This window comes from Bos mutus, chromosome 7 (genome assembly GCF_027580195.1).
Source record: "Bos mutus isolate GX-2022 chromosome 7, NWIPB_WYAK_1.1, whole genome shotgun sequence".
NCBI lineage: Eukaryota > Metazoa > Chordata > Mammalia > Artiodactyla > Bovidae > Bos > Bos mutus.
Genome location: NC_091623.1, coordinates 4,803,504 through 4,947,682, shown reverse-complemented (window position 1 = coordinate 4,947,682; position 144,179 = coordinate 4,803,504). Strand labels below are relative to the sequence as shown.

Below are 144,179 nucleotides of genomic sequence, written 5' to 3'. Positions count from 1 at the left end.
TACTTGTTTTATAGAATAATTTTAGTTTAATAGCTAAATTCTTCAATATAATGTTAGACTCAGAGTCAATTCAATTTATATACAACAAATATACACATATTTTTCAGAACCAAGTCTATTATCTACTTAATAGCTGCTAATAGTGAGCAATGCCTAGGCAGAAGGCTCTGTTCAAGCATGTAACATTATATATGTACAGTATTAAGTTACACAGTCATCACCCAGTAAAGTGGGTACTATTATTTTTTCAACTTCATACACTAGGCACAGTAAGTTTGAGAAACTTAACCAACTAGTCCCCTCATAATTGGTAGGAGTGAGATAGCATCCAGACTTGTTCCAGAGCCTATGTTCTTAACCATGACACTTCACTGTCTCTCTCAAAAGGGGAAACACTCATTAAAAAACAAACAAACAAACGTTTAAGAGACTTGCTTCTACCTAGCTGGTAGTTGCTAGGAACAAACACCTGTGATTGAATACAAAGAAATCTTATCTTCTCAAGATGACTCTGAAAGTCCAAAATATTTACCACTGTTGTTACTGTTCAACTGTTAAGTCACGTCTGACTCTTTGCGACCCCATGGACTGCAGCACACCAGGCTTCCCTGTCCTCCATGATCTCTCTGAGTTTGCTCAAGTTCATATTCATTTCCAGATATTTACCATTTCATTCTCTAAATCTTTAATCCTTTATGTCCAAAACATCATCATATCTCACCTGGAGAACCTCTTGCAAAATACTTCTGACATATTTGCTTTCAATCTTGCTCTCAGATAATCTATTATCCACACAACAGTAAGAAGGAGGTCTTTTAAAATGTAATTTATATTATGTCATCCCTAGTTGAAAGTTGTCAATGACTTCTCACTGCACCTTATATAAGATCTGAGTCTCTTTCCTTTTCCAACATCATCCCATGCCACATTAACCCGGATTCAATATTGTCCTGGAATACTGACCTCCTTTCTTTTCCTCAAAGATTTCAAGGCCCCTCCATCCTCCTACTTACTGCTATTCTTTCTGCCTGTTTGAATTATTACATTCAAACTAACCCCCTTCTCTAACTCACAATCATATTCAAATCCATAAATGGCTATCTTTTTCATCCTTCCAATCTAAACTTAGATATTTTCTTCTCAAAGAAGGCTTTCTTTTTTTCACTGTAACAGTGCTATGCACAGTTCTTCAAATCAGCAGGTGTTTTCACAAACTGGGAGTCCACAAGCATCTAACATACGAGGCACATAGAGTGGCTGCCTAACTCAGAATTTCTCCTGAGAAAGTGTCTTTTCCAAGACCCATTTCTCCAGTCTCCTGGCCGGCCTGTCATTTGTTGGTTTGCAACCTTGGGAAATGCTGGGTATAATCTTTGACTATACACAGAGGGCAAGGAGAGATGAAGAAAGAGGCAGATTACTCCAGACTGGTAGGTAGCTGTTTGAACAAGCATATGAGGCAACCATAGGCTAACTAAATCTCCACATCCTTCTGCCACAATCATCAACATTTGTGTAGAAATCTTAACAGAGTTCAGTTTTGTACACAGTTAAGATGGTCCAACAAGACCATACTTTCTCATGGCTATGTCCTTGAAATAGCTCCTGGTGATGGACTGGTGTACAGAAGGTACTTTTTTACAAGGACAGCGGAGGGGATGGGGGGATTTCCATTGCTTGAGTCCAGCTCATGAGTCAACTGGCAATCCCATCTGCTGGGTGACCTCCTCCAACACAATATAGCACTCTTGGGCATTTATTACAGAAAAATGATGTCTTCTGTCCACTCAAAAACTTGTACCAGAAGGAGAGGAAACTCAGCAGATGCAACAAATGGGATAATTTGCAGTCTAAGAATTGTAACAGAAGAATCTGAATGTAAAAGACGTATGTTAAAATGTTCAGAGAGAGCAAAAAAATGTTTAAATACAGTAATAACGGGAAGACTAGAAACCATAAGGCAAGAAAGGACAGTATGGAAAAAGAATAGGGGAACTTGAAAAAAGAACCTTCATTCCAGGCGGTTTTCTCAAATTTATTTCTCTGTTTTTCACCCCCAACAATTGTCTCTATTATTGTGATCCTAATTAATTTAGGTATTAAATAACAGAAACATTAAGGACTCATTGTTTAACGAATAAAGATTTGGGTCACTTCCTGGGCTCAAATAGTAAAGAATCTGCCTGCAATACAGGAGATCTGGGTTTGATCCTGGGTCAGAAAGATCCCCTGAAGGAGGAAATGGCAACCTACTCCAATATTCTTGGAGAACTCCATTGACAGAGTAGACTAGTGGGCTATAGTCCATGGGGTCAAAGAGAGTCAGACATGATTGAATGACACACGCTGAGGTCTAAGGAGCTGACCTAGGACAGAAGGAATGCCCTCTCAGAGTGGGGGAAGAGGGCAGTCACCAGTGAGTCACCCCCAGGGCCACGATCAGTTTCAGAAATAAGGAACGTACCCTCCACCACAATCCTGGAGGTATGTGCCCACCATCCTCCAAGAGTCATTCCAGTCTAATCCCAGTATGCTTCACAGGTTTGTCAGATTGATTTCATGAGGTCTGGATCTCAAGTGGTCACCTACCATCATCTCATTACATAGTGCTCCCCTTCCCAACACTGCCCCAGGTCTTCCTTCAATCAACACATTTTTTAAATATAAGCATTTTATTGGAATCTTTGCTCTATCTCTTCACCTTTTATTTTGGTTATTGTTAATTTACAAGTATAGTTAATTTACAATATTGTGTTAGTTTCAGGTATATAGCAAAGTGATCTGGTTATCTGGTTATACATGTGTACACATTCCTTTTTTCCAACTCTTTTCCATAACAGTTTATAATAAGATATTGAATATATTTCTCTGTGCTATACAGTAAATCCTCGTTGGTTATTAAAAAAAAAACTGTACAAGATTGTCATAGCAATTTATGGAATAGTAAAAAGATGGAAATAACCAAAATGCCTTCTGTGTTAGTTGTTCAGTTGTGTCTGACTCTTAGAAACCTAGAGTAGGGGAATATTTAAACAAACTGTCATATACCCATTACTTGGAATATTATTCAGTAAGAAAAAGGAACAAATTATTTCATTCATGGTGAAAAAAGAGTAGTCTTAAAAGGTCACATACTCTCACATACTCTATGATTTCATTTATATAATACTCTCCATATTCTAAAAATATACAGCCCAGAAAATAGATTAGTGGTTACTGTAGTTTAGGGATAGTGAACTGGGGAAGATCAGTGCGACCATAAAATGGTACTACCAGGGAGATTTTTGTGGTGCTCAATGAGTTCTGTATCTCTAATTTGGGTGGTGGTTGCACATGTGATAAAATGATACAGAAGTGTTTATGCACACTGTACTAGTGTCAAATCCTCAGGTTTAATATTGTTACATAATGTGTCCATTAACTGGGTGATAAGTACACAGCAAGAGAAGACTCTACACATGGACATCAGCAGATGGTCAACACTGAAATAAGATTAATTATATTCTTTGCAGGCAAGATGTAGAAGCTCTATACAGTCAGCAAAAACAAGACCAGGAGCTGACTGTGGCTCAGATCATAAGCTCCTTATTGCCAAATTCAGACTGAAATTGAAGAAAGTGGGGAAAACCACTAGACCATTTAGATATGACCTAAATCAAATCCCTTATGATTATACAGAGAAAAGTGAGAAATAGATTTAAGGGCCTAGATTTGATAGAGTGCCTGATGAACTATGGATGGAGGTTCACGACATTGTACAAGAGACAGGGATCAAGACCATCCCCAAGAAAAAGGAATGCAAAAAAGCAAAATGGCTGTCTGAGGAGGCCTTACAAATAGCTGTGAAAAGAAGAGAAGTGAAAAGCAAAAGAGAAAAGGAAAGATATAAGCATCTGAATGCAGAGTTCCAAGCCTTCCTCAGTGATCAATCCAAAGAAATAGAGGAAAACAATAGAATGGGAAAGACTAGAGATCTCTTCAAGAAAATCAGAGATACCAAGGGAACATTTCATGCAAAGATGGGCTTAATAAAGCACAGAAATGGTATGTACCTAACAAAAGCAGAAGATATTAAGAGGTGGCAAGAATACACAGAAGAACTGTACAAAAAAGATTTTCATGACCCAGATAATCACAATGGTGTGATCACTCACCTAGAGCCAGACATGAGAAGGAATGTGAAGTCAAGTGGGCCTTAGAAAGCATCACTTCAAATAAAGCTAGTGGAGGTGATGGAATTCCAGTGGAGCTATTTCAAATCCTAAAAGATGATGCTGTGAAAGTGTTGCACTCAATATGCCAGCATATTGGGAAAACTCAGCAGTGGCCACAGGACTGGAAAAGGTCAGTTTTCATTCCAATCCCAAAGAAAGGCAACGCCAAAGAATGCTCAAACTACTGCACAATTGCACTCATCTCACAGGCTAGTAAAGTAATGCTCAAAATTCTCCAAGCCAGGCTTCAGCAATACATGAACCGTGGGCTTCCAAATGTTCAAGCTGGTTTTAGAAAAGGCAAAGGAAATAATATCAAATTGCCAACATCCACTGGATCATGGAAAAAGCAAGAGAGTTCCAGAAAAACATCTATTTCTGCTTTATTGACTCTACCAAAGCCTTTGACTGTGTGGATAAACTGTGGAAATTTTTTAAAGAGATAGGAATACCAGACCACCTGACCTGCCTCTTGAGAAACCGTGTGAAGGTCAGGAAGCAACAGTTAGAACTGGACATGGAACAACAGACTGGTTCCAAATAGGCAAAGGAGTACATCAAGGCTGTATATTGTCACCCTGCTTATTTAACTTATATGCAGAGTACATCATGAGAAACGCTGGGCTGGATGAAGCACAAGCTGGAATCAAGATTGCTGGGAGAAATATCAATAAACTCAGATATGTAGATGACACCACCCTTATGGTAGAAAGTGAAGAAGAACTAAAGAGCTTCTTGATGAAAGTGAAAAGGGGGAGTGAAAAAGTTGACTTGAAGCTCAACATTCAGAAAACTGAGATCATGGCATCCGGTCCCATCACTTCACAGCAATTAGATGGAGAAACAGTGGCAGACTTTATTTTGGGGGGGCTCTCAAATCACTGCAGATGGTGACTGCAGCCATGAAATTAAAAGACACTTACTCCTTGGAAGGAAAGTTATGACCTACCTAGACAGCATATTAAAAAGCGGAGACATTACCTTGTCAATAAAGGTCCATCTAGATAAGGCTATAGTTTTTCCAGTAGTCATGTATGGATGTGTTAGTTGGACTATAAAGAAAGCTGAGCACTGAAGAATTGATGCTTTTGAACTGTGGTGTTGGAGAAGACTCTTGAGAGTCCCTTGGACTGCAAGGAGATCCATCCAGTCCATCCTAAAGGAGATCAGTCCTGGGTGTTCATTGGAAGGACTGATGTTGAAGCTGAAACTCCAATACTTTGGCCACCTGATGCAAAGAGCTGACTCATTTGTAAAGACCCTGATGCTGGGAAAGATTGAAGGCAGAAGGAAAAGGGGATGACAAAGGATGAGATGGCTGGATGGCATCACCAACTCAATGGACATGAGTTTGAGTGAACTCCGGGAGTTGGTGATGGACAGGGAGGGCTGGTGTGCTGCAGTTCATGGGGTCGCAAACAGTCAGACACCACTGAACAACAGAACTGAACTGAACTGAGGTACACAGCACCTCTCTTTGCTACCTTTCATCTTTCTGTGAATCTATATTTATTTCAAACTAAAAAGTTAAAAAATTAGGCTATATTTACTGCAGGAAAATGCTGAAACATTTGAAAGGTAAATTGACAATGTCTTGGGGTACAGGGTACGTATTCCTTAAAACTGAGACAGCCTATCATGTTTTCTACCTAAAACTTTCTCACAGAAGTAACCAAGGAATGCTTTTTCTGAGAGTGTGGTCACGGTAGTATATTTGTGTGTAAGAGTAGAGGTATTGAAATTTGACTGCAGTTATCCTTTCATGTGTATTTCTAGTTAATAAATTCAAAAGGCTTACATTTTCTCCCTGATATTTGATTTTCTAATACATGTGCATTAGTGCAGTCCAACGTCTAAGTGAAAGAAAGAAAGAAAGTGAAGTCACTCAGTTGTATCCAACTCTTTGTGACCCCATGGACTCTAGCCTACCAGGCTCCTCTGTCCATGGGATTCTCCAGGCAAAAATAATGGAGTGGGTTGCCAATTCCTTCTCCAGGGGATCTTCCTGACCCAGGGATTGAACCCTGGTCTCCCGCCTTGCAGGCAGACGCTTTAACCTCTGAGCCACCAGGGAAGCATGTATATCAATCTCTAAGTGACTAATATGTAATTAAAGATGTTCAGTAACAAAGCCTCATTAAATTCAAAGTTGACATCGCAAGACAGACTTTAAGTTACTGTGTTATGCTTACTAGACAGCATGAAATTTTGGCAAAAAAATGATAATAACAAATAAAAATAACATAATAACAATAATATAATAAAAATAACAAATGATAAAAACAGACTTATTATCAGACAAGAAAAAAAAATCTAATTAAAATCCTTTGTACCAGAAAGTAATTTAATTAATACTAACTTATCTACTGTGGTTCTTAGCTCTAAGTAAATTTCTAACAACATGGAGTAATTTTTTACTACACCATTTTTCCAGTTTAGCAGCTCTTCCCTCTGCACTTAAATGTATTTTACATTTTTGACCATATATCCCTGGGTACCTGAAACTTGGGCTTTTCAGTACTTGATATTCAATAATCACTCAATCTTTAAATTTATACCCATTTACTTGTTCAGAATGTCAAACAAAATTCAATGTTTCTACTGAGCATGAAGAGCAAAACAGTAAATATAAAAGCTTGGCCCCTGCCCTCATGGGGCTCACAGTTTAGTTGGGAAAGACAGAACTAAAAAGGCAAGGTCAATGCAGTATGATAAGGACTATGATGGGGAAATAAGAGCATCCCAGGAGCACAGGGAAGGTCACTTGTCAAAGGCTGGCAATTGGAGAAGAGAGGAAGTAATAACTATACTGAGACTGGATGATCAATAAAGCTTTCCAGCTGGAGACAATTGAAAATCATATTTCAGGCCGAGAGAAGTGCACACTCGATGGTCCAGAGCCAAAAACCTTACCATCAGTGGATACTTACTAAAGTGTTCTAAAGAAAGGGAAAGATCCGGTTGGTTTGAAGGTAAGAAAGAACAGTTTCTACAGAGTTTTGTCTGGAGAAGACAAGATCAGAATTATGAGACAGAGCCAGAGGGCTGTGTTAGTAATCTGGATATAAAGAAGAAAAAGCAGTGGGATTGAAAAGAAATGTATGATTCTGTGAGATGGTTAGAGAAAAATCTAAAAGATAATATGAATGTTTAGATATGATTGAAGAGGCTTAAAAGGTTTTATAATCACATTTTTGTTATGGCATCTGGCATGCCTATTGGTTTGAAGGTCAAACTAAGATTATTCATGGAGGACGGAGAAGTAATATCAATCATTTTTGGAAACAAGCAAGCAATTGTGTATGTGTGCATGTACACACATGTACATAGTGAACAAGCAAAATCCAGAGACAGAGATAGACAGTATTTTGTTATTAACCTGATAGAAAATGGTTGGAATATATGAGGGGCAAACAAGGGCTATAGGAAGGTCTATAGAAGAACAGCTTTGTTCTTATTGCTTTACTCTTTCTAAATGCTCTTGTCTCCTCAATAAGCCTGAGATTTTTGCTTGAGAATGTTCACTGACTATAGGAACTTGCAGTTTGGACACAGAGAAAGCTGGAATTACTAGGAAGTTAATGCCCCAGGAGTTACCCTCAATCAATGTGGGACAGGGTTCGTAGAAAAATAAACCAGCTTCTGACTTCTTTGTTGGATTAGGACACCTATATGTAAACCACATGCCTGGCATAGACCAAAGGCAAATATAAAAACATTTATACTATCTAAAGAGAAGGCAATGGCACCCCACTCCAGTACTCTTGCATGGAAAATCCCATGGGCAGAGAAGGCTGCCTGGTAGGCTGCAGTCCATGGGGTCGCTGGGAGTTGGACATGACTGAGCGACTTCACTTTCTCTTTTCACTTTCATGCATTGGAGAAGGAAATGGCAACCCACTCCAGTTTCTTGCCTGGAGAATTCCAGGGACGGGGGAGCCTGGTGGGCTGCTGTCTATGGGGTCGCACAGAGTCGCACATGACTGAAGCAACTTAGCAGCAGTAGCAGCATACTATCTAAGAGGAGGCATTAGCTCCTCTTTCCAGTTTAAAAATATAGCAGGCTCTAGGTCCATCCACATCTCTACAAATGTCCCAATTCCATTCTTTTTTATGGCTGAGCAATATTCCATTCTACATATGTACCACATCTTCTTTATACATTCATCTGTCAATAACCAGTTAGATTGCTTCCATGTCCTGGCTATTGTAAATAGTGCTTCAATGAACACTGGGGTACATGTGTCTTTTTGCATTATGATTTTCTCAGGTTTTATGCCCAGTAGTGTGATCCCTAAGTCATAGGACATAGATAGGTGGGATAGGAGGAAGGTCCAAGAGAGAGGGGATATATGTGTATGTATATCTGATTCACTTCATTGTATAGCAGAAACTAGCACAAACTTGTAAAGCAATTATACTTCAATTTTTTTAAAAAGTTAAAAAATATAGAATGTATGCCCATGATGGGATTAGTAGAAGTGTGTGAGCTCTGTGTTCTAGGAGTTAGTAACCTAACTGCATACGTTACATTGAACTCATTACTGAGCCTTGCACTTCACTTTTGTTCTAAAGGAATTTTAATTTCCATTACCTGTTTTGTTCAGTCTCTTTCCCCCTGAGATTCTATGATATAACTGGTCCTGCTCCAAAAGAGCAGTACTCTTTCAAGATGGCCAATTTTTTTTTTTCTTATCAATTTCAAGTCCATTTCTGTTGATTTTCATGTAGCGAGTGTTCTAATCTCTCAGAGTCTCGGGTATGTTATTATTTCCTCACTCAGGTTGGACTTTCTCTTGTCGGGAGAGCATTTATCTGTTTCCCACTATCATTGGGCCTCCATTCAGTGTAAGCTTGAGAGCAAGCTAGGCCAATCATGGGCATTTAATTTCTTACTTATGTGTAAATCAACAGTAGTAGTGTAATTTAATTTGGTGGCACAGTGGTAAAGAATCTATCTGACAATGCAGGAGACTCAGGAGACGTGGGTTCAATCCTTGGGTCAGGAAGATCTAGAGTAGGAAACAGCAACTCAGTCTTGGATTTTTGCCTGGAAAATTCCATGGACAGAGGAGCCTGGGTAGATATACAGCCCTTGGGATTGCAAAGAGTCAGATACAACTGAGTACACAACTGACTGACTAACACATAAGTTTATGATTTTGTTTTTGTTTGGAATTTCTGCTTATGGATCAGCTTGTATAAAGGTGAAGTCACTCAGTCATCTCTGACTCTGCAACCCCACGGACTGTAGCCTACCAGGCTCTTCCATCCACTGGATTTTCCAAGCAAAAATAGTGGAATGGGTTGCCATTTCCTTCTCCAGAGGATCTTGCAGACCCAGGGATTGAACCCAATCACCCACATTGTAGACAGACGCTTTACTGTCTGAGCCACCAGGGAATGGATCAGCTTGTATAGTTATTGAAAAATATATTTTAATTTAATTAATTGTCATTATCCTATGAATCTGAAAAACCCACATTTAGGAACTTTGAAGCTTAGCTTAAGGAATCTACAAGTCTACTCATTGCCAATCTGAGATATCAAAGAATGAGACAATCAGATCAGATCAGTCACTTAGTCGTGTCCGACGCTTTGCGACCCCATGAATCGCAGCACATCAGGCCTCCCTGTCCATCACAAACTCGTGGAGTTCACTCAGACTCACGTCCATCGAGTCAGTGATCCCATCCAGCCATCTCATCCTCTGTCGTCCCCTTCTCCTCCTGCCCCCAATCCCTCCAAGCATCAGAGTCTTTTCCAATGAGTCAACTCTTTGCATGAGGTGGCCAAAGTACTGGAGTTTCAGCTTTAGCATCATTCCTTCCAAAGAAATCCCAGGGCTGATCTCCTTCACAATGGACAGGTTGGATCTCCTTGCAGTCCAAGGGACTCTCAAGAGTCTTCTCCAACACCACAGTTCAAAAGCATCAATTCTTTGGCACTCAGCCTTCACAGTCCAACTCTCACATCCATACATGACCACAGGAAAAACCACAGCCTTGACTAGACGAACCTTTGTTGGCAAAGTAATGTCTCTGTTTTTGAATATGCTATGTAGGTTGGTTATAACTTTCCTTCAAAGGAGTAAGCGTCTTTTAATTTCATGGCTGCAGTCACCATCTGCAGTGATTTTGGAGCCCAGAAAAATAAAGTCTGACACTGTTTCCACTGTTTCCCCATCTATTTCCCATGAAGTGGTGGAACCAGATGCCACGATCTTCGTTTTCTGAATGTTGAGCTTTAAGCCAACTTTTTCACTCTCCTCTTTCACTTTCATCAAGAGGCTTTTGAGTTCCTCTTCACTTTCTGCCGTAAGGGTGGTGTCATCTGCATATCTGAGGTTATTGATATTTCTCCTGGCAATCTTGATTCCATCTTGTGTTTCTTCCAGTCCAGCATTTCTCATGATGTACTCTGCATATAAGTTAAATAAACAACGTGACAATATACAGCCTTGACGAACTCCTTTTCCTATTTGGAACCAGTCTGTTGTTCCATGTCCAGTTCTAACTGTTGCTTCCTGACCTGCATACAAATTTCTCAAGAGGCAGATCAGGTGTTCTGGTATTCCCATCTCTTTCAGAATTTTCCACAGTTTATTGTGATCCACACAGTCAAAGGCTTTGGCATAGTCAATAAAGCAGAAATAGATGTTTTTCTGGAACTCTCTTGCCTTTTCCATGATCCAGTGGATGTTGGCAATTTGATCTCTGGTTCCTCTGCCCTTTCTAAAACCAGCTTGAACATCAGGAAGTTCATGGTTCACATATTGCTGAAGCCTGGCTTGGAGAATTTTGAGCATTACTTTACTTGCGTGTGAGATGAGTGCAATTGTGCAGTAGTTTGAGCATTCTTTGGCGTTGCCTTTCTTTGGGATTGGAATGAAAACTGACCTTTTCCAGTCCTGTGGCCACTGCTGAGTCTTCCAAATTTGCTGGCATATTGAGTGCAACACTTTCACAGCATCATCTTTCAGGGTTTGGAATAGCTCAAATAATCACTGGGAAAAAACAGAATTGGGCATCTCTTAGCATCAAAAATGAAAACAAGAGTAACAAGTTATTTTTTTCCCCTATCTTCTCTTTATGTTCCCTGCAGTTCAGTTCCGTTCAGTTCAGTCACTCAGTCATGTCCGACTCTTTGCGACCCCATGAATTGCAGCAGGCCAGGCCTCCCTGTCCATCACGAGCTCCCAGAGTTCACTCAGACTCACGTCCATCGAGTCAGTGATGCCATCCAGCCATCTCATCCTCTGTCGTCCCCTTCTCGTCCTGCCCCCAATCCCTCCCAGTATCAGAGTCTTTTCCAATGAGTCAACTCTTCGCATGAGGTGGCCAAAGTACTGGAGTTTCAGCTTTAGCATCATTCCTTCCAAAGAAATCCCAGGGCTGATCTCCTTTAGAATGGACTGGTTGGATCTCCTTGCAGTTCAAGTGATTCTCAAGAGTCTTCTCCAACACCACAGTTCAAAAGCATCAATTCTTGGCGCTCAGTTTTCTTCACAGTCCAACTTTCACATCCATACATGACCACAGGAAAAACCATAGCCTTGACTAGACGGACCTTTGTTGGCAAAGTAATGTCTCTGCATATGTTCCCTTAGCTGATTATTATTGATTATTTCCTCACTCTAAGTGAAGAAAAATGACAGTGGGAGAGTTCTGGGGGAAAAAAAGTCTGTTAACGTTTCTGAATAATTATTATAGCTATTTGATGGAAGCCAGATTTCTCCGTTTACGATGTAACCTGTGCAGGGTACATAATTTTCCATTTTAGTTACATCACAATTAATTGGAAATAAATTAGATAAGTTATAGCAAATTCTTAGAACATTCCCTGTACATGGTAAGAGTTCAAAATATGGTAGTTATAATTGTATGATAAGAGAATCAGAAATAATTAAATTACATTTGAGTAAGTCATTCCCTACTTAACTGGCTTCTCAAGTTTCAGCCATTTCTTTTGCCTGTAATTCTGCCAGTACCATCTCTAAGTGCTCCAGAAAAACAGATTTGGCTCTCTGTTGAGCCAGTTTGTTTAAAGAGTCCCTCTTTGCACGTATCCACAGAACTGAAGCAGCATGTAGATTCTGAGATGCATATATTAAAAAAGAAAAAAAGGGAGACATTGTGATGTTACATGGAGAGGAAAAGGACAGGAAGTACAGTGTGTTCTGGTTTTTAAAGTTCAGAGTGTTTTGCATCACTGTGAAAATGACTAGTTTCCGAGGTTTGCTAAATTAAACCCTGCTGGGCCAAATACTGCTAGAGCTCCTCCTAATGGAGGCAACTGATGAAGGCGGGAATCTGGTTAGTACACTCTCCTAATGTCTATGTGACTAACCAGAGAAAACCTAACACTTATCCTATTTGCAGTTAATGGAATGGTTCAGAGCAAGACAAATATTTCTTTTGGAATACTAGAAAAAAACCATTCTAGTTCCAACAATGAGGAAAACTGTCCAATTATTTCTCTGGATATGGAAACACAATTGCTTTTAACTGAAAGAGAGCTGATTGAGTGTCATCTTAATATAACTATGGACATTTTTCTCACCTAAGTGATACCTTAGCAATTCATGTATAGAATATTCCTTTGCAAAGTAATAAAAAAATCTGTATTCAGAAAGCATACACATTCATTTAAACCATTAAAGACTGTCATGTTAACTTTGATGTGGGGCTTACAATACAATTTCAGAATTTCCTGTACTTTAGAGCTAACACATGTCACCACCTGTTGCTTCAGTAGGAGTGACAAACAGTCTCAAGTTAATAAACTATTTCTTTTCCAGGAAAATATTAGGGGTATTATTTACAGTTAATGCAATGATACATCTAGATTTCTATCTTTGTAAATAATTATTATTTATCCCCCTAATTAATTTAGATGCCTCTGTGGGTTTTTCCTTTGAAAAGGAAAAAGTCACCTTAAAATATTTTTGAAATAAATTGTCTTAAGGAAATGAATTGCTTTAAGAAAATAAAAAAGAAGGGTTTATTATAATCCTGTGAAATATTCTTAAATGGCTATCCTGTCAGATGAGTACAAAAAAGCATTAAGCAAATGAAAGATAACAAATATGTACATTATATATGAAGAATAAATAAGCATTTTATCCAAAATATTATATGAATTGCCTTTCTCTTTTTATTTACAAAGGAAAATAATGCTTGCCTCCGTGCATAAATCAAAAAGGATATTAATTTAGGAGCAAGGACTTGCAGAAAATATTGAGAGGTGTATAATGCTAATGCATGCATTTAGCTATTTGTCACCTTGGAAAAGACCTATCTGAATGGTTATAACTGATAATGAGGTTTTCTTCTTAAGAATAAAATACTTATCCATACAAAAGTATGGATTTCATTTCTAACAAAGAATTATATCAATAGTGTATAATATTTACTGATTCTAGATCTTAGAAAGGTCAAACTACTGATAACAAGTTTTTAAATGTCTACATGTTAATTTAAAAGAGAGATAATCCCCATGAAAAAGATGTCAATGGATGTATCTTAATATGCTCCTCTTTCCTTTTAAGGGAGGACAAATATTAATTTGAAACTAACTGATAGCAATCAGTAAATACTTTGACTGAATAAATCAATGCTAAATATTAGGTTAAATGATAATTTGAATTTTAGACTTATAAAATAACAACAATACAATGGTTCCTTCAGGGCAGGGACTATTTTTTTATTAGTCTGTATATTGTTGATGCCTAACATGTACCTAATATATAACATATGTTCAATAAAGATTTATTGAATGAGTAGATAGTGGGTCAAATAGATTCAAGTTAGACTGGGCTCCAGTTCACACTTTTAAGTTTTGGGAGACTAGGTTAGTAAGAAATGCTAATGTCATATTCTTCTCTCATTGTTAAAAAATAAGATCATTTAAAAATTGTACTTGTTGATTTATTTCTTGTTTGTTCATAACACTGACTGAGAATTCATCTTTTGTCCATCATATCTGATATTCATACTCACTGTCAGACACTTGCTAAGTCAATATTGATGATATTTTATAAAATTTAATTGGGTTTAAAATATACTTGGTCTGATAGTCTAAGAGATTTCAGATCAGATCAGTCGCTCAGTCGTGTCTGACTCTTTGCGACCCCATGAATCGCAGCATGCCAGGCCTCCCTGTCCATCACCAACTCCCGGAGTTCACTGAGCCTCAAGTCCATAGAGTCAGTGATGCCATCCAGCCATCTCATCCTCTGTCGGCCCCTTCTCCTCCTGCCCCCCATCCATCCCAGCATCAGAATCTTTTCCAATGAGTCAACTCTTCGCATGAGGTGGCCAAAGTACTGGAGTTTCAGCTTTAGCATCATTCCTTCCAAAGAAATCCCAGGGCTGATCTCCTTCAGAATGGACTGGTTGGATCTCCTTGCAGTCCAAGGGACTCTCAAGAGTCTTCTCCAACACCACAGTTCAAAAGCATCAATACTTCGGTGCTCAGCCTTCTTCACAGTCCAACTCTCACATCCATACATGACCACAGGAAAAACCATAGCCTCGACTAGACGAACCTTTGTTGGCAAAGTAATGTTTCTGCTTTTGAATATGCTATCTAGGTTGGTCATAACTTTCCTTCCAAGGAGTAAACGTCTTTTAATTTCATGGCTGCAGTCACCATCTGCAGTGATTTTGGAGCCCAGAAAAATAAAGTCTGACACTGTTTCCACTGTTTCCCCATCTATTTCCCATGAAGTGGTGGGACCAGATGCCATGATCTTTGTTTTCTGAATGTTGAGCTTTAAGCCAACTTTTTCACTCTCCTCTTTCACTTTCATCAAGAGGCTTTTGAGTTCCTCTTCACTTTCTGCCATAAGGGTGGTGTCACCTGCATATCTGAGGTTATTGATATTTCTCCTGGCAATCTTGATTCCAGCTTGTGTTTCTTCCAGTCCAGCATTTCTCATGATGTACTCTGCATAGAAGTTAAATAAACAGGGTGACAATATACAGCCTTGATGAACCCCTTTTCCTATTTGGAACCAGTTTGTTGTTCCATGTCCAGTTCTAACTGTTGCTTCCTGACCTGCATACAAATTTCTCAAGAGGCAGATCAGGTGTTCTGGTATTCCCATCTCTTTCAGAATTTTCCACAGTTTATTGTGATCCACACAGTCAAAGGCTTTGGCATAGTCAATAAAGAGATTTAAGTGATACTTAATAAGTACATTTCTTTATAGTGTGATCTAGTGACCTTGCTAAATACTTCCTCCAGATTCTCCCAAATTTAAAAGATAATCTCAAGTTCTGCTTGCTTTCTGAAGTAAACTTTACAAGGAACCTGCAGAGTCAAATTCACAGATCTTTAAAATTTAAGTAACAATATGGTATACTTTTCAAAAACATCTCACGTGCGGTTCAGTTCAGTACAGGTCAGTCTCTCAATCGTGTCCAACTCTTTGCAACCCCATGAATCACAGCACGCCAGGCTTCCCTGTCCATCACCAACTCCGGGAGTTCACTCAGACTCACGTCCATCGAGTCAGTGATGCCATCCAGCCATCTCATCCTGTGTCGTCCCCTTCTCCTCCTGCCCCCAATCCCTCCCAGCATCAGAGTCTCTTCCAATGAGTCAACTCTTCGCATGAGGTGGCAAAGTACTGGAGTTTCAGCTTTAGCATCATTCCCTCCAAAGAAATCCCAGGGCTGATCTCCTTCAGAATGGACTCGTTGGATCTCCTTGCAGTCCAAGGGACTCTCAAGGGTCTTCTCCAACACCACAGTTCAAAAGCATCAATTCTTCAGTGCTCAGTTTTCTTCACAGTCCAATTCTCATATCCATACACGACCACTGGAAAAACCATAGCCTTGACTAGACAGAACTTTGTTGGCAAAGTAATGTCTCTGCTTTTCAACATGCTATCTAGGTTGGTCATAACTTTTCTTCCAAGGAGTAAGCGTCTTTTAATTTCACATGCGGGAGACCCTCAAAAAACATTCTTGAGTAAATTACAAAATGTGTGAAACACAAGTTGATGAGGTTATAGGCTGACTTACAGAATAAATTACATCTGTCACAATGGTGATACAAAATTCAGCCAACTTTAATATTTCATTTTCACTATAATTCATCTTATTTTTTTCCATTAAATTTTAGCCTGCATTTCTGTTATATTTAATTCTTTAAGAAGTCTTAAAGAGAAAAGAAAAATTAAAAAAAAATCAGTGGTAGATATCTTATTGCTGAAATAAAAAATGATTCACTCATCTGACAGATTATACTGTTCTAACTGAGGATAATGGCTTTGTCTTATAAAGAAAGCCCCTTTTCTTAAAGGCTCAGCATCAAAGACAGTTCATTTCAGTTCAGTCTCTCAGTCAGGTCTGACTCTTTGGGATCCGATGGACTGCAGCGTTCCAGGCTTCCCTGTCCATAACCAATTGCTGGAGCTTGCTCAAACTCATGCCCATCAAGTCAGTAATGCCATCCAACCATTTTATCCTCTGTTATCTCCTTCCCCTTCTCTCTTCAATTTTTTCCAGCATTGGGTCTTTTCCAATGAGTCAGTTCTTCGCATCAGGTGGCCAGAGTATTTCAGTTTCAGCTTCGGCATCGACATTAGTCCTTCCAGTGAATATTCAGGACTGATTTCCTTTAGGATGGACTGGTTGGATTTCCTTGCAACCCAAGGGACTCTCAAGAGTCTTCTCCAGCACCATAGTTCAAAAGCATCAATTCTTTGGCACTCAGCTTTCTTTATAGTCCAACTCTCACATCCATACATGACTACTGGGAAAACCATAGCTTTGCCTAGACGGACCTTTGTTGGCAAAGTAATGTCTCTGCTTTTTAATATGCTGTCTAGGTTGGTCATAGCTTTTCTTCCAAGCTGCAAGTATCTTTTAATTTCAAGGCTGAAGTCACCACCTGCAGTGATTTGGGAGCCCAAGAAAATAAAGTCTGTCACTGTTTCCATTGTTTCCCCATATATTTGCCATGAAGTGATGGGACTGGATGCTATGATCTTGGTTTTTTGAATGTTGAGTTTTAAGCCACTTTTTCACTCTCCTCTTTCACTTTCATCAAGTGGCTCTTTAGTGCTTCTTTGCTTTCTGCCATAAGGGTGGTGTCACCTGCTTATATGATGTTGCTGATATTTCTCCTGGCAATCTTGATTCCAGCTTGTGCTTCATTCAGCCCGGCATTTCGCATGATGTACTCTGCATATAAGTTAAATAAGCAGAGTGACAATATATAGCCTTGACATACTCCTTTCCCAATTTGGAACCAGTCCATTGTTCCATGTCCGGTTCTAATTGTTGTTTCTTGACCTTCATACAGATTTCTCAGGAGGCAGGTAAGATGGTCTGGTATTCCCATCTCTTGAAGAATTTTCCACAGTTTGCTGTGATCCACATAATCAAAGGCTTTGGTGTAGTCAATAAAGCAGAAGTAGTTGTTTATCTGTAACTCTCTTGCTTTTTCTACGATCCAACAGATGTTGGCAATTTGATCTCTGGTTCCCTCTTCCTTTTCTAAATCCAGCTGGAATATCTGTAATTTCACAGTTCACGTACTGTTGACACCTAGCTTGGAGAATTTTGAACATTGTTTTGCTAGCGGGTGAGATGAAGGCAACTGTGCAGTAGTTTGACTATTTTTGGGCATTGCCTTTCTTTGGGATTGGAGTGAAAACTGACCTTTTCCAGTCCTGTGGCCACTGTTGAGGTGAATTTAATTCAGATGGCCATTATATCTACTACTGTGGGCAAAAATCCCTTAGAAGAAATGCAGTAGCTCTCGTAGTCAACAAGAATCTGAAATGCAGTACTTGGATGCAATCTCCAAAATGACAGAATGATCTCTGTTCATTTCCAAGGCAAACCATCCAGTATCACAGTAATCCAAGTCTATGCCCCAACCACTAATGTTGAAGATGCTGAGTGGTTTTATGAAGAGCTACAAGACCTTCTAGAACTAACACCCCTAAAAGATATCCTTTTCATCACAGGGGACTGGAATGCAAAAGTAAGAAGTCGAGAGATACTTGGAGTAACAGGCAAGTTTGGCCTTGGAGAACAAAATGAAGTGGGGCAAAGGCTAACAGAGTTTTGCTGAGAATGCACTGGTCCTAGCAAACACCCTTTTCCAACAACACAAGAGATGACTCTACCCAGGGACATCACCAGATGGTCAATACCAAAATCAGATTGATTATATTCTTTACAATAAAAGACAGGGAATCTCTTTAATATCCCCAACCTAAAACTGATATCTGTATGTCCTTTTTCTAACATTCAAATAATAAGACATATTTTAATGTATAATTAATTTAATATTAAAATGATTAATATTACAATTTATGCTCTAGAAAGCCACAAGATAATTTTGCTTATTTACTCTTGTCAGGTGTGGTTTTATAAAACAAATAGGCTTTTTCTTTGAACACACCTCTGTGAAACTGTTTGATCATTATGAATTATTTCAATCTGTTGTGATCAGGAAGCAGTATAAAAATTATAATACATGATCCTTATTGAGCATTATTAATTGTGTTCTCTCCTAAAGTATTATATTTTAGAAGAAGTAATTGCTTTATTCCTAGCAACACTATACAGCAAGAATTTTACTACTGAATTTTTGTAGAAGAATAAACTGATGCCTAGGAAGGCTAAGAAACTCTTCCGTTGTGACACAGCTAGTAAACAGCAGTTAGCAAGCAGTGGAGTTGAGATGTGAACACTGATAGTTTGGCTTCTGAATGTCTGAGCCCCTGTCCTGTAGTTGTACAACACAGAAGCTGAGCTGTGGTAGATAAAGCTCTCGTCCTAGTAGTCTTGGACAAGGTTTTTGACTGAGTTCCTCAATTTCAAAATAGAAATATTATTTATTCTTTATGGCTTAATACAGTGTTTGAGACCTTAGATTTTGGAGTGACACTGGATTTGAAGCCAAGTTCTGCTACTCACCAGCTGTATCACTTGAGCAAGTCACGGAGCCTATTCGTGCCATGATTTCCCCACTGAGCAACTGAAGTGAACTGAACTTCCCCATAAACACTAAGGAAATAATAAAATGCATACCTCATAGATGTTCTGAGAATTAAATTAGTTTCCCTCTCTCCTTCCTTCTGTCTCTCTCTCACTTGGAGAGTCTTATAACTGTAATCACTTTAAAAGTACTTGTTAAATATCATCAGTTCAGTTCAGTTCACTTCAGTCGCTCAGTCGTGTTCGACTCTTTATGACCCCATGAATCGCAGCACGCCAGGCTTCCCTGTCCATCACCAACTCCCAGAGTTCACTCAAACTCACGTCCATCGAGTCAGTGATGCCATCCAGCCATCTCATCCTCTGTCGTCTCCTTCTCCTCCTGCCCCTAATCCCTGCCAGCATCAGAGTCTTTGCCAATGAGTCAACTCTTCACGTGAGGTGGCCAAAGTACTGGAGTTTCAGCTTTAGCATCATTCCTTCCAAAGAAATCCCAGGGCTGATCTCCTTCAGAATGGACTGGTTGGATCTCCTTGCAGTCCAAGGGACTCTCAAGAGTATTCTCCAACACCTCAGTTCAAAAGCATCAATTCTTTGGCACTCAGCTTTTTTCACAGTCCAACTCTCACATCCATACATGACCACAGGAAAAACCATAGCCCGGACTAGACGGACCTTTGTTGGCAAAATACTGTCTCTGCTTTTGAATATGCTATCTAGGTTGGTCATAACTTTCCTTCCAAGGAGTAAGTGTCTTTTAATTTCATGGCTGCAATCACCATCTGCAGTGATTTTGGAGCCCCCCAAAATAAAGTCTGACACTGGTTTCCACTGTGTCCCCATCCTGTTCCCATGAGGTGATGGGACCAGATGCCATGACCTTAGTTTTCTGAATGTTAGGCCAACTTTTTCACTCTCCTCTTTCACTTTCATCAACAGGCTTTTTAGTTCCTCTTCACTTCTTACCATAAGGGTGGTGTCATCTGATTATCTGAGGTTATTGATATTTCTCCCGGCAATCTTGATTCCAGCTTGTGCTTCTTCCAGCCCAGCATTTCTCATAATATACTCTGCATATAAGTTAAATAAGCCGGCTGACAATATACAGCCTTGACGTACTCCTTTTCCTATTTGGAACCAGTCTGTTGTTCCATATCCAGTTCTAACTGTTGCCTCCTGACCTGTATATAGGTTTCTCAAGAGGCAGGTCAGGTGGTCTGGTATTCCCATCTCTTTCAGAATTTTCCACAATTTATTGTGATCCACAATAGGCTTTGGCATAGTCAATAAAGCAGAAATAGATGTTTTTCTGGAACTCTCTTCCTTTTTCGATGATCCAGCAGATGTTGGCAATTTGATCTTGGCTTCCTCTGCCTTTTCTAAAACCAGCTTGAACATCTGGAAGTTCATTGTTCATGTATTGCTCAAGCGTGGGTTGGAGAATTTTGAGCATTGCTTTACTAGCGTGTGAGATGAATGCAATTGTGCGGTAGTTTGAGCATTCTTTCCCATTGCCTTTCTTTGGGACTGGAATGAAAACAGACCTTTTCCAGTCCTGTGGCCACTGCTGAGTTTTCCAAATTTGCTGGCATATTGAGTGCAACACTTTCACGGCATCATCTTTCAGGATTTGAAATAGCTCAACTGGAATTCCATCACCTCCACTAGCTTTGTTTGTAGTGATGCTTTCTAAGGCCGCTTGACTTCACATTCCAGGATGTCTGGCTCTAGGTGAGTGATCACACCATCATGATTATCTGGGTCATGAAGGTCTTTTTTGTACAGTTCTTCTGTGTATTCTTGCCACCTGTTCATAATATCTTCTGCTTCTGTTAGGTCCATACCACTTCTGTCCTTTATTGAGCCCATCTTTGCATGAAATATTCCCTTGCTATCTCTAATTTTCTTGAAGAGATCTCTTGTCTTTCCCATCCTGTTGTTTTCAAAAGGAATAAATTAATTTGAATAAATAATGGCCGTAAAACCCAAAATAAAATGAAATAGGAAATAGGCATTGTTGTCTTCAATAGAGTATAGAGAATATTCAATAGAGAACATCTCTATTTTCATGTCTCATCAATCTTATCCTTGGATTCTGTTCTTTATTCTAAATTAATTGTAGTTACTATAAAATTCCAGTTTTTCCTCTCAATGCCTGGCCTCACTACTTGTTCCCAATATCTGGACAAACTTCCTTCTCTGTATCTTTCCCCTCCTTCTTTATTGCTCTCTATTATCATCATCATCATGTGCTGTGCTTAGTCACTCAGTTGTGTCTGACTCTTTGAGACCCCAAGAACTGTAGCCCATCAGGCTCCTCCATCCATGGCGATTCTCCAGGCAAGAATACTGGAGTGGGTTGCCATGCTCTCCTCCAGGGGATCGTTTCAACCCAGGGATTCAAGCCAGGTTTCCTGTGTTGCAGGTGGATTCTTTACCATCTTAGCTACCAGGGAAGCCCAAGAATACTGGAGTGGGTAGCCCATCCCTTTCCCAACAGATCTTCCCAACCAAGAAATCAAACCAGGTCTCCTGCTATGCAGGTGGATTCTTTACCAGCTGAGCTACCAGGGAAGCCCTAGTCATTTTCATTATCATCATTATGAAGCCCTCAGTCTCTCGGAAGGGTTCTCTGGTGTGTTCAAGATTAGTATGGGAGCCCTCACTCAAGTATGTTCCTACAGCTCCCTACGTTGTTGCTGTCATAACACTCACCATCAGTCCATATGACAATTGATTTCCTATTTGCCTGTCTGTTATCTTCAATTAAGCACAACTTAAGAAATTCTCTATCTCTCTAGCACCTACCACACTTCCTGATATGAAGCATTTTGTTCTGTATGTATACTGAGTACCTGGAATCCTTCTTTTCAATTGATGGGCACTAAGGTCTAAGTCAGTGGTTCCCAAAAGATGGTGTATGGAAATATTTTCTCAGCCAGTGAAAACAAACAAATAAATATATCTAGTCACTTTTCATAAAGACAAATTTATTTACTTTTTTAAAGTTCTTATGTTTATGATTTTTATAAAAATATTCTTCATTAAATGAAAGTAATAATAAATGAATAGGTTTATTGTAGCCTTTTAGAAAATTAAAAGCATTAAACTTATTAATCCTAGAATCTGTATTTCTTAAAATTTAACTAAACCATGAAATCTAAAATTCTGGTGTCAACAGAATGAGGCATAAAAATATGGACCTAAGTGGATGATGTAGAAAAGTATGATGGTGAAGAGATTCAAAAAGGATATGTGGTAACTTTTTTTTTCATAACGTTGCTTAGAATTAGTGTAAAATGTATTGCAATAGTCATGAATTTAAACTATTTATTGTAATCTAAGTGAATATTCTATTTGTTGTACCTGTCCCAATACCTAAGTCTCATAGATGGAAGTCATAGAGCTTCTGCATTTCAGTAAGGCATTTGATAGAGTTCCAAGAACTATTATTGGACCAGGTATAGAAATATTTCATAGTTGATGATAAAAAAGCATGAATTCATAGCCTTTAAGTGATGGATATATGTCAGTGTCAGCTTGAAATGTTATGGCATTTTCTTTGGCTCAGGAACATTCAAAATTTTATTATTGACTTGGACTGAGGTCACTGATACCTTGCCTATTTAATCTTGGTGTGACAGGTATTATAAAGAAACAACAATGATGGAGAATCAGATACAAAAAAGTCCTTGAGAGATTGAAATAATTGACCATTTTAAGAAAAAAAATATGTTAAGTGATAATACAAATATACGCTTGTATGCCAAAAGGAAATTCACAAGTTTACTCATTAAAAGAAAGGTAGATGAGATGTAGGGATTTTAATTCAATATGAGCTAACAGTATGACGGACCTAAAAATAGTTGTAATTTCCTTTTGTATTAATAAATTAAAGGGTAGGATAGGCACAAGAGAAAAAACCAATTATTTGCTTTTGAGTAGTAGACAGATACCACATTGCAAGATGTTTTGATGAAGGCAATGCATATAAAGATGAGCTACCAAATGTTGAAAAGAATCAACCTGAAATTAAACAAGAGTTAGAAAAATTTTGTATTTCAAATATTCATTTAACTTTTTCATCCTGGGGAGTATGTGTATAGTGCATGTGTGTGTATGTGTTTATATGTTGTCCACACAGATTACAGAAAAGCATCCAAGAAGAAAAATGCTTTTCATTTATTTATAAAAATATTTCAGATTATATAATGTCAAATTAAATGTTTGTAGAGACAGTCTATTATAAATGAAATAATAATGAAGTCACTTTCCTACAGGTAAAGATCACAAATACTAGTATTTTACATCCTCCAAGCAACTGCTGAAAAATGCAATTACTTTTCCAACTTATTTAAATATTGAGAGCTGTGAAATATACATTGTAATAAACTTGCCTTTGATTTTTGCAGATAGGTAATGTCATAAGTGAGGTTGTGAGCAATATTAGAGGATAATAAATCAGATTTTAATACTTTTTATACATTTATTTCTCTGAAAGTACATTTTATTCATGTTAATTAAAGAGAATCAATAATAGAGTGCTGAGAAAATGGCTTTATAAAGCACATTTGGTCAGTGTTGAACAAACATTCTGTCAGGGTACTGAACAAGAAGGAATGGAGTCAAATATGTCACTCTAGATGCTGCTTTCCCCAAATATTGTTCTTCCATCTTGTTCCCACTTACTCTACTCGGCCTATGGGGTGAAATAAACATAGAGGTAAATGTGGAGTTACTGCAGGAGAGGAATACTCTATAACTTGAATAAATGGACTCTTTTTCTTATTCACTACTTTTCTTTTACTATGGATGTCACACTTCGTTGGTCCAGCCTACGGCTAATGTGTCATCATGATGAATGCCACCCAGTGCTATGAGACAATAGTCTAGTGAAATGAGGGCTTCATGATGAGCTGTAGTTCATTTCTGATTTTTGCATAGATTGGTTGAGTGACCTTGAGTAAATTGGGTCATGTCAGCATATTGGAGTTTTTGGCGGCATCCTTGCTTGCCTCATATATAATGAATGTATTGCATGTGGTAACCTTTCAATATGAATAATCAAAGTTATTAATAAGACAGTAACGATATTGTACTATCTTATAACTAATGTTGCTAGGTTACTAAATTTATCTCAATAGCTAGTTTCTTTATTGAGATTATAGGAATGCTTTTCTACTTGTGTGTTATATAATTTCTTTAAAATATTTGAACATATCATTTTTCTTTATGAAGGTATAATTGAAAGATAAATTATAAAGTATTTTAAGTATATAATATGATGCTTTGATATATGTATACACTGTGAAAAGATTCCTCCCTACTGAGTTAATTAACATATCCATCATCTCACATATTTATTAACAAAGTAGAAAGAGGATATCTTTGATAGGGAATGCCCCATTCTTCTTCAGAAGCTCTAACTAAAATAAATAAACTGTAAAGGGAAAAACTGGTAATTTCCAAAGAGGAAAACAGGATAACATGAGAGATATTAGAAACTTATAGAAAGCCTAAAAATTAGAGTTGGATTTAGTTGCAAGTCATGTCCAACTCAGGACTGCAGCCTGCCAGGCTCCTCTGTCCATGGAATTCGCCAAGCAAGAATACTCTAGTAGGTTGCTATTTCCTTTTCCAGGAGATCTTTCTGATTCAGGGATTGAATGTAGGTCTTTTAGTCTCCTGCATTGGCATTCGAGTCCTTTACCACTAGTGCTTCCTGGGAAGGCCCTTATTAGTTGCCAGGCAGTGATGCACAATCCTATATGATATGGCTTTCTTTGGGATTGGAATGAAACTGACCTTTTCCAGTCCTGTGGCCACTGCTGAGTTTTCCAAATTTGCTAGCATATTGACAGCAGCACTTTCACAGCATCATCTTTTAGGATTTGAAATAGCTCAACTGGAATTCCATCACCTCCACTAGCTTTGTTCATAGTGATGCTTCCTAAGGCCCACTTGACTTCACATTCCAGGATGTCTGGCTCTAGGTGAGTGATCACACCACTGTGATTATCTTGGTCGTGAAGGTCTTTTTGTACAGTTCTTCTGTGTATTCTTGCCACCTGTTCATAATATCTTCTGCTTCTGTTAGGTCCATATCATTTCTGTTCTATATTGAGCCCAACTTTGCATGAAATGTTCCCTTGGTATCTCTAATTTTCTTGAAGAGATCTCTAATCTTTCCCATTCTATTTTTTTTCTCTATTTCTTTACACTGATCACTGAGGAAGGCTTTCTTATCTCTTCTTGCTATTCTTTGGAACTCTGCGTTCAAATGGGTATATCTTTCCTTTTCTCCTTTGCTTTTTGCTTCTCTTTTTTTCACAGCTATTTGTAAGGCCTCCTCAGACAACCATGTTGCTTTTTTGCATTCCTTTTTCTTGGGGATGGTCTTGATCCCTGTCTCCTGTACAATGTCATGAACCTCTGACCATAGTTCATCAGGCATTCTGTCTATCAGATCTAGTCCCTTAAATCTATTTTTCACTTCCATAATTTGGCCCCAGGTAAATAACAGGGAGGGAACACAGCCCCACCCATCAAGAGAAAATTGGATTAAAGGTTTACTGAACATGGCCCTGCCTATCAGAACAAGTCCCAATTTCCCCCTCAGTCAGTCTCTCCCATTAGGAAGCTTCCATAAGCCTCCTACCCTTCTCCATTAGAGGGCAGACAGACTGAAAACCACAATGACAGGAACCTAACCAATCTGATCACAGGGACCACAGCCTTGTCTAACTCAACGTAACTATGAGCCATGCCGTGTAGAGCCACCCAAGATGGACAGGTCATGGTGGAGAGTTCTGACAAAATGTGGTCCACTGGAGAAGGGACTGGCAAACACTTCAGTATTCTTGCCTTGAGAACCCTATGAACAGTATGAAAAAGTGATTATTAATCCTATATATAACACAAACATATTAATAGGAATGTATGTAAGTAAGGAGAAGGATATGGCAACCTACTCCAGTACTCTTGCCTGGAAGATCCCACGGACAGAGGAGCCTAGTAGGCTACAGTCCATGGCGTTGCAAAGAGTTGGGCACAACCGAGTGACTTCAGTACATAAGTAAACATCAGTGGCACAATCTGTAAAAGGCTGGTAGTTTAATTATGCCAGCCTATCCTGTAAGTTTCTGAAAACAAATGTGTTAGATGATTACATATAAGCCTTTGCATATTGGATTATTTATTATTTCAGTCACGAGCATTCATTCTCCCTTCTTTTAGAAGAGGGTGTTTAGATGGGTCTGAGCCCACTTTTGTCTTCAAGGTACCATATGATTCAGTCCAGGGCAATCAAAGCATAATATTTTCCATCTATAGTTATTAGTCTCAATATAGACATGTGACACAATCACAGCTAATTCTTGTCTAAATGTATAATGATTTTTCAAGAAAGAGACATTCTTTTCCCTATAGTCTTAAACCTCTCAATGTAGATACTGTCCTATAGGCAACTATCTCACTTTCCTGGGGAGGAAGAGAACAAAGCCAACATGTCTGAGTATTTGGATCCAATATGTGAAAAGTAAATTCCTCTCTTTTTATAAGCTTAAGCTGATCATCCCCTCTGCTTTCTTAAATCTTTCCTGTTTCTTTGTCAATGTCTAGTTTAGATGTGAACAACTCTCTTTACTCAACTTCTTATATGAATTCCCAGAGCTCATATGGCCAAGATAACACACATTTTGGGCACATCCTTCTAGTCTACCTTAGACTGCTACAGCTGAATTTTTCCTGGGCCCATATCTTACCATTACCCTCAATGCTCCCCACCACAGACAAATGTACACACACACAGAACACTCACATACAAACACATACCTCGCTTAAAAACTCAAACTTAAAAAACTCAAACAGTATGGGGAATGTACCTGTACACATTCTCCACAGATATAATATATGTTACTTTTTCCTGACCAGGTGCTTAGAAAACACTAATTGATTTACACATATTTCTCAAAATTTCTTCAAAAGACACACAAAAAAGCCAAAATTATGAGCCTGATCCCACTGCGAGCTTTGACATATTGAGAAATCTACATGATTTTATAAAAGGGAATATGTTCTGATATTAAGACTAACTTGACTTGAAGAAATGAGAGTATGTCATTAAATATTATGCCAAATATGATATCCATACATAGAGAGAGACCCCTTGGGCAAAGGCATAAGTACATCACCAAAGATAATTAGGAAATACTCTTTGAAATGTGTCTGGGGCAGGAGAGAAAATTTAGATCCTGAGAACTATTTTGGAATTATGCTACAATTGCAAATATCAAAGGATCTATATTACTTTTAAAACTAAATTTAATATGTTGAAACATTGAGTTTTAGACAGCCTTTGGAATCAATAAACATGCAGAATGAAGAGGCTGAGAATGCTACATAAGCATTTGTGTCACCCAACATATGCATTGTCATGCCATGAAAATCAACTTAAGGATAAAAAATATATAGCAATATTAAATATATTTAGGCTTAAATGTACTATATCTACTAGCTATCTGAAATGATCTTAGCTGGGAAAAAAGTATCCTGCTTTCTGTTTCTTTTTTCTCATTTCTTTGACCTTTTACCCAGTAAGAGGTAAGCATTGATCTGTAGCCCTGATTATAGCTGTACCTTTATATTAGACATATGTGTTTTTTTTTTTAGACATATGTTTATTAGATCTGTACATATCATTGATATCTTTTATAGCTACCCAATTTTAGAGGTTGCTTCTTTGAAGATAACCCAGAAAATTGAACATCATTTTTTAGATGATACTCTGCTACTTTTTCCTTCAAAAAATCCTAAAGAAAACCAATTGGAAATTAAATAGCAATTTCTGCTTCATCAAATTTCCTTTAAAAATACATGTGATTTTACAGAAATTATTGGTAAAATACATCTTAACATTATGTTTGCATGGGAAGTCCAAATACTGCAGAAAACAAGACTTTTCTTGTATTGGTTTAAAACTTTGTATTCTGTCACTTTTATTCCACTTGATTTTAAACATAATTTATTTTAGACTACATAATAATTATTCCTCAATGATTTGCATATTATTCATTTGGAAATCTTTAAAATGTTATTTGCCAATGTTCTTAGCCTAAATTTAATAATATGTCATCCTTTTTTGATTAAGGTTTTTCTTTAGTGTAAATCTGAGTAAACATAAGCATGAGAAGATTAATTAGATTTAGTTACCATGGAGAATGTGTAATAGCAAATAAATAAACAGGAATATATTTAGCAGTCCAAATATAGGAAGAGTATCCTGAGCACACATCTTGATAGTACATGATTTGTTCTTCATGCATATGAGTCATAGTACTAACATGCATAAATCTTTTATCATCACTTGTCCTATAGTGGTATAGAGAATGCTGTATCAGCATACTGGAGGTTGTATTTTGTTCCATTATAGCTATCATCTTTTAAAAGATATTTTTCTATACAAACCAATACAATATTGTAAAGTAATTAGCTTCCAATTAAAATAAATAAATTTAAATTAAAAAAAGATATTTTTCTGTACTGTCTTAAATGAAGTCAATTCATTATTAATACATTTTGAAAAAGGTACACAATATATTACAAATATTATTGTACCTTTTTACAAACAATTCAGTAATTGCATGGCCATTTTATGTGTCTTTTACAAAATATGACTTTAAGTTTTATATTTTATCCTAACACCTCAGCTGCTTTACTCTTAAATCTCTAATTGAAAGCCATTTCAAAGGGAGGGCACTGTATGGATTTAGTAATTAATCTTAATTTTATTAAAGACAAAACCAATAGTAATAACTCTACAATTATTACATTATGTACCATAAACGAAGTATAGTGCTAAGTAGTTTTATGAATAATCTCCGTGGTACATACAGCAACACAAAGGACATAAGATTATTCTCACAATTTAAAATTGAGGAAACTTTGAACTAAATAGTTTTAGTGACTTAAAAGATACTGCTACTAATAAACGGCAGAGTGAGACTTGAGCTCAGGTGTGACTGGAGACTTGAATGGTTATAAATGGAAGACATGTATCAGAAGTATGATGGAGCTTTTCTTTGTAACAAGTTGTGAGAATGAGAGCAGAGCAGGGCACATAGATGTTTAACATTTCTTTCTTAAGTTAGTAAATGGTTTTTAGATTTTTAAAGATGAAAGTATATAACTGTATTTTAAATAAGTCTCCTAGAATAAGACTAGAGGTGAAATATATTAGCTGTATAGTTATATTTAAAATACTTATAATTTTTAATGAATATTGGAGACCAAATTAATTGTACAGCTGATGATTTTAATCCAGTGTGATTGGGAAACAAACAGCATATGAAATCATGACCCCATCATTTTGTTCATGCTCTTCTGAGCAAGAACCTTTTCACTCTCGATTAGGGGACATGTTAACCCAATTATACCAACTTTAATGGATTTTTATCAAAATGTGTTTTTTGATATTATCCCAATTAAGTAAATAAAATTATTTTATTACTAGTATGAACAGGACAGTTTAATACATTTTACAATGAAGGTTTGCTTAATTTACTGAATTTTGTTTTAGTCTTAATTGTAGTTTCTGTGCTTTTGTTTCTTTTCATTTCATTGTATTTTATTTTCTAAAAATGAAATTGGTAATACATTAGTCTTACAGGGAAACAGTCCACAGAAAAACAATTTTGTTCAGATATACATTTTGTTAGTAAGATTTGATTCTTCTGGCAATTTTAGGCAATGAAAACTTTACCAAGCAGTTTTAGAAACTGTAAGTTTTACTCCCTGTTGATTGTGTCTGCAAAGTCATCTTTTACTGGGTCAGTGTTACTTTTAAATGGTATTGACATTGATTTTCTAATTTCTGTCAAATTTTACTTCCTGAAGTGCTAACTACTCTGTTTTGCTTTACGTTGATGTTCTTATGTAGTGATATGGCCTAGGATCAAAACAAAAGATTTATGATTTGTATTTTATGACTCAGATAATTTATAAAAACTATCTCATACATTTCAATACTGAACTACGATTCAAGGTGGATAAATATTATTATTGTACTAGTTTTTCTTTGTATTTCTGAGCACTTTAAGTCTGAGGGGCTTCCCCAATGGCACAGTGGGTAAAGAATCTGCCTGAAATGCAGGAGACATGGGAGACACAGGTTCAATCCCTGGGTTGGGAAGATCCCCTGGAGGAGGAAGTGGCAAACTGTACTGGAAACATCCATGCTATTTTCAAAACGAAAAGCAATTGAGTGATAAGATCAAAATGCCTTCTTAGTAGATAGAAAGGCAAAGTCAAGATTTGATGCTAATGGAAAAATGATACCAAAATATTCAAAGTGGTTTACCTCAATCTGTGTGGTGCCAGTATGGGTAGTTTTATTTTCTTCTTTTTGATAATCTGTCTTTCAATATTTTCTATAATAAGCATGTATTACTTTTGAAATAAGGAAAAGAAATGAGGCAAGAGAGCAAGCAAACAAGAAGAGACAAATGATACATGGAGTAGAAAGGATTTCTGGGTATTCTGTAAAGTTCTGTAAATGGCAGTCAATACATCACAATTGCAGAGGCAGATTCAAGTTTTGGAAAAAAAAAATAGCTATGTGTGCAGTCCCCAGAAAATGGACCATTGTGGAGGCTAGAAGCCCAGTTAAGGAGGCTATCGTGGCATTGTGGGCGATGAATGATGAATTCTTGAAAGGAATAGGACATGGAGATGGTGCAAAGTTAGCAGAGTAGCAAAGAGCTATAGCAGGAGAAAAACGTAACCCAGTATAAATAAGAATTACATTTAAGACTTATAAAAAAAAAAAAAAAGAAGTAATGTCCAAATGGAATGAGTTTCAGCCTGAGGCCCTAAACTGGCTCTCGATGTTAAGAAATAAACAAACAAAACACACATACACACAAGAAGAAATAAATGGTTATGTGTTAAGAATCTTATAGTGAAAATTATTCATGTCTCTGGAAATGTTCATTCAAGTATGGGTATATCTCTAGAGAAAACTTATTCAATCCAACCTAGAATGAATTGGCTGGAAGTGGAACCTGAGGGTGCCACTCCATGCCTGGATGCCAGCCTTTTGGGGAATGAGCAGAAGAAAAGGCTGGGGATGTCCCAAGGTACAGTATTTTTACTTTATGTTGCCTGCAATGTCGTTTGGTAGGTTCCCCTATAAAAAGGCAGACCTTTCTGGTGTCTCTCCCCAACTCTCACTCATTCCATTATCTGATTAGGGAACATATCAGAGGGAACCAACTGTGCCCAGCACCACCCCTTCTTCTCTATTCTTTGGGAGCCAGCCTGACCACAAGCAACCTCAGGTTTTCTGTGCCATAAATTTCACAGTGGAGGAGTCTACAGGGGAAGCCAAGAGCTTCAAAGTTCTGAATTGATAAAGTAGGTAAGTCAGTGTAATTCTTCAGAGAAAAGTAAGGAAGCCTATTTTTGTTTCAGATCTAAAAGCATAACCTACCAAAGACACCAAGTGGTGTCTGCTCATCATAAAGCTTATATTTTGATGTCCACCTACCTGAAATATGTCTATATCTCAGGTTATTCTAAACTCAGGTAGGAAAGAAGGTTGTCATTTATTAGGATTTTTCAAACCCTAAAACTGCTGTTGTTGGGATGCTGTCACACTTGTTTCTTGGTCCCCCAGGGTGGAGCTTACCAGATTGAATTCATCCAGAGAATAAATCTGCTGTCTGCCACTGGGTTGGAGACCTGGCTTGCAGATTTAAGTGAATCAGGGAGAGGGAGGATGTGAGTAATGAGATCTAGGGTGGAAAGTGAAAGTCGTTCAGTCATGTCTGACTTTTTGCAACCCCATGGACTTTGCGACTATATAGTCTATGGAGTTCTCATGGCCAGAATACTGGAATGGATAGCCTTTCTCTTCTCCAGGGGATCTTCCCAACCCAGGGATCAAACCCAGGTCTCCTGCATTGCAGGTGGAATCTTTACTAGCTGAGCCACAAGGGTGGAGGGGAGGTCTAAACCTTCTTAAATATTTAGTTTTCCAAGGCATTCAACTTTTCAGGTCCATTTCCAATGGAGAACTGTTTTTTTTGTTTGTTTGTTTGTTTTTTTTGAAGTATAGTTGATTTACAATATTATTTGTTTCAGATATACAATATAGTGATTTAATATTTTTATAGGTTATACTCCATTTAAAGTATTAAAAAATAAGGACTTCCCTGGTGGTCCAGGGGTTAAGAGTCTGTGCTCCTAATGCAGGGGGCCCAGACTGATCCCTGGTCAAGGAACTAGATACCATATGCTGCAATTAAAGATCCTGCATGTGACAACAAAGACCTGGAGCAGCCAAATAAATTTAAAAAAATAAAATTTTAAAGAACTTTATTATAAAATAAAGTCTATAATGCCCTGTGTTGACAATATAGTCATGCTGCTTATTTATTTTATAAATAGTAGCTTATGCTTCTTAATCCCATACCTCTATCTCTCCCCTCCCCACATCCCTCTCTCTACTATAAACCCCTAGTTTGTTCTCTATACTTGTGAGTCTTTGCTTTGTTATGCATATTCATTTTACTTTTTAGATTCCACATTCATGTGATAACAAAGTTTTTCTCTATGTGACTTGTTTAACTTAGCATTATACTAGCCCCATCCACATTGTTGCAAATGCAAGTGGAAGAATGGCTGAATAATAGTACAGTACGTGTGTGTGTTTGCCACATCTTCACCCATTCATCTATTGATGGGCACTTAGGTTGCTTCTGTATCTTGGCTATGATAAATAATGTTGCTAGGAACATTGGGGCATGTGTATCTTTTCAAATCAGTTTTCATTTTCTTTGCATATATATCCAGCAGTGGAATTGCTGGATTATATGGTAGTTCTATTTTTATTTTTTTTTGAGGAAGCTCCATATTATTTTCCATAGTGGCTGCACCAATTTACATTCCCACTGAGAGCGTAAAAGAAGTCCCTTTTCTCCACATCCTCAAGAACAACCAAGATGGCAGAAAAAGATGCTGAGCTCACCTCCTCTTACAAGCACACCCAAACCACAACGGTCTGCAGAACAACCACTGATGAAAAAGATGAGAACCTACCAGAAAAGACCATCTCCAATATAAAGAAGGAACAGCAATGAGACTATGTGGGCTTCCTCAGTGGCTCAGCAGTAAAGAATCAGCCTGCAATGCAGGAGTCGCAGGAGGCCTGGGTTCCATCCCAGGCTTGGGAAGATCCTCTGGAGGAGAGCATAGCAACACACTTGCCTGGAGAATCCCACGGACAGAGGAGCCTGGCGGGCTACAGACTATAGGGTAACACAGAGTCAGATAGGACTGAAGCGACTTAGAACATACGCACACAAGGAGACCATCGGAGGAGTGGACCTGTGATGTAATCAAATCCCATCCCCCACTCCAGGTGGGCAACACATGCATTGGAGAATGATTCTATAGTTGAGGTTCCCCTTAGGAGTGGGAGTTCAGAGCCCCATGTCAGGCTCCTCAGACCAGGGGTCCGACACCAGGAAGATAAGCCCCCAGAGCATTCGGATTTGAAGCCCAGCACAGCTTAACCGCCGGAGCCTCACAGGACAGAGCGAAAACAGAGACTTCAGTCTGAATGGCGCACACAAAACGCCAGGGCAAAAGCAGTCATGTGATAGGAGCCTGGCTGGGCCAGACCTACCTGCTGGTCTTAGCGAGCCTCCTGGAGAGGCGGGAGGCTGTCGCTCACCCTGGGAACATTCAATTTCAGGAAAGCAGCGGTAGCCATATTGACTCGTTAGCATCAACACTACACCTGGTCCCGCCCCGCAGCCTGTGGTGCACAGGCCTGTGGTGGGATGCCTCAAGTCACACAACTAAAGGGGCCGAACACAGCCCCTCCCATCAGCAAACACGCTCCTGGACATGTGAGGGCTGCACGTGAAGGCCAAGCCCCAGCTCATTCTACCAGGAGACAGGCGCCAGAAGCAAGAAAACTAGGACCGGCTACGCAGGTCAGACCCTACCCTGGGGCCTGTTGGGCCCTGGCCCTGCCCACTAGTAAGTCATCCTAAACCTCCGGACCCCCCTATCCCTTACTCAACTACATCAGCAACTATCTCCCCACCCCCACCCAACTCACCCAACTCTGATCCAAGGAACAATCTGAAAAGGGCTCTGGGCTCCCAGACTTGCAGCCAGACCCCAGGAAACAGCTCTGCTGCCAGTGGTCTGGCACTAACCCCAGGACCTGGCTTCACCTGCCAGTGGGTGGGCAGTAGCGCAGAGTCTTTGAGACCCTGACTCTGCCCACCAGTAAGCCAGCACTAGCCCTGGGGCCCCCTGAAAAAGTGAAGTGAAACCACTAGTCACTCAGTTATATCCCACTGTTTTGTGACCCGATGGACCATAGCCTACCAGGTTCCTCTGTCCATGGGCTTCTCCAGGCAAGAATACTAGAGTGGGTTGCCAGTTTCTTCTCCAAGGGATTTTCCCAACCCAGGGTTTGAATCTGGGTCTCCCGTATTGCAGGCTGAGTTTTTACCACCTGAGTTACCAAGGAAATCCCCAGGGTCCCATAGCGTTCCTCAACCAGCCATCTCTACATCCTGGCCAACATTTGTTATTTGTAGACTTTTCAAAGATAGTCAATCTGACAGGTGAGACGTGATATCTCATTGTGATTTTGCTTTGCTTTTCCCTTATAATTAGTGACGGAGAAGGCGACGGCACCCCACTCCAGTACTCTTGCCTGGAAAATCCCATGGATGGAGGAGCCTGGTGGGCTGCAGTCCATGGGGTTGCTAAGAGTCGGACACGACTGAGCGACTTCACTTTCACTTTTCACTTTCATGCATTGGAGAAGGAAATGGCAACCCACTCCAGTGTTCTTGCCTGGAGAATCCCAGGGACAGAGGGGCCTGGTGGGCTGCTGTCTATGGGGTCGCACAGAGTCGGACACGACTGAAGTGACTTAGCAGTAGCAGCAGCAGTATGATTAGTGATACTGAGTACCTTTTATTATGCCTGTGAGCCATCTGTATGTCATTTAGGGAAAAATGCTTATTCAGGTCCTCTGCCCATTTTGACCAGATGTTTTTTTCTTTAGATACTGAGCTATATGACTTCTTTGTATTAATATGTTTGGGATATTAACCCTTATTGGTCATATTATTTGTAATTTTTTTCTCCCATTCAGGAGGCTGACTTCTTTTTTTGTAGATGATTTCCTTTGCTGTGCAAAAGATTTTTAATTTCATTAAGTCCCATTTGTTCATTTTTGTTTTGTTTATTTTGCCTTGGGAGATGGGTCCAAACAAATATTTGTCTGATTCAGGTCAAAGCATGTTCTGTCTGTGTTCTCTTCTAGGAGGAGTTTTTATTATTTTAGGACTTATATTTAGGTCTTTAACACGTTTAGGGCTTCCCAGATGGTGCCAGTGGTAAAGAATCCACCTGCCAGGTGGATTCTTGCTGTAAGAGAAAGCAAGAGAAAATGGTTCAATCCCTGGGTCAGGAAGCTCCTCTGGAGTAGGAAATGGCAACCCACTCCAGTACTTTTGCCTGGAAAATTTCATGGACAGAGGAGCCTGATGGACTACAGTCTACAGGGTTGCAAAGAGCCAGGCTGAGCATGCACACACAATCCATTTTGAGTTTATTTTTGTATATGGTGTGAGGAAATGTTTTAATCTCATTCTTTTATGTGTAACATATGGCCTACTGTGCATAGCAGAGCTTCTTGCTGAGAAAAGTCATGGGCATACATGTTCAGCTTTCTCTGCATTGTCATGTCAATTACCACTTGACCATCTGTTTTCTATCTCCCAATGTTTTGTTGATAGCTCTAAGCAATATTTGTTTTTCTTGCACACATTTCATCACTTTAGATATGTGCCTGTATTATTGGCTTAGGGAGATTTTAATGGAGGTATATAGAGAGAACAGTGTTGATAGACCAGTGTTAAACTGGCCATATTTTACTGGCAGTCCTCAAGTCCCATTACCGGGTGTTAGCTAGCCAGAACTGAAGGTACCAACTTCTTCTACAAATAATCATTAATTTTTAACACATCTTAGCAATCATTTTAATTAGTTTATAGAAATGGTGGTCAGATGAATTTCTATTTCTATTAGTCTAAACTACATTCTGAGAAGAGTGTTACAATTTATGATGTATTGAAAAAGGTATTTAAGATAAATAAGAGAAATTTTGTGGAAAGAGTGCTGGTCTTATAATAAGAAATCCCAGATTTCATCCTGGTTGTTTACTGACTATTTTGTAGCTGTGAAATGCTGGACCATAATTGTGCTGTGAATTGTAAAATGAGGTGGGAAAGTGTTATAATAGAGTGGATCTGCACTGACATTTAGTTTAAAATTTCTGTGTTTTCTTCCCTTTTAAATTTTAGTAATCATGCCTAAATAAAAAGTTTGAGTGCAAGTTACATACCCATTAAAAACAAAAGGCTAAATAATTCAAAGTAACATGTATACTTACTTATTATTTACTAATGTTCTGTGTCTCAGTTTATTTGGGCTACTATAACAAAATACCATAGACAAGATGGTTAAAACCACAGACATTTATTTATCAGAGTTCAGGACTCTTGAGTAGTCCAAGAGTAGGGTGCTGGCATGGTCGGATTCTTGCTGAAGGCCCTCTTCATGGCTTGCAGGTAGGTGCCTTCTCCTTGTGTCCTCACCTGGTGGAGAGAGGATGAGCTCTGGTCTCTTCCTTACTTATAAGAAAGCTAATCTCATACAAGGGTTTCCCAGGTGGCTCAGTGGTAAAAATCTGCCAGCCAACACTGGAGATGAAGGTTCGATCTCTAGGTCGGAAGATCCCCTGGAGAAGGGAATGGCAACCCACTAAAGCATTCTTGCCTGGAGAAGCCCATGGACAGAGGAGTCTGGCAGATTACAGTCCATGGGGTCGCAAAGAACTGGACATGACTTAGTGACGAAACAACAATAATCTCATTTAGGTGGCTTTGCCCTCATTAAATCATCTAAACCTAGTTACCACCCAAAAGCCTCACCACCAAATATTATACATTGGAGGTTAGGGCTTCAACATAAAAATGTTGGGAAGACACATACATTGGGTCCATATATTGTGTATTAATTTATTAATTTTCATACCAAAACTGTGGGACTAAGATCTTTTAATATCTCCCTTTAGAAGATGAGGCAATTAAGGCACAGAGAAGTAGAGTAATCTACTCTAGATCACACAGCTAGAAAAGCTTGTACCAGAAATTCAAGTTACAAAACCCATATTCCTAACTGCTGTGCTGTACAATTTTGATGGATTAAATATTATATAGCTACTCAGTAAAATAAGTTAAATCTTTATCTTTCTCATTAATTTTTTAATAATATACTGTTTTATTCACTCAAACAGTTGATTAGTTTTAGGAACTGAAATGATCCTTGGTGTTGAGTATGCTGTGAGAATAAATTCTAATTCTTGTTCTAATCTTTGTGCTTTTCTGAAATGTCCCAGGTAAAGTTTTAACAATAAAGTTTACCAAAGTAATAGATTTTATGTTAGAATATAAAGCTCAAAGATAAGAAATACCACTAAATGCCACTTCCCAGGAAAAAAAAAAAAAGATTCATCTAATTGTGCATGAAAAAAAATATTTTAAAGAAAATGAATTCCTAGTAGCTAAAAATGTTTAATCTGGGTTTGCATTTTATTAGTTTCATTCTATTCTCTCTCTGATTCCCCCTCTCCCTCTCCATCCCCTTTTCCCCCTCTGTCTCTCAAAGTGCAATTTTCAATTTTGTTATATTAATTACCAAATCATTCAGTCTGACAACTCAATTTACCTTTAAGGAAAATGTGGAAATTACATGATTTTGTGTATTGATTTTTGGAAAATGCTTCAGAAATGATTTATGATATAATGATGAATTTTTTTTCAAAACATTATAATGAATGATGGAATCTGGAGCACTAGAATAGAAATAAAAATAAATAGTAAGTTGATGCTACAATGAGTAATTGGCAAAATAAACGTTTTAACTCACATAAAAGAGGCAACCCATCTCCAGGTGCTCCATTTCTAAATCTTACTGTTAGTCGCTCAGTCATGTCTGACTTTTTGTGACCCCCTGGACTGTAGCCTGCCAAGCTCCTCTATCCACGGAATTCTCTAGGCAAGAGAACTGGACTAGGTTGCCATGCCCTCCTCCAGGGGATTTTCCTGACCTGGGGATTGAATCAGAGTCTCCTGGATTGCAGGCAGACTCTTTACCATCTGAGCCATAGGAACCAAATACTAAAACATAGAAGAATTGAGAAAATAGTAAGTTTACAAAAAAAAAAGAAAGCAAAATCTTAATAAAAGAAATTGGTATTAAATATGATTAAATAACTAAACATTTTATAAGAATATTTAAGTAATGCAAATTCAGCTTTAGGATTAATATCTTACATAACTACAAAGATATATTACACATGTATGTAAAGTGAGTCTCTAAGTGTGAAATATACTTGAAATGAATGCTGAAAATAAGTCTCATCATTTTAGTGGAGGGACTATAAACATAATTGCTACTGGGACCAGCAGCTGAGGATTAGTTGCAGTGTAAGAAAAACTATAAAGTTTTATTTCAAGATAAAATTCCATATATTAAAGCATTCAAATCAGTTCAGGTCTGTCACTCAGTTGTGTCAGACTCTTTGTGACCCTGTGGACTGCAGCACGCCAGGCCTCCCTGTCCATCACCAACTCCTGGAGTTTACTCGAACTCATGTCCATTGAGTCGGTGTTGCCATCTAACCATCTCATCCCCTGTCATGTCCTTCTCCCCCAGCCTTCAATCTTTCCCAGCATCAGGATCTTTTCCAATGAGTCAGTTCTTCGCATCAGGTGGCCAAAGTATTGGAGTTTCAGCTTCAGTATCAGTCCTTCCAATGAATATTCAGGACTAATTTCCTTTAGGATGGACTGGTTGGATCTCCTTGCTGCCCAAGGGACTCTCAAGAGTCTTCTCCAACACCACAGTTAAAAAGCATCAATTCTTCGGCACTTAGCTTTCCTTATAGTCCAGCTCTCACATCCATACATAACTACTGGAAAATCCATAGCTTTGACTAAATGGACCTTTTTTTGGCAAATTAATGTCTCTACTTTTTAATATGCTGTCTAGGTTGCTCATAACTTTCCTTCTAAGGAGCAAGCATCTTTTAATTTCATGGCTGCAGTCACCATCTGCAGTGATTCTGGAGCCCCCAAAATAGTCTGTCACTGTTCCACTGTTTCCCCAGCTATTTGCCACAAAGTGATGGAACCGGATGCAATGACCTTAGTTTTCTGAATGTTGAGTTTTCGGCCAACTTTTTCACTCTCCTCTTTCACTTTCACAAGAGGCTCTTTAGTTCTTTTTCGCTTTCTGCCATAAGTGTGGTGATACCTGCATGTCTGAGGTTATTGATATTTCTCCTGGCAATCTTGACTCCAGCTTGTGCTTCATCTAGTCCAACATTTCTCATGAGGTACTCTGCATATAAGTTAAATAAGCAGAGTGACAATATAGAGTCTTGATGTACTCCTTTCCCAATCTGGAACCAGTCTGTTGTTCCATGTCCAGTTCTAACTGTTCCTTCTTGATTTGCATACAGATTTCTCAGGAGGCAGGTCAGGTGGTCTGGTATTCCCATCTCATTAAAAATATCCCACAGCTCATTGAGTGTGTTACATACATTAACTTATCATATGCTCACAATATTTTAGTGAAGTAGCTCTGATCATTTTCCTTATTTCAGAAATAAGAGAATCAAATCAAGAGTTTATGGAGATTACAGAAGAATTTGAACCCCAGTTATCTGATTGCATGTGACATTGTACACATATCTCAATGGGCTAAGCTTATTCAAAATCTACCAGATATTGACCACAATTGTATTAATTGACACCTTCACAAGTCAGGTTTGAGAGTTTATGATTCTCCACATTCTTATCTATAATTGGTATTTTCAAACATTTTGCAAATTTGATTTGGTATAATTTCATTTCCCTAAATCTCAGTAAAGTTGAGTATCTTTTCATATACTTATTAGTTGTATAATATTTCTTTAGATTTTTCATATTACATTTTAATTAACAATATTAACATAAAATTTAAATATAACAAAAATATATAGATTCAACAAATTATGATAAATTATTCAACTCTTTAACCTCAATGAAGCTCATTTTCTGGCATTAACTCACATGCTTGAATCCAGGCAAACCCTGACATGCTTTCTGTCACTATCAGATTTTTCTTTTCTAGAATCTCATGGAGATAAAATTATACAGTATCTAACCTATTCCATTTGGCTTCTTTCTCTCAACGTATTTTTGCCTTTCACGTATTATGTTATATGTATTACTACTTTCTTCCATTTATTTGTAAATAGTGTTCTACTGAGTAAATGTATTACAAACATTTTATCCATTCACTTGTTGATGGACATTTGGATTGCTTCTCAGTTTTTTGTTTTGTTTTTGCTATTTTTAATAAAACTTCTATAGCATCATATTGAAGTCTTCACATGGATATTTTTTCACTTCCCTTCAGAGAATCTCTAAGAGAGCAATTGCTAGATCATATGATGAGTCCACAATTGCACTCATTTCACATGCTAGCAAGGTCATGCTCAAAATCTTCCAAGTGAGGCTGCAACAGTATGTGAACCAAGAACTTCCAAATGGGGGTGAATTTAGAAAAGACAGAAGAACTAGAGATCAATTTGCAAACAGCATTTGGATCATAGAAAAAGCAAGAGAATTCCAGAAAACCATCTGCTTCATTCACTACACTAAAGCCTTTGACTGTGTAGATCACAACAAACTGTGGAAAATTCTTCAAGTGATGGGAATACCAGACCACCTGTGCCTCCTGAGAAACCTGTATGTAGGTCAAGAAACAACAGTTAGAACTGAACATGGAACACAGACTGGATCCAAATTGGGAAAGGGGTTTATCAAGGCTGTGTATTGTCACCCTACTTATTCAACTTATATGCAGAGAACATCATGTGAAATGCTGGGCTGGATGAAGCACAAGCTGGAATCAAGATTGCTGGGAGAAATATCAGCAACATCATGCATGCAGATGATACCACCCTTATGGTAGAAAGTGAAGAAGAACTAAAGAGCCTCTTAAAGAAGGTGAAAGAGGAGAGTGAAAAAGCTGGCTTAAAATTCAACCTTCAGAATACTAAGATCATTGCATCTGGTCTCATCACTTCATGGCAAATAAGCAGAGTGAGACAATGGAAACAGTGAGAGACTTTATTTTCTTGGGCTCCAAAATCATTGCAGATGGTGACTTTAGCCATGAAATTAAAAGATGCTTTCTCCTTGAAAGAAAAGCTATGACCAACCTAGAGAACATATTGAAAAGTAGAGACATTAATTTCCTGACAAAGCGCTGTATAGTCAAAGCTATGGTTTTTCCAGTAGTCAGGTACAGATGTGAGAGTTCGACCATAAGGAAGACTGAGAGTTGAAGAATTAAAGGTTTTGAACTGTGGTGCTGGAGAAGACTCTTCAGAGTCCCCTGGACTGCAAGGAGTTCAAACCAGTCAATCCTAAAGGAAATGAATCCTAAATAGTCTTTGGAAAGACTGATGCTGAAGCTGAAGCTCCAGTATTTTGGTTTCCTGATGCAAAGGGCTGACTCATTGGAAAACACCCTGATGCTGGGAAGGATAGAAGGTAGGAGAAGAAGGGGTCAACAGAGGATAAGATGGTTGGATGGCATCACCGACAGTGAACGTGAGTTTGAGCAGGCTCCGGGAGTTGGGGATGGACAGGGAAACCTGGTGTGCTGCAGTCTATGAGGTCACAAAGTGTCAGACATGACTGAGTGACTGAGCATCAAAAACAACTTGATTAGTCCACATCCTTCATTATGTTTAATTTTAACCACTTTGGTGGGTGTTTAGAGCCGTTCATTATGGTTGTAATATGCATTTCCCTGATTAATAATTCAACTCAGGGAGATCAGCATGCTCCATGTAGGATCACCCTCTCTGGAGTATTAAAAGGTTGAATCTAGACAGAAGTCTGGGTGATCACAGGACTCATTTGCTTCCCTTTACGCAGTGATTATAGTCCTCGCTGTCTTTCCTCCAATATCCAAATACTGTGAACTTTTGTGCTTTTCCAGTTTTCTAGTTGTTTCCAAGGAGAACGGCAATTAAATCCCAGTTACTCCCATTATGGCCAGAAGTTGAATACTCTTTATTTTTCTTTTTCAAAATAAATACTAATATTTTTGAACAGTTTTTATTAGTTAATTGAGCTAGTATTGCTAATGAAATTTAGAGTTTAGTTTCTTTTTTTTCATTTCTTATATTGCATACTTCTATATTTTGAATTACCTTAATTAATACTTTCAAAAAACTAATTTTTTGAAAGTAAGTCAATTTTTAATAAAAACATTAAAAATTTGGTTGCACTGGATCTCCATTGCTGTATGGACTTTCTCTAGTCATGGTAAGCTACTCCTCCTTGCAGTGCCTAGGCTTCTCATTTTGGTGGCTTCTCTTGTTGCAGAGTACAGGCTCTAGGCACTTGGGTTTCAGTAGTTCTGGCATGTGGGTTCAGTAGTTGCAGCTCACAGCTCTAGAGCACAGGTTCAGTGGTTGTGGTGCATGGGCTTAGTTGCCTGCAGCATATGGGATCTTCCTGGACCAGAGATTGAACTTATGTCCCCAGCATTGGCAGCTGGATTCCTATCCACTGTACCACCAGGGAAGTCCAATATTTACTTTTGTAAAGTTAGTTTGGTGAAAAACACTCATGATCTTAATGAGTTTGAAAATGTCTTTAATTTTCCTCCACTTTAGAATGATCACATAGATCAGATCAGATCAGATCAGTCACTCAGTCGTGTCCCACTCTTTGCGACCCCATGAATCGCAGCATGCCAGGCCTCCCTGTCCAGCACCAACTCCCGGAGTTCACTCAGACTCACATCCATCGAGTCAGTGATGCCATCCAGCCATCTCATCCTCTGTCGTCCCCTTCTCCTCCTGGCCCAATCCCTCCCAGCATCAGAGTCTTTGCCAATGAGTCAACTCTTCCCATGAGGTGGCCAAAGTACTGGAGTTTCAGCTTTAGCATCATTCCTTCCAAAGAAATCCCAGGGCTGATCTCCTTCACAATGGACTGGTTGGATCTCCTTGCAGTCCAAGGGACTCTCAAGAGTCTTCTCCAACACCACAGTTCAAAGGCATCAATTCTTCGGCGCTCAGCCTTCTTCAGAGTCCAACTCTCACATCCATACATGACCACAGGAAAAACCATAGCCTTGACTAGACGAACCTTTGTTGGCAAAGTAATGTCTCTGCTTTTGAATATACTATCTAGGGTGGTCATAACTTTCCTTCCAAGGAGTAAGCATCTTTTAATTTCATGGCTGAAGTCACCATCTGCAGTGATTTTGGAGCCCAGAAAAATGAAGTCTGACACTGTTTCCTCTATTTCCCCATCTATTTCCCATGAAGTAATGGGACCAGATGCCATGATCTTCGTTTTCTGAATGTTAAGCATAAGTGTATATTAAATTTTAGTTTATCGGTATTACTTTTCAGCATCTTGGAGATCATAGTTTCCTGCCTTGTATTTTTACTGATGATATGTTTTTATCTGTCTTACTTTTTTCTTGGGTTTTAAGATCATTTTGTTAACTTAGGTATTCAGTAGATTGACTGAGAACAGAGAATAGAATAGAATGATGGTAACCAGGAACTGAGAGGTAGGGAAATTGGGGAGATATTGGCTAAGGGGTACAAACTTGCAACTGAGAAATGAGTTCTAGAGATCTAATGCATAGCATCATGCTTATAGCCAACAGTATTGAATTGTTAACTGCAGTTGCTAAGAGACTAGACCTTAAATGCTCTCATCACACAAAATAAATAAGGTACTTTATAGAGGCACTAATACCATGGCAGTAATCATATTGCAATATATAAATGTGTCAAATCAGTCATTGTATGCTTTAAAACTTATACTATGTTGCATGTTAACTGGATCTCAATAATAAGAAAAAAGAAAAAAGGAGAGACAGAGAAAGACAAGAAGAGGTTTACTAGAAGATTGATGGATAATATTCTTTGGAATTTGAAGAGTTCATCTGAATTCCAACAATGTATCAAAACTGCCATAACAATCAGATTCCTTAAACAAGAGTAAGTTTCAGTTGTTGAAATAGATCTTTTTTTCCCCTTTTGAGGTCAACTTGTTATAGATGGAATAGCATAGCGCTGTGTTTATGCTGAAATGGATTTTTGAGCTGTGCCGGAGCAGAGGTGGTAATACCTGGCATGATTACATTTAATTTGTATTTCAATTCTATGTCTCTTGAGCCTCAGCTCTGCTTTCTCATTTTCTTTTTTTGTGACAGTGGTGCATAGGGTGATGGCTATAGGTTTTCATGAGTAACCCCCAAATCCCTACTCACATCGGTATGCGTGAGTAAGCCTTCTCTTTAGAATGTTTATTTTTGTTTTGCTTCGGAAACTTGGTAATTTTCTTTCTTCCTTGTTCATTCCTCTCTGGTTCTGAAACACAAAGTTATCTGAAATTTACCTGCCATTATATTAACATATAAAAGTCAATAATTTAAATCAGATTATATCAAAATTTATTAGCATCTGTATCTTCCAATTAATTGCTGTCAAATTCCATGTGCAGAGAAAATTATTTTTGTATTCTCAGAAATTAATAAAGAACATTGATGTATTTGTTAAGTTGTGGAAAAGAGAGAAGCTGAAATCTGAGTTTTGTAAAGCTGCCATCATTACCAAACCTAACTTGTTAGGACATTTATCACAATTACTCTTACATGTCCACTTACCAAGGCTTTATATTCATCTCTTGAATTGAAAGCAAAACCTGCAAGATTGGAACATTATTATTTTCCTATCTTTATCTTCTCAGATGAAGATTCTACTTGAAATGAAATAATTTCATTCTCCCTATGTGAAATAGTGCATACTACCTATAATTAGGCAATGAAACTATAAAATTGTGGTATTAAAAGTCATTATAACAAATGATATGAAAAAGGAAGATTTTGAAAAATCTTGGATATTATGTTGCACAAATATCAAACTGTACTAGAGACCTTCTAAGCCAGAGTCTTGCATTTATGTCATATCAATAGGTTTTACTCATCTCCTGCTTTGTTCCTGGAAATATGCTGGCTCCTATGATATATATAGCATTCTCTTGCCTTTTTCATTCTACAGGACTAATATCTCTTAATCAATTTGCTTTTGTCTATCCCTTCTATGACTTCTTTTGTACAGATCTCCATTCATCATCTTATACCTCTATGTCCTCAAACATCCAGAATGGTCCACCCCAAGCCTCCTTCCTTGTACATTTCCTTACATACAGACCTGCTCAGAGCATACTCCTGTAGAGTGTCAATCCATTGCCCTCAGTTTAGCGTTCAGATTTTTCTTTGTGATATTGTCAGCATCTCTTGAATTTGTTGTTCTTTATTCCTTACATCTCTTGCCAATATAACATTCCCACCATGCATATTTGTTTTGGGGTAAGCTACCCGTCCTATTTCATAGTGCTGTGTTAGAACCACCACAAACTGTGTCTCTCCAAGGAGTGAGTACCTGATCGAAACTAGACCAATCAAAATCTTCTAAGAATTTAATCCAGAGTAGAGTGCCAAAAAGGAACCAAGGTGGTTGGAACTGAATCAGTGCAATGATAGTGTCTTAAAGAAAATGTCATAAATTTCTGCTACTGAGTTCTTTGGGAATATCTTAGTTCCTATACTTCGGGCTATATAGCTTTTCTAGCAATTTTGTAATTCAACCAGTTCAGTAAGTTCTATCATTTCTAAAAAGTTATCCATAGTTGATTTTGATGGCTTCCAAGGACATTTATTAGTAGACTTCTCCACAGATCTTCAATCTTTGTCTCTTAACATTCCCCCACCTTGCATCTGAGACTTACTGAATTTAGGGTTCTTTGTTAATTCACCAGATTCATGTTCTTATTTTCATAATATACCACAGTTGTTATCTGATTATGGATTTTAGCTCCTCATGCCTCCTCTCCATAGAGATTTCATTCCTTGTATCTGTACATCTCTAATTCCTACGTATCCTCTAGAACTCAACTTTACCTGCTGCAGGAAGACTTCTTTCATGTTTTTGATGCTTCTACTATGTGGTTCTAAGTCTCTATTATGCTTTTCAGTTGTTGCTAATCTGCTGTAAAATATGAAGTTTCCTAAGTGTAGAATCTGTGTATTTATTCATATTTCATTCATAGTACCTAGCTCAGTGTTTAGTATGTAAAAACAAATTTGAAAATATTTGCTGAATAATGAGTAAATGAATGAACCTAAGAAAAGCTCATTTAATTCTATGAAAACATTGTATAATCATGCTCCAAATTAAGTATAATCAAAGTGCAGGCAATGAGCCTTCTGGCAAGCAAGAAAGAAAGAAAAAGAAAGGAGGGAAGAAGTTAGGAAGGAAGGAAGAAATCATTGCTGGTTAGGTTACTAAGGAAGGATACAGGAATAACACAGGGCTTGATTTGGTCCATGAAGACAGGAAGGATCCAAGGAGTTGCAAAAAATGAGAACATTTGACCCCAGCATTGCAGACTTGACGCTGCAAATTGGTGCTTGTGAAATGTGCAGCAGTTTTCTAGAGTAGCCTTTCATCACTTTGTAGATGTGTCAGCAAGTAAGTTTTATCTCATGTATCAGTTCTGACTTTTAGTGAGATAGTGAGTCCTCATCCAGTCTTGGCATGAATGAGTGTGGTGATTGAGTAGCAGTAGCTCTCTTGGAAGAGGAATGAGGTGATTTGAACAGGACTGATAGGTGTTTTTCATTCATGAGTGGTATTATCCATCTAGGTGCCTTTTTGAAGGTTCTAGAACCCTTTAAAAGGTTCCAGAAATTTCCCAGGGAGCTATAGAAAATGCTAGTTGGAGAAATGTGCTGAGGGCTCATATAAAAATTATAGAAACATAAAATTGTTAAGATGTTTTGAACCTATCTATTCACTTTACAAATTTGGAAGTCAAGATTTGGATAGGATAAGAGAACTTGCTCCAAAATGCCCATCAGCAAGAAAATTATTTTTTTATATTTCTTGGTTTGGAGTTTTCAGGTTACATAATTCAACTTAAACTTCCTTTTTAAATTAAAAACTCTATAAAAATCTTGAATCACTATGTCTACTCTTGACACTAACACAATACTGTAAATCAAATATACTTCAATTTTGAAAAATAAAAAAAGTAAAATACAAAAAATCAGACAGAATGAACAAAAGTAACTTATTACTTGTGATCTGTCCAATTTGTTTTAGCCCCTCTATGTTTAAATAAGTTACAATTTATCAGCAACTGGATCATATATCATATCATATGGATAGTTATTAGTGGCATTAATATGTGGCACAGTGTGAGAAATTAATTACTAGCTGACATTTTCATTGTGATATTTCAGTTTAAACATATTTAAGTGATTCAACTTCCAAATTTCTTGAAGGAACATGGTATCAGTTTTCAAGCCTCGGTAAAATCAACTGTGTTTAAGGGGTAGGGCCTCATGTTATAAAGGGCTATGCATTCCACTGTGACTTCCTAATGAAACCTTTTCCTCTACTTCATAAAGTGCAGTGATGAAGTCAGTCTAAGAAAGTGTAGCTGGGACTTGGGTTATAGAGGGGAAAGTGGAAAGGAAAACTGAGGGACAGAAGGTCTATAGAAAGAAAAACTGTGGAAGACAGACCAGAGTGCCCGGTATGATATTGTGAGCCACATTTTCTGTAATTTCATCTCTTTTGTAATCTGGTGTTCTACCTTCAAGGTTAAGTTTTCCTTTTCTAAATATAAATTTTATGGATTATTACACTTTCATTTGTGCAAGCAGAGGTGGCGACAACAGCAGGCATGGTTTTGAAACTCTGCCCAGGAGTCTGAAGCCAAAGTTATTATCCTTAGGAAAATAGTGGTTAACAGTTAGGCAACAGAGAGTCCTGGGTATAGTTCAGGCACTGACCTAATATTTATTTATATTATTTTAGTTAACACAGTAACTCTATGAGAAATATGGTCTCTATTTTATGTATAAGTAAAATGAAATTTGCCACAGTTAACTTGCAACAACCAAGTGTAAAAATATAGAAACTTTGTGTCTCCAAAGTCCATGCTTTGAACCATCACAGCAGACTGAATCAAGCCCCGTGCCTCCCTCTTCTTTCTCTTTATGATTTGGAGACAGAAGGTAATGTCTGAGTGCCGCATCCGCACAATAATCAGGGTGGAACAAAAGGCAGATCCTTAGGAAACCCTCCAGTCTCAGCTCCTGTCCTGGCTGGGTGTGCTCCAGGTACATCAGTTGGCTGGGCTGCTATAAACCATGTGAAGCCTTGGCACCTGCTGTTCCTTCTGCTGGGAAGATCCCTCCTCCATCTTGCCCTCTTGTTATTTCTATATTTTGGAAATTTTACCTGACCTTCCAGGTATGCATCAAGTAAGCTCTTCAACACCTCAGCCCCAGGGGCAGCTCACTCCACCTGAGCAGATCCAGGGCCTTTGTATTTAACCTTAATCATATTTTGTATGATAGGGTATTGAATTTGTTCCCTAATATCCCACTTTCTTGCATTGATAATGAAATGAGAACAGGAATCACTTTTATTCTGCTTTTTAAAAATTGAAGTATAGTTGATTTATGATATTGTGTTAGTTTTGTGTGTATAGAAAAATGATTGAGATATTTATACATAAACATTTTTTCAGATACTTTTCCTTGTACATTATTGTAAATTATTGAATACAATTGCCTGTAATATACAGTAGGTCTTGTTGGTTATATAAATATTTTATATATAGTAGTACATATATGTTAATCACAAACTCCAAATTTATCCCTTCCCTCCAGCCTTTCCCTTTTGATAACCATAAGTTTGTTTACCATGTCTGTGGATATATTTCTGTTTTGTATATGTTTCCTTTGTATCATTTATCTTAGTTTCCACATGTAAGCAATATCATGTATTCATATTTATCTAGTTTACTTCTCTTAGTATGATAATCTCTAGGTCCATGTATGTTGCTGCAAAGGGCATTATTTCATTCTTTTTTATGGATGAATAATATTCCATTATGTGTATGTATGTGTACATATATTTATATATCACATCTTAATCCATTCATCTAAATGGATGAACAACCTAAATGTCCAACCTCAATGGACATTTAGGCTGTTTCCATTTTGTGGCTGTTGTAAATAGTGATCATTGGGGTGCATGCATCTTTCTGAATTATGGTTTGCTTCAGTTATTTGCCCAGGAGTGGGATTGCAGAATCATATAATAGCTCTATTTTAAGTTTTTTAAGAAACCTTGATACTGTTCTCCTTGATACAGAGTGGCTATACCAATTTACATTCCCACCAGCAGTGCAGGACGGTTCCTTCTTCTCCATACCCTCTCTAGCATTTATTGTTTATAGACTTTTTGATAATGGTCACGCTGACCAGTGTGAGGTCATACCTCATTGTGGTTTTCCTTTGCATTTTTCTAATATTTAGCAATGTTGAGCATCTTTTTGTGTGCCTTTTGGAGTAATGTCTATTTAGATCTTCTGCCCATTTTTTGATTGAGTTGTTTCTTTATTTGATATTGAGTTGTATGAGCTGTTTATATATTCTGGAAATTAATCTCTTGTTGGTCACATCATTTGCAAACATTTACTCCCATTCTTTAAGATGTTTCATTCTACTTCTATCTCTAGTGAGCATCACATCAAAGAGAGCCTAATAGATTCTCCAAAAATGTATTACATGACCAAAAACTTAACAGTAACAATAATTCCTGAATAATTCTATGTGCTGGGCAATATACTTAATTTTTCCATATATTACCTCATTCAATTTTTCTAGTCAATCTGGAATTTAAATACTATATCCATCCTAAATCAGAAAACCTAGGCCTAGTGAAGATACGGAGTTTACCATTTTTCACACAGGTCATTAGTGCTGGAGGACATTCGAATTTTGGTTTCTCTAGAGTAGAGTCCATGCCCATAAGCACTTTGTTTTACTATATCCCTTCATGAATGGAAATAATACAAACATCAAGACACATGGTCTCACAATGCAGGCTTTACTCTTGCTCTCCCATTTTTCTCAATGTTCTCATAATATGCCCCAGCTGTTTCTAACTTGGTGCATTTGTCCTTGTGCAGTCCTTTTTGTGATCCTCATTACTTCTGATTTACTTATTCAAACCTAACCTAGCCACTTGGGAAGAAGGAACATCCTTCCTGATGTTTTGAGCTCAAAGGGCTATACTTACCTCTGAACTCACAGTGCATTTTGTCTCTTCTATTTAGTCCTTGGAGTTTTAGTGAAATTCTGTTGAGGATACGAGCAGAGTCTTTGGGTAAATAGGAATTGAGTTTATCAGTGACTCAAAGCACACTGGCTTTACCTTTAGGTTAATGTTGATTTTACATGTTGGATCCCTCCTTGGTGAGTCGCTGGGGCAGGAACAGTCTCAAGATCCTGGGATGGGGAGGAGTGAGCAAATAGTGAGGCTGTGGGTGCTGGCAAGGCACATGAAGGCTGGGTTGTCAGCAAAGAGAACAAGGAGGAAAGTGAAAGACAAACTTGCAATTACACGGGACGAAGAGTTAGAAATCTTTCTAAAACAAAATTCCTGCCGCAGAGGTTGAGGAAGAATTTCGGGTGGTTGAAGTGTAACCTTTAATTCAGATACTCATAGGAAGGCTAAGTTCAGTCCAGAGACGTAACCAAGCCCATGCAGGAGGCAGTCCTCTCCAGGGCAGGGAAATGTGTGGAAACCACACAATCTTTTTGTAAAAGCTGTAGAAAATCTTTGCCTTGTGATTCTCTGCCCTTTTCAGCTTCTGACAAACAGGCTCTTTTTGTTATTTTGCTTAATTTTCCCTTTTAGGTTTGTATTTATTTTTTTCTTACAAATACACACGTGCTCAGTTGCTCAGCGGTATCCAACTCTTTGCGACCCCATGGACTATGTAGCCTACCAGCTTTCTCTGTCCATGGAATTTTCCAGACAAGAAAACTGGAGTGGGTAGCCATTTCCTACTCCAGGGAATCTTCCCAACCCAGAGATTGAACCCACGTCTCCTGCATTGGCAGGTGGATTTTTTACCATTAAGCGACCTGAGAAGCCCCATTCTTACAAATGAAAAATGGAAGTATTCGAATTGTCCTTAAAAGCAGGTTCCCTTTGCTCCTGGGGACATTTGTATGGGATGAAAAAAGGCCAAATGGAACAGGTGGAAAGGGGATATTCACTTATTTCTCCCGTGTTATACTAGGATGCCCCAATCTCCACACCACCTGCATCGTTTAGCAGTCCTGATTAAAGAGCACAGGGCCTGGCAGTCTGTGGAAGGCTGCTCCCTGGCGCTGCCTGGACCGCCACAGGCTGCTAGCAGCCTACGGTCTCCAGACAATCTGTCATTTCTGCTTTGTCCCAATAACCTTTTGGCAACAACAAAAACAAACAGGTACCTGAAAACCAAGGATGCCAATGTAGAGAGTTTGTTCTTTATTTTAAAAAATGCAGGTGTCATTGTACCACAAGAAGTCATTAGCTCTTGAGAAAGTTCATTTAGAATCTAGATCACCTATGGGGTTGTTATATTTCTAGATAAAAAATAAATAAACCAGCATATGATCACCATCTTCTTTATACTATTTACCCTCTCTTCACCAAATTCTGCAAATAGGAGCAAATATTTGGGGAGATAATAACTACCTATGTATATATGTTTGTGTGTGCTTCTCTTTTGATCTCTCTCCTTCTGTATTTATCTAGCTACAAATGGAAAGAAGGGGAGAAATACAAACAGACACACACACACTGCATGACATATGTTAAAGTACACATACATATGTATTATTTCCCCAAAATGTAAGAACGAGGAAGTTAAAAATCCCAGATAATTGAAGAGGGCAGTGCATGAGAAAGTCTAACAGCTCAGTTTCCATTGAGATGTGGAGTTTTATAGTCCAGGGGCCTCCAAGTGCCTATGCAGTTGGGAAAGATAATATCAATGAATGAAGCTGAGTCTTGATTTCCTACAACCCTCTGGTAAGCCCCACTGGTTTTCAAACCAACCATCTCATCTTCTCAGTGCCAGACCCCAAGCCTGGGGCACCCGATATGGAACTTGACCTCCTTACCTCTTAGGCAGGATTCCTTAACCTGTGATATGCTCCTTCTCTTCTGGGTCACCCAGCAAGGATGTGGGTCTAGACTAGATTGCTTCTTTCCTCCTACCAGGCTCTCTGTGGCTCTTTCTTTATAACTTTGGTTGTAGAAGAGCTGTTTTAGTTCTCAGAGAATGTGGCTCCCTATGTGATTGTAGTTTTGATATGTTTGTGGGGCAAGGTGAGCTCAGGGTTTTCTAGTCCATCATCTTGATTTCACTTCCACAACTGGCCCTTCCTAATTCACTGTTGGCAGTTTTTCTAAGAAAGACTAAGTTTATAACAAATTGAATCTGTATCTACAGTTTTCCATATATCCATTGCCCTTCTCACCACTTACATCCATCTCCCAATATTAGACAACCAATAGGAAATGAATAAAATTCACATGGTAAAACATACCTAAGCAGAAGACACTGGTTAAATTATTGTTCCAGGAAAATTAGATTTCATAGTTAGATGCAATAATCTTGGGTTTTTCAAACTGGAAAATAGGCTTGTTTTGTTTTGTTTTCTAAGGTGGCATTAAAAAATGTGCACTATAATCTTGAATCTACCTTTAGCAGAGAGTTTATCCATTATGACTTTTATTATGTATTATTTATAAAGTAAAATAATTAATTTATATAACCTTTAGGTCCTTTTAAGTTCATAAAAAGTGACCTAGTTTCAATCCTGTTTTGAATCCTGGTTTGGCATATTATAGCTGCACAGCAGTGGGTTAGTTCATTAATGTTTTAAAACCTCACTTTTCTCATCTGTAAAATGGGATTTTCATCACAACATCACAGAGATATGAGAATTAAATAAAATAATATATGAAAATGATATAGTGTAATTCCTCTCACTATGACAGCGGTAAGCTGCTGCCGCTGCTGCTGCTGCTGAGTCGCTTCAGTCATGTCCGACTCTGTGCGACCCCATAGATGGCAGCCCACCAGGCTCCCCCGTCCTTGGGATTCTCCAGGCAAGAACACTGGAGTGGGTTGCCATTTCCTTCTCAATGCATGAAAGTGAAAAGTGAAAGTGAAGTCGCTCAGTCATGTCCGACTCTTCGCGACCCCATGGACTGCAGCCTACCAGGCTCCTCCGTCCATGGGATTTTCCAGGCAAGAGTACTGGAGTGGGGTGCCATTGCCTTCTCTGATGACAGCAGTATAGTAATTTTTAATTTTTTAATCAGAGTATAATTGCTTTACATATTGTGTTAGTTTCTGCTGTACAACAATGTGAATCAGCTATATGAATACATAATACCCTCCCTCTTAAGTCTCCCTCCCACCTCCCCCATCCCACCCCTCTAGGTCATCACAGAACACTGAACTGAGCTCACTGTGCTATGCAGTGGCTTCTCACTAGCTAGCTATTTTACACATGGTAGTGTATGAAGAAAGCTGAGCACCGAAGAATTGATGCTTTTGAACGTGGTATTGGAAAAGACTCTTGACAGTCCCTTGGACCAAGGAGATCCAACCAGTCCATCCTAAAGGAGATCAGTCCTGGGTGTTCATTGGAAGGACTGATGCTAAAGCTGAAACTCCAGTACTTTGGCCAGCTCATGCAAAGAGTTGACTCATTGGAAAGGACCCTGATGCTGGGAGGGATTGGGGGCAGGAGGAGAAGGGGACGACAGAAGATGAGATGGCTGGATGGCATCATTGACTCAATGGATATGAGTTTGAGTGAACTCCGGCAGTTGGTGATGGACAGGGAGGCCTGGCGTGCTGCAATTCATGGGGTTGCAAAGAGTCAGACACGACTGAGAGATGAAATGAACTGAGTGTGTATATGTCAGTGAGACTCTTTCACTTCGGCCCGCCTTCTCCTTCTCCTCACTCCCTGGTGTCTGTAAGTTCATTCTCTACATCTGTTTCTTTATCCTTGCCCTGCAGAAAGGTTCATCAGTACCATTTTTCTAGATTCCATATATACTCGTTGATATACAATATTTGTTTTTCTCTTTCTGGCTTAACTTCATTATGTATGACAGACTCTAGGTTCATCCACATCACTACAAATGACTCAGTTTTGTTCCTTTTAATGACTGAGTAATATTCCATTGTGTATATGTTCCATATCTTCAATTTATCTGTCAGCAATACATTATTGGGAGCTATAAATTAATTTATTTTCCTGTGGAAAGTTTTCTTTAGGATCCACAGAACACACAGATGTGACTGAATATCAAGATTTAACTTTATAGGGGCACACCAACCAAAATTTGTTGGGGAGAAAAATCCCTTTTTGCGGGGCCACATAGCATATTAGTCTTACCTTTGAATCATTCTTTACTTAAGAAAAAGTTTTTGAACCACATATGTTCTTATGAATACTTCTTTAGAATACTACTTTGGCCTTGAACTTAAAAATAGTTTTGATATTTCTGTTTCTTTCTATTTTTGTGGTGGCCATGAGAAAATAAAGCTGAATTTATGTGGACGACTGACATACAGATATGTGAATTCAGTTTCCACATTGTTAATATATCAACTCCCAGTGGTGGTCTGTGCAGAAATGGGGTTTATGAGGAGCAGAGACTTACCAATATTAACAAAAGCAATTTTAAATACTTACCTTTTAATAATTGAATATCTTTGTTAAAGAGAAATACTCAACAATATTTTGAGTACCAGATCCTAATGAGTACTCAACTATATTTTGAGTAAGAAACCCTAATGCACCCCTCACAGTGAGATAATTGTGATGCCAGAAATCCAAATTATATTCAACAATGTAGTTTTGTAGGTATCAGTGTTATAAATGTCTAGGCAGTGTTTTTGTTATTACATGCCAGGCTCTAAAACTAGACCATTCTGAGCAGAAACTATACTTCATCTTTCAAGATGATACAAATTTATAATAATTATAATATCCACAGAGTTTTCCCTGCTCTTCTATCAGTTGGAAAACTAGAGCTGGTGGCCAAAATAAAGACAGCTACAAACAGCAGGAATGAATGTTTCTGCTTGACCTACAAATTGCTGTGCTATAATGTAGGGGGAGAGTATAGTCTCATTTATGATGTCTGAAATTGAGTTCCCTCTTTAAAGGACAAAACAATTTAACTTTCCAAAATATTTGAGTTTTACATAAATGCAAAACACTCTGATTTAACAGGTTCATTGAATTTTGTTTTTTCATTGAACTTGTACTCACTCTTCCTTTTATGTTGGAAATTTATTATAGTTACTGGTTTTATACTGAATGAGGGAAAATCTCCAAGATTTATTTTAATGAAACTTTGAATTCCTTATCATTGTCAGTAAAATGTATAGCCTTTCCCTAGTAATGCTACAGTTACTGTGTATATCTCCAGTCTTCCCTCCTTTCCTACTCGCAAGTATTGTTACTTTAGTTTCTGAAATAAGACCAATGAATCCATAAACATATATGTGGGTAAATGAAATCTCAAGTCTGATTTTGAGCTCCTCTAGTAAAACTTAATCACTTCAATCATTCTTATTTCTAAATCCAGATTTTTCCTTTAGATTTACTTTTCTAATGATATCTATCTCTGCTGAGATTCTGTATTTAATAGAATTTTTTTAAAAAATGTATTTATCTTGGTTGCACTGGGTCTTTCTGATGTGCTTGGGCTTTCTCTAGCTATGGCAAGCAGGGACTATTTTTCTTCAAGGCTTCTCATTGTGGTGGCTTCTCTTGTTGCAGAGCACAGGCTCTAAGATGTGTGGGCTCAGTGGTTGTGGCAAACCAGCTTAGTTGCCCTGTGGCACATGAGATCTTCCCAGACCAGGGATCAAACCCAGGTCCTCTGCCTTGGCAGGTGGATTTTTATACACTACACCACAAAGGAAGTCTGAGATTCTGTATTTAATGCATCATTGTTATAATAATTTTCTTTATTATTTGAACACCACTTTTTTCATCTTTTAACACATTTTTATACTGATTTGAAATCAACCCATTATAAATGGTCTTTTTCCCTTGTTAAATTTTCTTTTCTGGCTCTTCTGCCAGTCATTTGTTTGCTTTAATAAGGATTATTAATATTAATAATAACTTCTGGTTACCCTCAGTATTGGCCTTCCTATTCATTTGCCTACAGATTAGTACTAATTTCATGGGTATAAAACTTTTGCATACTTTGCTCCAATTTACGTAAGACCCTCACCCCACCCCCGCCCCAGTGGTGACAATGCTTAGATACACAGGTTGTCCTTCACTGGTAACATTATTGTGAAAATGGATCTAAAGAGGCCATGAGCACAATTGCAAATTTTGAAACATTACATATAAACTTTCTTACAAAAGCTTTAGTAGTTTTTTTTTTTTTAATAAATACTCCTTACTTTGTTATTGATTTCTAGAATCTTGCAGTTATTGCTTCAGAAAATTTGTCAAGTTTTCCTATTGATTTTAAGGAGTGGAACTGCTCAGATCCTTACTGTGCCACTCTAGAAATGTCCACATTGACTACTATTATTCCTGTTTTCTTCATAAATGAAGCTAAGAAGGAACTGTTCAGTGGGTCAGGTCAGTATTTACAGTGGGATACCTGACTCCAGTGGCCATGCCTTTTCTGTTACAATGGATGACAAAGAGTCTGTGCTGACCACACTCATCACCTCTAACTTTTTTCAGATGACTTTTCCTTTGACCTGAAAGGCAAATTTTTTTTCATGTTGTTTTTCTTTATACATTAACTTTTCAAATAAAACATAGACTACTAGTTTTACAAGGAGATTTACTAGATTTACAAGGAGATCCAATGTGAGTTTTTTAAAGATGAGTTTTGAAAATTATCTTTATAATTAAGTTCAAATTACTTTTTTAATGTGACAAAATCACTTACACAGTATTTTAAACAAATCAATTGACTTATATGAATTTCTTCTTTTATAACTAGCCTATGGTAAGATCAAAGAAGGTAATATGTATAAGTTATATTTTGATGGACTATTAATTAGGACATCATCTTTTCTATAATATAAACATACTACATGTTATAGAGAAAGGCAGATAAATTATCAATCAGAACAAAAAGAATCTTTATATTTTACAATCCCATGGAAACTTTGACCTCTTTTTAAACTATAAATGTTTTATTGAAAAATAATATGGCTTTGAAAATGCAGTACATCAGCATTCTTTCACATAGAGTTTTAACATTTGCTAACTAACTCTTGAGAGTCCCTTGGACAGGTAGGAGATCAAACTAGTCAATCCCAAAGGAAATCAACCTTGAATATTCATTGGAAGGACTGATGCTGGAGCTGAGGCCCCAATACTTTGGCCCCCTGGTGCAGAGAGCCAGCTCACTGATGCAAAGACCCTGATGCTGGGAGAGATTGAAGGCAGGAGGAGAAGGGAGTGACAGAGGATGAAATGGTTGGGTGGCATCACCGACTCAATGGAAATGAGTTTGAGCAAGCTCTGGGAGATAGTGAAGGATAGGGAATCCTGGCTTGCTGCAGTCCATGAGTCACAAAGAGTCGGACACAACTTAGTGACTGAACAACAACAACTAATACAGAGAAGAAAAAATGAAATGAAAAACCTTCCATTTCTCTGTGAAATAATCTTAACACCAAACATAGTATAGCTGCTTAAGTAATGATTACCAAATGAACGTGTGGATTTGTACAGATACTCTGAAAAAAAGAGCTCACTATTCAGGTGAATTACAAATTCAACTGGCTGACACATTGACGTGTGACAAGCGGTAGTTTCAGAATCAGAATTAAAAGGAAATTCAAAATCAAGTGTTTGGCTTTTTGTTGTTGGTACATTGGAATATGTAACAATATGAAGCTCCTTTCCCCACAAGGCACTGAATAGCTAGAGCTGAGGCTAAAGAAACTGTACGTGTGCTGTTTTCCGTGGTTCCCAGTGCTTCCCTTAATGTGATGTTCTACTTTACACATACATGTTAGTTCCCTGGCAGTAAGCTTTGGGACTAGGTTTTAATGTGTTATCATTGAATAAGAAATATGTCCCTTATCACAGGCAGCCTCCCCAAGACTAAAGTGCCTGATTAGTGTTGAATTATCTTTCAAAACCTAGCTCAGCTAACACTTGCATCTGAAGACCTTCCTCATACCACTTCCCAAGTAAAAACTTCCTCTACCTGGCCCATTTTTTGGTAATTGTACATCATTTTTAGTGTTATAACTTGCAGTTCACTTGGCTTCTCTATTAAATGATGAGTTTTCCAAGAGCATACTGTTATCTTCATCTCTGCAATCTCAGTACCCGCCATAGTAACTGAGGGATTCTAGGATGTCCCAACTGTTAGTCAGTGGTTAAATGGTTAACCACTCATAGGTTGGTATTAAGTCCCAAGGCCACTGTCTTGTAGGGCAGGGCCTCTTCAATTCCTCTTGTATTTCCAGTTTCATCTTAGACATTATTAGTTCCTATAGATTCAATGAGCTAACCTTATGAAGAGTGGCAAGATACCCTTGTTACGTGTTTTATGGCATCCTTTACTTTTCTTATAATATTTTTATTATTATTTTTGCCTGATTCTTTGTTTTCTTCCCCTATCATAGCTTTTATTTCCTTTAGGATAAAGAACATTTGAGATATTTATCTCTACATCCATATCAACTAGCACAGTACTTAACACTTAACACTGCTAAGTGTTAAGACTCAGCAAATGTTAGTAGAATTTTAGTTAAATTAACATTCAGAGTTAATTTATTTGAATAAATCATGGCTGTAATGTGATCACATCAGCTGACTGTTCTTGTTGGTCACAAGAGTGGGATGGATATTAGAAAACTCAAACAGAAGGTCTTAATGAACAGGTATAATTAAATTCAAACAGATGGTCAGTCCTAATGCCAAGTCCATTCTTATTTTGATTCCTTAGATAATTATTATGGTGAGCCTTGACATGGATGTAGTTTGATAGCCAAAATAATCATCATTCACTACATTCATTTTTATGAGAGCTAAGAAATCAGTGAATGTGATTGTTCACCTAGTTTACATGGGCAACTTTATTTGGCTTGAATAAGTCATTTCGTTGAACGATTTTAAAGTATTAATTTTGCTAAGTCCTGAATCATTTTTTAAGAAGATATATGTTCCATTTGTAGAAATATAAAAAAAGATACAGAAAGATTTTGCCTCACATGATCTTGTCTGTAGGGACCAGGTGCAGTTTTATGCCTATTGTTGAAATGATTTCTCCATTGTTATTCAAGTGATTGTATTTTGTACTTTAACTTTTTGCTTATAGAAATGTTAAGGGACATAATAGCTCTGGAGGAGCTTTTAAAATTATAATGCTCAGATTCTTCCCTAAAACTATTAAACCAGTCTCCCAGGAGCAGGTCAGAAGACAAATCTACTGTATTAACAATAGATATGAACAAACTACTATTGATTCAGTATGTTGATTCTTTTCTATTTGTGTTTTATAAATTTTGAGTCTTGGTGCTACTGGTGACAACAGATATTAGGTTTTCAAGAATTTCTCTTTCTGAAAGTGATTCATTTAAAATCATAGTTTAGGATCATACCATTGACATCTCTTCAAAAGTCTTTGGAGTAGCCTAGATTCATGTTAGCACTTGGCACTTTTAGGTGCTCCTACTTGAAAATGCTTTAAAACAGGGTAATGGTACTGATAATAAGAAAAGAGAGAGAGTCAAGCATTCCATTTTGTTATTGAATAGTGTTAACTTTATTATTATAATAGAATACAGTATGACATAAAATTAAGAGCTTTTGCTAAACTCTGTAAAGCAATACATGCATCTGCCATAAACAACCTTGATTCATGTTAGGTTTTATTGCCACTTCACTGCACTAAGGTGCCATAAACATTCAGTGTCATCTTTTAAAATTTTTTCCTGGGAGTTAACAGGAACTGTCCTCTATAAGAGTGTATCTTTATTTTCAAGGAAGACTTAACTAGTGTTACATGGTTTAGCAAAGCACTGTAGAAAAGCTACATAGAATCATTTGTCTTTGATAAGTTGTGCAATCAATTTATACAATAGAATACTGTCCATACATACTAACAAACTAAAAAACGATAGAAATGCAGTCATTGCATAGCATAAAGCAGACTAAGAAGAAATATACACATCTAATGAGCAAAATACAGACCAAATGTTAGCCATGAGGAGTCTGGAAGATAAAATACTCTTAATAAACACTTAGATTAACACCAAAAAGAAAAAAAAGAAAAACCAAGATTAACAGCAACACAGAAATTAGAGCCATATTTTAATTTATTTTCTATACATGATATCTACACATGATACCAAAGAATGAAATCTCCTTGGTTCAGCCTTTATTGGCCTAGCTCATTGAATTTAGGCAGGACCAAATCAAACAATAAAGCACATTTAAAAATACCAGAGTTTGTTTAGGAAAACACAAACTGTATTTTCCTGCATCACTGGATAACAGCTTTTTGAGACAAACATTGCTCAAAACTTGGGTATGGATCCCAACTGTCTTATTTGGTAATTATGACGACAGGTTTATGCCATAGTATTCTAAATGTGGTTAGCCCATGACCTGTGGATTCTGGATGCTAATTTTAAATATCTCTGAAATTCTGTCAGACAAAAGGAGACTTCAAAAATACCTTCTTCATAAATATTTATCTCTAAAATATCTGGGAAGTAATGAAAGAGACTAGAATTTTCATAGGGAGTATGAATGGACCTCTTGTCATTAAAGCCCTTACGTAGTATGCCTACAAATATATTGCTACAGTATAAATGAAATGTCATATTACTCAATAAAAGCTAGTTCCTGTACATTCTTTCATGTATTTTTATATTTAATGCTACATATGGTACAACACTTATTGAAATAGTTGGTATCAGCAAAGATAGCAGTAATATACAGTTGATTTTCTAGCTCCCACTAATGCTTTTCCATTTTCTTTTTATATTATAAGAGCCTAAAATAGGGAAAAGTGGGATGACTTGAGTGGATAACAACTGATTCACTACTGTACATGGGACAACAGTTTGAATTACAAGCTTTCCCTACATAAGTAGATTTTATACCCACATATTGTAAATTCCATCTGATTCCTTCAGACTGTTCTGGTCTTAAATGCAGGCTGTAAAAGTATTTCCATAGCATTTAACAACATTCTAACAGCTAAGAGCGGTGAGTCCTACACAATATTTTAAGAACACAACTTTTAAAAAAGTAAAAAAATGTACAATCTCATGCTACATATTTACATATATAATTTATATATTCTATATTTGTTTATTAGTCATAAATTTCAATCTAAAGCTTTTAATGTACTGTTATATAAAATAATACATTCAACAATTCTAGAGCTTGCAAAATATTTTTGCCCCTCTAAAAACATCTTCAGAATGAAAATCAAGTGATTACTGGATGCATGTGTTATCTGGATATAGAGAGGGTGGAAAATAAATATTTTAAAACTGTTCTATCTAAATTTATTATTAATTTTTTTTTTTAGTTTTATTGAGTGTATATATCTGTTAGAATGATTCCTCATTGAGTCTACTGGTAAGAGCTCAGATGACAGTAAAGCAGCCTATTTAAAGCATTTGTCTCCATTGGATTAAATGTGCTCTTACTGTGAGACACTGCACCTTTGCCTATGCAATTTCCATAAATTTTAAAATAGCATTTAACAACAAAATAATGCCCTAGGTATTTCTTAAAAGAGAAAGAATGGGGATCTTGAGCTTTGGAAACAAACTGTTAAAGCTATACATAGGTTTAAAATACAAAACAGAAATGTGAGAAACACATCATCATCTGTGCAATAAAGACATAGATTTTTTTAAATGTTTCTTCATTAAACATTATATTCTTTTAAACACCTTCACATAAAAATATTTTTGACATATACAGTATCTTTTTTTTTCTAGAATATTTGGAAATATATATCTACAAATGACCTGGAGTTAAGTTGGATTTTTCTTCTACTTTTCCTCCTATCTTTGGATCTACTTCCCCCTCCTTTTCTCTCTCTTCCCTTCTGTCTCCTTCTGTCATGATTTTGCTCTCTGGCTCCCTCTCTCAGAATCCCGTCTCTCAGCTGTATGCTCTGATCTGCTCCGGACGGCCAGACAGGGGTCTGTTGTTCTTATATGAATTATGGAAATAAGGAAACCTTCAAATTCTCTAAGACAGAGGCAATAAAGCAGATGGGAATTACCACGTTGAGAACAGAAAGCAATTCCCAGTGCAGAGGACTGAGCAACAGAATATGGTTGACAGGACCTATTGATGGGGGGTGGGGGCTTTTAGCTGAGGCTCTCTGTTTAAATATGTTGCCCAATAGACCAAGTTAAAGATTCCGAATAACAGAGGGAAGGCTATTCTTGACAGTCGGTCAATTTTGCTGACACTGTTAAAGGTTTTCTTCGGTTCTGGTGGTTTTGTTTCCGGCTTGACTTCTTTTGGTTCTATGGTTGCACTTTTAGCAATGGTGGCTAAGCCGGGGTCACCCCTGGCCAGATTAGGTGTGTAGCTGGTTGCTGTTGGAGCATAAGTGTTGTTTTTCTTAATAAGAGGGTCCTTCACTTTCTTTGGCTGTAAAGGAAAGAGTTAAAGTATTTTGTTTAGTAAATTGTGGTAAGCAAGTTTATAAGTTCTTGAGCAAAGTGACCTTTACTTTAGAACTCAAACAAGTGCTTTATTTAACATCTAAAGAATGGAATTTATGACAGCATTTTGGGAATAAATTTAAAACGCAGACACAAAGGTCTAATTGTAAAATTGACAAGTGACCTGGTGGGACATTTGGTCCAAAATGTCCATAAGACAGTTGGTCTGTGAGACATTTGCTTTACGTCAATGGTCCTTGCAATTTGGTCCTATCCAAAATGTCTTTGAGCATACTGGATCCATGACAAATGGTTTTGGACAGGACCACATATCAAAGTCCTTTGTTATTGTTCAATTGCTAAATTGTGTCCAACTCTTTGTGACCCCATGAACTACAGCATGCCATGCTTCCCTGTTGTTCACTATCTCCTAGAGTTTGCTCAAACTCATGTCCATTGAGTTACTGATGCCATCCAACCATCTCACCCTCTGTCACCCCCTTCTCCTCCTGCCTCCAATCTTTTCCAACATCAGAGTCTTTTTCCAATGAGGCATCTCTTCACATAAGGTGGTCAAAGTATTGGAGCTTCAGCATCCGTCCTCCCAATGAATATTTGGGGTTGGTTTCCATGGACCAAATGTCTTATGGACATTTTGGACAGCACCTAATGTCTACTAAACCATGATGACTCTAGATAACAATACTGTATCATATACTTTAATATTGCTGAGACTAAATCTTAAATGTTTTCACCAGAGAAAGGACTTTGTGACCAGTTAGAGATAGTAGCTAATACTATGGTGGTAACCAATTCATGATATATAATATATCTAATTAATTGCATTGTACACCTTAAACTTACACAATGCTATGTGTCAAATATCTTTCAATAAGGCTAGGGAAAAATGCAGACAAATATTTTCCAGGCTTTCCAATCAAAAAATGGGGTCTATTTCCCCACTTATTACATCTAGACGTTTGACTCTGGCAGAGTGATGCTGTGCCAGCTTAAGATCCTATCCTCAGGAAGCTTTGCAACCTCACTCTTTACCCTCTGGAAACATGCCACAGAAACATGAAGCATGGATTAGACACTGAGGGACCAGAGACTATGTTCAGTGAGAGATCCAGCCAGCATGAGGCCCCATACATGGGAGAAAGGCCATTGTAGATTTTCTTGCCCTGGTGCGGGAACTACGTCAGTGAGCCCATGTTCGACTAATAGAAATAACCTCAGGTTTTTCCTAGCCTCAAATGCTTGGTTACTGTTTTAGGTCACTAAGTTTTGGGGCAGTTTGTTTTGCAGTGATAAAAAATTTATGAGCCAATTATTTTTTGCTCCTTCTCCTCAGGCTTCCAGTGCACAAATGACAAAGCAGGGTCATTCAGGATATCCTGGATTCGATTTTTGCTCAGTGTTACCTGCTCACTAATGTTATCTGTGTGGTAATTGATAACTGCAGCTTTTCTTAGTTTCTGTCATATAGACACTTCTCAAAAATAAAGTAGGTCATTGTTCAGAGCTATGTGGTCTGATATAGTTGCATATTCTTTAAGAAGTTAGTATTTAATTTAGCAGTTAACCGTACGAGGGTGGATCTTAAGAAGGCCACTATATATTCACTTGAAAATGTGATGCCCTATTGGAATTTCCTTTTTATTTTCAAGTATACCATGTCAGACATCAAAACTTTAACTCTCCTGAAAACACTTTATCTAATTACAGAAAAAAAAAATGTATCCTCTCTGAATGTCAGAGTGAGATCTGGATTACATTGTGTTCACATTCCCTGTTTTAAGCAAATCAAACTGGCAAAGCCCTGTGGAAGATTTTTACAGAGACAAAAATACATTTTAGAAAATATCCTCTTTCTTAATAAGATGCCAGATATGGGCATAAATGTATTATTTATGTATATGTAGATGCCTATGTACATATGACTATACCTATATCTATATATGTACACTGAATAATGTGAACTGTAGATTGATAGAGATTGAAATATTTTATTTGAGACAACACTTAAAGACTAGTACACAGTCAGAAAGAAATCTAAACTCAAATATGAGATCACCAACACCTCAATCCAAATTCTATGCTTTCCAGATCAAGTTCAATTCATCTAACAATTCATTAACAATTGCAACTGACAAGCTACAATCAGAAAGACACTGGCTTCTTGCAGCATGCAAAGAAAGGATTAGGATAGAAAAACAACTTTTCCCAATGTTTGCATTTCATTTTTCAGTTGCATATCACTAATGTTTGTGTATCATTAGTTCTGAAGAACTTTGGTAGAGTGTACCACTAATTCTAAGATGTGGATTTTAAAAATGTCCACAGCTATGATTTTGGGCGATGTCTCACAATTTGTAGTGTCTTATGATCACACATCTTCAGGTTCACTGCTTTCCTTTGGGGTTGTCCTTCTGTTCTAGGACAAATGGAGGCTATCAATGGCTAAAGTAAGTATTGGACAAAAACTCTGTTTCCACTCTCTCACCTCTCTCTCCATCTGGTAAGTGCAGTTTCTTTTGTCTTGTTTCCTCTCTACTGATCCTGAGACAAGATTCTTGGTTTGGAAATTCAGATATGCTTTTTATACTAAGTTGAGGATGTGTCAAGGCAAGGTGAATTTTTAGGACCTGGGTCTGGTCCATTTTGGTTGGTATAGCATACCCCACACAGAACTTCCTTTGCTTTGAGTTGAGTATTCAATAGATCCACCTGTGGCTGAATGGTAAATCTCAAAGAGTTTTTACTTGGCAGCATATGTTCTTTCTTATGTACACATAAATTAGTGGTACATCTTAGAATCAGTAACACTATAGATTCTATTAAATGTGGTAGATGTTTCTACAAAGGATCCTCTTTTCTAATATATTCACGGAGCTGTGGGAAAAACATCATTAAATGAATTTCTTTACTGTAGACCCTCTTAGACTCTCTAATATACTGTGACTCTGTGAGAGTATTCAGTATTTTTCAAGTATATTTGACAACATAACTATTTTTAGAGACTGATTCAGGACACTAGTACTCTTCATTTGCTGTAGAGAAATTCCTCCTAGGTTACTTCTAGATGCCTTAGAACCTCTGGGACTCTGACTTTGCCTTTCTTTCCACCATCCCAAGACTTTCTTGCCTTTTGACATATTTTTATTTAAAACCCCAGAATCAGAAATATCCTCCCCAACCATGCTTTAAAAGTCACTCCAAAATATGTTCTAACAGAAGAACAGTGATATTCTTGACTTGCTAATTTTCTACAATGAAGAAATTTTGTGAATTCTGTGTTGTGATTCTTAAAGCAAACCTCTCTTTTGGAAAAAGAAAATATGTTTCCTGACCTTTACTTTAGTGAAAATTAGAGATAATGCATTTTGTAAGCTCAATTCAGTTGAGTCATTAAAGTAATAACATTTAGGACCAAAGTTATTAGGACCAAACACCCAAAAAACTATGATTTTCAAGTCACAAAAATTATAATGGCATAATTGCTCCCAATATCAAGTTTGTTAAAACTGTTCTCACATTAATGGGGACCATAGGAAACCATACTTGAATAGAAATGTTTACCTTTGTGTTTCTCCTTTATTTCCTTCCCTTGACTCTGCACACCTATCCACAGAAACAACCTCCTTCCTTAGCAGTGAGGAAATTCTCACAGCACTTAATCATTTATGACATAAGAAAAAAACAATCTTCTTTACCCTCTCTCTGCATCCTTCAGCCATTCCCCCAAGCTCACACATTACATCTTACAGGTTTAAAAAGACATAATGGTGCAATATCACAGGAGATATTAAAGCATTTACCTTTTCTGGAACCACACTTTTCCCATCCCATGCATAACCTCTCTTGGTGAAATAGTTTACTGTGGCAAACTCGATCAGAGCTGAGAATACAAAGGCATAGCACACTGCAATAAACCAATCCATAGCAGTTGCATAAGCCACCTTAGGGAGGGAATTTCTGGCACTGATACTCAAAGTTGTCATGGTGAGCACAGTTGTGACTCCTGCAAAGAAAGAAAGTTAATTTTTAGGTTCATACTATAAACTTTCATCACTGAAGTCACCCTACTTGTATAAAATGAAACACACACAGAGTATGTTTTCAAGTTCATCCCGTTTGGTTTGGGATGGGTGAGTTTTAATTTAATCCCAATGTAGTTTGTAGTTCATAGTATGGCAGTACTGAAGGGCAGTTCTTGGAGGGATAAACTGCTCTGCTACTGAGAAGCCATTAATAAGATCGTGAACTCCCTTAAATAGGCATCTTGAACACAGTGCCCTGGTGAGGAAAGGAAATAATATTCCTTCACTGTCCCCAACTCTAGGAAAAAGAAAGCAGAGATTGTCACTGTCCAGGATCCATAAGTAATCACTGAATCCTCAGCTCTGTTTAATATTCTACAGAGATAGTGAAGGACAGGGAAGCCTGGCATGCTGCAGTCCATGAGGTCGCAAAGGGTCAGCCACTACTGAGTGACTGAACAATCCTTGAATATATAAACCATAAAACCAATAACTTTTTGATAATTGATCATCAACAGATAACTAAATTATCTTCGGATAATGTTTTGTTATGTTATTAATGCTTTGTCTTTTATACTATTTTTCCTGATTCTTGAAATAGCTGCTCTTTTGAAGAAATTACTGAAATAAGTCTCAGGTGACTTGCTTGAGGTCACATAGCTCAGAAATGGCAAAACCAAATTTGCATACATTCATCTGATTCAAATGTTCAAAGTCTTACTCTTTCTGCTAATGCTGCTATATATCTTCCCTAATCTATGAATCTATCCCAACTGATTAAAATCACCTCTATTCAAAGCCATTTTCAAGTCAGTTGTTTTCAGTTTGCTTGTGTGCTCAGTCGCTTCAGTCCTGTCTGACTCTTTGTGACCCTGTGAACTGTAGCCCACCAGACTCCTCTATTAGATTTTTCAGGCAAGCATGCTGGAGTGGGTTGTCATGCCCTCTTCCTGGGGATCTTCCCAACCCAGGGATCGAACCCATGTCTCCTGCATCTCCTGCACTGCAGGCAGATTCTTTTACCACTGAGCCCAATTATAGGAGTTTGTTTTGAAGGATGACATTCAATAATATCCATTTAACAAGTTAATATTTTCAACCTACTATATATGATGCAATCTATGAGTTAGAATACTGTAAGTCTCCTTTTAAGCCATTTGAAAATTTATGGAAAAAAAAATCACAGGAACCCAATAACTTAGACTGCATGGTGTGGAAAAAATCTTAACCTCTTCCAGTAGCTAGTCCCTCACTATTTATTAACTCTATAGCTTTGAACAAGTGAGTTAGCTCCTAAGGACCTCAGTTTCCATAACTGTAAATGTGGTGACTTACACTTCATTCCCTTGGTCGGTGTATATCATTGTTGAAATTCCAAGAAAGGAAAATTTTTACACATTCATAGGGTTAGAGGAATAAATATAATAATATGTGAAAGCATTTTATAGATAAGTCAATTATTGCCACAGAAGATATTGTCATCCCATCTGTCTAAAACTCATACCTATGATTCCTCTTTTGATTAATTTTAGAGAATCAGTAGGGTCATGCAGCTGGTAGGCAGCTAATTTTTCCAAGGCAGTTTAAAGCATCCAATATTCCCAGTTTTCCATGAATTTCAAGGTAATTTATCTTTGCAGCTTTATTAGGAAGTGATAGGATTAAGAACACTGAGATTTTCAGTATGTCATATTTCTGATACATGGTCACAGTTGTAGGGAATAGACTTACTATGAGCTTTGGAGGTGTTGCAGGACATTTTGGGGCATTATCCATATTACATATTAGCTGGGAAAAAGCGCCCAAATTTACATATTAACTTGAGCAAAGAGCAAAGTAATTAAATGTCAGTATTTGGGGAACAGAGCAACCCAGTTTCAAGCCCCAGCTCTGTAATTGCTGAGTGACCTTGGGAAGTCTGTCTCACAAGTCTGAACTTCTGGAGTTTTTTTGTAATTATTCCCTTGTAATTTAATTTGAATAAGTCTAACTCAGAGGGCTATTGTGAGTATTTAATAAAATAATGTAATAAAGTATTGAGCCTGATACTTACTAAGGGCAAAGTTAATAACTTATTATTGACAGCTTCACTCCTTTTGGATAAATCCCTGCTAAAGTGAATTCCATTTTTTTTTTTTTTTTTTTGGTTTATGTGGACAGTCAACTGCTAAAAGTAATTTGGGAATAGAAGTTCTTAAACAAAATGTATCCATAAATTAAAAACAATTAAGAATAGCATAAAGAGAGGCATGCTCTGTGTGTGTGTATGTATGTGTGTTGTCATCTTACAATTCCAGCTATAGAGAAAGGGAAAAAAGTTAAAATGTGTTGAGCATCTATTAAGTTCCAAGTACTGAGGGTGACAAAATACAAATTTTATTTTATTTTTCTCACCTAATCTTTTAAATGGCACTGTTTTATTTTAATTATACTCTCATTTTATAAGTAACCAACACTTAAAAGACAAGATTGAACCCAAAACGTGGGTGTATCTGGAATCAAAATCACATGACCACACTGTCTTCAAATAAGAAAGAGCAGGGAAGGTCAGAAGATGATGTTTTAAGACATAAAATGGTTTCAGCTTTGTTGCATTCTGGATGCCATTTAATAAACTGTTGCAAGGTATAACTTTTGTTTATTTTTTCCTTTTGATATTTTTTTCTTTAAATACCTATGACCCTCTCAGTCATCCCCTACAGCTCAGAGGAATATGCTGAGTACAAACTAAAAAGAATAAAGACATATGTATTAAATAAATTTTAAAAGGCTAAAAGTCTTGGAAAATTGCATTTGTGATTTTATTGAGCTTAAAACATTAGAAATATATAACTTGATTCACAGAAATACTTGCCACGGTTGTATTTACAAATATGTAGTTATGTTCACCAAAGGGGCATGAGTTGGCTAGGTGAGCAGACTGTTGAAACTATTAAGAGGAAGATTTTTGATTTACAAAACATTCCAAAGTGCTTTATAGGATATCCAAAAAGGAAGAGTAGATTTGCTGGGGACAGAGGGGGTGGAAAGTGAGCCTTTAAAAAAACCATTTTTACTATAGTGCTGGGCTCATTCTATAAAAATAAATGTAAAATATAAAGGAAATATCTCATTGGTTCTAATTAAAACATTCAAGTGAATAAAGGGCTCAAACTACATATATATATATATATATATATAAAAGTGAGCATCTGACAAGAGTTCAATCTTCAGTTCTAATAAGTGGCTTGCTGCTGCTGCTGCTGCTAAGTCGCTTCAGTCATGTCCTACTCTGTGCGACTCCATAGATGGCAGCCCACCAGGCTCCCCTGTCCCTGGGATTCTCCAGGCAAGAACACTGGAGTGGGTTGCCATTTCCTTCTCCAATGCATGCAAGTGAAAAGTGAAAGTGAAGTCACTCAGTCGTGTCCAACTCTAGCGACCCCATGGACTGCAGCCTACCAGGCTCCTCCGTCCATGGGATTTTCTAGGCAAAAGTACTGGAGTGGGGTGCCATTGCCTTCTCCAAATAAGTGGCTTAAACACTAGTTAATATTTACAAATTGTGATAAGGGAAAAAAAGAGTTTTAAATTAACTAATCTTCTGCCTGGTGGCTGGAATCATTTTGGGTCTTGATTTAGCTGGGCTCTTAGACTGATGTCACAGCAAAGATTTGGTGGTTTCCATCCCAGAAGCAACTTGTCCAGATTCTTTTCTGGGCCCTGGTAGAAGCGTCTTACTTTTTTCCTGGGATAAAGCCATGATGCCATAAGGGTCTTTGCACAAGAAAAATCCTCAGTTTAGACTGTAAGCATCTGAAGCCTTTTGTTTTGTAGTAAAGGGTTATAAACATAGCATGTGCCTATTATATGTTTGAATGAACCTTGATATTTCTGGAATGAACTTTGATAATTGTAACTGTCACCAATTGAATATGTGATGGTTATTTCCAAATGAATTACGCTGCCTAAAACAACCCCATTCTTAGCCTTGTCATGGAACAGGTAGTACATGGGGAGTGGTACCTCATCATCATTAAGAACACAGCCTTTAAAGCTAAGAGGCTGGATCTTATTCCAGATTCCTTCACCTCATAGTTTCTGACCTTGGGCAAGTTATTGGATTGGCCAAAAAATTCATTCAGGCTTTATGACCGTTTTGGCCAACCCAGTACTTAACATCTTGTTCCTTAGCTTTCTTGTCTAAAACATAGGTGTAATATTACAGAGAATTTTTCTAGTGTTAAATAAGAGAATAGAGAGTTATATCATAGAACAGAGCATGATATAAAAACACTCAATAAGTATTCTGCAAGATTTTATTGCTATTCAAATTTTAAACTCCCAAATTCATGAGAGGAGTGGGTAATGTTATGGTGACAGCTACATTAGAACACAGTAGGCCCTCATAGTAGATTTCAAAAGACAAGTCAATGACTAAATAAGTGAATGAGTCATTAAGTTTTTGTTAATGAAATCTTGTGTTTATTATTCTTAAAAGTATACTTAAGACAGTGTACTATAATACAGGCAGGAGCTCTTTATATGAAATACACAGTTCTAAATCAATGAAGAATTGATGCTTTTGAACTGTGGTGTTGGAGAAGACTCTTGAGAGTCCCTTGGACTCCAAGGAGATCCAACCAGTCCATTCTAAAGGAGATCAGTCCTGGGTATTCTTTGGAAGGACTGATGCTACAGCTGAAACTCTAGTACTTTGGCCACCTCATGTGAAAAGTTGACTCATTGGAAAAGACTCTGATGCTGGGAGGGATTGGGGGCAGGAGGAGATGGGGACCACAGAGGATGAGATGGCTGGATGGCATCACCGACTCGATGGATGTGAGTTTGAGTGAACTCCGGGAGTTGGTGATGGACAGGGAGGCCTGGCGTGCTGCAATTCATGGGGTCACATAGTCGGACACGACTGAGCAACTGAACTGAACTGAACTGAAATCAATGAATTAGGCATGAGTTTTCCTATTAGTAAAAAGTTATTACCCTTTAAATAATTTTCCATTAGATTGACAACTGAAAGTATCTAAGGCATTTAGAATATTTTCATAGAAAAAAATATTTGTAACTCTTCAGAAGTGCACACATTAGTAAAAATAAGATATTCCTGTACTCGTATAATGGTCATCACTAAGTTATTTCTATATAAAGAATCCCTGCTTTCATATATTAAGGAAGTAGTTCTGCTGATATTTTCTCATATTCTCAAAAGATATACTGACACTTGATTATGTATTCTAAATGTATGGTTTAGGTATAAGTGTTCCTATGTGTACATTTTAATCTATCACGAAGCACATTATACCTGCTTCATTACATTTCTTTTCAAACAGCAAATCAAGTGTTCATTAATCCCATCAATTAACATGCACTAAAACAGCTTGCTATTTTAAAAAAGAATTTTTTACAATCATGTCATAATGAAAATGGTAATACCTTGACCCTTTCTGTTGTGCTAACTCCAAACTTAGTGTATAATTATTTTTTTTCATTCTATCTGCAATGTCACAGGTATGAAACAACTTAGTGGCCCTTGCATATGTCTTGACTGGCGCTTACCAAAGACCGTCCTCGCTGGCACAGACTCTCTGTTGAGCCAGAATGAGACTTGGGAGAGAATAACTGTCATTATGCACGGCAGGTATGTTTGAATAACAAAATATCCAATCTTTCTCTTCAGGTGGAAATGAGTTGTCATAACAACATACTCTCCTAGAGGGTAAAACAGACAATAAGTTGAGCAATTTGACCTTGAAAAGGAATCTCTCAGTTTTTCTGTCAGTAGCAAGAACCTGGAGGTTAGACATAGCCTTTCTCCACATAACACCTGGTTCCTGGAGAGAAAAGCTGTTATCCAGGAAAGAAAAAAGCCATTTGCCAAACACACCGGGACTTCCCTGGTGATCCAATGGTTAAGACTTCACCTTCTACTGCAGGGCTTGTGGGTTCAATCCCTGGTCAGAGAGCTAAGATTATACATGCCTGGAGGTCAAAAAACCAAAATGTAAAACAGAAGCAATATTGTAATGAATTCGGTAAAAACTTTAACAATGGTCCACATAAAAAAATAATAATAAATCTTAATTTTAAAAATAATTCTAGTTTAAAAATAAAACACACCAGAAAGGCACTGAGGATGAGACTGAGGTGCCTGAGGTCTCATTGATCTTATGTCATAATCCTGGTGACTGATACACTGAAGAGACAAATTTGAGCATATATTTACAGATTGGCACTCATAACCCTGAAGGCAATGAATTAGATCCTGATGACACACACCAATGCATCAGAAGACACCAGATCCCCAGTATGTCCACTGCAGGAGAGTCGGGTTGTCTAATGAAGGAGCTTTGGTGTTCAAGTCAGGGCAGCTGAATTCCAGCTCCAGCCCTTTCTTTCCTTAGCTGTCTGACCTTGAATTTGGCTTAGTCTGACCTCTGAAATGAGGACTGTGGGACAGAATTCTCAAAATTTGTTTTAAGGAATATCTTCACTAGAATCACCTGGAAAGGTTTTGAAACATGCAATTCTTCAGGCCCCACCTAAATACACAAATCCTCCTTTACAGTGGGGGCAGGAAAATCCATGTTTGTCACTAGCTTTTGAACTTGTCCCGACTCCCAGACCAGTCTGGGAAACAACTGGGCCAGCTAGACATCTCCATCATCTTTATATATGACAGATTCTGATTTGATTAGAGGCCCAAAGAAATGAACACACAACTCAAATTGTAGGAGGTGCTTTTTTCTAAGCTGATGCTGTAGTTTCTTAATTACAAATCTTTGAAGTTTTTAGTTTTATTCACTCTGAATATATACTCAGTTATCTATGTATGGGTAGGAGAGAACTAGGTATATTCTTACTAAGAAAACATTTCTTTGGTGTTCACATCTTTCTATCTCCCTCCTTCTCTTCAACTCAAAAATTTTCTCTCTTCATCCTATGATTTACGTCTCAGCTCATGACCATTCAGCTTCAGCTGCTATAATACGGTTAAAACTGCTCATGATCTCTTAGTATCCATAACTGAGCATCCCAATCTGAAAGGATATCTCAGTCTTCAAGTCCACTACCAGCTTCTTTGTAGCATTAAAAATTGAGCAATGCTGAATGTGCCTACCATCTTGACAGTACTCTGTAGAGTCACATTCTCCTTTTCTCTCTCATTTTCAGTTTCTTTTGCTAACTCACTGGTTTTTCAGCCATAGAGTACTGAGTTCCTCCTGTCTCTCTGGCACTGGTCTTCATCTTTCTGCAAAGCAAATGAAGAAGTTCCTGGTACAGTTCTGTCTTCAGCTGTCATTTCCACCTTTTTCTTAACTCTAATAAGAAATTTTCTTTCTCACCCCTGCTCCTAATGTCATTTTGATCCAGATGGCTGTGGGAATCTACATCTCTAAGTGACATTGCTTTCAAAATCACTGCATTTCCAAATATCTACTAGATAACTCATAGATAGTGATTTTTCATTGCTATACCAACTAAATATGTTCCAAAGTGATATTATTTAAACCTTTTCATAAAAAATAATGATTAGCATATAGCAGGGCTTCTTTTCCACTGAGCATCCGTTTCTAAATTCATGGCACACTCATCTGTCTATCCACTCAGTCTAAAAATCTGTAATTAATCCTTGTGTGTTAAGTAAGGCTTCCAAAAGAGAGAGAAACAAATCAATTGATCATCACAATTTTAATTTCACCTGTGCACTATCTCTCAGTCTATCTCTTATCTCATGGTCAACACTTATCTCTTTAGAGATTTGTAATGTAAATCTACAGTAATCTGTGAACTGCCTTGTTGGTTTCAAGTCCTAACTCCAATTTTCCCTAAGTTTTGGGGTCAGTATGATCATTTTAAAGTATATATAAATATCTTAAAATACCGTAATGGATTCCCATTACCTACATCAGGGTTTCTCAACCTCAGCTCTTTTCAGAACGTTTCAGAAGAGATAACTATATATTGCGGGCACTGTCTTGTATAAAGTAGGACATTTAGTCACATACCTTGCCTCTTAGCCCCTAGATGCCATTACAATTCTCTCTCCCCTCAATGTGACAATCAATGTCTCCAGTGTTACATACTAACAAGCAACTCCCTAACCAGTATCAAGACTCTCCACATCCTAACTCTGATAGCATTTCAGTACTCCATCTTGTGTCTCACCACACATTTTTAGATCTCAGTATTTTGACCTAAAAAATTCTCATTTTGACCTCTTCTATAGCTGAATATTTTGTTTATCTATGGGTGGGATTCAGTCCATAGTAGAATAGGAAGAAAGTTACTGTAGAGGAGAGTTTGTTAGCTTTGGAAGCAAATGAATTTGGGTTCAAAACCCAGATATACTACTTTCCTGTTGTGTAGCCTTAAACTCTCTGATCCTCAGTTTCTCTGTTTATAAAATAGTGATAAGTATATTGCGGGGAGAATAAAGAATGAGGGCTCTAGTGAAGATCATGCTACATTAGAGTTTAAAAACACTTTGAGTTCCTTTCTCCAGTTTTTTCTCCCATTTCTCCAGTTGGAATTGGTGGAAGTATTGGTAGAAGAAATGCTCCCTACACTCTCTATAGTAGGAAATCAGCTGTGCATTCATTTGTGCTTTCATGATTGCTATTAAGGATAACACCTGCCATTTACTGATCAATATTAAGTAACTTCAAGTTTATTTACAGCTTCTGTTTACACTTATATTGTATACTTTTTATTTTAGTTACTTATGTGCTTATGCTCCTCCACCAAACTGAAAGATAGTTAAGATGAGAGACAGTTCTTTACATATAGCATGGCTTTTGGAAAAATATTTATTTATTGGAAAAGTAGACCTTAGTTGTATCATGCGAACTCTGAGCTGTGGCATGTGGGATCCAGTTTCCTGACCAGGGATCAAACCCAGGTGCCCTGCATTGGGAGCACAGAGTTTTAGCCACTAGACCACCAGGAAAGTCCCTACAGCATGGCTATACATATCCCAAATATTCAACACTTGCCTATGATGAAAAGGGATGCATGAGTTTCAAGAACACTCACTCTAGTTAACACCTACTAGCATCTCTTTTTTGAAAGGTAAATAAAATGCTATCTAATTTATTTCTATTTTTCTGTAGATAACTTGGATAATGTCTCCAAGGTCATCTGAAAGAAATAAGTGATTCAAATTTAAGAAAAAGAGCAAAAAACCAAAAAACTTTTTTTTCCTGAGATTCTGATAAACTGTAGTCTTGGATAGACACAGTCAGGTAACACCTTACCTCCTAGGAGTAGGCATTATTATTCCTAATCATTCATTCAATTGTAGCCTGAAAAATGTCACCAGCTCAAAGAAAAAAGAAATCCCTCTCTCATGTAATGCCATAAATATGAGTGTCTGTATATTCCATTATCATCTTTTGTTGTTCACAGTGTGACATTTTGGGAAGATTCTGCAAAGAATATTTTTTGGATGAGCTGTTATTTGACTTTGTATTTATTTTATAAACCACTTCCTCTCTAACAAACTAGAGAAAGTAGAGGAAAACTTCAAATCTTTTGAAATCACCTTCCTAAATTAAATAAACTTTAAGAAGTTTTGGTATAACATGTTGATGGAAGAAATTTTCACATATTGAGGTATGGGGAAGTCATTCTGGCTTATACATGATTTGGTTTATACATGATGCTAATTAGAACAGCCTACCTTGTGGCCTATCAAACATACATTGTATATCTACTTTAACCATTAAAGAAAAGAATACATTTAAAAATTTAAATGGAATAACTGAGGTTCATACAACCGAAATGGATCTGGTTGGCTACTGTGGATGTGGTTTTACATACATTCTCATATCATTGAGAACCTGAATTTTCTGAAGTCTATCATACTTAAGGACATCACCTTGCTATTCTCAAAACAATATCTGCCAGCAGTGGCCAGCTGCAACACTATAGTCTCAAGTTCTCCCCATGTAACATTTCAGACCCCAACCAACACTAGCTTAACAGGCACCCTTACTTCTTGCCAGCTCCAACTATAATTTTTGAAAACAACTTATGTAATATTGTGGTTCTTGTCTTTATAAGCATCTCCCATTTTGCAGCCTGGCAAAACACAATTTAAGTACTTCTTGGATCTGTGTCTCCCAGGCTGTAGTCCACGGTTTGGTTCAGATAAACTCTTCTCTATCCCTATTGCAGATTGTTACTCATTATTTCCATCAGAAACATTTAAATAAGAAAAGGAAAAGTGACAAAATCAGAATCACACTGTAATAGTTTAAAACTGAAAGAAAAATACAACAAAAAAGTCACCTAAATTGGATTGAAAGAGTATCTCTAGACATCAAGTACTTATGCACGAAGCATGTCAAATTATTTCCCTCTGATTCAACAGTCAAGAAGAATTTTAATTCAAATATCCTTGCACATCATGTAACCCCAAGGGAAGCTTGTAAATTAGATGAGACAACATTTTTGATACATTACAATATAAAATTAAGGAGAGAGAAGAAAAGAAGCAGGAATGTAATTTTGTAAAGCAACACTGCAGGTTTCTTTTATATCTGGCTTCCAGCTTTTATTTTCCCAAATGTGGATCCCTTGCTTAACTTTATTTGACTTTAGTTTTCTCACTTGTTGAGTAAAAATGATAGTGTGCTAGTTGTTCCTTGGGATGCTCTAAGGATGATATGAAATAACAGATGTGAAAATTATTCTAAAAAATTCTGAATCACAGGCAGGTTTATAGTGTAAAGGTAAATCAGATAGAAATATATTCTCTCTCTAGCTGAAGAAATCCGCCATTCATTTAACAAAATTGTAGTGGACACTGATTCCTTGTAAAACTTTTCAAGTATTCTAAACTTTTGTGTTTTCCAAAGTGCTACTTTTTTCAAAGGAATGAGGAATCAAAAATATCATTGAGGAAGGGGCCCATAGTTTAATATCTGCTTCAGAGAATACTTAAATAGCAATAATGAAACAACGGTTATAGTTCTAGGCCACTTATATCTCTAGACCTGTTTCCTCATCTGAAATTAGATTAGGTTGACCAAACGACTGTTTAAGTCTTCTCCCTCTCCACCTTCCCATCTGTGAATTTGTTCTCACATTTTACAGTTACATTATTTCTCTGGAGATCATGTACTAAGCTGCAGAAATAGGGGCCCTGAGGCCCCTCTGCTGAAAGTCCATCACCACTTTTGCTCCATGGTCAGGGAAAACAGTTGCTTTCCTCATTCATTTTGACCCTGCCGAGGCATCCTTAACTCATCCAGTCAAGACTGTCTCTAGGAAGTAGGATCCTACAGTTTCTCTTAGTCATCTGTTCTAAGGATAAATAATAGTCATTCACAAATAAGAGACATTCTTATTAAGCAAATCTAACCTATGCTTCCTTTGATCACGTATGTGTATTGACTTAGGTAAATATGACTTTCTAGTCATCATTGTTGCGTTTTGAAAAAGCATTTTTACATCTTCTTATTTTATAGCTGTGATATTATTCTTATACCTAATGACTAATTAACAATTTTGCTTCTCTGTATAAGTTACATTGCCATGCCCTTTAATTACAATTATAATTTTTATGTGGGCTTTCCTTAAAGAATTACTTAGGAAGCAAAACATGGTGTAGTAGAATGAGATAGGGGGCCATGCATGGGGTCTAGTTTCAAACTACCTTCCCTGACATTTCAAGCAGAAATGACTTCTTAAGTGTCATCATGTAGACTTCTTATATTAACTTCATCATTATTAATAGTAATAGCTAATATTTATTATGAGTTGTGCATGTCAGAAACTCTGCTAATCAGTTTACATCCATTTTTCTCATTTCAATCTCATAATACCCCATGAAGTAGATCCTCTGATTATCTCCAAAATACAAGAGAAAAGATGAACAGAGGTCATGCAGTTAATTTGTTGTAAAACCAGCATTCAAAACCTCCCCATATACTCCAGAATCCATCTCTTATGCTCCATGATATACCATATCGTTGCATTTTCATACTTGTCTATCCTGCCTGTTACTAGTGTTTCATATGGTTGAGAACATACATGCTATAGTGAGACTTCCCGAGTTCAAATCCCAGTTCTGCCACTCCCTGGCTGTGTGACCTTGGAAAAATTATTATACCATCTTCAAAATGGAGAAAATGGTAATACATACATCCTAGGACTGTTGTGAGGATTAGACCAATTCAATGAATGTTAGCTACTTAAACCACTCAACCCTGAGCTTCATTTTTTTCCTAATTATTTATTCATTTATTCATTCGTTTATTTAACTTGGGTATGCTGGGTCTTTGTTGCTATGCACAGGCTTTCTTTAGCTGTGGAGAGCAGGGGCTGCTCTCTAGTTGCGGTGGCTTCTCTAGCTGTGGAGCACAGGCTTTAGAACACAGGCTCAGCAGTTGTGGGCATGGGTTAGTTGCCCCAAGGCATTTAGGATCTTCCTGGACCAGGGATTAAACCTGTGTTCTCTGCATTGGCAGGTGGATTCTTATCCACTTGACCATCAAAGAAGTCTCAACCATGAGTTTCTTGAGAGCAGGAAGTATGTGTCCCTCGTCTCTTTTCTCTAGGTCATTCACAGTGTTAAACACAGTAAAGGAGCACATTGTTGAAGGAATAAACGAGTGGATAACAGAGAACTGCATCAGATTTGAAAGTTGACTAGACTCATCCTTCTGTGTCCTTGTAACAAGTTTGTTCTGCCAGGTGAATAAGTGCACTTCAAACTAAGTCTCCGACTCATTTCCCTCCACAAACTGATGGCAGATGCCAATGAAGGGACTGTCTTTCTAATATGTTTGCACTGAAACAAATACACGTGTTAGACTGAGCCTCGTATTTTCCCTCCTATGGCGCTGAAGCGATCTAGAGGCATTTGACATGAAAGAGGTCAGTAGTAGTGTTGTGAGTGTGTGTTCATGTGTGTGCTGGTTGCACAACACCTTCTAGAACGTGACCTGAATTGCTTCTGTCCTCACAGAGAATTTTAAGGTCGCAGAAGCTGCTCTTTACTTAATGATTCTCATTGTATGTGTACTTATCTGTCACCCTTCCTCGTCTTCTGGCAGAAACAGGGAGACAATAACACTCCATGTCTTTTATCTTAATGTTTTCAAGGCTCCATGTTGTAGTTGTTTAGTTGCTTATTCATGTCTGCCTTTTTGTGACCCCATGGACTGTAGCCCATCAGGCTCCTCTGTCTATGGGATTTCCCAGGCAAGAATACTAGAGTGGGTTGCCATCTCCTTCTCCAGGGGATCTTCCCAACTCAGGGATTGAATCCATGTCTCCTGCATTGGCTGGGCAGAGTCTTTACCACTGAGTCACCTGAGAAGCCCAGTAGCAGTGGATACTGTGACAAAAATTGAAATCATGTCAAGGATGCAACATTCATAGCTGTGTGCAACATGGCAAGTATCAGCTCCCTGCTCTTTCTCTTAGTAAAAAACTGACTGCTGCCCTAATGACACTTTTATTAATGGACATTCAAATTGGTCCATTTTGCTAAATACAATCAATTATGAAAAGGACTAGTGGGAAGAAACTAAGATACTAGATTATCTGTGCATTTGGTTTGCCATGATCTTTGCATTCTCTAGGCTTCAAGTTCACAGCTGATCATATCCAGGGAACTTTGTGTTTAGCCCGCTTCCACTGTGTGGGTGACTGTGTCTGGTCTCCTATTACAAGGACATGAGAGCCCAAACAGACCTCTCCAAGTATGCTGTCATCCATGTTTTATGATACCAAGCTCAAAGCCGTAAGCTGCCTCATAGTAGACGTGAATGTGGGATTGAGGCCTCACAAAAGATCTTTGTTTCTTCCCATGGAAATCTTTTAAGGTGGATTTTTGGGGAGCAAACGTAGAACCAAAGGAAGTGTAGTTCAGGATTTTATTGTGGAGTGGAAAACATACATCAAACTAAGTTTGAATGTGCTCATTATTCTCCTCCCCCTCCCTCCATATGCTATAGAAATGACAAGGACAAGCTCTTACTTTGTACAGATAAACCTGCTGCTCCAACACACAATGATGACTTTTAATGGACCTAACTTATGAGGTCCAGCAGCTTGGTGGTGGTGAATTGGACCCTTCTTTCTCCCCTGGTGTCCTTTTGTGACTCTTTATCTTTTCTGAGTAACAAGAATGTAGGTAGGCTGGCTTAGAAAACCAGAAGGAGAAAGGTCTCCAAGTTCATCGGACTAAGCCATTTATTTTGCAGATATAGAACTAGAACATGAAGAGAGATCCTATGCTGTGTTAAGGTGATTAGCGCTAGAATAGAGTGGAAGCAGCCCTTCCTCCCAACAACCTTCATATATATTTGTCCTATTGCTACTGCACTTGAAATACTATTTCCTGGACATCATCCAACCTCCATTGTAATAACAGTAGGGAGAGAATTTCTTGAGGGGAAGTTCTAGGTCTATTATTCTGAATGCCTTGGCTTAGAACAGCGATTATTTGACTCCCAACAAATGCATAATAACAAAATGAAAGTCAACCCCTGAAGCAATCCTTCCTTGATCATCCCAGGCTGGATTCACTAATTTTTTATTCATTAGTTCAAAAATATTTACTTGGTACCTCTTCTGTTTCAGCTACTATAGTAAATCATAGGGACACAGAAGACAGGCAGGGACTTGCCCTCCCAAAAATGTTAATCACAGCACTTAACACCCATTTTGATAATTATAGTTTATGTGTTTGTCTTCCCTTAGACTTCAGATTTTATGAAAGCAAGATATGTGTCTTGTCTATCATTGACTGTAGTGCCTGTCACAATATCCAGGCAATTACAGCATTCAATGTTTAAAAGTAAAAACTGCTCATTTTAGTATCTTTTCCAATATAATTTGGTGAGAAAAAAATAATTTTCACTATTTTGCACGCTCTGGGATATCTTCAGGACAATAACAACAACGACAGCATACCATTGTGAGCATCTACTGTATAACGTTCTGCTTAACATTTTATATTATCTTATCTTTAATACAAAATTAGAGGCTCCCCATCCTTAGAAGAGAACAGTTTCTAATTAGATAAATGAACTTCTCAGTGCCACCAGGCTTCTGAGTGGCAGGACTAGGACTCGAGCCCACACCTTTCTCACTGCAAAGCCTGACACATTCCCATTCTGCCGAGCGCATTTCTCAGGTAGGTAAAGCACAGTGGAGAACAATCTTCTCATTTTCCAAAACAAGAAACATAAACATTTCAACTTCTAGAGTAACCAAGGATGCTATAACGTGAGCAAAAGATTAAGTCCTGTTAAGCAGCAGTTATCCAATAATCAGAGTAAGATATATTGACCTATCACTTGAATTTAGAATGATCAGATTATGACCATGGTCCTAATATAAAGTTTGAAATTTAAGAGAAAAATTTTTCTGAGATAAAGAGCAATTCTACCCTTACTTATCATTTAACTTTTTTTTTTTTTTTTAGAAATTACAAATCAAAGTTAATGAATGAATTTCAAAATTAAGACAGTTGTAAAATTGTTGACCCTTGCTAAGCTTTTAGTAATTGAACATAATTTAAAATATTGGGATTGAGGGAGTAAGTTTTCCTAATTTTCAGGATACAAATTTTATCAGTAATTATCTGGCCCTATGTTTGAGTGAACTCCTGGAGTTGGTGATGGACAGGGAGGCCTGGCGTGCTACGATTCATGGGGTTGCAAAGAGTTGGACACGACTGAGTGACTGAACTGAACTGAACTGATGATCACATATCAGTTAGTCACAAAAGGGATACCTCAATAACTAAACTCATTATTTCTTGAAACTTCAAAACTTTAAAATTTTGGATTTGACTACTTGATAGAAAATCTGATCTAATTATGAGTATTTCATTGGTAAAACAGTTATAACACCGAGAAAGATGGCGGTCCATCCACTTTTAATTCCAAAATAGAGTGATCAGTATAGGGTTTAGCTGGGGAAGTTTCCTGGCTAGAGTTACAAATGAAGTTAGGTGTGGAGGAAGTGAGGTGGGGAAGGTGTTTTGGCATCCTATGTGTAATGACTGCTGCTATAAATTTACCAAGATTTATTGAATCATGACAATAAAAGGGTCCTAGATGATATTAATAGCTAACATTTATTAAGAGTTTTTTTATGTGCCCAAAGTGTGATAATTTACTCTTTATGGATATAATTTATTCCTTCCAACAACCCTATGAGGTGACCACAATTAACTGGCAACTTGGAGAAGTATTCAACCCATATATTCTTCTCTAAGAGTTCACATATCTAAATACAGTGCTACCCTGATCACACAGAACCACTTCTTTATTTTGTAAACAAACAAACAAACAGATGAAAAACCAGAGATCAAAAGGCATGACATGTCAAATTCAAGATCACAGGTCTATAGAGGTTACACTAGTTCCCAGCATAACTGTTCCCCAGTTTAGTGTAATTTTTCACTCTCCTTACTTCTGTTATTGAAGGACTTAACTGAATTTGCAAGTTTCTACAAAAAGTTTTTCGGCTCCTTCTTCCCTATCTAAAGTTCCCAAATAGCACTTACCTGTACTAGACTGAACAATTCCAGAATCTACTGTTTGTCCAAGAAGATCGTACTGGTTCAGGCGTGACCCATCTTCGGCTACAACCACTGAGCGTGCTGGCTCTCTGGTCCACTCATAAACAACTTCTGCTCTTGTATAAGCATCTAAAAGGGAAGAATGGAAAATGGTCCATATGTTTTGGCACTCTTTTGACAAACTCTTGTTTGTCAAATGGAAGGGTCTTACCAAAGAGGACATACTGGGCTTATGGTACCTGGAATCATTGAATGTTAATGTGGAAAAACTTTAGAGTCACATTGTTTATATCCTTTTGTTTAAGTGGCTCAGTGATAAAGAATCTGCCTGCCAAGCAGAAGACACAGGAGACTTGGGTTCAATCCCTGGGTCAGGAAGATCCCATGCAGAAGGAAATGGCAACCCACTCCAGTATTCTTGTCTGGGAAACCCCATGGACAGAGGAGCCTGGTGGGCTATAGTCCATGGCATTGCAGAGTAGGACACAACTTAAGAGACTAAATCACTACCACAGTTAATTTCTGGGAAAACCAGACTAAACCACCACAGTTACTTAGTGGGATAACCAATATAAGAATATAGAACGCTATTCATTCTACTCCACTGCTGTCAATAATTTTCTAGAGAAAAAATCTCTACTATCTGCTCAAAAGCTAAGCAAAGACAATTGGTGGTCATGTAAGTAATGATGAAGCCTATTCTAGACCTGTGTCCTTTCTTGACAAATTAGAGCTCTTGTGACTTTATTGCACTATCGTTAGCAACAGTGCCTAGATCTATCTTTTTATACTTTGCCATGTGTTGCCAATGGGCTGCTACTATAGTTGCAAAGGGAAATAAAAAGTGTCACTATCAACTTATATCAAATGATTCAGTATCTCATTCCTTGCAATTTCTTAGAAACTCCACTGTGTATGAAATCCACCACAAATATGCCATTGTTGTGAAAGTGGTGGTTACTCATTGCGTTTATCTCTCAATAGAAATCTTCCAAACTGTAGAGTAAATTCACATGATGAAATTTCTTGTTTTAAATATAGAAGACAGATACACCTAAAGCCTCAACCTAAAGCTCCACAGTAGGTGATACATCTTATTAATCCTTTGTGTCAGTATCTGAGAAGTAGGACCTATAAAAACTTTTTTGAGTTGACACTCTTCAGCCTAAAGAAAAGATTAGAAAGTCTTCAACCACTTAGTCAGAACTGTTAAGCTCACATTTCAAATAAATCAGTAGATAAGAAAAAAAAAATTTTAATGATAGGAGAAGGGACTACCGTGGTAGGTCCAGTGGTTCAGACTTCGCCTTCCAATGCATGGGGTGCGGGTTTGATCCCTGATCAGGGAGCTAAGACTCTGCATGCCTCAAGGGCGAAAAACCAAAAGGTAAAACAAAAGCTACAGTTTTTCCAGTAGTCATGTATGGATGTGAGAGTTGGACCATAAAGAAAGTGAGTGCAGAAGAATTAATGCTTTTGAACTGTGGTGCTGGGGAAGACTCTTGAGAGTCCCTTAGACAGCAAGGAGATCAAGCTAGTCAATCTTACAGGAAATTGACCCTAAATATCCATTGTAAGGACTGGTGCTGAAGCTGGAGCCCCAGTACTTTGGTCACCTAATGCAAAGAGCTGACTCATTGGAAAAGACCCTGATATTGGGAAGGATTGAGGGCAGGAGGATGAGATGATTGGATGGCATCACTGATTCAATGGACATGAGTTTGAGCAAAGTCAGGGAGATAGTGAAGGACAGGGAAGCCTTGCATGCTGCAGTACATAGGATAGCAAAGAGTCAGACATGACTTACCAACTGAACAACAACAAAAACAGAAGCAATGTTGTAACAAATTCAATAAACACTTTTAAAAAAACTGAAAAAAAAAAAAAAAGACAGCATAGACAGTATCAAAAGGGCATCTGCTAATTGACACTGTCACTTAGGTTTTATGGGCCTTTGTTTTTTCATTTGCATGAGGCAGGTCCACTAAATAATTTCTAAAATTATTTATTATTCATAATTCTTTCCCTCTCTTCTTGTTTATAAAACACTGCTTGGTAGTCAGTCAGGAAACGATCATTTATTAAATCTTGACTACATCTAGCACTTGCCTAGATCTTATTATCCACATATAATCTGAATCACTTTTTCTAGAATCAAAGCATTATACTGTATATTCCTCAGAAAGCAGTTAAAAGATGTCAGCTGCCTCTGTATACTATCTTCGAGTTATCTGGCCTTATACAAAGGGTGTTATCCCTAACAAGCAGAAAGTGTAAGGTAGCACTGACATTCAGAATCTCATGGAGAGTAGTAAAGAAGACATCTGCGTTTCCAAGTTTGGTTCTTATCAACATATGCATGAAGCTACTTCAGATACTTTAAAAACATTTACTACATAGTGCTTTAATAAATTATCACAAAATCATCTTGCTTATCTCTTCCTTATTCTCTTCTCTCAGATTTTGGCAAGATGTTTCCTTTAAAAGTTGAGTCAAACATTTCCAGATCACTTTTGCTTTAACTTCTTCATTTCTGAAATAAGCCGGTTAGTTCAGGTTAGAGAAATGACTATACAATAAGTGTATAACCATTGCCATTTCCCACACCACTGGCAGGTACAGCAATTCACCGTGGTCCTCTTTCGCACCAAGCATATGCCATCTGAGCCTGCTCTTCAATGTATGTCTTCTTTCTTGAGGTTTAAAGCCCCACAGTCCCTAAACTCTCTTTTTTTTGAGGCTTAAATACTGAATAGATACTTAAAACCTGATTATATTCTGTACCCATTCAATAAATACTTCCTGAGCACCTACATTATATTAGGCTCTGTGCTAGAAAATGCAGAACAAAATAGATTTTGCCCTTAAAGAGTTTACAGTCTCCAGATAACAGCAATGTTAAAACTAACAATTATCTTGGTGATAAATGGTATAAAATAAATGTGTATTATGATCAGAAGACTGATGGGACCATATACACATTTTGAAAAGGACTTCACAGAAGGCCCTAGAAACTAATATTTACACTGAGATGTAAGGGATAAATAAAACCAACCATGCTAAGAAACAAGGGAAAAGTACCATGACAGAGAAAAGAGCATATGCCAAGGCTCTGAGGTAGAAAACAGCTTACTTATGTGCCTTTAAATTTCAGTTTTCTTATATAAGACACTATTTGTGTTCCACTCACTATCCATTTTCTTCAGGATGACAATGTGCCTAATTAAATGTGCCTTGTTTCTCCAGCCTCCGTTGTATTTAGCATTGGTCATGTGACACAGCTTTGATTAATGAGATGTGAGAAGATGTCTGTTAGGATTTTAGGGAAAGTTTTTTTTGATACAGGCACTACTCCTTTCTTCTCTGCTCCCTATTTTTCTTTATTTTGAAAGTGGAGGCAATGGCTGGAGTAGCAGCAAACATTTTGTCTTCAGGAAGAACATCTAAGAATATCTTAAAACATCATCCTTGTTAAGATGCTAAATTAACCAGCAATTAACCAATAATCACTTACCTTCATATATCTTGTATGAAAATTTAGACTCCTTTTTTTAAGCTATGCTCACTGCTTAAAAGTATTCCTGATTAATATACTAAACATATAGTTAAATGTCTAAAACAAGATATCTCTGAAGGCAAAAGGGGATACTATTTAGTAGTTATACTAGGATTTTAGATATAAATCAGAACCATTTTAGGCAAAAAGAGTACTGATTTTGTATGATACCTTGAACTATAAGGTTATTTTGTGGATTAGCTGAGTTGATTCATATACAAATATTTAATACATCGCCTGGCACATAAGTAACACATAATACAAAATAGTATCATTAAAAATGGAACTGGTAATCAGAAAAAAAATGTAATAGGTCATGGCATAGAACATACATTACATTCGGAAAAGGATTGAGGGGGAATAGTTTTCACCAATGGGCTGTGTAGCTGACAGTTTTTGAAGTAGGTAGTTTATCCTTGGGTTTTAGTATAGAATGAGATATATAAATAGAGAAAGTTGTCTCTCCATGATTAGTACTGTTAGGAGCCTGAAGGCCCTTTGCTATTTTCTTTGCTAGCTGTCTTCCTACACTACCACTATTTTTCTTCTATGAATCATATCTTCACCAAAATAGTTGCTCAGATTGCCTGACTAGTGAGAACAGAAAGCTGGTTAGGTTAGTCCAGAAGTTGAGTCAGTCCTTATATGTAACTCCCCTGCAGAAACCAGGAATACATTATTCCTCCTCACTTTATGCATGCACGCTAATCAAAAGCAGGAAAACGGGAAGACCAGAGAGCCTAACCAGCTGGCCACTGTTCTCCAGGCTTCTCTAATGTGTGCCTGCATATTTTAAAGATGTAGAAACCTTGAAAGTTATTACAAAGTGAATTTATCTAAGATGTCTTCAGAAGCAGTAATATGTAAGTACATTTCATGAGCTATCCAAACAGAGCTAAAACTGTTTTAAGACTATAATTAACTTCTTTTCTGGCATCATCCTTAGGTTAAGGCTTCATTATTAAGAAAATCTAATTATTGTCCTTTACTATCTACCAATATTTCCATCTGATAAACAAGTCGAATTATTAGGACTAAACAAATGTCAGTAATGATATAAAATAAACACAATGACCAACATTTTTTGGAAAGAAGATGATATCTATGAGGCATAAACATCCATACTTCATTTGGTTTTCTATGAATATAATTTGAAAAAAAATGGAAATTTTTCCACTAAATAGTAAAATTTATTCTTTCTAGTCTAGAGGATGGGGAATAACCCCTTCCTGAAAGGATATTAAAAAGTGAAGTAAAAGATGGTTACTTATAGAAAACACTTGCAATAAATCACTATTTAAGTTTTCTTGATACTCTTTATCTGTCTCTCTAATGTTCATAATGAATTGGAGGTTGCTTGCTTAAAGACATGCTCTCATAAGAATCAAAAATAAAATAAATTTACTCACAGCTTCCAAATTTTAGAGGGCAGGCATGGGCATCCATAGGGAAATCCTCCAAATGCATTGGACATTCGGCTCTCACCGTCAGTCTTAGAAATTAACAGAAATATAGGGTAGATCAGATACTTTCTGATAAATATGACTGGGATGTTATTAACTAGAGCAAATATATTAAGAAAGCAAGAAAGAAGAGCACAAACAGCAGTGTCATACTGAGCTGTTAATAATCAAAGGATCTGAAAAGAATTACACAGAGCACTGGGGCTTGAGCTCCCTGCATCATACAGGAAATTCCCACGGGCTATCTATTTTACATGTGGTAATGTCTATGTTTCAACACTGTTCTCTGTGACCATCTAGTTCCCCACTCCATTCCCTAAAATAGCACCAAATGCATTAAACAACAAAGGGATATGTGAGGAAGGAACTGTCCTCAGACTTCGGGAAGCTTAGAGTCATTTAGACTCCTTTATATGTCATTTCACTCTATTCCAACTGTTTAGTTTTATTTACAAATCCACTGCCTAACGGAAGCCAGGACTCTGCAGAACTTCTTTTTAGTCCCTATGTTCTGGGAACATGAATTCTATTTATGTTTTAAAAGGGTAGTCAAGAAAGGAATTCACTGAAATATATTTGATCTCATTTGCTGGAACTATGGAAAATTTGTACCCAAATTCCTCACATAAGTTTCAGAAAATATATTTATCTATATTATTAGGTAACTCAAGAAATGTGATAAGGTGTCTTTGTAACCAGTAAAATCATGAAGTCATTATAATATTAATTAAAGTAAATATGAAACATGTAAATTAATAACTAAACTCATATCCTTAGGACAAACTATTAGGAAAGTGGTAACAAATTAGCAAAGGTGGTGAGACATTTCAGAGAAGGGTATTATGTTAGTTCCTGATGAAGAATGTTAGATACATTGGGAACCTTTAATAGATAAACTTCTTAGTCTGTGCAAATCCCTCCTCAGGTAACTGCCAGCTAGTAGAAATACACGCTAGATTTAGGCTCAAAAACAAGTGTAGGATATTTTACAAGGGAAAATATTTCAAAGTTCAAATATAAACAGATCCTGCTTGGATGATCTGGAAAGTTCTCAACATACCTGTCCACTGATTCTCTATTTTCTTTCTCTCTTTTCTGAATTTTCATTCTTTCAGTCCCATTACACGTTTACTAGTTGAGTCCAACATCTATCTCCAGTGGCACCTGAAGCATGTTTTCTTTGTTTCTTATTTGGACATTTGGGTATAAAAAGCTAGGAATTTTGGAAGCTTTCTCTAAAGGCAAAGTATCACTCTACTTTCATTCTAAACAGAATCCTCCAAGTTGAGGCATTCCCTTCATTACCTTTTCATACCAAAGGAATAACTGAATGGCCTAAATTAGCAAGTGCTGGCCACATCTACAGAAACAACATTTCAACAAGTCATTTGGATATGAAATAACAGCTGCCTTTAAGAATAAGTACTTATTTATTAGTCCTCAATGAGTTTCTCATAAATAAAAAAAAATTTTATCTAAAAATATTCAAAAATTTTTTTGATTCATACTTCTTTCATCTAACCATAAATGAATGATTGGTTCAGATGCTGAGCTGTCCAGTAATCTCAAAATGGGGGAAATATTTATAAAGTAAAAATATACATGTAGTCTTCAGTTTAAGCAAAATTAGTAATATTTATATTCTTTCTCATTAACAACATCATTGTGAATTCATACACTTCTTCAATATGTATACTGCCACATGAATTTATGTTTAAAAATTTTGAACTTTTTCTATTTTCTGTTTTTTTCCCCACTTCTTTTTAAATAGAAACATTTTCAGATACATATAGAAGATAGCTTCTAGAAATTTAATCTACACCTTACTGTAAGGCAGGAAGTCATGAAGTAATAGTAGAGAGAAGTCCCTCTATTGAATTAGAATATGTTGGAGCTATATATTGCATTAGTTAATACACATTGTAAACATTTTCTTCATTTTTGTCTAATCATTCTACTTAACACTTTGACTTGCATAATATTTCAGCCTGTTTAGTTTTCATAGTAGAGTAAGTATTAAACTTGAAAAACAGGGAGGACAGGAAACCAGATGCTCTACACTGGCCCATCAGCTTGATGTTAATCTACACGTGGAAGAGAAGGTCTAGAAAAGTTCATGGGGAAAGCGAGTCCTCCTTACCTCATGGTGTACAGCAAAGTGCCGTCCTCTGTGATGCGCAGGAGCTTGTTCGGCATGGTCATGTTGTGTGCCACTGACTTCTTTCCATTGTGGAAAAAGGTATCCGGAGTCCAGATTTTACTTGCCATTAGGTTATTTAATCGGAGTACTGTCATAGGTCCTTTAAATTTTAACCTTTCATCCTTCCAACTTTGACGGAAAAATACATCTATTGTATATTCCTAGGTAATTTGGGAAAATGGCAAAGAGTTCACTGTGCTGTTCTTGTAATGCAAATGTCTTATAACAACAATGCATCCTTTTTGAAACTTTAGAAGCAAAACACGAGCTGGGTGATATTTCTACAAGTAAATTTGTGGTGGCCTGAACCTATCGGTGTCAGGTGAATCCTTGGTTGGCATAATCACTTTAAAAATAACTAAAATTTCAAATACTATTTTGTCAGAAAAATTCTGCTGAATATCTTCTCAGATATGTGAAAGGAACTTAGCACCTTACTTCCACCCCACCTCCATCATATCAGTACTCAAAGGGACAGAATATATTGCAAATAAAAACAGAACTCATGTTACAGGTTATTACATACATGAAAATGTTTAAATTAGACAATTTTAGTTCTAAAAATAGAGTATAACATTCTAGGGACCCTCTTATGGTCTCTGAAAACCCCAATCCCAAGACATCCATGATGCTAATGCTGAAATAATCTTTTTGGCTAAGTAAACATTTTCCCCCACAAATAATGTATACAGACTTTCAGTTCTACACAATGAAGAAGATTATGAAAATAAGAAATCCATTTCAATGGTAATTTGCATCTTTTCCAAAAAAAAGAGAGAGAAAAGAATTCCGAGTATGCAGGTGTGTGAGTGTGTTTTTGTGAGTATATATGTGTATGAGTTTCAGCTGAAACTCCAATACTTTGGCCACCTGATGGGAAGAACTGAATCATTTGAAAAGACCCTGATGCTGGAAAAGATTGAAGGCAGGAGAAGAAGGGGACAACCGAGGATGAGATGGTTGGATGGCATCACTGACTCAATGGACATGAGTTTGAGTAAACTCCAGGAGTGGGCGATGGACAGGGAGGCCTGGTGTGCTGTAGTCCATGGGGTCGCAAAGAGTTGGGCACGACTGAGCGACTGAACTAAACTGATGTGTATGAGACACATGAGAAATGGTGTGAAGCTCTTCATCATTCATAGCCAGGGAATCTATTTATTTGAATAAACACAGCATTCCTCATGGCAATACCCCGAGACAAACGTCTTCTAATCTGAAAACAAGCAATGAGATTTACCAGCTCCTAAAATTGAAAGGGGTAATAATATCAATCTTTCTTGCAGGACTTGCTACACTGACACTAAAATTGGAACTCAGTGGTTTGAAATAAAGACTACCATATCCTCCATTAATCTTAGAATGCTCCAAACTGGAAGGAAAACTACCTTAAAAACATCATGCTCCATTTTCCTAAACCCCTAAACCCTGATGTATCAGAAAGCTGCTGTTTTTTTTTTTTCTTTTTTTTTAATCTTATACATGTTGTCTTTAGGGCATGTAAAATAAACAGTGTCTATCTTCAGGCTTTTTGTGCATGAATTTTACTACGTCTTTTTTTCCGAGGGTTAATGCAAAATTGGGTAAAGTTTGAATGAAAATTTTCAGAGCACTAGTTGGCATTGCTGAGTCCTTACTGATCAAGTAAAAATTATTATTGGTTAGTCTATAATGAGGGGCTTTCCTGGTGGCTCAGTGGTAAAGGATCCACCTGCCAATGCAGGAGACACAGTTCGATCCCTGGGTTAGGAAGATCCCCTGGAGAAGAAAATGGCAACCCACTTCAGTATTCTTGCCTGTAAAGTCCCATGACTTTCCAGACGAGTCTGGTGAGTTACAGTCCATGCGGTCCCAAAAGAGTTGGACATGACTTAGCCACTAAAGAACAACAACAAAGTCTATAATGCATCAGGCATAGTGGTAAATGCTGATTGAAATAGAAATTAAAAAAATGTAACATGACACCAGTCTGTCTTTGCAGGCAAGAGAAGTTACTCTGTTTTTTCTGTCTGGAAGTGTCAGATGAAAAGCACTGGGACATGTGACGTAGGAATTTACTTAGAAACATGTGTTAAGCATCTGTTAAATTTGACAGAGGAAGAAACTGTTTAGACTCGGAAGCTATAGGAGAAACTCGTGGAGGAGTAGGATGGGCTTAGAATAGTGTTTTTCATGCGGAGAGAAATGAGGAGAGTGCCTGTGGATTGCATCAGGAAGGGATCCAGAGTAGGAGTGCTTGCCAGGGAAGCAGAATGGATGGGTTTAGTCTGGGCTGTGCATGTTCTCGTCTCTAGACAACAGACAAACTTGTAAGTCAGGGCTATGACAATGATGCTATCTATGTCTATTACTCAGGAGTCAGTCACATAAGCTCTATACTTTATTAGGCTGCAAAATTTTAGCCTGGTCAACAGTGGAGGCAAGGGTCATTTGTAAATCAAGGCTCTAAGGATGTCTAAGCTGACCATATTACTACGAATCTAAAACATTTGTTCGCTTGTTTGCTTGCTCCAAGGAGATTTTTGAATATAAAATAAATGTTACCTATAAGATAAAATATATTTATCAAGTCTTTGACAAGATATATCCCAAAAGCTAAGATTAAAAAAAATGTCAAAACCTGCCAAGCTCCTAAGGCTTACAGTTTAACATATTTAAAGCTAGCTTTATTTCCCTGTGTTAATGATGGACAATGACATCCAAATTCCTTTAAGATACTCTCTCTTCAAATATTGTTCTGGTTACGCAAGCATGCATGTACACACACATGCATACACATGCACAAAGAGCAAAATTAAATAAGCTTTAATTTTTATGTTTCCCTTTGTTAGACATAGAAAGCCAGTCCAGGTTCGATGCATGATACTGGATGCTTGGGGCTGGTGCACTGGGACGACCCAGAGGGATGGTATGGGGAGGGAGGAGGGATAAGGGTTCAGGATGGGGAACACATATATACCTGTGGCAGATTCATTTTGATATATGGCAAAACCAATACAATATTGTAAAGTTAAAAAATAAAATAAAAAAATAAAACTGATATGAAAGCAGTTGATCGTGAACACTTCTTGCCTAATCAAGGATGAAATATTTGTTTTCCCATGTTTTGGGAATGGCCCCTGCAATATTGCCATGGTAGCTGCAGGCAGCTCCCAGTCGCTACTTGTACAGCCCGACCTCTCCCCCTGGTCGAAATTCACTAGACCAAGATGTGCCAGAGCTCCTTCTTTAGGAAGTCAGAACAAGAAGGAGAGAGAAGAGCCATGGCATAAAGCGTACAAATGTAAATTATAAATCTGCTAACTAGAACTGAATTGTCCTTCTTCCAGATGAATGGCCTTAGGCAATTTTCTTATTTACTCTAACGCCCTTGGCTGCCAATAAAGTAGGGATCATTGCAATACTCATTCCATTTGCCTGTGGTCAGAAGTGAGCCAACACAAGTGAAAAACTTGCAAGAAGATCTAAAGCACAGAGGTTCTCAGTAAAAGTTAAAAGTTACTATTGGTCTCCCATTTTGTTTTTCTTTCAACACAAATTTGTATTAGATTTCAAGGTATCAGGGAATAAAAAAGTGCTATATCTTTGGAAGGGTGGTAGGACAGGAAATGAAGAAAGTGAGAAAGTGGTCATAACTAAGTAAAACAAAAACAGAAGGCAAAAGAGAAGACTCCACAGAAGTGTGTCTGAACAAATAAGAAGTGTTGGTGAATACTTCCTTCGGGGTTCAGTGTTCCAGCCTCCACCACTCAAGCAAAAATTCTCTCCCAGTTCCCCTTTTCAATACAGCAGGTCCCTGGAGAATATGAGCCTTATTCTGAAGACAGGGACACAACATCCGTTATGTTTCTAAATAAATATTGTACTGAAGTGTTCCCACTTGCACAATTTATTACCATCTGTGTGTGCTGTGATTTAATACATTTTAAGCACTATGGAAAACAGGGCTTTCTGATTGTGCTGCCTGGATATTTTTGTCAGAACCTAGTGCCCTGGGAATGTGCAGTTTGATTGCCAATTAATGGTTTTTAAAATAAAGTTAAGGAGTTGTCCTAATTTTGTTTTCTATTCCAGATGAAGTCAGATACTTTGGGATCTGTGGAATCTCTAAGGACAGACAGCCTGAGTTTAAGTTGCTACCTAGCTGGGTTACTTTTCTACTCTGGAAAATGTGGATAATAATAACATGTAGCAAAAATTTTGGCATGGGGATTAAAAGATATATGATCTAGAAAACCCTTAGCACAGTGCCTAACATAAGCATTCGATAGTGTTTAGTGTTGTTATGGTTATTATTATTTAGTTCTTTAGTAGTACTCAGTTTAAAAACTATATTTCCTGTCTTGAAAAATAGCTTTGTCATTCTGCCTTTTAATTTTGCTACCCTGTAAATCATTCCACTCTTTCTTATGGATAATTCTCCCATAATGTAGTTTAAATATTAATCTTCTCAAAGTGGTTAGGTACAGTTTCCACTAGTCACTTAGGAAATCAGTTGCATACTTATGGCTAATTTGCTTCTGTGACAGAACAATTCAAATGTTGGCTTATTTAAGAGTTTTAGGCAAAACAGTGTCACTGGTTTAGACTCTGGTCCCTTCTTCTGACCTGATTATTGACCAAAGGCCATTTGTAAAAAGTAATTTATGGTAATCTTAGGGTTAATAGTGTATCCAAAATCCTAGTGAGAATCTTTTGTCTAAGAGAAAAGACATCACTGTTCATGCAAAATATTTTCCAAGAGAAAAGTGCTTGACTGTATATGGCTTTATTTGGGCACTGTCCCTTAATAATTTCTACTGAGCATCTACTTTTCCTGAGACATCATGCTAGGTGCCAGTGATAGAGAATAGTCATATTATTATTGGGCTTCCCTGATGGCTCAAACAGTAAAGAATCCACCTGCAATGTGAGAGACCTGGGTTCAATCCCTGGGTCAGGAAGATCCTCTGGAGGAAGGCATGGCAACCCACTCCAGTATTTTTGCCTGGAGAATCCCATGGACAGAGGAGCCTGGTGAGCCACAGTCCATGAGGTCACCAAGAGTCAGACACGACTGAGAAACTAAGCACACAGCCTTATTATTATTAGGAGGAGGAGTAATATCTTTATTAGTGTGAACTATTTGTAATCCTTTATCCCCTCTCTTGGTGTTCCATCTATGAGAAGAAAGCTTCACCAGTGCAAAACTTCTGAAAGTTCTCCTGTCTCTCACACTGTTCTATTCAGAGAGGGGAGAGAGGACAAGTAATTTAACTCGACAGAAGAATTTGGAAAGAGAAATTAATCTTGTCTATCTCAGCAACTTCCTCTTGTCTTCTCCATTTTTGATGGAGAAGACATCAAAAATGCGAGTCTCCATTTTAGACTCGCAAATGCTACTGTGTTCCTCCATGCTACACGTTTTACGTGGTCAGTCCTCAGTCCCCACTCTTGCAGAGGGAAGCCAACACTGCCTGCTGATTGGGTGGGTTACTCTGGCTGACCCTGGTGTTTACTCTGGAAACCACTTGTCTGCAGATATAAACCACCTTCTAAAATATCAACATTATTAGTAATAAAGATGATATCCTCCTTTTTCATGTCCTTTGCTATCTTATTTATCAAAACAATCAGAACTCAGGTAGGAAAGAGGGTGTTATTTACTGAGTCCCAGAAGACCTTAATTTTTAAAAGTTAATGTAGACTCATAAACCTTTTACCAAGTAAGTAGAAATTAAACACTTACTGTAAAACAGCAATGCTTTGATAGTATAAGAGATGTGAAACATGCTTGCCTTTATGTCATTTGGCATCACTTTAGGAAAATAAGATACTAATATAAGTAACTTAACAAAACAATGTTATATATGAGACCAAAAGCTAAATTGTATTTTACAGTCAATAAATATGATTGAATGCAGAAAGGGAAAGTTAATTTGTTATTGGGTGAATAAAAGAAAAGTTTTCATCAAGCATTTGGGTCTTGATTTGGATTTTGGGGGAAATACAAAATTTAAATGGATAGAGGTTAGAGGAAATTTCTACAAAGGGTGCATGCCATCATAAGGGGTTCAGAGACAAAAAATAATAATAGTTACTATTTATTGAGCACTGTCGATAGACCCTTATTTATGTATCTCATTTAAAATTCCTAACAGTCCTACAAGGATGCTGTTGTTGTTGAAGTCTTACAAGGATTGAGCCTTACAAGATTGATTTGCTCCAATGTCACTCTGCTGTCAGTGATGAATTTGAATTCAGCAAGGCTGAATCCTAGAATCAGAAGTTCTAGCCCCCAAGGGTATGCCTCACAGAAAGTAATACTTATGCAAATCACTAAGTAGTCCGTGGGAACAAGTGAGGACGAGTGGTAAAATCATGTATGGTTATTATGGGATATAGGCAGAGGAGCTTACATTTGACCTTAAACTGAACTGGGATATATTAAAGTTTCTTAATTAGAAAAGTAGCATGAGAGAATAATAGTTTTGTGGGAAGATTGAGTTGCAATGTGGGAGAATCACAATAGTTTTCAGACCACAATCAAGTTTGTAAAAATTATTGTATTGCACAGTATTTCAATAAAGTGGTCTACGGACTGACCACAATGGCAAAACGAATTACCAGAGGAAGAAATCCACCATTCTGGCTAACTTTGATATTTCTTTTTCTTACATAGTGATAGTGGTTGACATTTATTGAGTGCTTAGGATATGCCAATGATTTTTAAGTGCTTTTCATGTATTAGTTCATTTAATACTTGTGATAACTCCATGATGTATTATTATTATTACTCCCATTTCACACATGAATAAGCTGAGGCAAGAGACATATTAAGTAATTTCCCCAAGGACAGATACACTCTTGTCTAGTAAAAAGACTGGTATTATAAACCCAGGCATTCTGGTTCAGAAATTTGTATTCTTACCTACCACTCTGCTATCTCTTCTATGCTCCACTGACTCTAATCTGTACAGGTTACATTCATAACCTGTCTTAGGTGTAAAGCATCTAATTATCCTGGGGCTTCACTGGTGGCTCAGTGGTAAAGAATCCACTTGTCAATGCTGGAGATGTGGGTTCCATCCCTGGATTGGAAAGATCCCCTGGAGAAGGAAATGGCAATCTACTCCAGTATTCTTGCTTGGGAAGTCCCATGGCCAGAGATGCCTGGTGGTCTACAGTCCATGGAGTAGCAAGAGAGTTGGGCATGACTCAGAGACTAAACAAAAACAACAAAATCTAATTATCCTAAGTCAGCATTTCCCAATGTTTGAGTCACAGAATGTCAACAAGCATCACTTGAAGAAAAGGGTTTAGGGCAAATATGATTGGAACACACTAGATTAAATGCAGTTCAGCAGTTTACCTTACCTCGGGACTGGTCAGAGCTCTAACCCTGCCATTCTGGGTGCCTTGTGAATTTCCACACTTTGGGAAATGCTGGTATAAACTGTTATTTTCTCTAACATTTATTCTGAATCATCTGAGCTATTAGGAAATCAGAAGACTTTTAAGATGGTGTAAACAAAAAGATATTTCAAAAAATAGTATTTAATTAATGTATCTTCAAAATAACTGTAATGATGTGTCTCATGGCCTCTTTATGCTTTTTTGCTTCTATAGGAGTTTGGCTGTCAAGAGTTCAGAAATATTATATAATATCTGCAGAGCTCTACAGACTTACCAATTCCCATCAGATAGAGGAGAAAATCATGTTCATTTGGATTGGGAAAAGAGAGAGCAGGTATGTATTCATTTTATTCTCACTCTTGGTAATAATTTAATGATTGCCTTTTGCAGTGAAGCCGAACCTTTCCCACAGGTGTTATTTCCTCCTCAGTCTAATTCTGGTCAAGTATTTGCTCAGCTTTTATACACATTTCTCCTTTTTAACCAAAAATAATTCAGAAATTGCAGTGTTTACAGCTATTCTATGACAGTCCTGGCGATCCAGAAAGCGAACATTCTTCAATCAATATGTCCTCCTAACTGAAATATAAGGTAATTCACACTATTTGAATCACAAAACATAGACCAAGGCAAAGAAATAATTTCAGTGATGGAACAAAAGAAGACTGCAGTCGTTGATAACTATAAACAGGCCTGGCCTGAAAAGTAAATGGGTATTTTCCATTATGTAAATATTATATATACATATATTACATATATATATATATATTACATATGTATGATATATTGCTTATTATGCACATAGAGAAACACAAAGATATACCCAGGGCACTGCAAATTACTTCCTAAAAACCTAATCCATATTTTTCCTTTCAAAAGTTAAATTTAGAAAATACTCCAGAAAAACCAAAATTGCAGAGTCACTTACCATATCATGGTCTGAAACGGGTCCGAAACTGGTGACGAAGATGTCAGTCTTCACTTCAGTTACACGCTCTGATGAAGCAGGAAATTGGGACAGTGAATGTCTATCAACAGCCCTTATTAGATCTCACAACCATATACTCACACCCAAATGGGAAATTTATTGGCTTTGATTAGCTATTTCTAAAATTGCTCCACTGTGTAGTCCTGATAATTTACTGCTTACACATGAAATTTCACAGTGAATATTTTTCAATGGAGAAGGGAGCCTAAATATGCCACTCTGGGAGACAGATTTTATGGAGAGGTCAGATGATTCTTAATGGATTCTGTAAGAATGGACACACTTTCCTGAATGATACCAAACCATTTCATGTTGTAATAAAAAATATGTTAGCATATGGGTATGATTTAAGCTTAACTATTCTTATACAGCCTGCCGGATTCTCCAGGTATTTAGGCTACACTTGGGATGTATATAGTGTACTGTAGCAAGCTTTATTATGGCTTAAGCACTCAAGGGTGTGTTTTATAAACGATTTCTTTCTGGAATTAAATCGTAAGTGGATTATCCAAATTACTCCCTGGGAAAAAAATCTGACAACCTATGCAAGTATCTTCAATTTTGAGGACAAGAAGCACATATTATGGTACAGCAAAGTTCATTTAATAGATTCCATTTCAAGCTCAATGTAATTTTATGTTAGTGGCTCTGAGGCATATATATCAACCAATAAAATGTATGTAGTTTGGTGACAACCCAACATAGATTTTTTTTTTAATGTTGCTTGTATAAAAGGAAACCTTTGTTGAGAGGTGAGAATGAAAAAGATGACTTTTTAATTTTCAACTTTAGCTCTGAGAAATAACAGTCCAGTATTTTAAACAATTCATTTCATTGATCAGGATATTTGTATCTTTGGTATAGTATATTAAAAAGTTGACCCAATACATGCAATAATAAGTTCATTTGAAAATCAAAAATCTGATCCCCTAGCAATTCACTTGTAAAGAGTTAAACGTTCAGTATAAATTTGGCTTGTGGAAGTCATGTTATACACATAATGTGTATCTCAAATGATAGAATAATTTTGAGGTGGAGATAGTCCCCTCCATAAACAATCCATTATTTTTTAGGTTTTGTTCCCTACCCCCCAAAATTTCATTGGCTCCAAAATGCTTAAATGAGCCTGCTGACATAATAATTATGTGGGGTTTACTGATCAGTGTTTCAAAATAAAGAACATAGCTTGAGACAAAGAGAATAGAGTTGTGGTTTTAGAACTCATTTCCAACCTCAACTTTAACATCCAACGTCCTGCAGCAACCGCGGAGCTTAAGAGAATAGCTGTCAGCACTAAGTCTGATGGACTAGCCACTTGCCTCCCACACCACGTTACTCTTCTCACCTTTTCCAGCAGTCATTCCCCAATGCATACATCTCTCTCTCTACTGCACACTTTATTTCCATATATACATATATGGAAATATATATTTGTATATCTGTTATTTCTTAAGAGTCCAGCAAGAGCTCACACTTTATTAGAATGTCAGAATGACTTTCAATTAAAAATCATAATACAATGAAAACATGCTATCTAGTCACAAAAGCTGGAATTCATCTATTCATTGGGCTCATTTTCGTCCTTTCTCTTTCAAGATTTCCCTTTCTAGATCAAGTAAAACAACTCATTTTGTTCTTGAAGTTGAATTTCAGTTCTTTCCAGATTACAAGCTATAAGGTTTATGATGAATATCTTATGGCTTTGAGTGACACTTATGGAAGTAAGATTATTTCCTTTCTTTCATTTTATTTTTATGGCAGGGACCTATCATTAAATGCACACTTACTTGGGGAAATACGTGTCCCTGTTTTCAGACTTGCAAGTGCTACGTGGCATGGGACAATTCTTTTGGACTCTTTTATCAGTATTATCTATTTCGGGAGTGTTAGGAGAAAATGAATACTCCCCGAGGTAGCTAGCTTTTCAAATCTTGGCTTACCAGATGCTTTAGGGGCAACCAATATGCTTTTTTATTAAATGCTGAGGAGGATGTGGAGAAAAGGGAACCCTCCCACCTACACGGTTGGTGGGAACATAAATTAGTGCAGCCACTATGGAGAACAGTATGGATATTCTGTAAAAAAACTAAAAATAGAACTACCATATGATCCAGCAATCCAACTCTTGGGCATATATCCAGAGAAAATCATCATTTGAAAAGATATATGCACCCCAATGTTCACTGTAGCACTATGTACAATAGCCAGAACATGGAAGCAACCTAAATGTCCATCAACAGAGGAATGGATAGAAAAGAAGTGGTACATATATACAATGGAATATTAGCCATAGAAAGAACAAAATAATGCCATTCACAGCAACACGGATGGAGCCAGAAATAATCATGCTGAGTGAAGTCAGTCAGAGAAAGACAAATATCACATGATACCGCTTATATTGGAATCTAAAAAAAGAATACAAATGAACTGATCTACAAAACATAAATAAAGTTACAGATGTAGAAAACAAACATGGTTACCAGGGGGTAAGGAGGTATGGGCTGAATTGGGGGATTGGGATTGACATATACGCACTACTATATATAAAACAGATAACTAATAAGATAACTGAGAAGTTATTATATAGTATAGGGAACTCTACTCAATAGTCTGTAATGGCCTATATGAGAAAATAATCTAAAAAGAATGGTATATGTCTATGCACAACTGATTCACTTTGCTGTATATTGGAAACTAACATAACATTATAAATCAACTATATGCCAATAAAATTTTTCTAAAACTCTGTTCTATCATAAAATGCTCTGAAGAAGTGAACTTGCCAACTATACAGAATATTTCTCTCTGTTGTTTTTAGATTGTTAGCAGATGATTCCATCTGTAACCTGGGGGAAGCAAGATAATCAGAAGACTCACTTTCTATACTTTCCCTTCTAATATAGCTCCCTTGTCACGTGTTAAAGTAGTTTTCTTTTATTTGTCATCAGTGAATATATAGTGGGAAAAGAAATTACCATTGCTGTCAAACTGCTTATTATGTATGCTGCTGAAAGATATGTCTTGGACATTACCATGCTAATTTCTCTAACAAACCATGTTTTAAATGAATGTGGTCAACGTCATCTACCCCTGTGTTTCCAAAACTCACTTGGGAATGCTACTGTAAAACATTACAAAAGCTTTAGAGTAAGCATAAGCCCAATATAACATATTATGTCATTTACAAAAAAAAAAAAACACTTAATAAAAAATATAAGTCCATAATTTAAGTTGAGACGCTTCAGTAAAATGTTTTTAAAATTTAAATACCCTGAAATATCACCATCCACATAAATTCACTGTTAATATCTTGATGTATTCCCTTACATAGTTTTTTCTATTCAAATATATACTTAATGATTATCCTCAAACCACATTCTCACTCAGTTGAGTACAATTTCAGTGGCAAAGAATAGAATCCTTTGACCAAAACCGTCCTTCATTTCAGCTCACCAGGGAGTCCTTAAGTGGCATGTGAAGTCATTCTGCTTTAAGATAAACATTTTATAATCTGGAGTGCAAAGGTTCAAGCTAGAGGGTCATTGTGAAGGAACTTCAGCCAAATTATAAATAGTGCCATGCTTAACTTGCTTTTTGACAAAATAATGGTGGTTTGAAATCCAGTCCTCTTCAGATCAACCAGGCTTAAATGGAAGATGCACTCACACTCATGTGTTTTGGCTGAGAGCTAAGGCAATTGTTGAGGAACCTTCTTTTTCCCAATTCTAGAAAAACTTTGTCATCTCCCCCCCTCCCCTCCAGTAAGAATTTTATATTTATACATATATATAAAATTTATTATTTAAGGAACAATAGAATTTAAATCACATGCTCTAATACCAGACTTTATTGACTTAGCATTAGACTCTGAAGTTATTAGAAATATCTAGAAAGTATTCAAGGCCTTTCTATGGATCACATGGGAAAAGTAAAGAATTTTATGCTTGAAATATTCTATTTGAGAGCATACAACATGAGGCAGGAACTTCTAATGAAGTTTAGCTAGGAAGATTACACACCTAACCAAAGTTATACATGAATGAACCTCTTATGTAATGAGGAGACTGTCTGCAAGTGGAAATCAATTAAAATAACTTAGTTGGAAGAAATGTTCAGAGACTAATCAGCAAGTAATTTTTTTTCCAATCCAGTGTTTTTGTCACAATAATCCTCTGTCCAGTGTAAAATAATCAACAGATTCTTTAGAATTAGTATAACTGTATAACAGTGTTCAAGTTTTCAAAGGATAAAGATGGAATAGAGTTATATAAAATGAAATTATGATGGTGGTTATTGTTACAGTGATTAAGGATATCTAAGACAGTACATCAGTGTAAATTGTTTATGATGATTAAAATCATTCTTTAAACAAGCTCCCCCTTCAAAGATATGTTTCACATACAACATATACATATTATTTATATTACATTATGTGCACACACATATATTCACAAACACACATATATGCATACACATATGCACATACACGGTTATAACCTCTGTAACAGCTAGACAGCAGTAGATCTGTTTTTACTAGGGATTTCCTACAATGTTGATATCCTGCTGATAAGTATTGAAGTAACAGATGTTTTGAAGTGATAATTCAAAAAGATGATTAGCGCTTGAGGCAAAAATCAGAAAAGCAGTGTAGTATAGTAAGTAGTAAGCACATTGGATTAAGAGTCAAAACACTTGGATTTTAACTCAGATTTTCCTAGAGAACAAGCTATGTGATTTTAGGCAATCCCTTAACGTCTCTTAGACTATTTTATTACTTCTTCAGTGAAGAAATAATACGTGCACAGTCAACTCCATTCTATTGGAGTGAAAGTCAAATAGATGTATTTTCTGCGTATGTTAATTTAGTCAACAAATGTTTATTGAGAGTTTTTTATGTGCTAGGAAGGCACTTTTCTAGATAACAGTTAATACACTGGTTAACAAAAGTGCAGTTGTTCCTGTTCTTCTGCAGCATATCTCATAGTCTTAGGTAGCACATATTTTAGGTAAATAGGTTAGAAACATAGACAGATAAACAGGTAGGTAGGTAGATAGAATTATACATAGTTGTGTATAAGCATATATGCACGAATTACACTAGTTAATGTCAGATCATTATAAATGCTCTGAAAGAAGAGATGGCATTTGACTTGTGACCTAGAAGGTGAGAAAAATTCAAGGATGAACAGATCCAGGCAAAGACATTTCAAGGAGAGGGAAGAATAAAGCAAAGATCTAAAGCATAAAAGAAAGAATAAAGCAAAGATGAGAATAAATGCTCTTTGTTTAAGAAAGTCCATGCATCTGGAACTTGGTGATGCTGATGATCATGGTATAAGATGGCACTCTAGAGGTAAGAGGGTCCACACTTAAAGAGCTCTTTATAGAAGCAGGTGACCTTTGTTCTAATGTAATAAGAAGCTTTGGGGTAATGAAGTGAAATAATGTTACTTGTGGTTTAAGAAGACAACTGATACTTTGTAAAGAGTGGATTGTAAGAGTGACTAATTTTTTTTTTAAATGGAAGAGGGAATCAATAGTGAAGAATTGTAGGTGGTATTTTGTTAGGGATTCCTATTACCACAATTTGTTTAATATGGCACTGCCCATATTTTCAATGGAAATGCTGTCTACAAAACCAATACAATATTGTAAAGTTAAAAAAAAAAAAAAATAAAAATAAAACCAAATGAAAGATTTTAAGACCAGATGGTGCACAAAACCATTAGCTACGCAGAACTCTAAAGGAACTAGACCTTCAGAAAAAATATACACATTGCAAGGAGGTGTACTGTAGCATTTATCGCCTTGTAGACAATACTATGGCACCCACTCCAGTACTCTTGCCTGGAAAATCCCATGGACAGAGGAGCCTGGTAGGCTGCACTCCATGGGAAAAAAAAAAAAGAAATGCTGTCTACTAAGGAACTCAGAATAATAGGAACTCAGAATAATATTCACTGGACCCAGTTCTGTGTGCTTGTAACTTATGAAGGAGGTTTATTGCCTCCTTCAAGCTACTTTGCTGCTATTAATCCACAGAGGCAGTCACTATATGGGGTCTGAATTGGCTAGCATTAGTCATTATAATAAAGTATTTCTTAAAACCCCACTTTGAAATGGTCCTGTTTAGAAATTGAAAATATTTTGAGCTCACTACATAACCATCAATTTATATTCCTGCTGTCTATGGGGTCGCGCAGGTTCGGACACGACTGAAGCGACTTAGCAGCAGCAGCAGCAGCATTGGACAATGTTTCAGCTCCCTGCCAATCTGCCTGGAGCAGCGTTTTTACTCCTTGTCCTTCGTTTCCATTCCCTTAACTCTTTACCATTTTCCCCTACCTGCTACTGTAGAGCCACTTAAAGTTGGTGATGCAACTGCTAAATCTGGATATGGAGTAGAAAATCCCATTTTGAAATGTCTAGCCAATACCTGGTCCTTTTGTGTTTTCAGATTTCCCGAACTCAGATGATATAAGCATCTCCCAGGGAATAAAGGTAAAGCATATTACAGCAGACATTCATCTCTCCTCCACTGAGAATGTCCCTCCTTAGCTCCTCATATCATGGCATTTCTATTGGGAGAGGGCAAAGCTTTAGAAAAGGATGTGATTGCTGTATTGGAGAAATGGGTTTCTTTCAGTCTGTATAAGTCTTGATCAAAATTGCCTAATATGCAATAGCTTTGAGGCATCATACTTTCTGTTCCCATTATAGAATTTTAATTATATGAGGATAATAATCTTGGAGGGATATGACATCCACTTAGGACTCGGTTTTAAGTTTTTCAAAATGGCAGAGTCCGTGACTATGAACAAGAAGATTCTCAACTCAGAAACACTGCAAGCACAATTTTTCAAATTCAGAACTCAAGTTCAAGCTGTAAAACACCGACCATCTAAAGAATATATTTATACACACACACACACACATATATATATATATATATTGAATAGTTCACATTCATTCTAGTATCAAGAGAGGAAATGTTAAGTATATAAAAAGGTCAAAAGTAACTGCACAAAATATAAACTGCAGTCGTTTACTAATAGTTTGGCCTTTATAACCTGAGCATAGTCTCATAGGCTACATTTTATCTTAGGAAGTGCTTGGCACAATGATCTATACACAAAAAGGAAAAATGGAAACAGGGAGTTTTAAAACATGCTAAAACATTCCTCTGGGCATCTCATTTGGATTCATTAGACAAGCTGGCTTCATGAGCTGACTGGATCTCTTAGCCAGTAAAGGTTAAAAGGTGTTCTCTGTTCATTTTAGCAGTTCTTCTTGTGTCTTTGGTAACTGCTCTTCCTCTAAAGTTCAATTGAATTATGGACTGTCTAGATATAGTATTTCAGTGGAAATAGACTGCATTAAGCCAAAGTCTGAGCATCTGCTCCACACCTTGCATTAAAAGCACCAGACAAAGCTATAGCAAATTCAAAAAGAAGAATTCTAGAGTGGAATTTCAAAAGTGAATAAGAAAAGCTATTAATTGGTAAAGTAAATGTATCAACAGCAATAACAAATACTGGAGAAGTCTAATATTTTAAATTGTTTTGGGGGTACTGTCAGTAGTTTACGATCTTTTTTTATTGAAAGTGAATATATTGTGACGTAATATCTTGTCCTCTAAATTTTTGAAATTCTGGCTTTTGAATATAAATACAAAATGTATGCTTTAAGTTAGGTAAACATGGATAAAATGGTTGCCTCTGATTTCAACATCACACAGCATATAAAAGCATAAAAAAGATGATATGAATATCAGATTTCACCTTGAGATAAAGTCTAGTTACCTAAAGTTTATAAAGTTGCACAAAATTTCACAGAAGTTAATCTGATTTTTTTCCCCTTAGAGCACGCTTTAGTGTTCCACCTTGAATTATTTTGACATAAAGAAACATAACCCAAGATGCCAAGTTAATTCCCCAAGGAGCCAATACCGCTTTGCCAGCAGCACTCATATCCAGTCCGGTCTCCTTGCCTGGTGGGAGACACTTATTATCTTAAAGCTGAGATCTCCTGCAATAATTAGGCTAGAGGAAGTCTAAAAGGTCTCATACAGGCATAAAAAAATCAAAAATTGGGAAAATCAAGAAGATAAGGAGTATGCTTTGAGGCATAGATTGTTTATCAAATAGTATATCAGTGCTCAAATACCTTAAGAGGAAATCCCAGCCATATTCCAGTTATAAATACTTATCTAACTGATAGCTTCAATTAAGTAAAATCTAAAACAACGACAACAACCCAATTCTGTAACACAGGAAAAAGAAGAAAATCTTAACTAAATATGTTAAGTTTATAGTAGGAATAAATAAGTAGTTTTGCTGGTGGCTCCGTGGTAAAGAACCCGCCTGTAACGCAGGAGACGTGGTAGGAGCCTCAGGTTTGATTCCTAGGTCAGGAAGATCCCCTCGAGTGGAAAATGGCAACCCACTTCAGTATTCTTGCCTGGAAAATTCCATGGACAGCCCATGGGGTTGCAAAAGAGTCAGACACGACTCAGTGATTAAACAACATCAGGAATAAAGTCAATTCTCTACCTACATCCCTACCTACCAATTTACTTCTCCCATCCATCTGGGTTTGTCACGTGATGAGTACACATGGGTATTCTTTCACTGCAAAGAGAGACGCAGCCTGTCTAAATGGTGGGGCAGAGAGGGCGGGAAAGATGTTACTGGAAGGACACTGCTTCTCCTTAAAAACCTGAAAACTTTCTTCAGAATGCAGTTTTGGATCTTGGTTTCTTACCCCTACTCCTAGAGTGCAGGGAAAGCCAATGTGATAGTGGCTGAAATTGTACCCAGATAGGTGTAATCGGTGGGGGGGAGCATCGTTTAATTTTTTAGAAAGTTGGAGAAAATTTAGGCTTCTTTAGTTTTAGATTCACAGCCAATAAGGAGAAACCTTGAGAAAGATTTCCTCAGAAGGTGTTTGGTTTGGTCTTGATTTAAAATGAAAAGAGGGATCTTGATTAATCAAGGAACACCTTAGCCTAGCCATACTCGGAACACAGACGCCTCTCCCGTACCAGTTTCTCTAGCTGTTCTCCTCTGCCTCTCCAGCTCTCTCACTTTTCTCTATTCTTTCTCCTTATTTTCAATACCCTCTTTCAATACCCTCTTGCTCTCCTTTCTGCTCTAACCTTTCCTTTCTTATTTTGCTTTTTTGTTTTCTGGATTTTATATCCTCTCCTTTCTCAACCATTTTATTCTTTTGTGGTAACCATGCTTTAGGCACAAGCCTTTCAAAAACATTCTTCGGTCCCTGGTTGCAAGGAAGAAGGAGCCCTCTCTACACCTTGCCCTCAAAGAAGGCAGTATTAGATGAGAATGAACTCAACAATCACTGACAATTTTGATTTTATTCTCTGGCTACAGACTATTTCAATTCAAGTTTATTTAAAGACTTCCTTTCTTAATTTTGTACTTAAAATATGAATTTGCCAAATGTTTTTCTCTTTATGTCCCTGAATAGAGGATATTACTAGAATTCCACACACTATCCTTTTTAGTGTTTTCTTTTTTAAATTAGCCTTCCAGGATATCATTTTTTATGTTGTCCTTAATTTTTTTTCCCCCTAAGGATTGCTTTTGACCCTGAAAAGATAGTCTTTTTTAAACAGTTATACAATAATTGCAACCTCCTATCATGTGGATGAACCATGTTATATATTTGTTTCTTAATTTTTGGATCTAGGGTGTACATTTCCAAAGAGTAACGTTACACCTTTGGATGCTGTATGTGTTTCTAAAAAACAGGTCATGATGAAGCTGCACGTACTAGAGTTTCCTACATTAGTCTCAAGTCTTAGCTTATCACGTTTCTATATTTTATCAAGACATTCAGAACAAAATATCTCTGCCTTCTGCACAATGTTGTTATTTTTATAAAACCAGACTTTTATCATAATAAAGAAAGACAGTGGGCTCCTTTCTCTTGCAAGAAAAGATTATTCCAGCTGTGATCATGAACCTACTATGAGGAAATTTTTACCCCATTTATAAGCTAATGATAATCTTTCAAGTATTGCCTCTACGTAGTTTTTGCATTGAAAAGCAAATGAATCATGTAAAAAATTGATTTTTATAATGGAGAGCTACTACAATGCATGTTAAATTTAGCTTACCAGAAATCTATGGTAAAGACATAGAATTAAATAATTCTGTAGAAATGTATGTAATAGATAATTTCAATTTATAGCATCCAAATATCATGCATGATGTTAACATTTTTTCTCTAATTCTATAGCTGATTATGTTTATAAAATATCTAAAAACCGTGTTTAATATTTAAGGTTGTATTTTTCTAAAGGCAGATGAACATTCTCAAAATGTACTTAAACAAGTAAATGGCTCTGGAGATAGGGTAATAAACACTTAAAACTGAAAAGGCACTCCAAAAAATGACAAAAATTAAGTTAGTATTAAAACTTTTTCATAAATCTCAAATCCATCAGATTGAATTGCAGTATGTTCTAGAATGACACATAAAACAGAAATAGAGGAGTTATTTAGGCTACTTTTAAATTTGTTTTCATGTCTAGCATAACCTCAAAATCACCATTTCCAGAAATCACAAATATCAGAAAATCCTTTTTAAAAAGAATAAAGCAGGCCCATTTTAAAACTTTTTCCTGAGCCCTTGAATCCTCTACTATGGTAGAGGACATTATATTCACTTCAATTAAAAAGAATATATCTTATCTATATTTAGCCTACCATTACTCTGTTCTTTACATAACTATTTTTGTTATTCTGAGGGGGTTAAATAGATAATATATTAGATTCCATGAAAATTGCTGCCTGAATTAATGTAATTGCTTCTGTATCATAAATTCACTACTATCTTGAGTCTTGAAAGAGTAGCTTTTCAACTCATTCTGAGTCTGTATTATATATTTTCCAGGTTTGTGGCTCTCCAAGATTTAGGTATACATATGAGGAGTAGGTGAAATGCTTCCTACTTACATGATATTTGATTAAAGAATTAACATACACATTTATTAAAGTTATTATACATAATTAAATTTAAATGAGCAGTCATGGGTGTGTTATCTGTACTCCAAATAACAATACGACCACATAGCTGATTATTAAAGAAGGTGTGTGTGTGTGTGTGTATGTGTGTGTGTAAAATTGTTTAACAAACTTAAAACTATGCACAGAACTTAAAAGAGGATACTCATATTCACATGTTAAAGTATTAAACGCAATTTCCTAAACTAGAATGAAGATAAGATTTTCTAGATATATTATAAAATTCTAAAGATTTTCTATGGATTGATATGGAGAAGGAAGATGAATAAGTAAAGAAATCAGATGCATGCCCATTTGTAAAAGTTATTATCACTATTCTGACTTTCTTTTTGTCTGTTCCTCCCCTACCTGCAGTCTTTGCAATTTATTTCAAATTTTATAAACTAAGAACAATTTTCCTGAAACCACTCTAGACGTTTAGATATACACAGATTTTATATTAATACAGCACACAGACATTTATGCACTCTATTTTGTGACTGATACATTTTATTCCTTAATACTTTTTCAAAGAACTTCGTAAGGGGAAACCAAGTGGAATACAACAAACCTGGAGGAATTTGTATAGCATGTCCTAGAACGAATGCTTGAGATTGATAGGAAAGGACATCTGGTAAGACCTTTGACATATTTCTGAATTGCGCCTTTGACAAAGGAGTTTCCGTTAAACCTCTGAGACATTAATGGCATTTGGCGGCCTCAAAGCAGACCTACGACCCATACCCCTGTGATCACACTACCTAAAGTATTAAAACGAAGATTCTAAATCCATGATACCATTCTGTTTTAAAATCACAAATTGAATTCTTAAGCTTCTTATTCTTTGCATATCTTTGCTGTCTAGATGGAGAAGAGATGAATTTCTTAAAACTGCCATTTCATAGTAACTTAAATATTGCTATTCAATAGTTTCAACAAATGCTCTGGAGAAAGTACAGCATAAGTTATAGTTGGGAGTCATACATTCTAACCTTTGTTTCTTATGTGACATTGAACAATAATTCATTTCTTTGCCTCATTTGTTTTACTCTGAGATCAATATTTTGTTTTGACTTCATTATTCTTTGCTTAACTAAATAAGATAGGTTGGTTATCTTATTCAAAGGCTATTTAAATACATGTGTAATGTCTTGTACTATTTGCTTTTGTTGTTATAAATATTGTATTATTAAGTGCTATCTTCTTCCTGAGTAGAAATTCATTAGTAAACCAATTAACTGGTATACAAAGAAAAATAAATTTTTACTATAGAAAATTACAGTTTAAATGCACCGAGATAAAAAATACTACCATCTATCTCATTCACCTTTCGTCCCAGAGATGGGGTTAATCTAACACAAAATAGTGGATCCGTCTGTAATATTCCACAAGAAATGTTTACAGCAACAGATTCAGAGATATTTTAATTGAATCCAATGCAAACAAAGCAAGGTGGAATGAAATAGCAGTGCAGTCTTTGGGTTGGAAGGGAGACTATTACCTGCCTTTCTCCCTTGTAAAATCAAATCATACTTACAAACGATTATGAATGTCAAGTAAATGTAACATTACTTTCATGACATTATGAGAAGTTTGAATTGCCTTTTATCACATTGAGTATGTGCATGGGATGACCATGGAAAATTGAATTAACATTGGGCAATCTATTGAAAATAGGATGAGTCATTACACTACATGCTGTCTCTCTTCTTACTTTACCATGTAGAGGGAAGCAATGCTTTAATAGTAAAGCTTAGTATTGTTCTCTAAAATAAAACACAATGATGCTACTCACCTCCTAATCCCGGTCTCAGGCGATTGTCATAACCATCTAGGAGTCGGTCCAAAATCCTGGTGAAGACAGTGGTGTTGTCTTTAAGTTCATCTTGTAATGAGGGTTGTCCATAGCTGAAATATTAGAGGCAATAGCTAAATTATACATTTCGACTAAAACCTTTTTCCAAATAAAGCCTTCTGCAATTTTTTCAACTTCCTTTCTATTGAGTCTTAATTTGAAAATTCCTTCTGGTAAAGTAAAAAAAAAAAAAAAAATCATAGCTTAATTCTTAACATTTTCTTATATTTGTTCTCATAGATGATATGCTCTATATTCTAATATTTCTAACTATGGAAGGAAAATTAGAGGACCTGAGTTGTCTCTTTACCTTTATAATGCTCATTGTGTGTACAGAGTTGTAATGCATGTTTTCTCTGGGCAAGCAAGAGCATTAATGCACACTACTGAAAAACCAAAATCTGGGAAACTTCTTCCCAAATTAAAAAAATGTATTTATGAGCTACCAAAATAATTAATAGCTCTGTTTTCATTTAATATGTAGCATAATCCTAAAGTTGCATCTACCAACATCCCTCCCTTCGTCCACTTCCTATGTTTCTTTTGTGGTTTTTTACATTCTTTAAGGTGTTTAAATGAGAAAAATAGATAGAACGTGTTACTTATGATAATAATTTGTTCACATCAGTGTGTAATTTCTATTTCCATTAAGGTTTATGAACCAATAAACCAAAACTTTTTATAATTTGTCTATTCAAACCTCTAATTAATTGAATTTTTGTCCTTGTTGGTCTTAGAAGTAAAATATACCTTGGAAAAGGTAAGAGCCAATATTCTTAACTTATGGTTTTACTAAGCAATAATGCAGGATTACTGTTTTAAGAAAGCACAGCTATTTGTGAGCAGAGTTTGAACTAGAATCCAGTTTTCTTTAACTTTTAGTCTAAAACATTATTTTCATTCTTCTATATCAGAGTAATTATTTCGGTTTAATTCTTTCTATGTGAATGTCTAGTTTTTAATCCCTTATCATTACTAGTCTTTGAATTTTGATCATGTAATAATCACAGTTCAAATATGCTGTATTTATTGTATCAATCACATTATTATCTATGCTCCTTAAGTCATATTTTATGTAATGATTAAGATGACACTTCCAAAATACTTTGGGAGAAGAGTCTTCTATTTTAGGATAGATCACACTTACGGATACATTTCATTGATAGCTCTGACCTTGAGAAAAAATGAATATAGAGTATAAACTAAAAAACTGACATAAAAATATCACTCTCATACTTTCTGCGTAATATGCTTTTGGTTTCTTACTTGTGTGTTTATATTACTGATCAATCTAAGAAAAATAGTAACAGTTGAAACCAAAATTCACTTATTTGACAAAAGCAAGAAATATAATCAAGTATCAATTAAAAAACAAACACTGTTGTTTAGGTAATTAATGTTATATTGGTAAAATGCAAAACTTTTCTGATAAAATTTTAATTAGCTATTATAACTAAAATCTATTCATGAATATGAAATATATTAAATGTGCCTCTTTGAACAGTTTTACAGTATCACAAATTCAACATTAATACCATGTAGATTGAGGGTTTACTCTCTTTTTGCAAAGTTAAAGATCTTCCTGGTTTCTGAAATCAAATTTTCAACAAGCTCTGTGTCTTCTAGGATGTTTCATAGCAGATGACAGCAGTAAAGCAAAAATAGTTTTCTGAAGGCAATTATTTTTAAAAACTCATTGTCACAAAACCTACTGCCATGCATGCATCTTTCAAGGATACTAGAAGGTCATCTTGATAAAGGTAGAGAAGAAATGCTAGCACACTTTGAGTTGTGAATAGGGCCTGATCAAGTATTCTAAGGAATAAGCACTAAAATAAGAAGGGGGGAAATGATGAGGTGAAGTGACATGACAGAGCATATTAGATTATTGCTAATATGATTCCCCTAAAATGGAGTGGTCTATTACCTTTACCTGCATTTCCTTTGTTTTTATAGCGTATCTCAAATTCAGGAAAGGCTTTTCTCCCCCTGGTTTGATTTTATAAATGTTGTTCTCACCAGTTGTTTGCACTGGAATACAAATGCCAAAAGAGTCTTTTCCCTCCCTCCCAGCAAACCATTTCTGCTCTGCCAACTGGAATGATAATCATTCTTTTATGAGATTTTCTTAATCAGGTTATACTTCATCTTTAATTCTCATTTACTATGTAATTGTCAGAGAATAAGCCTAAGATAAAGATCAAGATTATTTATTTGCTGTTAAACACTCATGCCAATGTAATGTCTCCTAAACTGAATATATAATTTATAATTTGTAGAGAAATGTCAGATACAGTACTTGATTTTGATTCCGTATGAGCCACTATATAATAAAAAACTGTGCACTAACTCCATCTACAGGTCATCACAATAGTAACACTTGATATAATTTTTCAAAAGCAGTGAGGAACCTTTTACTCCTCAGATTAAGAGTATCTGACAATAATACATTTCCTGTTCATCTGGCAGTCATTATTCACCATGCACAATAACAAACATTAAAAATGGACAACTCAATTGAAAAAAATCCTCCTAAGTCCTTATATTTCCAGACTATTCCATCTCTCTGCCTTAACTTGTAAGGATTCACTTTTCATTACATTATGGAGAATCTTGCATTTTTATAGTATGGCTAAGACTTTGGCCACAGGAATAGATTACACTAGAAATGTAAAAGCAGATAAAGGAGAATCTGAAATACTTGGTCATTTATATCTTTGCTATTATAATGTATCTATATGCTCGATGGGATCATTAGCTAATATTTTGAATATAGTTAATCATATTATTACATTTTTCTCATAACTTGTATCCACAGTAAACTTAAATAGAGAAGTTCAGTTTTATCTTCTGTTCTTAAATGTGTCTAGTATACTCTACTTCTATTAGTTATACAAGTAATAGATTCAAAACAAAATGCACATGCATTTATAAAGAATTCTAACATTCAAATTAAAAATATTATTCTAAAGTTTCTCCTTGCACATAGTCAGAAGTTACTCTATGATCTTGGCAACTAGTTAGAAATTTTCTTGTTGGAAAACCAACTTACATAGTATGCAGATATTAATTGGGGTAACTTTTTTTATGAATTAGGAAACTGCATGTTTTGTTCAGTTACAACTGAGCAGTGAAAAGTTCAATTTAAGAATTAAATGGTGAATTAACACATTCCTTAACAAAAGCGTGTTAAGTGTATTCTGACTAACATGCAAATAAGATGATTATTTTTTCATACTGTTCCACTTTATTAGCTGGAATTTTATTGCAGTTAAGTTTTTTTAATTCCCTTAGTCATGAATTTATCCAAGGTTAATTTTCTTCACTCTGAAAGAATAAATGAAAAGTTACAGAAATTCTCATGCAGATTTAAAATAAAGGGTCCCCACCTTCTTCCAGTCAGTGTGCTCAGAAAGAGGGTCCAGGCCCAAAGGTAGTCAGAGAGACCCGGACTTTTCTTCATTGCGGGCTTGTGCAGCTGAAAAGTAGAACAAGTAGAGATCAATGTCTCTTGCAAGAAACATCAGGTTATAACCACTAGGGCTGACTGAGGCAGTTCAGATAAATGCTTTGAAGTCAGGAAATGACCTCACTGGGATATGACACCTCATTGGAAGCAATGGAAACCTGGACCATCCATTCTCCACTTTCCCTTCCATTTCTCCATTCAGAAATATAAGTGTCTTAATTTCTCCTGTAAAAGAATACAAGTTGAAATGCTCTCAGGTGATAATATTGCTCAACATAAAATTGGGTTGTTTTTTTCTATAGGCTTTATATTTCCAGTATAGTTTGAATTACTTTCCTCTTGTTTATCATCTGATAAATTTGACCTTTCTGATTTGAGTTCCCACAACTGCACTGTGCATTAAAAATCTTCAGCTGGTGTCTGCAACAGAGAGAGCATGTCTGGGGGCTGTGATGGGGTAGGTTAGTATGCTTTGATGACTGAATTCATCTTGAGGTTCTGGATACACCTTGATTTCAGAAGCAACTGCTATTTATCTTAAAAAAAAAAAAAAATCATGAGATACACTGTTGAATCCTGAAGTCGTGCTTGTAATTCTCTGCCTGTGATTGCCTTGTTAAATATGCTCACTAATGCTTCTGTGGGGCTAAAGGACACACTTTATAGTCAGTCCATGTGCTGGTCTCTCACACACAAACCACACTCACATAAATGCACACAAACATGCCTACACATATCTTTTAAGCCCTCTTGGATTCTGCCGGGTTGCTGCTAGAAAATGTTTCATCTCAAACAGATGGAAACTGGAGTGCTTTGCTTTGCATGAATAAGGGAATCTTTTTTTCCCTCTTAGGTAAAGTGCAATCAATCACCGTCTGATTGCTGAATTTAGACTTGGTAGTGGGATGCTGGAAGAATGGAGGAGTCTGGAAAGCTTAGAGAATTTTTAAAATTATAATCTATTTGTGCAGTTAGTTTTTAAAAATAAGTGCACTACCTGGAGAAGGAGAAGATATGGTAACACTCTACTTGAATGTGCTATAATTGATTCCAGTTATGAAAATGTTCAAGGTAAAATTTGTTAGCACTTCCCTGAATCCCTCAGGAGGGTCCGTGATTAATGGATTGCAAGTCTTTTAAAGCATATTTTTTATGAGACACTCTATAGTTTAATGTGGTATGCCTTTAAATACATCTACACAAATGCTTTCCGCACTCTCTGGGATCATTTATATTAGTAAAAATAATTCCAAATGGCAATGTAAGCAATGAAACATAATTAAGGTGCTTAAAGTGGACAGTCTAGATCTAGAGATAAGAACTGTGAGATTCATAGTTTTTCCCTAAACTAGTGACTGCTTTTAACATAGAAGAGCTGAATAGGACAAGGAATATTGGATAAATATCCTCATGTTAAAATATTGCATCAAAATTGCATAATTATATTAATCTTTTATTAATCTTCAACATGTTATGAAGGAAAAACAACTTCCCCTACCCTATTAATATTTGTTTATCTTTATTAAAAAAAGAGTAATTCCCGAAGGAATAAATGAAACAAAACAAAAACCCCAAAGCAAGATACCATTGCTTTCTGTCCTCTTCTGACATTTTAAAAAGAGGAAAACAAACCTATCATGGCACTTGAGTTGTTGAGTAAGAAAGTTTCTTGCAAATACAAACATAATAGTTTAAAAGAAACGCTAAGCTGTCTCCTAACCCTTTTCCACCTTCAACCTCCTCTCATCAAACACACTCCAAACACCCATATCCCATGCCACCCACATCAAATGAGAACTTGAGTTTTTTCGTGTTCAGAATGGGAGAGACCCCTACACCAGAGGGCATTTCAGCAGCGTCCACCGGAAAGGAGAAAAGAGGCTTTTTTTTTTTTTTTTTTTTTTGCAGCCAGGAGCGTGCCTTCCCTAAGATATGCAACGTTGAGACAGGTTTTCTATACCAGCGTCTTAACTTTAGAGGATGCCCCCACAACGCCCCTCCCCACTTCACCTCAGCTCCCTTTTGCCAAAAAAAAAAAAAAGACCAAAACAACATGTCACCACCCACCCCGCGAAATACATTCAAATCTGCCTGCCAAAGGAAGGAAAGAAAAGAAGACGGAGAAAATAAAAATAACGACGATAATGCTCCTAGACCGCTGCGGTTTTAACCCTGAAAGAAAAACATTCGTTGTGTCTACCTGCTATGTGATCAGGTTCTTGTCCTGTTCCCTCTTTCTCTTTTCCCTATTGCATTCTGGTCTCTCCAGCAAGGAAAAGGCACGTTCAAAGCTCTGCGTGCTGCGGTCCGAAGCCGCACTTACCTCGGGCCCCCTCTGGGCACAGGATCGCTCCAGACCCGGGAAAAGTCTGCGAGAGAAAATCGTGGAGAGCTGGAAGCCGGCGCGAGTCCGCGAGTCCGCGAGTCCGGGCGCGCCGGCAGCGGAGGGGCGTCCTCGCTCCGCCGCTCACTCACTCGGTCTGAGCGGGCTGAGCCATCATGGACTCTGCGTGCTCCTTTGCTGAAGATTTCACACCCGAGTATGCTTCCCTATATTCCAATCTGCAGCTATACAACAAAAGATTTTTCTTTACCAAGACAGTAGTAATACGTCCCAGGGCAAACCGGATGTGAAATAGGCGGTGACTTCATGCCAGAGAGATTTTATTTTAGAAAGGAAGGTGGTACCAGCCTCTGGATCTGGAGACCAATCCGCCCATTTTTTATTTGCAGCACAATTTAACTTGCACCGCTCTGGCCCTAATCCCCTTCTCTGAGCTGCAGGCTCAAATCCTTCTACAATCTGCTGCAAGCTTTCCCTTTTTGGGGGGGAGTAGAGACGGGGGAGGGAAGAGTAGAAAGGGTTAGAGGCACAGGGACTATCCTCAGAATCTCTTCACACTTGCAATGTACGAACCCTCTATTTTAAGGTTTGCCTATTAAAAATACAACCGATCAGTATAACTATTCCACCTTTGATCAAATATTTAACCACTGCATGCATATGAATGGATGCAAGCTATGAGACAGGGAGGTGGAGGGTTCCACATGTGGAAAGCGCACTCTCTTCTCGCCTGTCTCGCTCACACGCACTCCCACACGTCTGGGTCCTTGTGTCTTGCAGAGTCACGAATGATGAGGGCTAGGAGGGAAGAGCTCTGGCCGGTGGGGAATTGGCCACCCGCGTGAGAGAGTCTTTCGCACTTTGACAGGTTATCAGCGCTTTCCACCTCTCCTCAGTCTGCAGGTTAGAGGACAGCAAGAACGCGCTCTGGAACCGGGTTTTTAATCTTTGGAGGAAACTGTTTGTTTATGTCATGATTGAGAAAAGATAACCTCCTTTAAATATGAATTATGCTGTTTTCCTAGGACCAGGAGTATTTAACTTTAAATAATTCGCCCAGATCATTTCTAGGCAAGCGTCGTATCTCTATTTCCGGATTCATTCCCTTGCCTTGTAACTCCATCATTCTCTGGATTAGAAAAATGAGAGAGAGGGGACGAGAGAAGATGAACAGAAAGATTTTTAGAAGTCAGGTCAAACAAAGCCTGCTTCTAGTTTTTTTTTTTTTCTTTTCTCTTTCCTCTTCTATTACCCTCCCTGGTGGCTCTCCACCCACGAATAATTATACACTGAGGGAAGGAGGGTATGTTTGAACATCAGTCTAACTACATTTCCAGGGAACCAGGGACGACTTGTAGTTCTCTCCTCGGATTTTGTGAATGGGAGTTTGTAGCAGAGAGGAGGTGGGTGCTGTGTTTCTGGAAGCATTTACTGAAATGACCTGATGCTGTGGGAATTGTCCCTTCAGCACTTTCTTTCCCCTGGACTAGGTAGCAGCAGGTGCTGAAAAGAAAAGATGGGACTCCTCTATGCAGTTCTTCTGGTGAACAAGGTGTGAACTTTGGTGAGCTTCCTAGCCATTTTCCCAGGAGGATTTCTAGCAGAGGAGACATTTCTGATACGGTTGTATCTCTGGTAAGGAAAGAGAAAAATTTACATGGCCAGTTTATACCACTCATGCATTTTTGATTCTACAAGTGTTCCTTGACTGTGCTTGCAACACAATCAGCTTATATGATTGAAACTTAAAACAAGTGATTGAAATAATAAGAAATATATAATTGAAGATCACATTCAGAGTTGGGCTTGGTTTCTTCTGAATTTTGAAGGAGAAGTGTTACTGGGAAGTTATTTTAGAAATGAATCTTCAAGGAAGGGAGACTTCAAGATTATTTCATAATACCTTTGTTTCTGGGCAGTAATTGCTTACTCTGTTCAGACACAACAAATGTAATGTATTCTTAACAATAGCCGCTGAAGGAGCATCAAGAGTTTCCCTGTGTGACATTACCCTTTATTTTATTTATCCATTAATTTACTTATTTATTAAGCAGTTCTGAGAATAAACTTCACATTTGTAAGGTTTCAAAACCCCGGGTTAACAATTAGAAAACATTATTTTCTTACCTGACAATATAAAATGCAATTTCATAGTTCTGTTTTGACTTAAGAGACTGATACTCCTAAACATGACGCAATTTAGATTTTTTTCCTGCCTTTGGCTTTATAGTCACAGCTCCTTTTATTTCTCTTTACAAATTGAGAGTGAGTTTATGACTAATGACATACAACCAAATCACTCTGCTGATTGTTTTTTTGAGCATAAACACTGAACTTTATCATTTGAGCAATGATCTCTGAAAACAATGCCAATCACATCTTACTTGAGACTAAAAGTGTTATGTGACTCTCCAGCAAGCTACAACTGCACATTTCCATAACTTTCAAAACAAATGAATATTTATGAATAATTAACGAATTTATCTGAAAACTATGGTAAAAATATGAAAATGGAAATACCCATATGATGATTCTCTATTTAAGATACAGTATTTACAAGATAGGTTTTGCTAGATGATGTATATATAATTTCTTTTGGGACATGTATGTTTTTAATGAATAAATTGTGGATGTTTAAAATATTGATAGTTTGACTATTCCAAAAAAAGCATTGGAATTCTAAATTATGAGTGTGGTTATTATTTTCCATCTAAGGTGTCATTAACAGGTGCACATAAAACCAGGGAATAAACCATAAGAAATTAATGGCAAAGCAGTCATTTATTTTATATGGTCTGGTTACATTGACTCTTTTAGATAGGTGTTGACATTTTTGTTTTTTTTTCTTTTACCTGGTTGTGGGGGGGGGGAAACCCTTTAAAGTGATTGTGCCTCTGATTGAATTAAGTTCCTAAAATCACAATAACCATGATGTTTAATATTCTTAAAATGTTTACTTATTGCCAAATAATGTGCTAATCAGTGTGCATAAATCATTCCATTTATTCTCAGATCTGTGAGAGATAGTCTTATATCCCTCTTTTACAAATCATTCAATAAATTATGGATTAGAGAGAGCTAGAGATTTGCCCAAGGTCACACAGCTAGTGAATGTTTGTGTTAGAATGCAAACTCAGATCTTCTAACTTCAAAGCTTATCCTCTTAACTACATCTCTACATGACTTTATTTCCTTAAGATGTGGTTGTGAGTTCATGTTTAGATCTGTTTTATTCTTATGTCTATGTTTGACCATCTTCAGAGCAGTCACATAAAACCTACCTCTGAGTATTTAAAAAAGGTGTTTATTCGTGATGAGCTTCTTTCTTTTGATGATATAATGCATCCAATTGCACCATGGTGTCAGGCTCACTTTAGTATTTGGAAGTTTTCTGCTATTTTCCTCTATCTCATGAGGCTAGTGGTGAAATCCCTTTGAAACAGTCACTAGTTCTGGGCAGAAGGGACTTGAGGTCAAACCTAGGACCAGAGATCCTGGGGAGGCCTAATAGCTCTATTTCCAGTGTTGCAGTCTGGTACATTTTGCTTTTTCTGTCAATTTTAAATGGCAGGAAGCCCTGACCTAATTGAAGAAGTATACTGATTCTTTTCAACAGAAATGTTTTCACTTTATCCAACTAAATGTGAAACAAATGAGAAAAGTAATATCGAGCATGTTCTCATTAATTCAGGGTGGCTTTTCATCATTTACAAAATAATTTTGGGTGAGGGAGAAGAGTTAAGTAAAATGATAAAATATCAAATAAGCTTCAGCTGAGATCTTGGGTAAAGTGTTAGTCATGTCCAACTCTTTGCAATCCCATGGACGGGTAGCCCGCCAGGCTCCTCTGTTCATGGAATTCTCCAGGCAAGAATACTAGAGTGGGTTGCCATTCCCTTTTCCAGAGTATCTTCCTGACACAGGGATCAAACCCAGGTCTCCTGCATTGCAGGCAGATTCTTTACCATCTGAGCCACCAAGGAAGCCCAGAGGGTAAAGTGGTCTTTTAAAATGTATTTGAATGGCTCAAATATATACATTGGAAATATATTTTAATGTTAATTTTAATGGTCATCTGTCTGTAATAAGAAATATACAGGTGGCAGTTAAATAGGATTTCATCCTCATTTATATATATCCACATATATATAATTTTTAATATTTGGATATTTATATGGAATCATTTCACTCATTAAACCTGCTCCCCAGTTTCTAATTTGCTGTATATAATACTGACCATATTGTTAATGAACTATATACATATCCAGAGGGCTAGCCCTTCTGCTATAATTGATATTGAACTAATAGTTCAGTTCAGAAAAAGAAAAGAACTGTGCTTTAAGGTAATAGAGTAATTCTGTACCTTAAGCTAGACATATTTGATATCATGTTAGTTAGACAATTTTTCCCAGGCCTGAAGGCTAGTTTGACATCTCAGCATTGGTAAGTACAGTAAAAAAAAAAAAAACAAAACAAAAGTTTCTCATACTTAAGTCATAAATGTTTGACATTCTAAAGGCATGTAGAAATTGTTTGCTCCAATCACTCGGACAAATAAAAAGGATTATGTAATTTTTTCAGTGATTTTTGCAGGTTAGCATGGCGCAGGAGCCACGTGGGGCTAGTGATAAAGAACCACCTGTCATTGCAGGAGACAAAACAGACATGGGTTCAATCCCTGAGTTGGGAAGATCCCCTGGAGGGGGGCAAGGCAGCCCACTCCAGTATTCTTGCCTGGAGAATCCCACGGACAGAAGAACCTGGCAGGCTACAGTCCATGGGGTCACGAAGAGTCTGACACAACTGAAGCAACTTAGCATACAACACAGGGCAGAATGACTGCTCATATATGGAGACAGCTCTTTAGTCACTGACACCTAATAGACTTGTGACCATTGGTATTCACTCAACTTTTCTGAACCTCATTTTCTGAAGTTTTAAAATGAGGTACTATCATCTCATTAGCTGGTTGTGGCATTATATGGGAAAACAAATGCAAAATACATAAGCCTCTTGTGTAACACCTGGTAGATATCCAGCGAATGCCAGTTTCCTTATCTTTGATCTCAATACAAATTCATTATTTATCTAACATTTTAGTCCATTATCTTCTGCATGTTCATACAATTCACAATACTGATTAATTTATCCATGTTTTCCATAAGCTTTAACTGAACCATAAAACTCTTAGTTATCAGACAAGGACTATAACAAGCAAGCTCACCTACCACCTTAAATCCTGAGCCCATATTCTAAGGTATTCTGAGGGAAAAAAAAAAAAAAAGTTTTTTTTCCTTACACCTGCCTTAGGTGTAGAGTACTTTACATACAATCCAAATCATACATCTCTATTTGGTTGTTCTTTATATTTTCTAGGGTTAGTCCCTCAGTTGTGTCCAACTCGTTTAGACCCCATGGACAGACCCGCCAGGCTCCTCTGTCCAAGGAACTCTCTGTTGAAAACTTCTAACTTCCTGCTCCCTGCATCCATTCCCCTCCTGAGTTCTTTGATCATCTTCGCCATCATTACTCTGAACTCTTTCTCTAGCAGATTTCCTGTCTCCAGGTCACTAGTTCTTCTAGGGTTTTATCTTATCCCTTTGTCTAGAACATGTTCCTCTGCCACATCTTTTGTCTAAGTTGCTATTTGTATTTTTATGTCTGTTATATAGGTTAATTACATATCTCGACCTTGGAGAAGTGGCTCTCTGCAGGAGGCATTTTATGCATCCCAGCAGTGCACTCTCTCCTCATCACCCAAACTGTATGTGTCTGGGTGGTAGGGTAGGCAGAGTTGGTCTGTAGTCTGGTTGGTTGCCAGGCCCTACCTTGTGCGGATGCTGCTGGCTGTGGTTTAGTGGAGCCTAGTCAAGAGGTGGCTGGTTGAGAAACCCTATGGGGCCCCAGAGGGTAGTGCTGGCTCACTGCTGGGCAGACTCAGGGTCCCAAAGACTCTGGGCTGCTGCCCACCCACTGGGAGGTGAAGCCAGGTCCTGGGGTTAGTGCAAGACCACTGGCAGCAGAGCTGTTTCCTGGAGTCTGGCTGCAGATCAGGGAGCCCAGAACCCTTTTCGGATTTTTCCTTGGGTCAGAGTGGGGAAGGTGGGATGCGGATAGGGGGAGAATATTTGCTGATACAGTTGAGTAAAGGGTATGGGGGGGTCCCAAAGCTTGGGTTGGCCTGCTAGTGGGCATGGTCAGGACCCAGCAGGTCCCAGGTTAAGGTGTGACCTGCGTGGTAGATCCTAGTTTTTTGCTTCTGGTACCTGTCCCTGGTGGGTGGAGCTGGAGCTTGGCCCACACATGGAGCCCTCACGTGTCTAGGGGCGTGTCTGCTGATGGGCGGGGCTGTGTTTGGCCCTTTAAGTTGTTTGGCTTGAGTCCCAGCACCAGCGCGTGTACCGTAGACTGCTCGGCAGGACCAGGTGTGGTGTTGATGCTAATGAGTCAATATGGCCATTGCCGCTTTCCCGTAATTGAATGTCCCCAGAGTGAGTGACAGCCTCCAGCCTCTCCAGGAGACTCTCCAAGACCAGCAGGTAAGTCTGGCCCAGTTCAGTTCAGTTCAGTTCAGTCACTCAGGCGTGTGGGACTCTTTGCGACCCCATGGACTGCAGTATGCCAGGCCTCCCTGTCCATCACCAACTCCTGGAGTTTACTCACTCATGTCCATTGAGTCGGTGATACCATCCAACCATCTTATCCTTGGTCGTCCCCTTCTCCTCCTGCCTTCAATCTTTCTCAGCATCAAGGTCTTTTCAAATGAGTCAGCTCTTCGCATGAGGTGCCCAAAGTATTGGAATTTCAGCTTTAGCATCAGTCCTTCCAATGAACAGTCAGGACTGATTTCCTTTAGGATGGACTGGTTGGATCTCCTTGCAGTCCCAGGGACTCTCAAGAGTCTTCTCCAACACCACAGTTCAAAAGCATCAATTCTTAGGTGCTCAGGTTTTTTTATAATCCAACTCTCACATCCAGACATGACCACTGGAAAAACCATAGCCTTGACTAGACAGACCTTTGTTGGCAAAATAATGTCTCTATTTTTAATATGCTGTCTAGGTTGGTCATAACTTTCCTTCCAAGGAGTCTGGCCCAAGCACCTGTCAAATGACGGCTTTTGCCCTGGTATTTTGTGTTCCCCGTTAAAAGTGAAGTCTCTGTTTCCCTCAGTCCTGTGAATCTCTGACAGTTAAGCTCAGCTGGCCTTCAAAGCCAAATGCTCTGGGGGCTTATCTTCCTGGTGCTGGACCCCTGGGCCGGGGAGCCTGATAGGGGGCTCAGAGTTCTCAGTCCTGAGGGGGAAACCTCTGTGGTAGAATTATTCTCCAATGTGTATGTTGCCCGCCTAGTGTGGGGGTGGGATTGATTACATTGCGCATCGACTCGTCCTACTGTCTCCTCGTGGTTCCTTTTTTACGTTGGACAAGGTTTTCTTCCGTGGGTTCCAGTCTTTTCCACTGATGGTTGTTCTCAATATAGTTGTGATTTTGGTATGCTCCTGAGAGGAAGTGAGCTCAGATCTTCTCACATCATCCTGTCTGCTCTCCCCGAAACCAGAAAGACTTTAAGAGAACGTCCCAAGAGAGAACCCATCAGATACATTCTAAGCACAGCTACTACAGTCGGCAGTAGTTTTCCCCAAAGCTACAGTTTATGTTATTTTTCCATAAGATTTAAGAAGAAGCCAAGCAATAACCATCAGGAATAGAATACACATGTGAGAGCCAGACTGTCCTTAATAGTCACATAAGTAGGACACTATCCAGTTTTCATCTGTGGCAGTTTTCAGTTATAAGAAACTCATGTGTAACCTGGATTCACCCATTTTCTTTCAAAGTCTTTTCTTTGCACAGATGTCAATCCCATCAACCCAAGCAGAAAACTGCAGTTTTATTCAGAGTTAAGAGGAATTATAATATGCTGATAGTTGAAAGAAACTGTTTTCAAATGTCAAATAAAATATCAATGATTCCTAAAACTTTGAACAAGGGTTTTGGACTCTGTAGATTCTGTTTGCAAATTGAAGACTAAGGTGTAAGCCAGGAGAGAGGTAAGAAAACACACACAGTTTGTTAAAATGCTGTCACAAGCCTAGAATAGATGTTTTAAAATGCTATATTCTGTATGACTTGATTCAGGAAACAGATAGTCTCTATTTTTATGGCAAAATTAAGACATTCAGGATGCGTATGTGCTTTCATCAGTGAAGCTTTGAATGTGTGCATGTGTATGTATGGTCTCTGTGTAAAGTCCTTTAAACCATAAGTATGTTTATATACCTCTATTTTTCTTTGTTAAGATAAACATAATGAATAGATATTCAATCAGTATCATTTCTTAAGTATCTGACATGCAACATGGAAAAATAAAAATCTCAGGAATCAATTTACAGGGTTTATTTATCAGAAATAATAAAAAATATTAGGCATCTTTGTGTCAAGAAACTGCGTTATTATAGTATATGCAGAATCTTCTGGCATGATTAGGCTATGCCTAGTTTACATTATTTGAATATTTTAATATGATCTCATTATCCTGCTTGGGCACCTGAGTCTACATGTTTGTTTGAAATTGTAAAACACAAAAAGTGACATGAACATTAAAGCAGCATTTAAAAAATCATTCATCGTGCCCTGAATGGCTGTCGGATTTGTGGAAAGGATATGAAACGGAAGGATTTACTAGAACAAAGATCAAGAATTAAGACACTAATGCCCCATCTGTTCAATAGCTCCCAATTCTTGATGTTTACAATGATTGTGTTCAGTGCAATGAAATGAAAACGAGTTTGTGGATGTGGATGCATTTTTATTAGGTTGTTCATAAATATATCCAAATGTAACTAACGTCTTTGTGTTAAATGTAGAAAAAAGAACTAATGGATTTTTAAACTATCATTTACAACTAAAGAATCTTATCCTAACACATTTCCATTTTGCTTATAGTAACATTCATTAAGATTTTTATTGGAGAATATTTCAAAACCTCCATTATATTTAATATATATTCAGTTATATGTATTATATATATGTATATATACATGTATATATATGAACTTGTGCAGGGGTAGAGAAGAACTAAAGAGTTTTAAAGGTGAATGATAATCACTCTTGAGTAATTGTATTTATGAAACAAAAAACCCATGCAAACGTCATAAATGTAGGCTATTCACTATGAGAACTGGAGATCTGGCCCAGAAAGCATTTCTCTTAGTAAGTAAAAGGATACAATGTATAGTCTGTTACGAAGTTAACATAAAGAATCAAGATGACAAATAAAGATATATTTATTTGTCCTACATTTTAACTGGTTGTAAAGATGACAGCTCCTAATTGCCTTTGAAAGCTGTAAAGTGCGACTCTGAAAGCAGTTGAGTGGGCTTACTGTCTGTCACTACACATACTCACTGTTAGAATTTCGGCAGAAAGTAGACCATTCATAAATTTCATTTGGGGGATGAGAGAATGAACCCCAAAATACTATTCCCTCCCCTCATAAAAGAGATTATCTCCTATTTAATAACTGTAATATACCAGACACTGTTCTAGTTTCTCCCTCCTCGACATGAACTTTGCAACACATTCTTATAATTATGCCATTTACAGATAGAGAACCTAGGTTCAAAAAGAATAAGGGACTTCCTCTGAGACACATGGGGTATAAATCAGAACTTGGATTTGACCACAGGCACAGATTTCGTGGCTTCCAAAAATTCATGATTATTAAGCAGTGAAGATAGTTCCCTTCCGTGTATTCTGGGAGTAGAACTGACATGAGAGGCTAATGAAAATATTTCTGATCACTAATGTTTGTGACAGTGAAATGTAAAATACAGGTTTAAATGTTTGATATAAGGAAGAAGAGCTTCTCTGATGGTTCAGTGGAAAGGAATCTGCCTGCTAATGCAGGAGATGTGGGTTCGATCACTGTGTCGGGAAGATCCCCTGGAAAAGGAAATGGCAACTCATTATTCTTTCCTGAGAAATCCCATGGACAGAAGAGCCTGGAGGGCTATAGTCCTTGGGGTCACAAAGAGTCGGACACAACTTAATGACTAAACAACAACAAATAGAGAATAAGAATAACCTATGTAAGAAAGTAGAATTTAGAGTTAGACACTTTCTTTCTCAGTAAGTGACTTACTGTTTGGTCACCTGGCTTCTCTAAACTTCAGTTTCTTTATTTGTATTGTATTAGATGAGTAATAACTTTATTTTACATGGAATATCTATGATATACCTACAAAATATTTTCAAGAATCAGCAGTTATAGTTAACACAATCTTTATAATGTAATAATTTGTGATAATATATGACTTTTCCAATAACTTAACTTTTCAAATATTGAAATTGAGGTTTTACACATGTCCACCAATTAAGCTGAAACTTCGCAGTTAAACCAACACAGTCAAATTTTATCAAATACCAGGTTGACCATTTGGGCTTTTTCTTCATATAATTTGAGCTTGTAGCAAGAAAACATTGGTCTTTGCAGGGAAAGCAAATTCATTATTTCAGAAAAATTTGACTCAGCAGGTGGTAGCACAAAAGACATAAAATGCTTAAGGCTGAAGCATCTGCAAGGCTCAACTATAACCACACAACAGAAGATAAAAAATTCTTCTTCATCCAACCTCTTCTGCTTAACTCTTTCACCAATAAGACAACTCACATTGAGTGAAAATATGATAGCTTAATATTGAAAATAGAAAAAATGGAATATAAAATAAATGACATGAAAATGAAGGAATAAGTAAGAGGTTGAGGAAAATTATCTACTCTTGCTATGTCTTACTCTTTTCTGATAATTGGTATAATTGTTGTTGAAGTAGAAAGCAGTCCAAAAACTCTAGAAAGCAACTTTGAAAGACAAGCCATTTATTATTGATTTGGCAAATTCTGGAATTGATGATAAATCAAGAAAGCTTTGCTAGACAAATAAAGTATCAGGGAAACTCTGATGAGATCCATTTTTATACCATGCTTTTCCTGTTTTTAATGTGTTGGAGAATCTTTCAGAAGGGAAGTTTAGCAGGGAAGTTCCTTGATGAACCAAGTGAATAATATCAATGTTCAGAAATTCAAATAAACACAAATATCAACTATTATCAATTGAAAATTGTAAAACAAAACATTTTTTGTTTTGCAATTTTCAATAGATAAATTCAAATTTAAAAGATGCTTATATTTCTTTTAAAGATCCAAGTGGAATGCAGCCAGAACTTAGAAACAGTATCTGAAAAGCAACTTAGCTAGGCTGATGTTCTGTTCTTACCCTTCTTTATTAAATAGTTTGGTGAACCATGTTAAAATACTGTAGTTACTCTTTAGGTGACCTTGAGAGACTCCATACCTCTAGGAAAACTAGCTATTTCAGGGATTGAACTGTCCTAAGTTAGTCTGACAGCCATATGTTTAAATCATGATTTCAGTGCCTGGAGAAATTTTTGTCAGGCTCGCAAACAAGTCAGTGAATTCAGGAGAACTGCCCTGTGGCTTTGGAAGAACATGGTTGGGGAAGGTCAGTCAAGGTTTGGAAAGCCTTTGTCAAAGGCTTAAGGAGGACACAAATACAAGCCCTGCTCTCAGACAGAGCAGCAGCTACTGCCCACATACACGCTCATGGGAGGCCCCATAAATTATGAAAAAAAATCCATTACAAACTGTGGCCTCCATCCCCCACATTTCCCAAAATCAAGGTGTAATTTGACTCGGAGCAATATATAAGAACAAAGGAAAATTTAAAAAAAATTAAAATAGAAGGCAGACTAATACCACCTTCGTTGAGAAGAGCTTGTGAGGCACCAGGAAAATGTGAGAGGGAAAAAACCCAAACATTTTAGGACTAAATTAGTTTAAACCTTACAGTAACCCCTCTACTATAATGTAGGGATACAGGTAGAGCAAGTGTTTGTAAAATTTGAAATTGTAGTCCCAAATTTTCTTATCATTCTTTCCCTTTCAAATATCATTCTTACTCTAAAGTTGCTAACATTCCTTCTTTTTTGAAACATTGATTAAGAAATAAAGATAAATATAATCTTCAGAGCTCAATGTATAGAAAAATAAAATTTTATTTAAAATCTGAAAAGATGATGCCTGGGCAATATTAAGTAGTTACTTGTTCATATCACTTTTATTTGCAGAGCCCTCAGTGACCAGCCTTATCATAATTTCTATTTGGTTTCCAAATTCATATTCAAATTTGGTATTTATTTATTTAACAGCATAGTGCTCTATTGAAGGACACACCTGCTTAGAACTACTAGTTTCGCTTTCTAATTCCCATTTGCAGAATTCATATCTATGTGTACATTACTGCCTGGAGTTCCCAGAATTTATTTTATTCAAAATCTTTACAAATGTACTAAATAGTCAGGTTATCCTTAGAACTGGAAAAGTCAATTCACAAGTCCTTGTGAAGGAGCATATGATAACAAAATCATCAAGAATCTTTTAGAGGAAAGAAAGTCTAGGCATAGACATTGTTCTACCAGATAGAAAAATGCATATGAAAAAGTATAGTAAATAAACTCAAGATTTCTGGCCCTGAACGATCTATATAGCTATTTTAAAAATAATGAAAAACCCAGAAACATTGATGAACATATGATAAATTTTATATGAAAAAGTGATATTCCAAATCTTTGAAGTAATTTATTATTTAATACATTTGGCAACATTTTGAAGCATACATTAAAGTCAAACAGAAACTTTGATTTGCACCTCCAACTGTAAATAAAAATGGATTCTTTGTGAAGGAAGAAATTTACAAAAATCGTATAGATCAGTTAAATAAATAATAAAAGACAACTCACGGAAAACAAATGAGTACAGAAGATAAAATGTTACATCAGTAAGATAATTCTACTAACAGAAATATAAGAGCAGATATCTAACTACAGTTGTGATCAAGAAAATACAGACTAAAACAAGATAATGTCATGGTTATCAGATTGTTACAAATATTTTAAAGACTTTAATGTTCTGATTTAATGTTCATCTGAAAAATTGCTGGTAATAAAAGCAATGTTAGTATATATCAAATGATAAATACATATATACAAAATTTCTATCAGTTATACTATTTCTAGGAATGCATTCTTTAGATATTTTAGTACAAGAGGGAAAGTGTGTATATGCTGCTAAGTAGCTTCAGTCATGTCCAACTCTGTTCGACCCCATAGACGGCAGCCCACCAGGCTCCTCTGTCCATGGGATTCTCCAGGCAAGAACACTGGAGTGGGTTGCCATTTCCTCCTCCAATGCATGAAAAGTGAAAAGTCAAAGTGAGGTCGCTCAGTTGTGTCTGACTCTTAGCGACCCCATGGACTGCAGCCCACCAGGCTCCTCCATCCATGGGATTTTCCAGGCAAGAGTACTGGAGTGAGGTGCCATTGCCTCCTCCAAAGTGTGTATATAGATGGAAATTTAATGTAGAATCATCAGTAAATGCCTCTGAAGTTAGAAGCATAAAAGTTCAAATATGAGGGAATGGTTGAATAAATTTTGATATATTCACATCATGAAATTGTATGCAATGCTTAAAAATAAAACAAGTAAATCTTTACTCATTGACACAAAAAGATGCTTGCAATGTATTGCTGAATCAAAAAGCAAATGTAAATAGTATGATTTCTGTTTTGCAAAATACATATAAAAACAAGGTAAAATATAGGTCCGATATGGTACACATTTCAGACAATAAAACTACCTGTAGATATCACACCTTTTTAATTTGTCATTTCCACATAGTACAACTTTTAAATGTATATACATATTTTGTAAAAACTTTAATAAAACAATAACAGGAAGAAAAAGTAAAAGGTTGTGATATCAATTTCCTGACACAGAAGAAATCAGTGACACCTGAGTTCACTTAAAACCACAGAAGTCTGACTCTTCTATAATTATCACCCAGAAAATGTTGGATTCTCAAAATTGCTGAGATTTCATTCACTTCTTCTAGAAGTTGAAGAGGAAGTGGCAGCCTAGTGCTAGAAGCTCATACTCACTTTCTCTGTTCTCCTAATTACATAGTCATCCAGGAGTAACACTTCAGAAATAAGATAACTTAGTTCAGAATCTCAAGTTCTGCTTCAAATAATGTGCTTATAAGTTTACTATAAACTCAGTAACAGATGATTGAAAAGCAGAGGCTGTCAATCAGCTGAACAGACACGGTTGAGTAGGAAGGACTCACTGGGTGCATGCTATAAACACCAGAACAGTTTACAGTGTCACCGGTGTGGAGACTTACAGCCCCTGCCCGTATTCGGTGAGTTTGTTTCAGGGTTTCAGGCAGAATTTGTTTTGTGCTTGCTAGCTAGCCTACAGAGCATACGTTTAAATTTGTTAGCATCACATTGATGGGAACCAGAGTTCTTTGCCTAGTTCTGTCTGCAGACGTTGGAACGCCACTAGCCCTTTAATTCTCATGGGCCAATTGTTAAATAAGTCCCTTTGTTTCCCTGACTTGAAAAGATATGTAAGTTTGGTTCTGTGATTTTGCACAACAGGTATCTAAGTAAACAGCTCCCAATTCCTATCAAGCATGCTCTTTTCTCTCATATGGAAGGTTTTACTGTTATTTTTTTTTTTTAATTTTCACATAGCCTCAACAAAGAGAGGCTGTTTTAAAATAGAGTAAGTTTAAAACCCTGCTTTAAAACAGAGTAAGTTTAAATGTCCCAAACGTCTTTTTTTCACTCCTAAAAAATGTACCACCATAAGTCCATTGTTTATGGAGATTTAAAAAAGTTAACCTCATGGTCAAGAGAAAAGTATAATTCTGCTTTGCATCCTTGTACAAAGAAAGAAAACAATTCTTCCTTAATAAATAGAATACACTTTGGGCATCTATTTTCTCTGGCTTGAAAGCATGGCTTTCTTTTTTTTTTTTTTTTTATTCTTCCAATTTTATTTTATTTTTAAACTTTACATAATTGTATTAGTTTTGCCAAATATCAAAATGAATCCGCCACAGGTATACATGTGTTCCCCATCCCGAACCCTCCTCCCTCCTCCCTCCCCATACCATCCCTCTGGGCCGTCCCAGTGCACCAGCCCCAAGCATCCAGCATCAGAAAGCATGGCTTTCTGTCTAAAGGATGAAAAGGTCAGGATTAATCATTGATAAATATATCTGCAGGATTTTATTGCAACACTTCTAATTTTAAAACTCTGATTATTACATTTTACTACTGCATCTTGGTAGATGAGAGTAGCATTTTCTTATTTCCAACTCAGCTTAAATAGGTTTGCATTTCAAAAGAGTAAGTGAGTAAAAATTAGCGTGATAGTCAAGGTGGCATCATCCAGGGAAGTAAGGCATGCATCAGTCTCTAGGGCTTCCCTGATGGGCTTCCCTGGTGGCTCAGAGGGTAAAGAATCTGCCTTCAATGCAGGAGACACAGGTGACATGGGTTTGATCCCTGGGTCGGGAAGATCCCCTGGAGAAGGAAATGGCAACTTGCTCCAGTGTTCTTGCCTGAGAAATTACATGGACAGTGGCATCTGATGGGCTACAGTTCATGGGTTTGCAAAGAGTCAGACATGACTGAATGACTAAGCAGACTGGTTGCAAAGAGAAGGACTTTCCTTGTGCTTTTGAGATGAAGTGAGAGTAGAGGTTGGAGGGAGGGGTTAGATGTCCAATCTTGGATGGGCATAGAGGTGGCAGAGGTTTTGTTCAAAGCAGACTCCATGAAGTAGATATCCAAGTAGAGGGACAGCAGAGCATTTTCACAGAAACAGGGGTCATGTCCTGGCTCACATAATTAGTGAGCAGAGACAAATTACTTAACCTTTCTATGTCTCTGATTATTTGCCAAATAATTAGGAGTAAGAGCCACTTCAGATTTTTCCTGTGAGTCCTAAATTAGGTAAATAAAGTTCTTAGCACCGGGCTTATATGTGCTAAGTCACTTCAGTCATGTCTGACTCTTTGTGACCCTATGGACCCTATGCATTCTCCAGGCAAGAATACTGAAGTGGGTTGCTATTCCCTCCTCCAGGGGATCTTTCTGACCCAGGGATCGAACCTGAGTCTCCTGTATTGCAGGAAGATTCTTTATCATCTGAGTTACCAGGGAAGCCCAGTGCTTAGCACATGATAAATACTCAGTAAATATTTTTTAAAGTAACTGATATTATTTCTATTCTTAATACTATTATTATCACTACTGTAATAAATCTTTCTGAGACTCAGTTTCTCTACAGATTGAGATTAATATTTGTTCCTCACAGTGAGGTTCAGTTCAGTTTAGTTCAGACACTCAGTCATATTCGACTCTTCGCGACCCCATTGACCACAGCACGACAGGCCTCCCTGTCCATCACCAACTCCCGGAATCTACTCAAACTCATCTCCATTGAGTTGGTGATGCCATCCAACTGTCTCATCCCCTGCCGTCCCCTTCTCCTCCTGCCTTCAATCTTTCCCAGCATCAGGGTCTTTTCTAATGAGTCAGCTCTTCGCATCAGGTGGCCAAAGTATTGAAGTTTCGGCTTCAACATCAGTCCTTCCAGTGAACACTCAGGACTGAAGTGAAGTTAGAAATCAATTATCTGAGGGAAATTTCACCATAGGTATCATTACTGGAGACAGTGACACTGTAAGATTTTATTTTTCTTTAAGGAACACAGCTGTGGTCATCATCACTTGAGAATTTACAAAACAGGCATGCTAATGCTACACATCGAGCAACACATGTCTTCCTGGATACGCTGTACAATTTAGGATTTAATGGATGAACTTAAGATTCCTAGAAGTGATGGCAATGTCTATCACTGTGGACAGTCATTATAGGCTTTAGATAATCCTACCTGAAAGACTGTAGTCTAGTTATAAATGTTCTGAAAGATTGAGATCATACAAACACTGAAGTTAGATCAATCAGAATGTACAATTACTTCTCCTCCTTGACTCCATGAACCTCTGCACAGGTAAAAACAAAAAATGTTAATGTTGCAGTTTGCAAATTGTATAATATAACCTCTACACCCTTCTCTATTTCTTTTTGAATATATGTCTCTTACTGCAGTTATTAATTGAGAAAATTGTTTTCCTATATATCAGTTTGCTGAATATTTTCAAAAACTTGGCACTCAGATATTGGTGCCTAGGCTTCTATTGGACTAAAAACTTCCCTCCTCTAATCCAGTCCTTAAAAATACAGACTGATTACATTGCAAACTATGACAGGCACATTTCCATCTCCAAAGTATTGGAGCCCTGCTGGTTAGGGATCTTCTGATTATTACGAATACCAACAATAGTAAATCATATAAGGGGATTTTTCTCAGTGCAATCATTCTTAAACTTCTCCTGCTGAGTTTAATATTTCTAAGTGCTTCAGAAGATATCCAGCCTTCTGTTCTCACTGGAAAGCATTACTACTTCTTGTCGAATATACCTAGAGAGATGTCGCTGAGAAACAGTGGCTGCCACTTCAAGTATTTAGGGGCCTGTACTCACAGGTTGGGGCAGGTAATTCTGGTTTGGGAGCTGGAAAATGGGTTTCCTTACTCGCTGATATTAAGACTATAAGCTTCCTGAGAACCAGGAGCATTCAGAGTGGACAAATGTATTGAACACATCATAGAAGATAGAAGAGCAAAATAGACCCTGGAGTGAAATGTGAGTAAGAATTAGAGGGACTTATTGGGAGATAGAAAAATGCATTTTCTGGCATTTCTGCACATCTTATGAGCAGGAAACAATCGTTGCTTTCTTCCAGATTATTTTTTCATAGATGTTTCTTTAGTAAACATCCTTATAAGAGAGTATGTCTCTTTAGAGCAAAAAGCAATTTTTCTTATAGCCTTGGAAGGTAGAGATAATGTTTCCATCTGGAACAAAGCACAAGCATGCTCATTTCTCATAGTAAGACATGTGGGTCCCCTAAATTGGAATCTCCTCTACTATAATGCACCCCATTCAATTTGCAGATGTCACCTGGCCCTCTTCATGTCACCCTGTGAAAATCAGGGCATGGGACACTGATGCAAATGTGATGCTCGTGCTGCATGCCTTGTGCTGCGTGCTTGGAATAATAAAGTCCTTTGTTTTTGACATGGGGATCTTATGTCTTTTACTAGCATTCTTGAAATGGCAAAGTATTAACTTACAAGTAAATAAATATTAGATACTTTATAGGTCTTGAGAGACTCTAGGGAAAAAAAAATTTGCAGCATATAAAAGAAGTGTAGAAAGATAAAAGACTAAAAATATCCTGTGATTCCCTTCCTTCATATTTAGTAAAGGTTTGTGCTGTGCTGTCTAAGTGGCTTCAATTGTGTTCAACTCTTTGATCCTATGGACTGTAACCCACCAGGCTCCTCTGTCCATGGAGTTTTTCAGGCAGAATACTAGAGTGGGTTGCCATGTCCTCCTCTAGGGGATCTTCCTGACCCAGGGATTGAACCTGTGTCTCTTGCATCTCCTGCATTGGCAGGTGGGTTCTTTACCACTAGTACCACCTGGGAATCCCAATAAAGGTTTCAGATCAGATCAGATCAGATCAGTCGCTCAGTCGTGTCTGACTCTTTGTGACCCCATGAACCGCAGCACGCCAGGCCTCCCTGTCCATCACCAGCTCCCGGAGTTCACTCAGACTCACATCCATCGAGTCAGTGATGCCATCCAGCCATCTCATCCTCTGTCGTCCCCTTCTCCTCCTGCCCCCAATCCCTCCCAGCATCAGAGTCTTTTCCAATGAGTCTTAGCATGAATTCATTGATTCAGGTATATATCAAGCACCTTCCAGATGGCAGGGATTATTCCAGATACAAGGGATAGAACACTAACTATGACCAACAATTTCCTTCCTCTCTTGCTGCACAGCTACTGGTGAGCAAGGACAAATATAAAAAGGTGAATACATAGATTTTAAAATCTCAGATGGTTATAAATATTATGAAGCTCAATGAAAAGAATAATATCATTACAAAAGCTTCTTTAAATAGGGTGGTCTGGAAAGGCCTGCCTGAAGTGACAGCATTTAAGATAAAGGTCTGCCATGTAGACTTTGGGGGGAAGAATATTCCAGGAGGACAGGGAAAAGGAGAAGGAGAGAAAGTGAAATGGAGGGGAAAAGAGAGGGAGAGAGAGAAAAGCCACATGAGTAGAGACACTGAAGCTTGAAAAAGAGAAAGAAAAGCTGTGTGGCTGGAACATAATGAGTGAGAGGAAAAGGAAAACTGGCTGAATTTAGCCATTTGTGCAGGAGCCAGATCGTGTTGAAAATTATAGACTACAGTAGGCAATCAGATGGGATAGATGCTGTCTCTGTTCCTTTGTGAATTAAACTGGCTCACATTCCTCATTATTTTAAAAAAAGACACAAAGTCTATTGATGCTATGAGTCTTCTGAAAATAAGGAATACATTTGCACAATGGAAGGCAGGTGTATGAATTGCAAAGGAAAAAGAAATGCCTTCACCTTAAAGTGTTTGGAAAACAGAATAAGGTATATTTGCAACTAGCTATTACTATTTGGAGAAGGCAATGGCATGCCACTCCAGTACTCTTGCCTGGAAAATCCCATGGATGGAGGAGCCTGGAAGGCTGCAGTCCATGGGGTCGCTAAGAGTCGGACACGACTGAGCGACTTCACTTTCACTTTTCACTTTCATGCATTGGAGAAGGAAATGGCAACCCACTCCAGTGTTCTTGGCTGGAGAATCCCGGGGACGGGGGAGCCTGGTGGGCTGTCATCTATGGGGTTGCACAGAGTTGGACACGACTGAAGTGACTTAGCAGCAGCAGCAGCAGCAGCTATTATACTGTATTATACTATTACTACTAGAACATTAATACTTCTACAGCCACTAAAAATAACAATCTAAAGATGAGGAAAAGGATGAGGAGGGGTGGGGAAGAAATAAGAAGACAAGGAAGATAACAAATTATGGAGGAGTACATGTGCCAGGAACTATGCTCAATGCTTTACTGGCTTTTTTCTAAACCTCAAGATTATTCTGCAACATGCTTTGATGCTCCTTTCAGAAATGGGAATTCAGGCTCAGAGAGGCAAAGCTCTTTTTGGTGGAAAATTCAAAGATTTTCCATCCAGCCAATGCCTGAGCCAAGATTTGAACCTTGGAACTATCTGGCTCCAGAGCCAGGATCTTTGCAGAATATATAGCCTGTATTTTAATGCAGCATCTTTTATGTTGCAGATGTTTCTTCCCTTATAAAGCAGGCAGCTTTGTCATCATTTGATAGAGAATTGTCGTATCCCAAAGATTGGTAGGTTCAGTAATGGTACAAAATGATTGGTGGTTTTTATCTTCACTGTTTGAAAAGCCTGGCTCTAGACAGCAGCTGAAATACAGCACATAACATTTTTTCTTTCAGTGGATGCCATAGGAGACAATAGACTGTCTACACCATAAGATGGGTAGAAGCACCTGAATCAGTCTTCTAGCATAAAAATATAGCTGACCCATCTTTATTCTAGGTGCTTCTAAACTTTCGGAAGAAAAAATGGTGGGTTTCTGGAAAAAAATCTCTAAGAGAAAGGATCATTACCGTCCTAGAGAAAATGTTTCATAAATGTACAGAGCCAAAGGGAACACAAAAAAGGTATTTGAACTAAACATGCAGGTTTTGATCTAATAGAATAGTAGAATATCAGATCTGAGAGGATCTGAAATTCACGCCTGGGGTAACTAGTAATTAATGATGTGTTTTTACTTTTACTGGGAAAAATGTTTCAAAGAGATTGCCTACACCATTGTTTCCAAAACTGTATTCCAAAGAATGCACGTTTCTAGCAACGATCTTGTTTTATGAAGTAAGGATTTCATAGTTTGAAATTCCTCCAGCAGAATTTATTTATCCATATCTCTTCCTTCTTAGTAACAGAACACCAATTTAAAAAATCTTTTTATTTGGAGATGGAGTAGAACCAGGGTGATATATACATTATAACCAGGTGGATTTCTATATTTCACTGAGGAGGCCAATGAAATATAAATCTAATTTTAGATTGTGTGAGAAAAGTTCTTTAGAGAGGGCTGTGAGTTAAGATTGGAGTGGATCTATTTTGCCACTTTTCTGTTTTACTCTTTGGCCATATATGATGGCTGGAGTTCCAGTAGTCCATACTCTTCGGGCATTGGGTTGTTTTTAGGATAAAATCCCCAAAGTTGACATGACAGCCCTGCTCTGTGCCAGTCTCAGTCTACTGGTAACCAGTGTCTTGGCTGGGCTGGCCCTTATGCTTCTTACTATGACTGGAAGTATGGGAGAGAAAAGAACTTCCCTTTTCCCTTCTAGGTTCTTCTGGTTGGTCTAATAAATAATTGACATGAGACAGCTTAACTGGAGTAAATTAAACAAAAATATTTAATAGCAGGTACACATGGAAGAGACCCAGGAAAACTGAGTAATTCATTAAAGTATCCAAAGCCCTCACCTTAAACACCATCAACAGCAAAAGACCAAAGAGAACATTGAGGGTATTGGGTTGGGACTTCAAAAGGAAGGAAGGTGATTCACATGGAGATGGGAAAGCAAATGTTTTATAAACATATGTTTTCTGGGGATGCAGAGGCGATGGGATACAGACAGGACTTTGGTCTCCAGGCCCTGCCAAAGTCCTTCTTCCACACCTAACCCAGTAGTAGATATCTTTGGTGATAGTTCCATTGTTGTTGTAGGGCTTCCATCGTGGCTCAGATGGTAAAGAATCTGCCAGCAATGAGGCAGACCCCAGTTCAATCTCTGGGTCAGAAAGATCCCCTGGAAAAGAAAATGGCTACCCACTCCATTATTCTTGCCTAGAAAATCCCATGAACAGAGGAGCCTGTTGGGCTGCAGTCCATGGGATTGTGGAGTTGGATAGGGCTGAGAGACTAACCTTTTCTTTCTTTCCGTTCTTGTTATAGGCCCTTTTAACTAATTTATTAGGTAGCTAAGGGTGAAATAAAAACAATTCCTGAGTCTTCTTTTACTTAAAAATAATCCTCTTGTCACATTGTTTTGTAATTTTTTAAGTGTTTATACTTCTTGGCTATGCCATGTGGCATGTGGCATCTTAGCTTCCCCCTCAGGAATCAAACCTGAGCCCCCTGCATGGGAAGTACAGAATCTTAACCACTGGACCACCAGTGAAGACCTGGGGTGCAAATTTTGATTCCACACACAGAACACCCTCAGCAATAACCATTAAGAAATTTTAGGGGAAAGAAAATGGGTACCTACAAGTCTTAGAAATTACATGACACATCTAGGGACAAACAGCAGGTCTCAAAGACAGAGAGAGAGTGTGCAAGAGGCCCGGAGTTCTGCTTTATTGAGGTCTAGGATGAGGGCCTATAGTTTCAAAGGTTCATTCTGTACTGGTGAATTTAAACACCGATGGAAATTTAAAGCACACGAAGGGGAAATCTTTGTCCCAAATACTTGGTTTGAAATTAACCAAGGTTTCTCAAACAAAGTAGGTGGGGCATGGCCTGACTCTTTAACTGGCCTTGTGGTTGGCACTGTATTCATTCCAGATAGCCATCATTGAAGTGGATGCTTAGACAGATTTTAAATTAGGCACTTGCATTACAAAAACTGTCAGAGCTTATACTACAACACCCTATAGATTAAACTTTAATTCACTTTGTAGTACTGCTACATCAGCCCTCGTGTGTCTACCTCTTATCTTGATTTTGGTGAAGATATAAAATCCTAATCTTTTTAAGCCATTCCAACCAGGTCTCTGTTGCCAGCAATTGGGTGTGATTCCTGATACACCTTGTACATTCCACACTCCTCTTAAAGGTTTACAGGTACTTTTTTTCCATTCAAGATCCAGAGAATTACAGTCATAAGCATGACATATTTACATAAAAGCAACTATTAAGAAATTAGCATGTGCCAGCAACTGTGCAAATACTGAGGATGTAGAAAAAATAAAAGAGAAAATGATTGATTCCGAGTATTTCGTGGAAGTTTTTCCAAAAAACGTTGCTTAGGTTTTGAAAGTTAAAGGGAATTTTGCAAGTAGAGAAGAAATGAAAATACAAGATGGGTTCAGTTCAGTTCAATTCAGTCGCTCAGTCATGTCTGACTCTTTGCGATCCCATGAATTGCAGCATGCCAGGCCTCCCTGTCCATCACCATCTCCCAGAGTTCACTCAGACTCCCGTCCATCGAGTCGGTGATGCCATCCAGCCATCTCATCCTCTGTCATCCCCTTCTCCTCCTGCCCCCAATCCCTCCCAACATGAGAGTCTTTTCCAATGAGTCAACTCTTCGCATGAGGTGGCCAAAGTCCTGGAGTTTCAGCTTTAGCATCATTCCTTCTAAAGAACACCCAGGACTGATCTCCTTTAGAATGGACTGGTTGGATCTCCTTGCAGTCCAAGGGACTCTCAAGAGTCTTCTCCAACACCACAGTTCAAAAGCATCAATTCTTCAGCGCTCAGCTTTCTTCACAGTCCAACTCTCACATCCATACTTGACTACTGGGAAAACCATAGCCTTAACTAGATGGACCTTTGTTGGCAAAGTAATGTCTCTGCTTTTGAATATAGAGAATGTAATGAAAAGAGAGCAATGTGATGTTTCCCAAGAGCTTCAGCATCTTTGGTCTTGTTGTTGTTCAGTTGCTCAGTCAAGTCAGACTCTGCAATCCCATGAACCGCAGCACACCAGGCTTCCCTGTCCTTCACCATCTCCCATGGTCTGCTCAAACTCATGTCCGATGAGTCAGTGATGCCATCCAACCATCTCATCCTCTGTCGTCCCCTTCTCCTCCCACCTTTAATCTTTCCCAGCGTCAGGGTCTTTTCCAATGAGTCAGCTCTTTGCATGAGGTGCCCAAAGTATTGGAGCTTCAGCATCAGTCCTTCCAATGAATATTCAGGGTTGGTTTCCTTTAGGATGGACTGGTTGGGTCTCCTTGCAGTCCAAAGGACTCTCAAGAGTCTTCTCCAACACCACAGATTGAAAGCATCAATTTTTTGGTCCTCAGCCTTCTTTATGGTCCAACTCTCTTGATCCAAATCTTTGCTATAGCTAGAGGATAAAACTGAGGTAGTCTTTAAGTGGATACATGGTCCTGAGACAGAAAAATTACAGATTTAGAGAAGTAGACAAAGGCAAATATGAAGGACTTTCAAGTCTAATTTAAGGGTCTTAGGCATTATACTCTAGGTAGTATGGCACTATTAAGCAATTTTAGGCAAAAAGAAACAGGATTAAACATGTGTTCTTGAAAGCCCTCTCTGTGGAGAATGGAAAAGAAAGGCTGATTTGGGGAGGTAGGGGAGGTGGGGCATGAAACTAGATATGAGGAAGCAAAATTGGAGTTGCTGGAATGGTCCAGAGCAGATATCAAGAGAGCAGATATCAAACCACTGCAGTAGTAACATGTTCGATTGGCTAGTAATGGGTCACTAATATTTACTCATGAAGTAATGTCAATTCCATGAACCTAACCAACAGTCATAGGAGAAAAAGGAATGGTGACTTTTTTATCAATAGAAAGCCCATATTTGAGGAAAATGATTGTATAAAATGAGAGTTTAGCAGTTATATTCTCCATTTTTTTTAAAGAACAACTTTTTTAAGAGCATGTAATTCTGATACTTATTTGATCTAATCTGATTCTCTACTAACATTTGGCTTTCTCCATGCTTAAAATGGTTTTGATTTCTCTGCCATTTTGGAAACATCTCATCATCCCAGGATAGGAGCACAGAATCTACTCATCTCTTCACATTTGTAGTCAAGGAGACTTTCATTTTCCCAAGGCTCACAGTTCCTGGTATTGAGAAGATGCTAAGAAACAGTCCACTGTGGTATTTAGCCCTGTGCTTTCTTTGAGCATTCTGACTGAAGCCAGGTTTTTTTTCCCATTGAAGTAGTACCATTTAAACTAAAGAACCAGTGACCACAGCATCCACAAAAATCTTCACAGCACCAATTCCAGAAGAAATGATCATATCCTTGAGAGACAATAACATTTTTAGGATCCCTTAGCCTTTCTAAAATTAAAGTAGCAACAATGTTGTGATTGTTTATATCCCATCTACAACTCTCATCACCTCCACCCAGTCAACTCCATTTCTGGGAGAAATCAGTCAGTTTATGAAATAGAACTCAAGTTCATCATACTGCTCTCATCTACCATCTATATCCCTTTATAAAGATTTCTGCCTCTGGCATTATTCCCTTAAGAAATTTTTTACTTTTAAGTTCAGGAAACACATACCCTCATGCAAGAGAATATATCTAAGAACCACTATTCACAAAGCTTTTGTCAGAAAGCATCGCTATCTCCACCAGATTATGGCAGAGCCTGAGTGGGTGGTGGTGGGGGTGGAGGGTTGGGAGGTTGGGAAACTGTATCATGGTATTGCATACCCAGTTGACTTAATAAATAAGCAGTTTAGAACACAATGATTAGGTAGATTAGACACATATAATTAATACAAGAAAGCAGCCTACTTATGGAACATAATATAAAAACATGCCTACTTTTGTTTATTTTTATTTGGACTCCATCTAGTTCTCAAAGAGAATAATATGGCATGCCTTGCAGTATTCACTACCTCTGTGTTACTATCATTATTCTAGTAAAAGTTTTACTGATGTCCTAGAGCACAGATTCAGAAGAGGACATTATTGCACACAGTAGAACTTTCTCTTTTGTATAAATTAAATCCATCTCTTTATTTCCATGAGAGCAGTATATTCAATGAGACAAAAAGGCAGGAATAGATATTTTGAGAATTAGGAAAATAAAGAGTCAGGACGCTTAGTCTTTGTGTTTTTTCACAAATGGAGAAGGAAACAGTGAGATAAAAATCATGGAACTGGAGGATTCGGGTTGTTGTACAGCAGAAACTAACAGCATTGTAAAGCAATTATCCAATTTAAAAAAAAAAAGAAAATAAATCATAGAACTGAACCTTTAAAACATTAATAAAACAAAACTTTTCAAGGACTAAAGGCATTTCCTTAAGTCTAGAAAACATCCTGACTACAGCCCTATAAAACTAGTAAAAATCATGAAATCTCACAGATCTTGAGATGAATCAGTTTATGGAATGATGATTCTTAGCATTAACCCAATGCCTGAACTTCACAATAAGGAAACAAAGATCCCAAGGCAGTTAAGCAGCTTTTCCAATGTCACACAGTAATAGAGGCTAACTGGGACTTCCTGAACCTTACTGCAAAATTATCACTATGTGACGTGCTCCCAAGCAACTTATTCTAGACGGAAAGCCTGGTCCAGGACTCTAGCTTTTCCCCCTCCACCATGTAGACAGGTATATGTATGAACGAGGATTTATCTTTCAGAATTTTTGAT

The 144,179-nt window shown here is 37.3% G+C and overlaps 1 protein-coding gene across 1 annotated transcript; it reads right to left on the bottom strand.

Moving 5' to 3' along the window:
- Nucleotides 1–61,927: 61,927 nt before the first annotated feature.
- Nucleotides 61,928–118,087, bottom strand: GABRA1 (gamma-aminobutyric acid type A receptor subunit alpha1). The gene is made up of 10 exons (XM_014476314.2): nt 117,836–118,087; nt 115,433–115,521; nt 111,984–112,096; nt 99,099–99,166; nt 90,716–90,936; nt 88,522–88,604; nt 83,542–83,685; nt 72,567–72,719; nt 66,792–66,994; nt 61,928–62,956 (listed from the first exon to the last, which is right to left on the bottom strand). Exons 2-10 carry the CDS (start codon nt 115,504–115,506, stop codon nt 62,645–62,647), a joined length of 1,371 nt encoding a protein of 456 aa, XP_014331800.1. The 5' UTR covers nt 115,507–115,521; nt 117,836–118,087; the 3' UTR covers nt 61,928–62,644.
- Nucleotides 118,088–144,179: the final 26,092 nt, after the last annotated feature.

Excerpts from the sequence above, each read along its gene's own strand:
- GABRA1 (XM_014476314.2), bottom strand. The coding sequence starts at position 115,506 with ATGAAGAAAAGTCCGGGTCTCTCTGACTACCTTTGGGCCTGGACCCTC. Across the intron at positions 112,097-115,432 it reads AGCACACTGACTGGAAGAAG|CTATGGACAACCCTCATTAC; the intron begins GTGGGGACCCTT and ends CTAATATTTCAG. Across the intron at positions 66,995-72,566 it reads GCCAGCGAGGACGGTCTTTG|GAGTCACAACTGTGCTCACC; the intron begins GTAAGCGCCAGT and ends CTTTCTTTGCAG.